A 144179-nucleotide genomic window follows, 5' to 3' on the forward strand; every position below is an offset into this window, starting at 1 on the left:
GCACATAACAAAAGTTTGAAAGTTGCAAAAAGTCCAAAATAATCTAAATAACCTAGAATAATGGGATAATTTTAAAATTATTATATATTATAAAATTATTATAGGCACTCAAAAGGGTTTTATGAGATAGTTATTTATACTGCTTGTAAAACTATCCATATGTTACTATATAAATGTCACCATCAAATCACAGATATATATAAATATATATGTATATATACATATTTATATTACATATATACGTGTGTATATATGTATATATGCACAAACATAGACATAAAAACACACATGTATTTCAGTATGTGTGTGTTCAAATATAAGCATTCACACATATTATATTCTGCTCTTTGCCTTAATATGGCTGTGTGCATGTGTCTTTAACTGCTAGGGAAGAAGAGGAGAGATACCCTTGGACAGATCAACAAATTCATGCTATTTCCTCTGGACGGAATGATCTTCCCTTGTTTTCTCCCCACATGTGTGTACGTATACATACATACACCTATACAAACATACATATGCAAATATACAAAGCACATGCATAATTATATTTTTAAAACCATAGGGAAAATATAGAAATTGTACACGCCAAACTGTCAAGAAATCGTTCCCCTGGAGAGCTAGGTAGGAATAAGAAATGAGTGAATTTCATATTTTATTGTTTTTAAAATATTTTACCTCATGGAATAATTTTCCATTTTTAATTTTTAATAAAACAAAATGTGATATTTATACAGAGCCTTCCATTTTGTGCATACTGCAGATGAGATATAGCTTGAGATCTCAAAATTGTATTACAACAAGAAGTTTATTGGAGACAAAACAGTGAGCTTTACTTCATGCAGAGAAATTTGAACTGAATCTTAACGGATGGGGAAAATTAGAAGAGACAGGGCTCAGGAACGTCATTTCTGCTGTTAAGGGAGAGTGGATAATGGCTAACAAACAGGACAGAAGGCATCTGGCTTGTTTAAATAAGGCTGGAGAGGCTGGCTCTGTGATCCGGCAGCCTGCCCTTTCTTCAGACTGGAATGAAACAGAGCTCATAGAAGGGTGGTACAGAGGTTATCCCACTGGCAGGTGGGGTAGTGTCAATGTCCTTTGGGTCAACCAGAGGTTTCAAGGTAAAATGCTGTAAAATATTGGTCAGGAGTAGAAACAGCTCCATGCGGGCCAGGCCTTCTCCAACGCAAACTCTTTTTCCTAAAAAGTGACATATAAAGTAAATGTTCATTTAATTCTATTTCCGAGTTAGCACACAGGGAGGCTTAAATAAATGGAATTAATCAATTAATTAATTAAGGACTAATTAACTGATGGCTTCTTCCATCTACACTCAAACCTGGCTTCCTTCATTTCCTCAGCATGTATTTCTGTGCACATGCTCTATAAAAAAGTCTTTTCCATACCCCCACATTGAAGTTGTTTTGCTGAGGCTTGCCAGTGACATCTTTCTATACACACACACAAACACAAATAGACACTTACCTATCTCAATCGGCATGAGACACACACTATACATCTACCTCCCAAGACCCAACAATAGATTTATTTCTCTTTATCTGGATTCTAAAGGATAATCTGAATCTTGTCATGTCCCTACTTTAAAAAATTTCCAGAGCTTATCATTGCCAAGTATAAAAATAATACAGTAAACTAGCCAAAAGCATTACTAAGTCTTCACAAATCTCCAAACAGACTGGTAATTTCAAATATTATCTGAGATTCCAGTCATTCCTCAACTGAAATAGTCTTCCTCTCCACTCTGCCTGATGATCTTCTCCACACGCTTCTAGAATGAGCTCAGATGTCATTTATTCTATGCAAACTTCCTTCACCTGCTCAGGGTATACAATTCACTCCCTTATCTGTTCTCCACAACACTCATTAGTGCTTTTAATACAATACATTTCACATGAAATTATGATTATTCATCTGTATCACAGACTGGAGTATAAACTCTTAAGGTAAGGCCTTAGATCTTGTCATGATTGCCACAATGTCAGGACAAAAGCAGGCCTGCGAGCCCTGTGAAATGAATAGAAATCTTGAGCAGGCTCGTTCTGCAATGTGGGCCCAAAATACAAGAACAAAGTCCGGGAGTAGTACAGCAGTATCTTGCTTTGAGATCATCTCTAGACACTGCAAATGATCCTGGGACCACAATACCAAGAGTTCCAGATACCCATTTCCTTACATATGGGTATTTTCAACAAAGAGCAAATCTCCTATTTTTGTCCCAGTCTCAGTTACTTGAGTAAGAGAGGCCCGTCAATCTATACTCTTCCCCACGCTTCTCCTTTGGACTGCGCTGAATATTCTTCATTTTCCTTCCTTCCAGATCCATTCTGTGTTCGTTTGTCTTCCATGCCTAATGCCTACTCTGTGTTCAGGAAGACGATTCTATGAACTGCACAAACCCAGAAGTTAGTTCCCTTTCAGGATCTGAAAACATTCAGAGGATTAGATATTGAAAGGGTCAGAGTATGTATTCTCTCAATCCCTCCCTGCCAGGACACAGTTTAGGCACTGGCTCTAATCCTCTACTTATAGATGCACCTGCTGTTGAGAGATCCACTCTCTCCTTGCTAAAGGTCTCTTTGTGTTCCAGTCATTCCAGTAAAAAGCTCCTTCCCTGGATCCTTCTGACCTAGCATGGCAACATCTTCCTGCTGATGGTGATTCCTGAGTACTTCACCATACTTTGTTACTTCCCTTAATCCTGCCCACATCTCTGAAAACAGTCTGTTCGTTAAAATCTCTTTAATTAAACTTTTTCAAGGGTGTACCCGTTTCCTTCCAGGCCACTGACAAATTGAAGGAAGATATTCAAATGCTACTTCCTGCAAGAAAATTTGCCTTACCCTCCAACTACTCTACCTTCTGCCCCTGCCCTGCAAAAGGCAGGAGTCAGGAGCTCCTCTCTCTGGGCTCCCACAGCTGCCCCTCAAAGAGCATTTGTCACTCAGGAGTCTCATTGCCTGTCAATTTGCTCTCCCCTCTCCTAGAGAGAGGATCTGTTGCTGATTCACATTTGTGTCCCAGGATCTGAACATGCAGCTGTTACATATAAGGGTCTCAGTGAAGTTTACTGAGTGAACTGACTTCTTAGGGCCGGTGAAAAAAGTCTTAGCAGAATTGGACTTCTAGGAGAAACTCTTAAAACTCTCAGTGGTGGGTTATGAGGCAAATATAGTGAATGAAGCCTCCAATCCAATGAGAAATAACCTGGGCTTTGCGAGCAGTGTCTCTGGCCTCATACACATGACAATTCATCCAGCCCAGAGTAGCCTTCATGCAATGCTCTTCCTCATCTCACTTGACCCCTGTTGACAGATAAAACTGAAGTTTGCTTGCCTGCTGAAAAAGCCATGAAGTAGTCACTCTTCTTAAAGTTACCACTTGCATCAAGGAAGTGACCAGGGTCAAACTGCTCTGGGTTGGGAAACTCTTTGTCATCGTGCAGGACAGAAGTCAGAGACAGTAATATCGCTGTGCCCTGATACAAAGAGAAACAGATAAACTGGATTATAAAGAAGGTCATGCAGCTTGAAAACAAAAAAGCCCCTCATCTAATCCTGTTGCTTTATGGAAGAGGAGATTGAGGCACAGAAAGGAGAATTTATTTGTTTCATGTCACACAACAAATTAATGATCAAGCCTAATAGGTCTTATATCATATAATTTCAGTCCAGGTACTGTTCCGGGACTCCATCCTCTTCGGTTTGTAGCTGGACACCAGCACTTCCATTTCAGAAACCACAGAGCTCTCTGGAGTGCATTGTTCTTGACCAATAAATTGCAGTATTGTCTAAAAGGGCTGATGTCACTGAAAATCTAGTTCATTTATTTAGAATCAAGTATTCAGTCTTCTTCAAAATTCTGCTTCAGCGGACATATTCTTGAAAACCCTTCACTTTCCTATCAAGATGAGACCCTTGGTAAGTAAGGATCCCCCTCCTTCTGCGATGTTCTTTCAACTGAATTGTTGCATATTCTTGTGGAAATGAGAGAGCATTTCTGGTTTCTAGTAGAGTTTTCCAAAACCCAAACATACAGTATAACATAATGATTTTGAGTTAATTTTCAGAATCAATCGAATCTTTCTCTCGATGACCATAAGTAAGTTGTTTAAAATTCCCATGCCTCATTTTCATCACTAGTAAAATGTAAACAACATTTTACTGGATCAATTTATTGAAAACATAAAATGAGGTAATATATTAAATACACCTTACACAAATATTACTACACTCTAAAATGCTCAATAAAGAGAAATTTTGTTAGTTATGGTGATAATGATTTCACTTACGATATCTTGGGATCTTTTAATAAAGTCATACATTTCTTACATAGCAGAGACAAAATTAAAATCCACGTCTGTCTGAATGCATTCTAGTATACTGTATGGCCTTTCCAAATATATGATGCAGTTCTCATTCCAGAAAGGTCATGGATAGAATGCACAGACTGTCATTTCCATGTGGACAAATGAAACAGAAACTGAAGTTTCAGTCTGTCCTAAACCTCTTCCCTATAACACAGCTACTCTTGTGATTCGTTTTCTGTCCTCGGTGGACTAAGAGAAATGCCCTGAATATGAAATATAGGTATGATAGTACGGTCAGTCCTAGAACAGGCTTCCTCATAAACTTAATTTGGGACAAAACACTTCTCCTAGTTGACGGGACCATCGACTTCAGGCTATAATACGGTAACTGCTTTGGAGTTGCTCTCACAACTAAAATGGATGTAAATTCAGAAAAAAAAACATATGAAATAAGAGTTTTCCAGCATTGAACAAGAGGCAATCCAGTACTGTGATGCTTTACTGAAGAAAATTAGGCAGGTAATACAATCGTTCTCAGTTTCTATGTGAGAACACTTTCCTCATAGAGTGCAGGGAGGTAAGGGCCAAGTAAAGTGGTGGTTTTTTAAGCTAAAGAGACAGAAATCAAAATGTGGGACCTAGAATTCATGACAGGAGAAATCTAAAAACAGGGAGGATGTCAAAATTGAAACTATTCTCTGCAAGTCTGTGGCTTTGTGTTGGGCGGCACATATGCAGGAGGAAATCCATGAAGCCTGTCAGAGTATGACTGCTGGAGAGTTGAGAACTGAATATGGATACTAGATGTTGTGCAGTGATAGAGATGATGGAGTTCCAACCCAGCTAGTGTGGAGAGAATGTTCTTGACACCTCAGAATTTCTGTGGTGACTCCAAAAATTCTAAGATGTTGGATTGAAGAACCCACTCTGGAATAAGGGCAATGCCCAAAGACTAAATTCAAATTTGAAATTACTCCATCATAACAAAGAATTACAGGAAGTCTAACAGACTGGAAAACATCTGTGGGTCATTTACCTGCCTGTGAAAATAAAAGTCAACATTCTTTAAATCCAGAATCCTCACAAGGCATCACTTCAAAAGTTCAGCAGCCAATAGGTGCACTGTTTGATTGTTTATTTGAAGTTTTTCTTGTTTCTTAAGGCAGGCTTGTATTGCTATAAACTTCTTAGTATTTCTTTTGCCCTATCCCATAAATTTTGGCATAACATATTCTCATTTTCATTTGTTTTGAGGTATTTTTGTATTTCTCCTTTGATTTCTTCATTGACCTAATAGTTCTTCATTAGCATTTTGTTTCACTTCCACATATTTATGGCTTTTCAAGCTTTCTTCTTGTAGCTGACTTCTAGTTTCCTACTGTTCAGCTCAGAAATGAAACTTGGTATTATTTCAATCTTCTTAAATTTATTGAGACTTGTTTTGTGGCCTCATGTGTGATCTATCCTGAAAAGCATTCCACGTGCATGCAAAAAGAATGTGTATTCTGCAGTTTGGGGATGGAATGTACTGCATATATCTACTAAGACAGTCTGATCTAATGTTTCATTTAAGGCCAATGTTTCCTTATTGAGCTTCCGTTTGGGCCATCTATCCATTTATGTAAGTGGAGGCTTAATGTCCCCTACTATTATTGTGTTACTATCAATTTCTTCTTTTATATCTGTGAATAATTGCTTTATATGTTTAGGTGCTCCTATGTTGGGTCCATAAATATTTACAAGTGTTATGTCCTCTTGTTGGATGTTCCCTTTATCATTATCTAGTACCCTTCTTTGTCTTTTGTTACAGTTTTTGTTTTAAAGTCTATTTTTTCTTTAAAAAATATTGCTACTAGCTTTTTTTCATTGCTATTTGCATGAAGTATCTTTTGTATCCCTTCACTTTCAGTTTGTGAGTGTCTTTACATCTAAAGTGTGTCTCTTGTAAACAGCAAATACATGGGTCTTGTTTTTTTATCCATTCAGCCACACTATCTCTTTTGATTGGAGCATTTAGTCCATTGACATTTAAAGTACCTATTGATAATAATGTACTTATTAACATAGACTTACTTTTATTCTGGGTGTTTTAGTAATTCTTTTTTCCTTTCTTCTTCTCTTGCTGCCTCCTCTTGTGATTTAATGGCTTTCTTTTATATTGAACTTGGGTTCCTTTCTCTTTGTTTTTTGTGTATTTATTATAGGTTTCTGGTTTGTGATTACCATTTGGTTCACATGTCAGAACCTACGTAAATAAAAGTCTATATTAAGTTGATTGTCTCTTAAGTTTGACCTCTCACTAAAAGACCTACAATTTTACTCTCCTCCCCACATTTTATGTTTTTCATGGCATATTTAACCTCTTCTGTGTGTGTGTGTATATGTGCGTGTGTATTCCTTAACCTCTTATCATAGAGATAGATATTTTTAGTACTTTTGTCTTTTGACCTTCATACTGGCTTCATATGTGGTTGATCCACTACCTTTAATGTGTATTTGCCTTTACCAATGATAATTTTTTCTTTGACAATTTCCTTAATACTATTTGTTGTCTTTCCTTTCCCACTTAAATAAGTCACTTTAACATTTCTTATAAGGACAGTTTACTGGTGATAAATTCCTTTAGTTTTTGCGTATCTGGAAAACTCTTTATTTCTCCTTCCATTCTGAATGATAATCTTGCCGGGTAGAGCATTCTTGGCTTGTTTTGTTGCCTTTCAGCTCTTTGAATATATCACGCCACTCCCCTATACCCTGTGAGGTTTCTTCTGAGAAGTCAGCTGATAGCCTTATGGATTTTCCTTTGTATGTAACTTGTTGCCTTTCTCTTGCAGATTTTAAGATTCTCTCTTTACCTTTAATTCTTGACATTTTCATTATAATGTGTCTTGTAGGTGCCTCTTTGAGTTCATCTTGTGTGGTGCTCTCTGTGCTTCCTGTAACTGGACGCCTGTTTCTTTCCTTAGGTTAAGGATATTTTCAGTTATTATTTCTTCAAGTAGGTTTTCTTCCCCTTGTCTCTCTCTTCTCCTTCTGAGACATCTATAATACAGATGTTACTATGCCACTGTTGTCCCAGAGGTCCCTTACTTTGTCTTCTTTCCTTTTAATTATTTTCTGATTTCTGTTCAACTTGGGTGATGTCTTCTAATCTTTCATCTAGATAACTCATCCATTCATTTGTGATGTTTAGTCTTCTGTTGCTTACCTCAAGCGAATTTTTCTTTTCCATTATTGTATTCTTCAGTTCTGATTCGTTCTTTCTTATATTCTCCAATTCTTTCTTGAAGTTCTGACTGTGTTCATCTATTCTTCTCCCACAAGCACTGAGCACCCTTATGAGATACTTCATACTCTTTAACAAATACATTGTTTATCTCTGTTTTGTTTAGTTCTTTTTCTGAGGATTTGTCTTGTTCCCTTATTTGGAATATATTCCTTTGTGTCCACACTTGGCCTAATTCTCTCTACTAATATTTATGTATTATGTATATTGGCTATGTCTCCTGATCTTGGAAATTTTGCCTTATGTAAGACTAGCCTTATGGGGCCCATCAATATGCTTCCCTCATGTCACCTGTTCAAATATTCCAGGAGTTTCCCCAGTGTTTGTTACATGAGCCCTTCTGTTGTGGTGGGTTTTTTTTTTCTTCTTTTTTGCTTCAGGTGCATGCATAGGCTAGGCTGGCCCCAGGCCAACTCGTTTTAAGGCTCAGATATGTGTAGCTGCTATGGTCACCTTATTGGATGAGGCCTGCCCCAGCATGGCTGCCTGCAATGTCAAATATCACACAACTACTGCTGTTTTGCTTTTAAGTGAGTCAAGCACCCAGCATGGCTGGTTGCTAGGCTCAAGGACTCACAATTGCTGCAGGCCCCCAGAGTAGCTCTCTTTAGCATGAAGTTGTTTTCAGCTCTCTTAGGAGCAACTATGGGAAGGGCCAGCCACAAGCACAGCAGCACAGAATCTTCTCAGCTTTGGATGTGGGGCAGGTCCCCTGTGTGTCTGTTTGACCAAAACTCAATGTTCGTGAAAGGAATATAACTGAATCAAGAGTTGCTACAACAAATCATTCAAAATATCTAGGATAAAATCCAAAATTATTAAACACACAGACACACCAGGAAATTGTGACCCATACTCAAGAGAAAATGGAGAATAACACTAACAGTAAAATAACATTGAGAATAGAATGGACAGTAAAAAAATTTTGAATGCTCTATTATAACTATAATCAAGGAAATAAAGAAAAATTGTCTCATAATCCATTAAAATACTAATTGCTATCATCAAAATATGTTACAAAAAGAACAAAATGTAAATTCTCAAACTGAAATTTACAATTCATTATATTAATTAGTAGATATGCTTTACAGCAGTTTCAATATGACAAAAGAAAGAATTCGTGAATTTGAAGACAGATCAATAGAAATTTCCTGCTCTAAAGAATAGAAAAAATTGAAAAGAATACACAAAGTCTCAGAGACCTGTGCAAAAATATCATAAGGTGAATGGAGTGCCAAAAACAAAGGAGTGGGCAGAAAATATTTGAGGTAATAATGGAAAAAAGTTCTTCAAGTTTAGATGAAGACAAGCAGAATAAATAAAAACAAAACCACATAAACATATTGTAGTTAAAAGTCAGTCAAAGATACAGAGACAATTTTAAAGCAGTCAGATAAAAATGGCACATTACCTACAGAGGAATAATTACTCAAATGGCTGCTGACACCTCTTCAGAAACAGTGGAAACCAGAAAACACTAAAATTAAATATTTAAAGAGATGAAAAGAATTTTAACTCTGTCAATCCATTATTCTATATCCAGACTTCCACCTGTTTATGTAAATAAAGATTTATCGGAAAACATCCATGCCAGTTTGTTTATATATTTTCAGTGGTTTCTTTCATACTACAGTGGCTGAGGTGAGTAGTCACAACAGAGAGCATATGGCCCACAAACTCTAAATATTTATTATCTGAACTCTTTATGGAAAAGTTTACCAACACTCGTTTAAAGCAAAAACTATACTATTGATGGTAGGTTTATAATATACATAGATGTTACCTATGTGATAATTATAGCATAAAAGAAAGTGAGAGGGTTAAATAGTTATCTGTGATTGCAATGTTCTTGTATTTTTAATTGAGATATATTTGACATAAAATCATGTTAATTTCATGTGTACAACATAACGATTCAATATTTGTATGCACTGTGAAGTTTCTTGTATTTTCAAAATATTTTATAGTATTGATTTCATGAAGGCTATGTAAAATGAAGGCTGCATATTGTAATCTCTGGAGAAATCAGTAAAAAGAATAGTTAGGTGTCAATGGAAATTTACAATTCTAAATACAGGAATTCAGAAGAAAGCAGGAAAGGACAAACAGGAATATAAAACAGAGGAATTAAAAGAGAGCAGTCCTTTAAAAATGCAACTATTCCAGAAGAAAAGGAAAGGAGTAGTAATGGAATATAAACTGAGCAGATGAACAGGAAAAAAATGATAGAATTGTTGACATAAAACCACCGTATCAATAATTACATTCCATTTTAATGAACTAAACATTCCAATTTAAAAAGTGGAAAGCACTTAACAGAGATACAGAGCATTCAATTCAAAAGCAATAGAGTACACATTCTTCTCAAGCATGCGGGGAACAATCACCTGGATAGGTCATATGTTAGGGAAAAAGACAAGTATTAATAAATTTAAGAAGACTGAAGTCATTTCAAGCATCTTTTCTGACCACAATGGTATGAATCTATAAATCAATTACAAGAAAAAAAACAAAAATTTTTTTATTCTCCAACTAACATGCCACTGAAAAACCAATGAGTCAAAGAAGAAATCAAAAGACAAAGTGAAAAATACTTCAAGAAAGTTGAAAATGGAAACACCTCATACCAAAGTTTATGGGATGCAGGGAAAGCAGTCTAAGAAGGAAGCTCATAGTTATGAATGCCTACATCAAGAAACAAGAAAATTCTCAAATTAACAACATAATGTTACACCTCAAGAACCTAGAAAAAGAACAAGTGAAGCCCAAACTTAGTTTGTTGTTAGTACATCAAGTCAATTCCATCTCCTAGCAACCCTGCGTACACCAGAGAAGAACCCTGCCAAGTCTTTTTGTGCCATCCTCTCACCTTCTGGCACTGTATCTGACACTACTCAAGTGGTATTCAAAGAGTGTCCATGGCCGATATTTTTGGAAGTTGGTGTCCAGGTCCTTCTTCCTGGTATGTGTTAGTCTGGAAGCTCCATGAAAGCTGTCCATTACTGATGACCATGCTGTTATTTGAAATACTTGTGGCATAGCTTTCAGGATCACAGCCACAACATGACAACTGACACACAGGTGGTATAGTTCCCTGACCAGGAAACAAACCCAGGCCATGATGGTGAGAGTGCTGAATCTTAACTGCTAAATCACTAGGACTGGCTCCAAAGTTAGTAGAATGAGTGAAATAACAAAGATCAGAGTAGAAATAAATGAAATTGAGACTAAAGGACATTTTAAAATATTTATGAAACCAAGAATGGATTTTTAAGAAAGGTAAACAAAATTGGCAAACCTTTAAATACAGTCACTAGCAAAAAAAGAGAAGACCCTAATAGAAAAATCAAAAATAAAAGAGGAGACATTACAACTGAGACAACAGAAATACTAAGGATCCTGAGAGACTACTATGAACAACTAAACAACAAAAGTTTGAACGCCTTAAAGAAGTGAATAAATGCCTAGAAACATACAACTTACCAAGACTGAATCATGAAGAAATGGAAAGTCTGAACAAACTGATTACTAAGAAGGAAATTGAATCAGCAACCAAAAGTCTCCCAAAAAACAAAGTCTAGGACAAGATGGCTTCTCTGGTGAATTCTAACAAACATTCAAAAGAGATTTAATACCTATCCTTCTCAAGCTATTCTGAAATATTGAAGAAGATGCAGGCTTCCTAACTCATTCTACGAGGCCAACATTACCCTGATACCAAAACCAGACAAGGACAGCACAAGAAAGGAAAGTTACAGTCCAATACCACTGGTGAGCATACATGCAAAAATCCTCAAGAAAACGTGAGCAAATTGAATGCAACAATACATTAGAAGAATCATACATCATGATCAAGTGGGATTTATCCCAGGGATTCAGGGATGGTTCAATAGCTGCAAATCAATCAATGTGATACACCACATTAACAAAATGAAGGATAAAATCATGTGCTCACTTCAATAGATGATAAAATATAAAAAAAGTTTGACAAAAATCATCATTTATTCGTGATAAAAATTCTGAAAAACGTTGGTAGAGAGGAAACGTACCTCAGCATAATAAAGGCCATATATGAAAAGTCCATAGCTTATGGCATACTCAACAATGAAATGCTGAAAGCTTTTCCTTTAAGATCAGAAACAAGAAAACTATGCTCATTCTTGCCGCTATTATTCACCATAGAACTAGAAGTCTTAGCCAGAGAAATTTGGCAAGAAAAAGAAGTAAAGGGCATTCACATCAGTAAAGAAGAAACGAAACAGTCACTACTTGCAGATAGCATATTAGAGATGGAAAACTCTAAAGACTCCACCAATACTGTCAGAACTAATAAATGAATTCAGCCAAGTACCATGATACAAAAATAAGTGTGCAAAAATCTGTCATTTTTCTACACACTAACAAGGAACTATCAGAAATAGAAATTAAGAAAATAGCATCAAAAAGAATGCTTTACCTAGGAATAAATTTAACTAAAGAGGTGAAAGACCTGCACATTGAAAACTATGAGACACTGATGAAGAAATTGAGGAAGGCACAACAAAGAGAAAGATAGTCTGAGCTAAGGACAGGAAGAAATAATATTATTAAAATAGCCATAACAGTCAAAGTCAACTACAGATTCAATGCAATCCCTATCAGGATTCCAATGACATTTTTCAGAGAAATAGAACAAACAATCCTAAAATTTGTGTGGGACCAAAAAATAATCTGAAAATTCAAAGTGATCTTAAGAAAGAAGAGCAAAGCTGGAAACATCATGCTTCCTGATTTCAAACTATATTACAAAGTTACAGTCATTAAAATAGTGTGGTACTGCCATAAAAACAGACACATAGACCAATGGAATAGAACAGACAGCCCAGAAATAAACTCAAGCATGAATGGTAAATTAGTTTAAAACAAGGGAGCCAAGGATTTGAAACAGGGAAAGGACAATCTCTTCAATAAATGGTGATGGGAAAACTGGACAGCCACACAGAAAAGAACAAAACTGGACCACTACCTTATCCCAAGCTCAAAAATCAATTCAAAATGGAGTAAAGACTTGAAGGTAAGAGCTATAAGATAGGGGATAAGCTCAGTTTTGGCCATGATATTTTTTGGATTTGACACCAAAATAGGAGGCAACAAAAGAAAAAAGAAAAGTAAGTGCAAATACGTCAAACAGAAGAACTCCTGGACACCAAAGGAAACTATCAACTGAACGAAAAGGCAACCTACTGAATGGGAGAAAATATTTGCAAATCATTTATCTGATAAGCAGGTAATATCCAAAATCTATAAAGAACTCATACAACTCAATAGAAGTAAAAACATCCAATTAAAAAATGAGTAGAGGAGGATGGCAAGGGAGCTGGCCCAGTATTGTAGTGGTGAAGTTCAGTACACTCTGCTTCAGTGGCCCAGGTTTGTAGGTTCAGATCCCTGGCACAGACTTACACCGTTCATCAAGCCATGCTGTAGCAGAGTGCCATATATGAAATAGAGGAAGGTTGGCACTAATATTAGCTCAGCGCCACTCTTCCTCAAGCAAGAAGAGGAAGATTGGCAACAGGTGTTAGCTTAGGGCTATCCTTCCTTAAAAAAAAAAAAAAGAGAAAACAACACTGGAAAGCAGGGAAGTGAAGAGCAGATTGGTTTAATGGACAGGCAGAGTGTGGAGCTATCAATGTCCAATATTGCGGTGGTCTAAGCACTATCATATTTACAAACTTTTATCAACAAACTGGAAGGGAAGGAGCATGTGGTCAAAGGGTGAAATGCCTGAGTTATGATTGTGCAAGATCTGTAGAAGGTTAGGCAATCTGTAATTGTACAAACGTGATTGTTGTTATTCTAAGACCCCTAAGGTAGAGTTTAAATGAAATATCTCTTACCTTGGGAATTAGGTATTCTCTGAACTTAACGTCCCGAGTTGTTGCATGGGGCAGATTGTTGGGGACGAGGTTGATGTATCTCTGGATCTCATGCACCACAGCATCCGTGTAGGGCATGTGGCTCCTGTCCTGCATGCATGGGCTCCGGTGTCGGCCAATCACACGGTCAATCTCTTCCTGGACTTTACCTGGCAAGGTAGGAATCAGAATTCATGTGAAATAGAAAAGATTTTTATCTGATCTTCTTAAGCAGGGTTACATTTAGGTGGGAGGTAGGGAGAAGGGATAGTTATGTATGGCTACCACCACAAGAAAAAAATAGAAACAAAATTTAAGTTTCCTGAGCAAACTGGAATCTCATTAGAGACTTAAACAAACGTACGTGTAAAACACAATTGTACCATGAAATTCATTTCTCAACTCTGAATTCTATTTTGTATACTTTAGTCTGATAGACTCAGGGATCTATGATCTTCAAGGTTCACTATAGACCCTGTAGTTCAATCAGTTCATGTATGCCGGTTTTTGATTTAAAAATGTAAGTTCCAAGAAAGAAGGAATTACACAGTGCAGTAAATGCTTCAGAAATACATCAATTGAATAAGATGCTTAGTAGACTCAGTACATAGGAACAAGACAAAAGTTGACATTTATTTAGAATGAAGACTATGACAGGCATGCTGCACTATTTGTTATTATACTTTATAATTCCTCAAAATAGTTCTGCAAGTTGGGTATTACGTTGTGCATCTTAAAAATGACCAAAAAGATAACCCACCAACTGGGAGAAAACATTTGAAAATCGTACATCCGACAAGGTGTTCATCTCCACAACATATAAAGAACTCACAAAACTGAATAACAATAAAACAAACAGCCCGATCAAAATCTGGGCAGAGGCTATGAGCAGACATTTTCCCAAAGAAGATATACAGACGGCCAATAAGCACATGAAAAGATGTTCAACATCACTAATCATCAGGGAAATGCAAATCAAAACTAGACTAAGATACCACCTTATACAGGTTAAAATGGCTATAATCACTAAGACTAAAAATAACAAAGGTTGGAGAGTGTATGGAGAAAAGGGCACCCTCACACACTGCTGGTGGAAATGCAAAGTGGTACAGCTGCTATGGAAAACAGTATGGAGATCCCTCAAAAATCTAAAAATAGAAATGCTGTATGACCCAGCTATCCCAATACTGGATAGCTATCCAAACAACTTGAAATCAACAATCCGAAGTAAAATATGTGCCCCTACGTCCATTGCAGCTCTGTTCACAACAGCCAAGACATGGAAGCAATCCAAATGCCCATCGACCAATGATTGGATAAAGGAGATGTGGTATATATAAACAATGGAATATTACTCAGCCACAAAAAAAGATGAAATCATCCCATTTGCAACAACACAGATGGATCTGGAGGGTATTATGTTAAGCAAAATAAGCCAGGCTGAGGGAGACAAATACCATATGATTTCACTCATATGTGGAAGATAAACAAACACACATACAAAGACAACAGTCCACTGGTTACCAGAGGTAGCAGCTGAGGGGTGGGCACAAGGGGTGAAGGGGAGCACTTATATGGTGACGGACAAGAAATAATGTACAACTGAAATTCACAATGATGTAAACTATTATGAATTTGATTTAAAAATCGATAATAAAAAAATGAGGAAATATGCCTGGAAAACTATATGTATTTCTTAAGGAAATAGAGTTACTAGAGTTTTTAGAGTCTATAACACATTTTCTTTAATATCAAGTTGCTAATTTGGTCAAATAGTATTTATCTACTACTTGAGAAATGTGTCTTTGTAATGGAGCATGTGAAAATTCTATGGTTTAGTAGCTACAAAGAAGAAAATTTTAGGGACTTCAGAGAAGTTTTAAACTTCACCTTCTCAGGTGAGAGGCTGGAGTTCTATCTAGAAGTCAGTGGTTATATAAAATGGTTAGGAACTGCTTATAAAATCAGAAATCTCAGTAGAATAGTACAGTAAAAGATGAAGATGAGAAGAAAGAAAAGGAAAATATGAATGGATATAGGGAAAGAATAAATCCAAATGGAAAATGAAAAGGGAAGCATGGGCAAATATTACACAAGAAGGGCTCTTGCAATGTATACAAGATTTAAAGGTTTGGAGAAAAATTTCATATACTATTTATAATCATAATCAACATAGGTCTCATAAGGGTGAAATTGTTTGGCTGAAACAGTCTGTTACATCAAAGAAACACAGCATTGTCATATCCCACAAAGTGTGTGAGCAAAAGAATTTGGACGCTATGCTTCTAAATTGTACCATTTGGAAAGCATCTCCTATCTATAATGGAATGGCAGAAGGAACTTCAGCAAAGTAGAAAAACCTGGTGCTGATGTCAGGGAGATAAGCTTATGAGGTTTAATTTTCCTAAAAGTGGCTTTACGTGCCAGAGCACAAAACCTGATATAGGAGTGAAGGAAGCGTCCTCTTATATGAGGACTCAAAGAAAATAAAAAGAGGAGGAAAAATGTATATAATGTGTATAATTTTAATTAGAGAGTGAGTCTCTTTGATAGAGAAATATTGTAATTTTCTTGAGTTCATCTTTGCATTAGAAATGCGTTTGAGTGGAAATATCTTTTAACAGAAATATATTTATCTGCACATGGAAAGTACATCAAGCGATATCTTTTTAGAGAAAGGTTAGTTCTTTCCAGATCCTAAGACAAATGAGATTACTACATCTGTCCCAACCCATAGCAAGGAGACCTCACCATGGCAGTGTGAACAGTGACGTCTGCCCTTCAAATCTCCACTGCTGTTTAAATACCTCATTCTCTTTTTGTACTATAATCTAATTTGAATTTAATTCATCCAATAAGAAGATGTACTACTTGCGGGAAATTTTCTTGTACATTGTCTAGACAGGTAAAGAGTGGAATAATTATCAGTCTTGCCTGCCAGTTTCCACCTGGAATTTCAACCTACCCATCATCTGTGATTGTACCTGTGACCTCTGGATGCTTCAGCAGGAGCAGGAGTCCATATCTCAGGGTGGTGCTCGTTGTCTCTGTTCCCGCGCTAAACAAATCCCATATGGTAGTGATCAAGTTGTCCATGGTAAATTCAGACTGTTTGTTGTGTTTTTCCTAGCAATGATGTGTTAGAATTAATTGAGAAATAAAAAACTTTAGAGGTAGCATAAAATACCTCAATATAACATCATTATTTGCTCAATTTGCTTATATGGCAAATTAAAGCCAGACATTAGAGACTGCTGTAGCTGAAAGCAAAGGTACATGAGTTGTTAGGCTTCCTTCTATCAGTTAGAGTATAATCAGTTACAAACTTTCAACAAGTCCTTTCTGATTCCTCACTTTTTCACCCACTAGCCAATCAGTTTCTCTACAATTTCTTTCAACATAATTTTTATCAAGTCATCACTGCTACTCACTGTCAAATCTAGCATCTATTGTCTACTTTATCATGTTTAAATTTCACGTTCAAGCCTCCAGACCCAGTCACCCTCAAACTGCAACACTAGTCCCAACCTCATCAGTCACTACACCGATGACAGTTCCTCCATTACAATCAAGATAATCTCTTTGAAAATTCTACACACTTGATCACTGCACTTATCATTCCCTGGACATATTTTGTCATCTCTGTTCATCTAAGCCAGAGTTTCCTCAAAACCTACCTCATCTGGGACGATTTCCTAGTATGTGTCCAAGGGCAAGCCTTTCTAGTTTCCTGTCCATTCTTGTGTTCCCCCTTGTGTTACATCTTCCATTCATGGAACTTATTTTATAAATGATAATATGTTCTCTATCATTAACCTTGGATGTTTGTGTGTATGTGTATTTTAATCTACCTCTAAATAAAGAACAAGCTTTAACATGGTAAATATAAAGGCTTCTAAGTTATTTTCAGACAGAATTTAGAAATATCTCAAGACATCCAATACGGTTTTCACAAGCAATAGATTGCACAAGGAATTAATACCTCTTTAGGAAGGAGTATTTGTTTTAAAGTCCCAATTTCACTGGGAAGAGCAAAGCTAATCTAGGAGTCACATCTCATACAAAGATGAAGTTGCAAATCAGAGTCACATGATACCTTTTCCATTTTAATCAGGAAGTAGTCAATAAAGTCTCGAGGGTTATTGAGGTCCAGGGATTCTTGGTGTTCTTTTATTTTCTCCAAGATAAACTTTTGTTGGTCAGCAATGTTTTTAAATAATGCATTATGACTTCCTGGGAGATAATGTATTAAAAAGGGGAGAGCGTTGTAGAGCTGAAAGAGGAAAGAGTTATTTTTTAATTCACTCGGCAAACTCTTACAGGCCCATATTACATCTCAGACCGTTTGCAATACGCTGAGTAGATAAGAATAATAAAATATGCTTCCTGCACTAGAACATACTTGGAGTTTGAAGGAAAAGGAACTAATAAAACGGCCATACTTGCAGTATGCACAAGTTACAAAGCAATTTCAAAAACATTTAAATGCATTTCATAACCGTAATTCTCTGAAGGAATTCAGCAGCATGCCACGTCTTTCCAAATGAGGAGACTGACGCTCAGAAAGCTTAGTCAACCTGTCTAAAACCCTAAACTATGATAGAGCTAGAACCCAGTGTTCATCCCATTTACCTTACACATATTTCTACAAAGAGTCACCTGAAAAGCTTGGAGGGCTCATATCCTTTCATTATAATGAAGAAACTACATCAGAAAGATTAAGGAAATACCGAAATACTTAGCCTACTTTTATTTAGGCATTTTACATCCTCAGGAATGTGCACATTGCCCATATTCACCTGGCCATTCCCAATCCTAGAGTTTACTGACTCTGCTTTAGACAGCACCTTCATGACTTAAAACCCTTGGTAGACACTGAAGCAATTTAGTCAGTCTGGTAGCTTCTATCAATCTAGAGAACTGAGAAATCTAACTTCTAGGTCTAGCTCATTTCATGTCTTTGCTACACTACTTTGCAAAATATGCTTAACATCTCTGGGTGAGAGTTTCGTGTTTGAAAGGAATGAGAAATAGGCTATTTGTTCTCTAGGATCCTTCCCAGGTGGAACACATCATAACCTTGTGATCCATACAGGATTTTAGTTGTTAGTGATTGCACAATTAGGTTACTACCTTTCTCTGACAGTGTACTGTAGTAAGAAATACATTTTACATCACCACCCTCTTCATCTCTAGATATAAAAATCAAAAAGTTTATCAGAAAAATACCTTGCTATAATGGATGATTGATGATATTATAGTTTTCTTTCTATCACTATATGGCATGCTTTAAATTTCATTTTAAGACATTAAATTGATTTGATAACTCACTAATTGATTACAAGTGCTAGTTTGATAAACATTACTTTAGCCATTTGGAAACAGGGCAAATGGACGAGGTAGGCATGAACAATAGATTACCTAGAAAATTAATTTTGACTTAAAGAAAAAATTGACGTTACCATTATCCAGGCAGTGCTTGCAATTTTCATGTTTTCATCAAGATAACTTAACAAGGTTAGCAATTTCTCATCACTGTACTCAAAGCGACAGTGGAAAACAACGGAGCAGATCACATTGCAGGGAGCACAGCCCAGTAGTAAAGTAGGATCACAGGGAGATGCTGAAAACAACGTAAGTTAGAAGTTAGAACACAATTTTCACGTAAATCATAAGCTAACTGTTTTAAATAATTGAAAAGGGTTGACTTCTAAGATTTTTTTAAGCATAGGAACTACCTGGACCTGCCATCATCAATATAAACTCAAAATGCTTAAAATAAAATTCATTGTGTTTCCCCAAACACAGCTGTTTAATCCAGTGCAATTTCCTTATTAATTTCCCCAAAGTATTCTTGTATTTACGTCATTCTCCAAATAAGAGCCACAAGGTAATTCACAATAAGGAGGTTATTTAAAAATGACTTTAAATTGTAAAATTTAGCTCTCATCGTGGATACTTCATTATGCCCAAGAGGAAGTGAGCAACATAATAAGAAAATCAGGAGACTGAGGGAACTTGAAATCATATTTTCCAAAACATAGTGGAAAAAAGTTGGGTGTATTTTACTTGCAGAAGAGAAGAATAATGAGAGAAATCAGAGTTACATTCAGAGATATTCAAATATCCAGAGATATTTGAAAGAAATATGTTATAATATTGGAAACAGGCTTTCTCTATGTAACAAAGAATGTGTTCCAAATTTAGGTGTTTGGCTGCTGACTGCTTTTAAGCCTCACATTTTCTTCTTTTCTACTCACATCTAGATAAGCTGATAAGAAAGCTCAAGTGCTCCCTCCTTTAGCACAAGCAGGAAGTTTGAACCACAAAACCCTGGCTTCACACAGGAACACCTATCCCCTCCCCACCACCTAACCACCATGAAAACCTCAAGCCAGTATCCTTTTATTGATCTTTCTAGCTGTTTTTGGATCTGCTTAGGAGCCACTCTATCCTCCACAGAAAGATTCATCTTGTAAGTAATAAACTTTTTCATATCAAATTGGGGTGTGTGTGTTACCATCCTCCTCTGTGAGGGGACAACCACAACACAACAATTTAAAAAATAATAAACATAGAAGGGATCAAAAAAGTAAAAATTACAAAGAAAAAATGTTCTGCTCAACATGTGAAAGAAACTTCCAACAGTTAGAGTTATCCAGTGATGGAATGGGCCAAGAGTTTGGGGTCCCCATAGCCAGGTGTATTCTTGCAGAGTCTTGGTGATCATACGTCTGGAAGCTGACAAAAGGTCATATTCACTATGGGAAAAGCTGAACCAGTTAACAGAAAATTGTGCTTGAAATATAACTCAAGTACACAAAATTTTTATGTTACTAGCAACATAGAACAGAAAACAGTCTATCTGGCAAAAAATAAAAGACTGGTGAAATAAACGATGGTACATTCAAAATAACGTAATACTGTACTACTTCAGTACTAATGCACTTAATAAACATTTAAAAGCTACACATGTGGAAATATTTATTTAATATATTAAGTTTAAGCATAAGGTTATGACACAAACTACGCAGAATAAGCCTCATGTGCCTATCCCTTCTTCGGCCAGGTCTCCCACCCATTCCTAAGTAATATGCATCAAAAGTCCAAATGATGTTCATTGACACTCTGCTGCCATTCCCAGAAATTTAGTCTAAGGAAAAATCAGAATCATGCAAATATTTGTAATAATTGCATCTTTTAATATTAATATCAGAAAAAAGCGAATCAACTATGTGGACAATAACATAGCAGTTAAAGAACACAATGGCAATTCACCACACACAATACAGTAGTACCAAGTCAATAATGTTCTTCAAAAAATTTTCAAGTATTGAGGTTTAAAAAACCACATATATCTTATGATTCTGATATTACTCCTTCCTGCCAAGTCTTCTGCCCTCCCCTTTCTCCTCTACCCCCTGCCAGTCCTGCATGTGCATATACACACACACACACGCTGAGCAGATTTGCACTACTGCAGCTCCCTCTCTCCCTCTCTCACATCCACTTTCCTCCAGGCAAGCTGTAATGCATCCCCACGATGACAAGGATTTGGTGTGAATTCCTCCACTGAATCACCAATGCTTTCTTTTTCAATTTTATTGAGATATAATTGATATACAAGACTGTATAGTTTCAGGGGCACAGCATAATGATCTGGCATACGTATATTAAGAAATACTTGCAATTTTTCTCAAGAAGTTACTAGAAAAATTGCTTACTTTTTCAAAATACCGTGGCCAAAACTACTAGCTGATTACTAAAGTCCATGTTCTCCTCTTCTTCCTGTGCACACAGATAGCCACATTTCCCAGCCCCTCTCACAGTCAGTTGTGGCCCTGTGATTGAATTGCAGCTCAGGGAAAGTGAAAGAAGTTTTGTGTGCCACTGCATTGCCTGGCCTATTAAAAGCATTATTTGCTCTTTTCCTCATTCTTTTCTCCTCCACTAGATGCAGAGAGATGCATCATGGGTGACACTGGAAGCCACATGTTGAAGATCTCAAAGCCCTTATCAACCTGGTGCCTGAAAAGACTGTTAGGCCAACCACTTCACCTCTCACTACTGTTATCTAAGCAAAAGTAAATTTCTGTTGTACTTGAGCCATCATATCTCTCGGTAGTATAACTGTAATAGCATTTAACCTATCCAAATTACTACTGTTAATGACATGAAGAAATACACACCATTGGTTTTTCTTAATGCTTCCACCAGACACAAGGCTTCCTCTTGAATTCTGTCTTCGAGAGTGTTCTTCCCCATCCCCATATTCCGCAAAACTGTGAGGGAGAAACGCCGGGTTTGCTTCCACCTTTCTCCATTACTGAAAACAATTCCTGTGATGACAGAAAAATAGAGAAAGATAACTTCCATTGTCATGAATTCTAGCTGAGAGTCTTTATCTTAGGAAATAATGACACTTAAGCAGGGAGTCTTAAGCAACATCAAGAATTTCCATCCATCCCTACTTCACCTCCCTCCTCTCTTGATCAAGCCTACTATCTTACTGTCAGGACTCTTGGTTTTACATATTACTAAACTCTTCATCCATTAGCTCCTGTAAAGCTCAGAATAACTCTGTGAACCAAGCATTCTGTCCCCATTTTACTGATGAGGATGCCAAAGATCATGGAGGCAATATGCTTGCTCTGTAATCAAACAGCTATTAAACCATGATGAGTACAAATCATAGGTTAAATTTTCAGGAATGACTTTAATGCATTGTAAGGGAAGTGTAGGAGAAGGAACAAAAGGAGTCAATTCTCAAGGAAAAGAGAAAGCGCTTGTGCATTGGAAGGAAGTGCAAGAAAATCCATTCCTCAGAGAAAGGAAACAGCCACAGCCCCTCTCATTTAACATTCTCCCCCATTTGTTAAATCTCGTCCATGAAATGTGGTCATAACAGCAAAGAAGTTCAATATCAGACATCCAGAGCTAAGACAAGATTGGGGAAAAAACAATGCTCATAAGAAAATTGTCCAGAAAGATCTTAAAGAACAACGTAGAGGAGGAAAGGACCCCATTCAGGCTTTATCTCTTTTTGAAGGAACCCAGTGACACACCGAGGGTGAGACAGCTTAAGTTCAGCTCCAACAACAAATGGAAGATAGTTCAAGTACTTAATTGAAAAAGCCTTACCTAACATCAATTCCAAACCATACTCACCGTGTGTTTCTCCATGATCCTCCTTTCAGGGCATATTTGTGCTTTATGCTCTATTTTGTACAGGACTCAAATATTTCCTATGCTCTTTTAGAAGAATAGAAGATTGAAGGCAAGAGCGGAAATATTCAAAACCCAGGTTGGTTCCAAGCATACTATGTATGCAAACTTCCTAAATTAGTATCTTGGCAACCATGACTCAGGCCAGAAAGCAAAATGTTTGGAGACTAAGCTAATTTAATCATTTCCTCCCTTCTCTTTTCTCTCTGTCTCTTTTTCATTATCTTAACTGGCCATAATTTAAAATGAACATGGTTTAGTCACAAATTCTTAGAAGATTAATTTGCTTTCATAGAAGATAGTTTGCTTTCATTGCTTTTAATGTTTCATAGGGACATTACGCCACCTTTATATTTTTAAATATGGATTAATGATCCTCTAAGATAAATTTGAAATTAGGTTGCTTTCATTAATTCCTCTAAAATACTTACAATTTCTCAATTCTTTAGCCTAGTTGGAGTCTTTGCAACTTACAAATCCACACACATTCCCCAAATGGAAGCATACCTAATCCCTGGCAGACTTTGTCGAACACTGGCATACTGCCTCTGCCAGAAAACTCCTCACTCTGATCAACCAGGGCTTCCTTCACTGCTTCATATCCATGCAAGACCACCGTGGGCTTCATGCCAAAATACACAGTGAACACAGGGCCATAATCTTCTGCTAGCTGGAAAGGAACAGGAGATGCAAGAATAGTGAGAATTTCAAAACTAAACATGTAGATAAGTAAGGGAAATATCTTTAGTATTACCGAACAGATTTTTTAATACTCATTCACCTATTGTAAAAGATTTCCACTCCTAGAAGCAGTAACTTAACAAGAAATCACATTTATTAAATGGTAATTATCATTATATTTTAATAATATTGCTATTATTTTTATCATCGTCACTAGCTATCCTTTCTTCAGCTCCTACTATGTGACAGGCGATATCATGGGTTTTAAGCATTGTTTAATTGAGTTTTTTTTGCCAAGCTTACACTCACAACAAATTTTCCTTCTTTCCTATAGTTACTATTAATGAAGTGTTTCTCCTCCTGTTTAAAGGAAGTTCATCCATTCTCCATTGTCCTCCGTGTGTAGACTAATAGTCATCCCTCATTGACCACTATACACATCTTTTTAGCATCAGAGACCTCTAAGTTTTATATGGCAACATAGTCACAGATATTTCCCAGCTTCCCTGTGCTGTGATGTGACTACGTTTCCATGAACTGATGTTAGGAGAAGTGATGTGTGCTAATCCTAGACTTGCATAAAAGGTAATTGCACAGCTTCCATTTCTCCCTGTACCGGTGGGTTGAAATGACAGCCTGGAGAGGGCCCCACTGTGACTATACAAATGAGCACAAGAGCCTAGGGGCTTTTAGGGGCAAATGATGATAAACTACAAGAATGAGAAAAACTGGGTCTCAGAATGACCTCACGGAAGAGAGGCAGCCCACCAGCACCCACCTCTATATCATTATGTGAGATAAAAATAAGCTCTTGTCTTGTTAAGCCATTGTACTAACGGGATCTTTCAGTTATGGCAGCTTTTTCAGCATACGAAATGGTGCAGGACTTATACTCTTTTGACTTGTCCAATGTTTGAGTCCTTCTGTCACCTTACAATTCATTCTTGTAAAGCAATCAGACTGATCTTTTCACAAAGCAAAAGTTAACTCGACAGTTTTTTTGGCACATTAATAGCATCACATTGATCTTATACTAAAGACTAATTTTCTTAAAATCCTTTTAAGACCTGCATGCTCTGGCTCTTGCTTCCCTCTCCAATCTCATGTTTTTACTTATTCTTAGGGCTACAACCAAGTCGGTCTTCTTTCAGAGATTCTAAGAAGCAATGCTCCTCCAGATTGAAAAACCTGAAATCTACTTTTACCTGTATTTTGTCTGGTTAAAGCATATCGTTCTTTAGATCTCAGCTCCGACCTTATTTCCTCAGAGAAACCTTTGCTGACTGTTGTTCTCTCCCCTAGTCCTCCAAGCTACATAACCTCTTTCTACCATGTCTCTGTTACAAGGTTTGCAATCATATGCTTATTCACACGATTGTTTCATAAATATGTGCCTTCTCTTTAGACTGGAAATTCCATAATACTAAGGTCTTTTTTCTCAATCACCATTGAAACTCTGCAGCATCTAGTATAGTGCCTAATGCGAAAGAGGCAGAATAGGGAGGGACTCTACCCCTCACCCTTCCCCACCAGATCTGGCACCTCCCAGCCTAGCTGTTTTTGGAGTCAAGGTAAGCTACCTTCCAACAGCAAAACTTCTTCCAAGCAGTCGACCCCAACTCCTGCATGTGTGCATAGCCTGGAGATGACCACTATACGACCTTCCTGGGGTGGCAGTAGTGAGCAACTGAGCCTGAGCCACCTGAATAGACATCTGAGTGATTGATTGAAAAGGAGGGCTCCCTCGGCCTGATCAACCCAGTGCACCATAGGCCAGTTGCATCTCCCCATTGGCCCTTTGTAGACTTGGTGGCCTTTCAGGTGGTGGACAGCTTGCACCTCTCCATTGACCTTGGTACTCAGGTGGTGGATGGGTTACACTGACCTCAGTATTCTGGGATAGGAACTCTTCCTTGGTACTCTGGCCAATGAATGTCTTGTCACTTTATTTGATACTCCCCTGTATTTTTCTATCTTATGCTCACACACTGAGGGAGAAAAATTTTCTCATTGCTTCTGTCACCTTTCTGTCAACTCCTGTAGACCACAAGGATCCCATTGCTGCCCATGTGAACGATGGTTGAATAATAACCAAATTCCCGCCCTCTACAGCCTGAAATGCCAGTCTTCTCACTCCTTGACTTGTAAAACACCTTGTCTCTTGTTTCTCAGTTGAGAAGGAATTCAGTCTTGATGTAAGTAAGACCTGGACTTGGTGTGAGGTAGAGGAAATCAGAAGGACTATGGAGGTTCAGTCCCAGTGGTCCTTGAGTCTGCTTCCCATCTCTGCCCTTGTCTGCCTTTCTTTCCTCTGTTGTCTCTATGTGCAGGCCATTTGGGATTGAGAATGGACTTATATTCATATAGATGCTTGCTCCCAAGATTTACATCCAGCCCCAGCATCCCTGCCGATAGGACATAGATTTATCAATGACCTAAACATGGGAAATGAAATTTCTGGGGTCCCAAAGGACTCTCCCTTGGGATGTATCATTTCTAATTTATACCAAGTCAAATTAGATAGGATTAAAAAGAAAAAACTGATATTCTTTTGCTGAGGCAGCAAGAACTTTGGCCTGAAAATGGTTCCCTCAGCTACAATACCATCCCTCAGTTCAACCTGTTTTGAAAGGGTAAGGGATATGGGAGGAGATCCCCTATGTGAAGACCATTATGAAACTATACCAAGATCCAAGGCTAAGAGATTCTTGCTGGATGTGTGTGGCCTCCATTTCTAGACCTCAGCCCCAAGGAATCTGAACCAGACTTGCTAACAGACTCCCTTTTTCAGGCCCCAGCTAAATTACACCAGTGCAGCCCAACCCCCATATCTCCCTCTGCCCCGGGGCCCCCACCTTATCCCAGCCAAGCCCCAGAGGGAATGGTGCCCCCAGCATCGTCTCCAATGGGGTTACCATCAGGTGCCAAGCTGGCAACCTCCTTTGCCTCACACACAGTTCACAGTTGTTTTCCTCTCTGGGAAGTGGCAGATGGGAATGAGGGAATTACCAAGGTGCATGTTCTTTTCTCCATAGAGAATATGGGGCTGTGCAAATAAAATTTTGTAGATTTTCAGAAGATCCAGAAAAATTCTGGGACTAATTTGTTAGACTGACTTTGGCATTCTCACTAACCTTGTGGGACATTACTGTCATTCTGGCCCACTGTTGTACCTCAGAAGAGAAGGACCACAGACTAAGGAAGGATAGAGAATATGCTGACAGTTTAATGGCCACAAGCCCCTGCCACAATGTTTGTTGGGCAGTGAGGATGTGGTCCCTGGGCAAGAAACCTGTTGGGATTATGAAGATGCTGTTGTCAGGGCTAGGATGGGACACTATGTTACCTGCCCACCAGGAGGGATGAAAAGTGTATAATAAAGCCTGTAAATTATGACAACGTGAGGGAAGTTACTCTAGAAAGACAGGAGACCCAGCAGTTTTCCTGAGTTGGATGACGGAGGCTTTTAGAAAATATACTAACACTGACCCAGAGTTGGCAGAGGGAAGAGCTTTGCTTTCCATGCACTTCATTACTCATTCCATCCCAAACTTTAGAGGGAAGTTACAAAACCTGGAGGCAGGACCCCAGACCCCACTGTTCACCTTGATGGAAGAGGCCTTCAAGCTCTATAACAATAGGGACAGGGGAGAGGAGGATAATAAAGAAGGAGATGGCTAAAAACACACTACTTTTGGCTGCTTTGATTCATCCACCACCTCAGGGTGACCCCAGGAGGCCCAGAAGACTGGACAATTGAAAGGAGAGATCAAGCCTAGGGTGGAACCAATGTGCACACTGCAGGAGGTAGAGACACTGGGAAAAGGAATATCCTGATCATCTTCAAGCACGGCGACCACGGGACAACCTTGGGCAACCTCCCCTCCTTACCAGCCTCTCAAACAAGAGGCAAGCCCTCAAGGATTGACGAGTGGGAAAAGCCCTCCCGGCTCCGACATTGACTTGCTCCATCACCACGACTCTAGTAGAAACTCGGGTCACTCTTGATGTAGCAGATGGGATGATTGAGTTCTTTGTGGACAGCAGAGCCACCTACTCTGTCCTGACCCAGCCTGTAGGCCCCATCTCCAATCGTGACTGCATGGTAACCAGGACAGACAGACGGCCAAAGGTAAGACTATTTCCTTTCCCTGTTACTTGCACTGCCAGGTCAACTACCATCACCTACTCAATCCTCTATGTCCCAGAATGCCCTATTCCTTTGGTAGGTAGAGACTTATTAAGCAAATTAGGAGCCACTGTTTCTCTAGAGACAGACAGAATTCAGGTTCCACCCATTTCCCTCATCTCAAAGAGATTGCAAGCCCTCTGGGGACTATCTAGCCCATCACTAATTCCTAGGACTGAAGGGAAAAAAAGGAAAAAGAAAGGAAAATTGGCCATAAGAGCACCCTCACCAAAAATCTAGCAACTTGAGTGTCTTCTCCACAAATACTAGTAAAAAGGCTTAAAACAAAATTCAAATTCATAACTAGGGAGCCCTGTATTACTCTACCTGATTCATGACAGTAATTTGAAAACAAGAGCTGTGGAGTCTCTGGGTGTGTCTGTCAATATGTATGCCATATGTGTCTATATGTTAAAATATTATACATGTGATATTTTACCTCCAGAAGGTATAATTTCTGAAGAGCTCTATTCAACTGGCTTAATCACTTATATACATTATTTCCAAATGTATTAGAAATTAACACAAATGTCTTTCATGTTAACATGATATAAATTAATCTCTGTAACTGAAAGCTTATTTAAGATTGTTAGTTTGATTAAAATGAACATGTCTTCTGAGTCATCAGCATTGAATATGTTGCAGACATGAAGCCTTTATCGTACATTTATTGGTCAAATAAGCTGATGTTATCTCTATTATGAAACAGGTTAGCAAAAATAACTTAAAATGATAGCTAATTTTGACTAACATCTCATGATGTTTTATAGGCAAACTAAATAAGTATTGGGAAAGAGTAAACTAAATAGATGTGAAAAAGATAAAAGTATTGGGTGAACTTTTTATGTGTTAAGGCATGTATATTTAATATAACTTCCAAAATTTCTTGAACTTGAAAATTTGAAGTTTTGCTAGGTGAAACTAAATGATAAAAATTCAGTGAGTATCTGGGTCGTTTTTCACATAATATAAGTACTGAAACATTATCACTAAACATATCCAAGTTTATCTACTTTTATTTCTTCTTACAAAGACATTAAAAGATCTTTGGGGGGCTGGCCCTGTGGCCGAGCGGTTAAGTTCGCGCGCTCCACTGCAGGTGGCCCAGTGTTTCGTTGGTTTGAATCCTGGGCACGGACATGGCACTGCTCATCAGACCACGCTGAGGCAGCGTCCCACATGCCACAACTAGAAGGACCCACAACGAAGAATATACAACTATGTACTGGGGGACTTTGGGGAGAAAAAGGAAAAAATAAAATCTTAAAAAAAAAGATCTTTGGGTCTGTTAGTAAAAGTCTTGTATTTTATGAAAAGGTTGGACTGGGAAGTAATATGTTTCTAGAAATTATGAGAAGTGTTTGGAATGCTAATGTAAAAGATAGTTCATAGTTGCCTACTTCTTAGTTTTCACTGAAAACCAAGATCTATCAGGGTTAAGATTTCTAATTGATATATGTGCTTAAAGCTATTAAAAACTAATAAGAAAAACATCTTTGTATTCAAGGAAAGTAAGAGGTATGTTTTCAATGAAGAAGGTAAAAAGAGTGGAAATATTCTTGTCTGTTTTGTTAAGAAAGATAAATTTGGCCTAAGGTAATAGAAGGGATAAAAGAAGGCCTGGGACAAATTCTAAATGTGAAAAGAAAGTCATACAAGGTTTTTGGATGAGGAACCCTAAAAAGGGCTTTATGCATGGTCAAGTTGGTTAAGATTGAAGTAAATCTAGTTAAGTGAATGAGTTTTAATGTCAAAAGTAACCTGGCACAAAATTATAATTTGATTTTCTCTCTCTTAAAAGGATAATTTTCTTGAACTTTTAGTCTTCTCTTGATAAACAGATTTTGAAAGATTTTTGTCTTTGAGTAACCCACCAGAAGGGTAGGGATTTTAGGTTTTATCAAAATTAATTTCCTGTATTGCTTTTATCATGTCGTTAATCACAGGTGCTAAGGTTTTTGTTACTGCTATTTAAATTTCGGCAATGGTCTGAAAATCTTTAATTGTCACCATGGTTAAAAGGATAACTGAGCATTGTTTCATAAGGACCTACAATATTATGTAAGTAAATGTTATTGATATGTTGGGGTTTTAAAAAGAGTTATAAACATTCCTAAAATTCTGATCTGTCCTGCTTGTCACCCATATTTCCATTATCTTCTTGAAGTGTTGCGTTTCACAGAAATAGCCAAGTTTCTTTGTCAATTGCCCTTTTGGGTCTTTTGTTGCTGTTTTACTCTGAAGCTTTCCCAATATTTTTCATCTTCAGAGAGATGTGTGGAAAGGTATGTGACACTTACTATAGAATATAGGCTTCTCATAAACTTTCAGATCATAAAACTGAACTGGGTAAGAAACGACAGAACTCTAACAAAGAAACTGATGACTTCATAAAACTGCCAACAGAAGATTAAGATGAAGAATCAATTACACAGGATTGAAGTAATTGGTGAAGATGGTTATAATTTCTATGAATTTCTGTTTGAAATAGTGATGATTTTCTGACTTTTTGTTTTCTAAGGATTTAAGGAAATCTTCTCTTTTCCTAAAGCTAATTATGACTTATAGCAATTTGGTAAAATTATAGCTTTGTAAGCAGATTTGAAATATTTATCTTTTTTCTCCCTACCAGATCCCTCCAGAATTTGGAATCTTTTAATGAATGAGTATTGTTTTCATGCCAATACACTTATTTGCGTAAGTTCAAAAAGAATCTCTTCTCCTTAAAACAGGGCCCAATTGGAAACATTGCCTATATTACCAAAGCTTTGAATGTAACATCATATATGAGAGAAACATGCAGACTCAGAAATGACAAAATAGTTTTTGAGGAATAAAGGTTGACCTTATGGAAAAGAAACACCTGGAAACATTGGCCTGGTATCTTGCTCACAGGATTCCCAGAAACATTACCGCATGAGTAAACAAGGTTATTTACTGCCAGGTACAAGAATTCTAAGGATATTGGGGAGTACCTCAAGAAAAGAGAGTAATCCACCCAAATGTATAGGTATAGGAGGCAGACTCTGATGACAAGACATTGGCTTGGTTTTCCTGGCCTCCAGAGGCTTTTAAAGTTCAATCTGAGATTCCTTATAAAAAGTTGAAGCAAAGCAGATTTCAAAGAGCCTATATAATCAATTGTTATTTTTGCTGAACTTATGTAAATAATAGGGCCAGTTTGATTGAAACTAAACCAGTTTGGCCAACCAATGAGTCTTAATTGGCTATCTTTGGTAAAAATGAGGGTGATTTTAGAGAGAAAAATTATGTTGCAGTAGAAACTATAATACATCCTTGGAAATTAGTCTCTATTTCTGATAATTGTCCTTGAGATTGTTGTTTTGTATCTATTAACTGGACAGGATCCTGAGTTCTAGTCTCCTGAAATATCTGGCAACAAATCTCCAAAATAATGTTTTCAATTTTCTCCATCATCTTCAATTGGAATAACTGAAAACTGATCCTCCCCTTTTTCCTGAGGACTTGCAAATGGAACCTAGACAATTTGTTATAAACTTAAGAGAGATTCATGTCTGTTCCTGTGTAAGCCACTCAGAAAGATACCTGAATACCTGATGACATCATCAGAGACATTTCAAACAGAAAAAGATTCTTCAAGCCTGACGTCTAGAAACCCTTTGACTGGCTGCTCTCTGGGCTCAGAAACGGGTCTATAATTTTCTACAACTATTAACCTGTTTTCTTATTAAATATCTGGTTCTTGCTTACACAATATAGGCCTAACTTTGGAATCCCACCTGCATCTACAACTGACTAAGAGACTGCTCCAAGGAGATGGAACAACTGATGCCCCTACTCAGCAAGAAGTAGCTCCAGAAGACAAGACCACCAGTCTCGTTACCCTAGAGATAAAGAGAGAGTGGGGCCGGCCTGGTGGTACAGTGGTTAAGTTTGAAAATACTGCTTCCATGGCCCGGGGTTCACTGGTTCAGATCCTGGGAACATGGCTACGCACCACTTATCAAGCCATGCTGTGGCAGGAATCTCACATATAAAGTAGAGGATAATGGGCACCGATGTTAGCTCAGGGACAATCTTCCTCAAGAAAAAAGAAGAGAATTGGCAGTGGATGTTAGCTCAGGAATAAGCTTCCTCAAAAATAAAAAAAGAAGAAGGAGAGTAAAACTTCTCAGGAGGGGGATGAGACAGAATAATGATGGCACTCTGCCTCTCACTCTTTGCCACCAGATCTGGCACCTCCCAGCCCAGCTATTTCTGGAGTCGAGATAAGCTACTTTCCAACGGCAAAACTTTGCCCAAGCAGTCAACCCTGACTCCTGCATGTACATATGTACAGCACATCGAGAAGAGAGCTATATGACCTTCGTGCGGTAGCAATAGTGAGCAGCTCCACCTTGTTAGACCTACTGGGCAGGTGCAGGGACTGAAACCCCAAGGGGGCATGTGCAGCAGAAGCCACGAGAAAGAGGGAAGAAGAATGTCTCTGGAGGCAGAGAATCATGACACCAGTCTTCTCCCCTCACCCCTGAAAGACTCAGGATAGCTCCTGTCAGAGAGCCAGCCAGAAAGCCTCTTCCCTGTGCTGTCTCTCTTGTGCTTAAGCATAAGCCCCAACAAAACCTCCTCTGAGACTTTGGTTGTGCCTCTTGCCAATCTCTATTACACAGAGAGCCTTAGACCCTAGGGTCATTATCTCAAAGTAGGGATTCGATAACTTGTTGAGTATATTGTATACTCAAGAAACCTATGCAAAATTATTATTATTCACATTTTTAAGAAATATGAATTAAAGCTCAAAGAGATTTTAAAACTACCCAAGGCTCTGTGTTAACAAGAGGATGAGCTGGGATGCTGATATAATCTCTTCAACTGCCAAGCCCAAACCACAGGAAGGATCTTCCAGGGACAGTGCTCTGGTAACTAGCTGTCTCAGGGAAGATAGAGTTTAGATAATTCCTTCAAGAGTTAGAGAGCCATTGCTATAAAAACGGCTAGGAGTAGAGCAGTTCTTCACTCATTCATGGAGCAATTATAATGGAAACTGTGAAATTTCTTGAACCTTTACTTGTTTCCTCAATTTCAAATCAACATGTGTTTTTAGAACAATTTTAGTGTTGTGACTCTGAGAATTAGTAGATTTCTTTAATTGAAAGCTGTTTCATTAGCATTAAGTTCACCAAGGAATAATTACTGGGAAAGGAACCCAAGTCACAATACGGACAGGGAATTCTTACTTTTGGCAATGGCAACAACCATTTCATAGATCTCATTCCATCTGGCAGCCTTCTGGCTGGATACTTTTAAAAATCATGTCTGGGTTTCCAGTGGACATTTCCCTTTAAAACCACTTCTTTAAAACATGGTACCTGGGACCATATAATACTTAGATATAAAGCTGTCTTCTTTACTTTTTTGGAGCAGTTGGAAGAAAATTAATCATACTTACCTTGCTTAGAGATTTGCTGATGTTCTTGGTATTTATCTGTAAAATGTTTCCAACAATTGGCAGAGGAGTGGGGCCAGGTGGCAGCTTCCCTTTCACATAGCTTTGATTCCACAGAAAAAGAAGAATCAAACAAGAAAGACAAATCACCAGGACTATGAAGGGATCCATCGATGTGCTTTGCATAAATGCAATGGAAAGCTTGGAATCCACAGATTTTATAAATGCCACATGCAAGCTGATTACAAAACTTCACTAAGTCTTTGAACTTTGAATAAATATTGTCTTATCTTTAGAGGACTTTGGCCTACAGGTGCATTAAACAGATAGTCACCATAGTATTGATAAACTTCTAAATTTTCAGTTAAATAACCAACTGAAAAATAACTCTCACTTCTTCAGAGTTGGCCTTGCTTTAATAGTGTTCATGAAAGATGTCAGATTTTCAAAAAGATGGAATTCATGATCCTGACAAATGATGAAAGAGAATGTCTCTTGTATCAGAATTCATCATCATATGTGCAGATGCAAGAAGCTCTCTCTTAGTGACTTTTCCCAGAAAATCCAGGGAAAGATCAGAATCAGAGGCAGTAAGGAGGAGGCAGGGTAAACAGATGAGTATATGGCACCGGTTTGCTGTTACAGGGGAGTGGATATATCCCAACTCTCTTGGCAGAACCCTTTTCTATATGTCAGGAGTTCTGACACCACTTACTCCCAAAGGGTGTGCAGGGTCAACAGGCAGTAGACAGTAGACAAGAACCTACCAAGTCAAGGAAAGAAGTCACTCAAACACAACAGTGGAAAGTCACTTGGTCCAATCACTCATCCTTCTCCTTGCACATCCATTTCCACTGAGGGTCCTATAACCAGACCCTACACTGCCTGTTCTTACTTGAGTGAGGAAAGATGCTTGAGCATTCAATGCTATAAATATGTAAAAGTGTCTACAAACTCACAGACATCAACAAAACTCAAAAAATATTTGAGGAAATTCAACAACATAACAAATATAAAAATTAGAAATCAGAAAACTGGACACAGCACCATGGCCAAGTGGTCAAGTTCACATGCTCTGCTTCGGTGGCCTAGGGTTTCACCAGTTTAGATCCTGAGTGTGGACGTGACCCCACTCATCAGGCCATGCTGAGGTGGCATACCACATAGCACAACCAGAGGCACTCACAACTAGAATATACAACTATGTACTGGGGAGCTTTGGGGAGAAGAAGAAGGGGGGAAAAAAGAAGAGGTTTGGCAACAGTTGTTAGCTCAGTTTCCAATTAAAAAAGAAAAACCAGAAAACTAATCCATGGAGAAGATAACTTAGAGAAAACAGAAAAATGTTCAGGTAAGTATAGTATCATCAGATACATTTAGCCACATAAGAATAAATTATTAGAAAAAAGAACCCTTGCCAATTAAGAATATGATCGCAAAAATATTTTCTAAAATAAACAGATATGCTTAGTAACAACATGTATTTAGCAGCAGTTTGACTTAGTTAGCAAGAAGGTATTGGGAAAACAAGAGTTTCCTCAAGAATAGAGTACAAAATAATAACGATGAAAACCATAAACAAAGCTAAGCGGGATGCAAAATAGTTCCATAGTTCTAGTGATTTATTATAGGACTTTCTAGAAGAGAGTAAAAAATAATCAAATGTAAAAAGAAGCAAAGGAAATTGAAGAAAATTTTCCTAAACAGATGAAAAATCTGAAGGATCCACCACGTTCTAAGTAAAATTAAAATTAAATAACAAAAAAACAACCCCATAATCTTGTGAAACCAGAGAACACCAAGAAAAACAAAAACAAAACACTAAGAAGTTTTAGAGAAGAAAAGGAATTTATGAAGAATGAGACTCGGTTTAGAATCAAGCTTCCCATAAACAATGCTTATAAATGATAAACCTTAGTGGAGTAAAATCTTCAAATGTTCAACAGGAAATGATTTTCAAAATTATTATTCTATGCAAGATACACTAGAGTTCAAGAATAAGGTCAAAGTACAGACATTTTTGCGCCTGTAAACAGTCACACATTTTATAATCTTGAAGCCATTTTGGAAATAATTACTTGAGAAAATTTCAACAAAATAAATCTATATCCAGGAGAAGGGAGAATGTGGGATACCAAAAGAATAATGGGCAAAAGACAAGTGAAACATTTGGAGTCTAAATAATGATGGAAAATGTGGGAGTAAAGCTTAAAGAAATTGTTGTTACTTTTAAAAGGAAAAGGGACTAAAATTCCAGAAGTTTTCAAAAAATATGTAAAACATAGAATAAAGGGGTTTGTTGGCAGTCTGAGAACTGTGTGTGTTATATTATAGTAAGGCTGTTGATATTAATTATCATCTTTGTATAGATAGATACAAAACAATTAAAATACAAAATTTGTTAACTAAAAGTTTAAAGTACGCCACCTGGAACAAAATACACCTTTCATTTTAGTAGGGCAAAATCAAAATGAAACAAAGAAATCTTGATCAATGCAGCTAAAGGCATATAAAAGTATGAGGTCTATTAAGCATGTCATAAAAATCATCAGGTGAGGGACTATGATTTCTCATTTCCTGCAAAGATTGGATGGGTATTTGAAAGAAGCACCTCCTGAATATATTGCCCAATAACCACTATGAACCATAAATATGAAGGCTAAAAACAAATTCTGGGTTTCAAAAGTGCAAAATAACAATGATGAAAACGACAAAGTTAAGTGGTATGGACAACAGTTCTAGAAGGTTCTTCATTGCTACCAAGTATATCAATAACACTTATTTTGGATGAGTGTTATCCAAACTTATCCAAAATAAGTGTGTTTTGAATATTTCAGTATCCTAATTTCATAATATTGCTACATCAATATTCAACAAACATATAACCAACACCACAAGAATGAATGAAGAAATACTTTAGAGGCTCTTCTATACCAGATATTTTCCACCCTGTTGGCTCACTGAATCTTCAAAAGATGCTTTGTAATAGAAATTTTTAGGCTGAGTTACCTTGATAGATTCAGATATCCCCCTGGCCAGTTAATAAAGAGTAGGGCTGGAATCTAGGATATCTGACACATCACATATGCCAATTATCATTTCAGAAAAGAAGGAATGAGTTCCCATACAACAGCAGCATGGAGGGAAAGAAGTCCCCATCTTAGCAGCCATGCCATATATACAGCCCAGCACAGGACTCCCAAATGTTGCTTAATCTGCTACACCGCCAGGGATGAACAGTGCTCAGTCGCACAGCAGGAAGAGTTAATCTAGAGGAAGTCAACCAAGAGGTCCTGAGAGACAAGGGCTTCCCTCCATAGCTTCTGTAGCAGCAGAGAAGCAAGGCTAATGAGAAGTCAACAGGTGTGAGAGCTGAGGGTGGAGAATAGGTAACTAACCACATCAAAAATACTTCAGTCTGCAAAGATCACCATGTGTAGATTCCACAGACAAGAATGTAATAGATTTAGACCAGCACTAAAGGTAATAAAATCAAAATGCCACTTTATACCACATAAAAGAATCTAATTGAAGAAGTCTTCTGTAAAACCACTATTAGAATCTTAGATGAAGTGTCTAGAATTGTACAGTGCTTTGTAAAAGGAAAGAAATTGCTTTCCTTAATTCAAAAGGAATAATTTCTTTTATGTGTGAAGTTTGTGGAGCACTTTGTGAATATCTTATTGTTTGAATCTCATAATGAGCCCATGAGATGGACATTTTTTGTCCATTTTACAGATGAGGAAAACGAGAATCAGAACTGAAAGGATTCACCCGAATCTCCACAAGTCTCCATTTCTAAGATGGGATGAAGACTTCAACTCTGATTTTATAACTTGTGAACTCTACACTGGAAAGTAATTCAATTCAATGACATGTCACAAACATGTGTTGGGTAATTATTATCTATCTTGCAGTCTCACTATGGCAATAAACAATTTCTTCAAAATTAAACAGTTACAGAGTCAACAATTTCACCATGGGTAAATAAAAATGAGAGTTCAGAAAAGTTTGTCCCTTTGTGATCTGTAAAACTTCAGGAAGCCAGGATTCAAAGACTCAAAGAACTTGATTTCAGAGAAATGCAGCTATTAGCTGTCCAATCCCATATCTGATGTACACTGCCTCCTGACATTTCTGGTCTTGGAAGAAGAGCAGATATTGAAACAATATATATTTTCTCTCCCTCTCTCTATCTCTCTCTCTCTCACTGTCTTCAGAGCAGTCCCTTTGCCTGAGGAACTTGCGTCTTAGCTCTGTTTATGCAACATTTCTGGGGGTTCATATGTTGAGCCATGTTACTCTTCATAGAAGAAAGAAAACACAGAAATAATTGAGCTAGAATGGATCTTAGAAATCATCTAACAAAATTCCTTACTTCTTTCTTTTAAGAGCAATGTATTAATGGTTAAGAGAGGCAAAACTCTGCCTATAGTCACACAGTGGGTTAATATCAGAACTGCTAGTTGAAGGGTCTTTGTGTCCTCAAATATAAGATTTTTTAAATCATCCACGTCTAAAGAAATTTTAAACCTAATGTTGAATGTAGGAAACATTTCCTTTTAAATTTAACACTTTCTTATACACACACATGAGATAGCTGAAAGGTCGTGAAAGTTTGTAATGACCTGTCTTACCCTAGATGGTACAGACATCAAAGTTTAGGGAGCAGCATTCTTTTACCTGAAACTCTCAATCAGAACTCAAAAAGAAACTGAGGTATTCATCCAAGATATATTCTCTTGCCTCCTGCTCTTGGTGACCATCAAAATGTTTAACAAAAATACCTAGGAATATTTGAGTACAGAATCTACCTTCTAAATACCCTGCCAAGGATTCTAATTTGTGGGTGGGTAGGGGATAGGCATAAGTTCATCTTAAAAATGATCCCACCCCTCAAGCCAGGATCGTTCAGTACAAAGAGGGAACTTCCCTGCTAGAAAGAGTTCTCCTACCAGGAAAGGAAGAGCAAGTGAGCAACGAGCTTCTCCAGTTTTTCAGGTCACTGCGCAAATGTCCAGCTTCAGTCTCGCCCCACCCAGACTGGCAAAGCTGAGGTGTATAGGGATGGCTAAGAACAAGGAATAAAAGTAGGGACCACTAATAGCAGCCACACAGCAGGAGTGATTATAATCCACAGTAACCTGCTCAGGAGACAAACCCAGCAGATTTCACCATTGATAAAACCAACAGCCAGCACAGCCACCTTGGACCCCCTGCAGCTTACACCAGCTTTTGCCCCAAGGTATTCACATTCACTGATGCCAGCTACTGGAGTCCCTCCACACTCTCTGACCCATGCCATCTAGAGTTTGAGAACCACTCCAGAAGCCAGTTCAGGCTTCCGATGCCATGGGAGTGCAAGACACTGATATAGACCCCCCGGGTGACACCCATGCTAGGTGCACACTTGGACCTAACCCTCCAGTTGAGCACCTGCAAGTCCCCAGCCCAAATCCCATTGCCAGAATTCACTGCTGTGCACACACTTGGTGGGAGAGTGTGGAGCCACAAGAGAGCATGCTGGCAGTCAGATGCAACCATTTGTGGGTCCAAATCAGGCCCTGTCTTCTGCCACTGGCCTACATCACCATACACACCTATAGCTAGCCCCTCTAGCTGTGCACCTGCACACCCTTAGCCTAATCCCCATCCCCAACCTTCACCACACTGCACACACCTGGGAGTGGGGAGAGTGAGCAGCCATGGGAGGGCATGCCAACATTCAGGGCCCTGCAACTTCCAGTGAGCCCTTAGTTGGCCTGACCCTTGCTGCCTACCCTCGTCCCTACAGACTATATGAGTGTCTGCACTTGGCCATGACACACATAGGAACTGCAACTCAGTTTGTGCATGCTGCTGGCTCTGGCCACCACTGAGGCTTGCACAGGTCCCTGGCCTCTAGTGCAGCCACTGCAGACTTCCATCTTTGACCACCAAGGTCCATACAGCTGTCAATGCTGTGGACTAATACAGCCTGAGCCAGAAAGACATCACGCCCCTGTGCCCTCACTGCTGCCACATGCTCCCACACTTTGCATACAGCACCGCTTGACCTGGGGTCACAGCATTTTCCAGCATGCCCCACCCACAGGTGAAACTCCTCTCTTACCAAAGTCAGTCCATAAACAACAGAAAAGGTGACTGCTTTTTCAAATGTTCACACTCCTATGCAAGCATCCAGGGATCATGAAGAATCAGGGAAAAATGACTCCACTAAAGGACTACAGTAAGTCTTCAGTAACTGGCTTCAAAGAAATAGAGTTCCAGGAACTGCCAAACAAAGATTATAAATAGTTGTTCTATTGATGCTCAGAGAGCTACAAGAGAACATAGATAAACAATTTAATGATATGTGGAAACAATAAAAGAACAAAATGAGATGTTCAAGACAGAGATAGAAAACATAAAAAAGAATCAAAGAAATTTCAGAGCTGAAGAATACAACGACTGAATTGAAGAATTCAAAAGAGAGTTTCAAGAGTAATGTTAAAATTTATATAATGTATAAACCAATGTTAACTCAATGAAAACATTAAGTATTTTAAAAAATGATTTTCTTAAGATACACAAATGAGCAGTATATTTGTGGATCATTTACAGAAACTTGAGATTTGTTGGAACATTTGATTATTACTTATAGTTGAATTCTTTTCAAAACATGCTTACATTAACCTCATTTTTGTTTACGCTACATTAAACATGAGCAAATTAGTTACAAGAAGGTACTTTAAATCTGTCTTCAGAAAAGGACACACATATCAGGTTTGTATTCAGTGCTGATGTCTCATTAATGGATCTATATTGTTTTAAGAAATATAGAGATTCAAAACACTTTTTAAAATAGAAAACCTTGAAAATAAACAAACCAATTTTGAAGCTGAAAGATACAATGACTGAACTTAAGAATTCAAGAGAGAGTTTCAACAGCAGACTGAAACAAGTAGAGGAAAGAATCAGAGAGAATCAGAGTAAAAAGAAAAGACAATAAAAAGAAATGAAGAAAGCTTATGGGACATGTGGGACACCACAAAACAGAAAAAATGTATGTATTATTGGGTCCAAGAAGGAAAAGAGAAGGGAAAAGGGGTAGAAGGCTTATTTAAAGAAATAATGACTGACAAGTTCTCAAATCTGGGAAGAGATGTGGGCATGAAATTTCATAAAGCTAATAGGTCACCCCAAAATTTCAATCCAAAATTATTTCCTCCAAAACACATATAATAAAACTGTTTAAAATCAAAGACAAAGAGAGAATTGTAAAAGCAGAAAGAGAAAATATATTTCTCTCATGGAAATAACCCCTTCTCGCAGAAGGTTATCAGACATCTTTGAGACCGGGGAAAATGGGAAAGAAAGAATCAGCCAAGAAAGAATACTTTACCCAGCAAAGTTATCCTTCAGAAATGAAGGCAAGATAAAGACTTTCCCAAATAAACAAAGGCTCAGGCAATTCATCCTCAATAAATCTGCAGTAAAAGAAATGCTGTCCCTGTGTGCAGGCCTCTTAGGCTCAGTTTCTCTGGAGAGTACACCTCACTTTCCTGTGAGAGGAAAACAACTATCTGCTCCAAAAAACTTCCAGAGAGAACCTGTACAATTGTACAAACTTGTACACACTGTAGAGGGAAACTGTCTTCTGACTCATTCTCCCCTAACTTACTAGACACCTGATACTTCCAAGTAGTGAGACTTGTGAAGATTTGGGGACACAAGTTAGCCTTTCCACAGTGATAAATCTGGTTGTGACATTCAGGTTAAAACTTCATCCTTTCTCTGGAGTAATTACCACCCTCCTCTCTGCTCTCTGTGTTTCAGAAATTTTTTGAAGTCTTGTTAGCTGCTCCCTGTACTCTTCCACTTCGTCTTCCAAGACTAATTAATTTTCATTTGTCATTAGTTTATAATCATTTCAATGAGATCCTGACACAAGAAAAGATAATGAAGGTTTCTAATCTGCTATGTACACTGGAACTTTTCTGAGGTAAATTTCTAAAATAAAGTTGTTCATAAAAGAAAAAATTAAAATAAAAATTATTTACCTCCCTCAAAGTTCTTATTTTTGAAACCTGGTTTCCCGGAAACAGACTTCTGGACTAACAAAATCCTTTAGGTACATCTTCTGCCTAAATGGCAACAGCATTCTTATGAGTCTAACCTTTTAGAATACTTCTCAGACTGTAGAAATTTTTCCAGGCTGTCTCAATAAATTCCTGGAATTTCCACTTATGCTTCTATAAAAAGAGTTCCCATCTTCCCTACCCCAGCATTACAACACTGTATTTTCAGAATGAGGAACGATTTCTGCGAGAACATACCTATCATTGAAAGTGGCCTCTTTTTAGGAAAACCAATATACAATCTTAGGCCAATTCATGATGGCTGTTGCTTGACACAAAGCACCTCCCAGTGGAATCCAGACACTGCACCAAAACTTTATTGCTTTCCTACTTCCCACACCGCCCTTCACTTCTCAGTCACCAACCCCTATTCTACAAAATTGTCTCATTTTTATCCCTTAATTAAATTTGGACAAATGATAGCTAGTGGTACAGAATTTTCAATAATGAAGCTTTTCAAAGAGAAATAAGATGCAGGAAACTAACAGTGTCTTGCCAGATTTCTATTCTGAAATTCACCCCATTTGCCATCTCTAGTCACAGCTGTGACCTTGGGTGCTTTATCAGAAGCAGGAGTGCACATCTCAAGGTGGTGCTTGTTGTCTCTGTCCCAGAAGAAAATAAATCAAATGCAGTGCTTATCAAATTTTCAATGGTAAATTCAGACTGTTGATGGTGCTTTACCTAGGAATGATTTAGTGAAATTATTTGGCAAATTAGTTTGCCAGAATATTTAATCACAATAAATACAAAATAACTTACATTGTTATAAAGTTAAACCATCATAGAAACTGAATAGCACAGTATTAGGAAAAGCTGCTGTATGGTATGGTAGGCTGCAGATTAGTTGGCCCAATCTTCATTTCCAACCACCTTACCCTTTCCTTGCCTAAAAATTCCATTCACCTTCCTTTTTGCAGTTAAGATGGGCATGCAGTATATGTTTTCTGAATGAGATATGAGCAAAAGCCTGTTGGTGTCACTTCTCTTTCCTTCTTCTTACTCAAAACATGGATGCGAAGGTGGAGGTGACGCAGACATCATCTTGGGACTGCAGTATTTAAGCATGAAGATGAAGGACAGCATACTAAGTATGGAGAAAGAAAACGGAAGAAGCCTGAGTCTGTGATGTGTCAGGCCTCTGTACTAACCCTAGACTGACTCACCACAAGACTCCTTGTATGTAAGATAAATAAACAACTATTTTTTAAGACACTGTTAATTGGGCTGTCTCTTATTTGTAAACAAACATCATCTTAATTGGTAAAAAATGGGTAAATTAGGGCCATATCATGGACAACATCAAAAGACTAAATCAAGAGCATGAAATTTTCTTCTCTGTTAAAGAACTTAGTTGGACTCAGTATTACCTACAGACTTGTTATGAAGTTGAAATTGTTCAAAAGCTAATATGACAGCACTTCCTAGAACAGATTATAGAGAAAGAGAATGGAATCCCAAAGACGAGATGGGGCTGACCACTGTTTTATTCCAGATGTGAGGCAATAGGCAACTCGGTCTAGGAAACAAATGCAGGAATGAATAGGAATTACAAATAAAAGGGACAGTATAAACAGGAAGACAGAGGGGTTGGGGAATTAATTATCCAGAAGAGATGAAACTAAGGGTAGGGGTAGTGTGGATGCTGAGGATAAGGGACTGAGTAAACAGTGCTCTCACAAGTTGATGATTATGTGAGGGAATGAACTTGATAAGGACAACTAAGATTGATTTAGGACTGAGGAGATTATGTGAAACAGAATTGACAACAAGGGGCTAATTTTAAATATTGACTAGAGGGTCAAAAGAATTGTGTGTGTGTATATATATATGTATATATATATATATATATACATATTATTATATATTCTAGCCAGTCCATAGGCCAGCATTAATTTATAATGCTCTTATAATCTCAAGGTGACTTGTGGTATGTCTAATATTATGTAACCAACAACACTAAGGCAGGCATTACCCTCTGAACAGGTGTACATCTTAGACAGTTATCTCCCTTATTAACATTGGCTTTCCACAGTTTTCTAGCTTGTCAAATCAAAATTACTTTGAAGTCAGTGAGAAGAGCAGTGTACTCATAAACCAATATTAATATTTCCAGCTGTTGACATGAATTTGGATATTTAGTGGCTACATACACATATCCCATAAAAATTAAGCTATACTATATAGAAAGCAGTGTTAGAAGAAATCAAGGAAAGCCTAAGTAAATAGAAACATATTCCATGCCATGAATTGACTTAATGTTGTCAAGACAGCATTACTAGAGTAATGCTACAAAGACAGCAGAGTAGGAAGATCCTGGAATCACTCGCTCCACAGAAACTATTGACCTGGTGTTAACTGTGTGAAGTAAGGATTTGGGGATTCTGGAGTCAAATGAACACTTACAGCATCCAGAGGAGTGGTTGATAAGAAAGAAGTTGATAAATTTCAGTGTCTAGCGACAACCATTCCCCATACGCCAGGTCCCCTGCAGGCAGCTATGAGGACAGTGCCTCATATACCAGTGGCAGATTGCTAGTCTTCGGGTGACCAACAGGGACCTTGTCCGACAAAAATCAAGGTTTTGTGTTGATCACCTGCTTTTGATTACTGAGGGGCTGGCACAGAGCCTGGCCATTATACAAGGGCCCACAGGCTGAACAAACTTCCTGAAGAGTGTAGGATAGGGGGATTTAAATGGACAGATTGTTTTTTTAAGAAATTCTTATTAGATTCAGGCATTTGAGGAAATCTGGTCAGGTAAATGACTGGCTGTGCAGATCACAGAACAGAGACTTCAGTGCCTACATAAGACAAGAACAATTGTTTGGAAAAATCACTAAAGAAATAGATTACTGAAGACTGTATCAAGTAACAACAGCAATCCCTGGGAGCAGAAAGAATGCCATTTCCAAAGTTACCACATTACATTATTCAAAATGCTCAGCTCTCAACCAAAATTACAACACTTTCACAGAAATGTGAAAGGATGGCCCTTAAACAGGAACATAATAAGAATAAATTAACAGAAGAAAAGAAGAAATTAACAGAAATCATCCCTGAGGGTGCCTGTATATAGGACTTACTGGACAAAAATTTTAAATTCAATGTCTTAAATATGCTGAAAGAGCAGAAGGAAATCATGGAGAAAGAAATAAAGGAAATTAGGAGAATAATAATGAACAAGTAGACTACGTCATTAAAGAAATAGAAAACATAAAAAATAACCAAATATAAATTCTGGAGCTAAAAAGTATAATAGGTGAAAATTTTTTTTAAATTCACTACATTGGTTCAACAGCAGATTTGAGCAGGTAAAAGAAAGAAACAACAAGCTTGAGGACAGTGAAGCTGGAATTACCCAGTTGGAAGAGCAGAAAGAAAAAAGAAGGAATAAAAATAAACAGAGACTATGGTACACTGAGAGACATACTGAAAAACACATTATGGGAGTGATATGAAGACTCTTCTACAGGAGAAGAGAGAGAAAGGCTCAGAAATATATTTGAAGAAAGAATGGCTGAAACATCCCAAACTTGATGATTGACATGATTCTACATAACCAAGAAGATCAATGAAATCCAAGCAGAATAAACTCAGACTCATACCAAGACAGTTTTAATTTAAAAAAAACAACAAGAGAAAGAGAGTATCTTGAAAGCAGGAGGAGAAATTTCCTCATCTTGTACACAGGATCATAAAAAAGTAAGAGCTGATTTCTCATCAGAAACATTGGAGCTCGGAAAACAATGGGAGAATATTTAAAGTGACAACAGAAAAATGATTTATCATGTCAAAGGACCATCAAATAATTAATAAGATTACAGTTTCTGTCAAGGCATGTGAGGAGCTGACAGATTGCGACTCCACCCTAACAACAAATAAAAAGCTGAGCAAACTGAAACATCAATAATTCTTCTTGGATCCAAAGAGAAGTGAAGTCACAGGGAAAACCACTGCTTTCACAATTGGAGAGACAGAAAAGTAGATACAGGCAATCATGATTTAGCAGAGCAGAAACCTCTGTGGGAACCACTACCAGGGTGGGAAACCTAAACTGCAATAACTATTTGCTGGACGCTTAGTGTGGACAAGTCTGAGAGTTAAAAACTCTAGAGGGATCCAATCATATAGGAGAACCCACACTTCTGAGTATTTTACTTTCAGGAGCTCTAACAGGTCCTCCCAGTTAGTATCAAAGTACTCTTTTGCTTCTGGCAAGGAGAGGAGCCAAGGAACCATTTTGAAATATACCAGAGCATTTCGTTGTTCTTCACAAGGTCCACCCTCAGAAGAAACTATTTTACCAGAGCCTGACCTGCCTGGGTTTTACCGGAGCCTAAGACAGCTGAGTGAAGAGGATACCCAACTGCAGCGGGCTCTAGGCTTCCACGAGAGAGAAAGGAAATTCACAACCCCAGTCTCCCCTAGCCATTCTGTTCCACCTAAGAGGAGAGAGGAAAAACTGAGAAGTGCTGGTGAAGTTCACAGTCCAAGGGCACAGGATCAAAAAAAAAAAAAAAAAAAAGAATGAGACCTAATTATAGGATATTTAAGTCTTTAATTCATTTTGATTTTATTTTTGTTTATGGTGTAAGATAGTTTCTTTTGCATGTAGCTATCCAGCTTTCCCAATACCATTTATTGGAGAAACTGTCTTTTCCCTGTTGTATATTGTTGCCTTCTTTGTCAAAGACTAATTGATGATATATGGATAGTATTATTTCTGGGCTCTCTATTCTGTGCCCTTGGTCTATGTGTCTGTTTTTTAGCCAGTATCATACTGTTTTATTATTATAGCTTTGTAATATAGTTTGAAACCCGGGAGTGTCATACCTCCAGCTTTGATATTGTTTCTCAAGATTGCTTTTGCTATTCAGAGTCTCTTCTGTTTTCATATAAATTTCAGGATTATTTGTTCTAGTTCTGTGAGAAATGCCATTGGTATTTTGATAGGGATTGCATTGAATCTGTAGATCACTTTGGGTAGTAAGGAAATTTTAACAGTGTTAGTTCTTCCAATCCATGAGCACATTGTATCTTTCCATTTATTTGTGTCCTCTTCAATTTCTTTCATTAATGTCTCTAGTTTTCAGAGTACGGTTCTTTCACTTTCTTGTTTAAATCTCTTCCTAGGTATTTTATTCTTTTTGTTACAATTGCAAATGGGACTTTTTTTCTTAATTTTTCTTTCTGATAGTTTGTTATTAATGTATAGAAATGCAACAGACTTCTGTATATTAATTTTGTATCTTGCAATTTTACTGAAATCATTTATTAGTTCTAATAGCTTTTGGTGGGGCCTTTAGGGTTTCTACATATAGTATCACATCATCAGCAAATGGTGAGTTTTACTGCTTCTTTCCCAAATTGGGTGCCTTTTATTTCTTTTTACTACCAAATGTCTCTGACTAGATCTTCCAATACTATGTTAATAAAAGCAACAACTGTGAGCATCCTTTTCTTGTTCCCGATCTTAGAGGAAAGGCTTTCAAACTTTTCACCACTGAATATAATATTAGCTGTGGGTTTGTCATATATAACCTTTATTATATTTAAGTATGTTTCCTCTATACCCACATTGTTGCAAGTTTTTCTCATAAGTTTAAGTTGAATTTTGTCAAGTGCTTTTTCTTCATCCATTGAGATGATCATATGACTTTTATCCTTCTCTTTGTGGTGTATAACATTGATTGATTTGCAGGTATTGAGCCATCCTTGCACTCTTGGAATAAACCCCACTTGATCATGGTATATTATCCTTTTAATGTATTGTTGAATTTTGTTTGTTAATATTTTTCTCAGGGTTTTTGCATCCATATTTCACCTGTAATTTTATTTTTGTAGTGTCTTTGTCTGGTTTTGGTATCAGGGTAGTGTGGGTCTTGCAAAATGCACCTGGAAGCATTCTTTCCTCTTCAATATTTTAGAATTATTTGAGAAGGATAGGTATTAACTCTTCTTGAAATCTTTGGTAGTATTCACATGTGAAGCCATCTGGACCTGGACTTTTGTGTGTTGAGAACTTTTTGATAACTGATTCAATTTAATTGCTAGTAATCAGTCTATTCAGATTTTCTCTTTCTTCCTGATTCAGTCTTGGAAGATTGTATGTTACTATGAATTTATCTATTTCTTCTAGGTCGTCCAATTTGTTTGCATATAATTGTTCATAGTAGTCTCTTATGATCCTTTGTATTTGTGTGCTATCAGTTGTAACTTCTCCCCTTTCATTTCTTTTTTCTTTTTTTTTTTTTTTGAGGAAGATTAGCCCTGAGGTAAGATCTGCTGCCAATGCTCCTCTTTTTTTGCTGAGGAAGATTGGCCCTGAACTGACATCAATGTCCATCTTCCTCTATTTTACATGTGGCACACCTGCCACAGCATCCTTGACAAGTGGTGCATAGGTCCACACCCAGGATCCAAACTGGTGAACCCTGGGCCGCCAAAGCAGAACGTGTGAACTTAACCTCTGTACCACTGAGTGGGCCCCTCATTTCTTTTTTTAAATTATTTATACTTTATCTCTTTTTTCTTGATTCATCTAGCTAAAGTTTATCAATTTTAGTTATTTTTTCAAAGAATCACCTCTTAATTTCATTGATGTTTTCTATTGTTTTTTTTAGTCTCTATTTCATTATTTCCACTCTGATATTTATTATTTCTTTCCTTCTGCTAACTTTGGGGGTTTTTTGTTCTTCTTGTTCTAGTTCCTTTAGGTGTAAGGAAAGATTATTTAATTACAATTTTCCTTGTTTTTTGAGGTAGACCTGTATAGCCGTGAACTTCCCTCTTAGAACAGCTTTTGCCACTTCCCCTAGATGTTGGAAAGTTGTGTTTCCATTTTGATTTGTATCAAGGTATTATTTGATTTCCTCTGATTTCTTTGTTGACCAATTGGTTTTTCAGTAACCTCTTGTTTGGTCCCAACGTGTTTGTGTTTTTTCCAGGTTTCTTCTTGTAACCGATTTCTATTTTCATACCATTGTAATCAGAAAAGATGTTTGAGATAATTTCAATATTTTTAAGTGTATTGAGACTTGTCTTGTGACCTAAAATGTCATCTATCTTGGAGAATGTTCCATGTGCACTTGAAAAGAATGTGCATTCTGCTGTATTTTGATAGAATGTTCTGTACATATCTGTTAAGTGCATCTGATCTAATGTATCAATTAAGGTCACTGTTTTCTTTCTGATTTTCTATCTGAAGGATCTATCCATTGATGTTAGTGGGGTATTAAAGTCCCCTAGTATTATTGTGTTGCTATCAGTTTCCCTCTTTCTGTCTAATATTTGGTTTATATATTTAGGAACTCCTATTTGGGGCACATAAATATTTATAAACATTATAATCTCCTGTTGGATTGACTTCTTTATTATTATGTCATGCTTTTCTTTGTCTTTCGTTACAGTCTTTGTTTTAAAGTGTATTTTGTCTGCTATGAGTATTGGTGCCCTTTCTTTCTTTTCATTTCCGTTTGCAATAAATATCTTTTTCCATTCCTTCACTTTTGGTTTGTATGTGTTTTTAGATCTGAAGTGTGTCTCTCATAAGCAACATATAGATAAGGGGGTTTTCTTTATCCATGTAGCCACCCTGTCTCTTTTGACCAGAGCATTTAGTCCATTTACATTTAAAGTGATCATTTATACGTATGTACTTAGTGCCATTTTGTTAATTATTTTCTGGCAGTTTTTGTAGTTCTCTGTTCTTTTCTTCTCTTGCTTTCCTCTCTTGTGGGTTGATGACTTTCTTTGGTTTCTTTATTTATGTTTGGATTTCTTTCTCTTTATTTTTTGTGTATCTATTATAGGTTTTTGTTTTGTGGTTACCGTGAGTTTCACGTATAACAACCTATATACATAGCAGTGTATTTTAAGGTGATGTTTGCTTACATTTAAATGAATTCTAAAAGTTCTATATTTTTAATACCCCCACCCCGACTTTTATGTTTTAGACATCACATTTTACATCTTTTTAATTTTTGTATCCATTAAATAATTATTGTAGTTATAGATGATTTTACTACTTTTGTCTTTTAATTTTCATACTAGTTTTATAATTGGTTGAACCCCTACCTTTCCTATATATTTGGCTTTACCAGTGAGATTTTTCTCTTTAATATATTTTCTTATTTCAAGTTATGGGCTTTTCTTTTTCACTTAAAAAGTCCCTTTAACATTTCTTGTAATGGTGGTGTAGTGTGATGGATTACTTTAGCTTTTGCTTATCTGGGAAACTCTTTATCTCTCTTTCAATTCCAAATGCTCAACTTGCTGGGTAAAGTATTCTTGGTGTAAGTTTTTTCCTTTCAGCACTTTGGGTAAATCATACCACTCTCTTTTAGCCTGTAAAGTTTCTGCTGAAAAATCTGCTGATGTCTTATGGGGGTTTCTTTGTATGTAACTAGCTATTTTTCTCTTGCTGCTTTTAAAATTCTCTTTTTACATTTAAGTTTTGGCAATTTAATTATGATTCCTCTTGGTATGGATCTCTTTGGATTTATCTTGTTTGGGACTTTCTGTGCTTCCTGGACCTCGGTTTAGGTTTCCTTCCCCAGGTTAGGAAAATTTATAACCATTATGTCTTCATATAAGATTTCTACCCCTTTCTCTCTTTTCTCCTTCAGGGACCCTTTTAATGTGAATTTTAGTACACTTGATGTCGTCCCATTGGTACCTTAAACTAGTCTCACTTTTTTTAACTCTTTTTTCTGTTTGCTGTTCTGATTGGTTGATTTTCACGACCTTGTCTTGGAGGTCACTGATCTGCTGTATATCATCTAGTCTGCTGTTGATTCCATCTGATGTACTTTTCATTTAAGCTATTGTATTTTTCAGGTCTGATTGGTTCTTTCTTATATTTTCTATCTTTCTTTGTTGAAGTGCTCATTGTGCTCATCCATTCTTTCCCTGACTTCAGTGAGCATTCTTATGACCATTACTTTGAACTCTTTATCAGGCAGGTCACTTATCTCCATTTTGTTTAATTCTTTTTCTGATATTTTGTGTTGCTTTTTTGTTAGGAACATATTCCTCCATTTTCTCTTTTTTGCCTAGTGCTCTGTGTTTATTTCTAAATATTAGTTAAGTCAGCTACCTTTCCAAGCTTGAATGAGTAGCCCTATGTAGGAAATTTTTTATAGGCGCCAAAAACATAGACTTCCCTGGCCACCTAGGCCATGCACTCAAAGGATGTCTCCTATGTGGGATACATGAGCCCTCCTGTTGTGTCCAGGCTGTGACTATGGTTTGTTGCTGTGTGGGACTGGATCTCAGCTCACTGCACAGATGTGGTTGTAACCACTGCAGTGCATTGGTAAGTAGGGCAGGCCCCTGTCCTGGCTTCAGGGAGAATCCACAGCTACTGTAGCACATGATGTGTGGTGCTGTCCCATAGCCTGCTGCTAGGCACATTTCTGACTTCAGCAACACATCGGTGGGCAGAACTCGCCACCTGCCTGTCTGAGAGGCACATCTGCAACTGCTGCAGCAATTTGATGTGTGGGGTGTTCAATGTGGTGCACCCAATGTCAATAGCAGGTTGGAGGGAGAATTTCAAAATGGCACCGGCCAGCTCCGTATTAGCAAGGTAGCCTGAGATTGCAAAAGTGGCTCCTGTCGCTATCTCAGTCCCTGGGGTGGAGTCTTGACTGAGTCATGCCTCTCTGGCAGATGCTTTCAAGTTAGCAAATCGGTCTTCTTCACCTGTAGTCTAGGCACTTTTCAAACTGGTGTTTTTGTGCTGTTTTCTGGTTTGTATGAATCTGTATGAAAACTCCTTAAGAGTGGGTTTTTCATTCCCTATAGTTTTATAATTTTCCTGGATATAATCCCCATTGATTTCAAAGTCTGGTATTTGGGGTCTCTCCTCTGTAGGATCTCAGGGTTGTGGTGCCTGATACAGAGCATGAATTCCTTGCTTTTCAGCAAAACATTAAACTACTTTGAGACATCTCCCAATTGTACATTGCTGCAGGTGGGGGGTGGTTTTCCTTTGGTGAGCCCCTGAGTCTGCCTCTTTTATTTGTCTCAATTATGACACTTTATCATTTGCTGTGGAGGGTCTGCTCATCTAATCGTCAGATCACTTACAGAGGGTATTAGACCAAAGGTAGTTGTATATCTGTTGTCAGTTGGAGGAGGTGTCTGTGTGAGTTCAGGATCTTCCTATGCTGCCATCTTGAACCTCCTCCCATATAAAGAATCAATTTAAAATGGATTGTTTGGTCCGCCCCAGTGGTGTGGCAGTTAAGTTTGTATGCTCCACTTTGATAGCTGGGGTTCACAAGTTTGGATTCCAGGCACAGACCCTACACACCATTCATCAACCCATTCTGTGGGGGCATCCCACACACAAAATATTGGAAAATTGGCACAGACGTTAACTCTGCAAGAATTTTCCTCAAGCAAAAAGAGGAAATTGGCAACAGATATTAGCTCAGGGTCAATCTTCCTCGCCAAAATAAATAAGTAAATAAATAAAATGGATTATAAAACTAAATGACACAGCTAAAATTATAACACTATGAGAGGCAAACATAGGCATGAATCTTTGTGACCTTGTACTAGGTATTTTTTTCTTAGATATGACACCAAAAGCATGAGGAAATCCCCCAAAAAACAGATACAGTGGAATTCCTCAAAATTAAAAAATTTTCTGTTTCAAATGAAAACATCAAGAAGTAAAAAGAGAACCTACAAAGTGGGATAAAATATTGGCAAAATATCTGATAAGAGATTTCTATCTAAAATACATAAGAACCTTTACAACTCAATAACAAAAACAAATAACCAGAGAATAAATGGGCTAATAATCTGAATAGACATGACTCCAAAGGTTATATACAAATGGCCAATAAAAACATGAAAATATGATCAACATAATTAATCATCAGGGGTTGCAAACCAAAACTACAATAAAAGACCATTTCACACGCATTGAGATTGCTATAATCAAAACTAAAGATAATAACAATTGTTGATGTGGATGTGGAGAAATTGGAACGCTCACACAATGCTAGTGGGAATATGAAATGGTGCAGTTGCTTTTCTGCCTGTTTTCTTCTAAAAGTTTTATTGCTTTAGCTTTTCTATTTGGATTTTTGATCCAGTCACAGTTCCTCAAAAGGTTAAACATAGAGTTACAACATCACATAGCATTCCATGCCTAGGTGTACATCCAAGAGAAATAAAAACATGTCCGCACAAAAACTTGTACACAAATGTTCACAGAAGCATTACTCATAATAGTCAAAAAATGGAAAAGTGAAATGCCCATCAATCTGTGAATGAATAGTGTGGTATACCCATCCAATGGAATATTATTCATCCATAAAAAGGAACAAAGTCCTGATACATGCTACAATGATGACAAACCTTGAAAACATGCTAAGTGAAAGTAGGTTTTCAGTTATGTTAAGTGAAAGAAGCTAGTCACAAAAGACCACATATTGTAAATTCAACATCTCTAAAATATCCCAAATAAGCTGATCTACAGGGACAGGAAGTAGATGAGTGGTTGCCTAGGGCTGGGATATTTGGGAAAAACTAGGAAGTGACTGCTAAATGATATAGGGCTTTTTTTAGGGCGTTAAAATGTTCTGAAGTTGATTGTGATGATGATTTTGGAACTCTGAAAATACTAAAAAGCCATTGAATTGTGTGCTTCAAGTAGGCAAGTGGTATGATATGTGAATGATGTCTCAATAAAGCTGTTACCAAAAAATAAGTTAATCTGAACCTTAAATACATTGTGAGGCCAGAGAAACAATACTGTTCTTAAGTATAGTGTTCAAGTAATATACACTTGAAATAGAAATACCAGAGATCTAAGAACTAGTCTTGACTTGAGATTAATGAAGAGGCTTCATAGCATTAAGGAATCCCCAATAATTGTGTGCAAAATATGGAGAACTGGTGTAGGTGCATTCTTCTGGAAAAGTGTCCACACATTTAATTAAATTCACAAATTAACAGGACCCAGAAAAGAATAAGAATCATTGCTCTAGCAGAAGATGAGGCAGAGAGCAAAAATAATTTGCTTCTTTCCTCTTCAAGTTTCTTCGAATCATTTCATCTTCTCACTTTATTATATCTAGAGCACATGATTTAAAGGTCTATCTCAAATTCTATGGGTAATACTTTGAATTTCATATCCTTCAGCATCTTTGACTCACTTAATATCTTGCCCTAATAACTCATTTTTCACGTCTTTGCAGTGCTACAAAGTAGTTGAATAAAATAAGGATGACTCACCTCAACTTCTATCTATGAGAATTTTGTACAAACACAAGTGTCCTCATAGTATCTACATTAACTTTGTCACAGTTTTTCAACTTGATCCTACCACTATTTAAATTCACCATCCAAACCTTTCCCTCTTTGGCTAAACTTCACATATGAGACTTTTGGTATCATCCTTGAAATTTCCTAACCAATCCCCGGAAATTTGTTTCCCAACTTTCCCTCTTTACTAAAACCAGTCTCTATAGGAATCCTCTGACACAAAGTCTAGTCAAATCCAACGACCTTTCCAGGGACAGCATTTTTTACTTCCCAATTTTTCTGTTCCGTTTCTTCTGAAATGTTACTACTGCTTTGACTTGCATCAAAGCAGACTTCGGCACAGCCTAATTGATTCTTGTCCTATGACTCTGAGAATATGACAAGATGAAAAACCTTGATTTTGTTTCAGATTCCTCTGAACTTCTGTGGCCCAGATTGTCATCAAGTACAAGTTTAAAGAAATGAAAAATCACCAAACTAGTCTTTGAACCTTATTCTCATCATATAGATCCTTCTATGCACAGGATAATTTTTCCTAATAATTATCTGAATTCCATTCTTGCCTTTGCTCATATTTCTTCCTTATCAAATCAAAATTTTCTGTGACAGCATTCATGCTTACAGATTACTTGGCAAACACTAATTTCCAGCTCTTTATCTTTCCAAGTTCATTTTGGGTTACACTCAATTAAGGCTTCCCTTTTCCGTCTACCTAAATTTATGCACTTCTTTCTCTCTCATTATTGTTTTTATCTTCAGGTCCGCTTTATCTGATATAAGTATGGATACACCCACTTTCTTTTGCTTGCCATTTGCTTGGAGATTCATCTTCCATCCCCTCTCTCTGATGCTATGTTTGTCTTTAGAGATGAGATGTGTTTTCTGGAGGATGCATATTGTTGGGTATTGTTTTTTAATCAATCCAGCCATTCTGTCTTTTGATTGGTGAGTTCAGTGCATTTAAATTCGCAGTGGTTATTGATATTTGAGGGCTTAGTACTACAATTTTATCTCTTGTTTTCTAGTTCTTTATTTTTATTGTTTCTTTCTCCTTGTATTTCTATCTGCCATTTCAATTTGGTGATTCTCTGTGATGGTTTTCTCTTTATTTATGATTTGTGACTCCACTCTGATTTTTTGTTTTGTGGTTAGCATGAGGTTTTCATAAATGAGATATTCCTTTTTCTGAAGCCTTATATCTCCATTAGCCTATGCAGGTTCCATCCCTTTCCTCTTCCTCTTCTATGTTTTGTTGTCACAAATTATTCTTATTTGTGTTTTGAACAAATTGAAGTAGTTATACTTATTTTTCATGTTTTTTTTTCTTTTTATCTTTTTGGTTTAATAAAATGTTTGCTAACTTATTCTGACATATAACTGAAATTTTCAAAATTTTCTGTCTATGTACTGGCTCAGGATTTGTAAACATTTTCCTTTTTCTTTCAGGTAGGAGGGTTCCCTTCAACATTTCTTGTAGGGCACGCCTAGTGGAACACAGCTTATCAATTCATATGGGATGTAGCAAAAGCAGTACTAAGAGGGAAATGTATAGCAATACAGTCCTACCTCAACAAACAAGAAAAATCTGCAACAAGTAATCTTAAACCACACCTAAGAGAACTAGAAAAAGAAGGAAGGAGACCTACACAGTCTGTAGAAGGAGAGAAATACTAAACATCAGAGCAGAAATAAATGAAATAGAGACCAAAAAAAAAAAAAAAGCAATAGAAAGGATCAATGAAGCTAAGAGGTGGTTCTTGGAGAGGGTAAACAAAATTGACAAACCCTTTGCCAGACTCACTAAGAAAAAAAGATTCAAATAAATAAAATCAGAAGTGAAAGAGGAGAATTACAATGGATACCACATCTCCTTCCATTTCTTCCCATTGCTGAATGCTATTCCTATCTGAGGGAAAAGAGGGACTAGAAGGGAGATTCTCCACAAGGAAGAGGAAGCAGATACTTGGCAGCCTTGGAGCTGGGCAAAGCTCTGCTGAGGAGATCCTTAAATTCATATTTTCCATCCTCCCCACCCCATTGCCAATGCTGACCATGAACACACACACTTACCACATCCTCTCTTAGCTCTTTCACTCACTGAGAAATGACCTCTTACAGAAAACTCCTCTCTCAGATAAATCTGGGCTTCCTTTACTGCTTCATGTCCATGCAGCACCACCGTGGGGCCCAAGCCCAAATTCTGAGTGAACACAGGGCCATACAATATTGAGAGCTTGGAAGTGGAAAGAAAATGCAAATATTAGCAAAAGAAGTCAATCTGCATGATTCAGACTTACATTATCATCATATATTTTATGTTTCTATTCAGCCATCACAGCTTTAAATACTTCCGAATTTCATTCATGAATGTGATTATTATTATAGCTGCTACATATGAATGGCCTATGATGTGCCATGCAATGACCTAGGCCGTCAGCACACAGATTATATAATCTTCACGTTGACACATTCACAAGTTTATTTGCTCTGTTTTACAAATAAAGAAACTGAAATCATAGAATTACAAATTCTTTTGCATGTACGATGGCTAAAAAAATAGAAGATACAAATTTGGACTTCTCTTTCATCAATATCTGGTGCTTGAACAATTTATCAGTCTGAATGCCTCCCATGTTTGGAACAATATGAGGCTGATTGCTTCAGGATCACCTGTAGAACTCTAACCATGGGAATTCAGATTTAGTAGTGTTGTAATGAATACTAGAACTCTATATTTTTAAAAATGAGCCCAAATGATTCTAACACCCACTCCAATTTGAAACCAGTGGCATTACAAACACAGAAGGAGAACAAGCATCACAAAGAGAGTGCCAGAAACATGCACCATCTCACGGACAAACAATTTCTTTTATCCTGCAGCATTCATAGGGTACAGACAGCAGCTTTGTGAAAATCCAAAAGGACTCTGTGACCACTCAAGAGATCCTCAATGATTATTTCTTTCATTCATTTATGCTGATCCTGAGCCCATAGCTATTTCTTAAAATTAGACATAATTTTCTTCTTCAGGGAAGTTTAATTTCCGTGATTCGTCAGAACAAAATCTATACCTCATAAAGCAGATAGCTTTTTTTCTTCATTTTTTATGGTGAGGTAGATTGACCCTGAGCTAACATCTGTTGCCAATTGAACTCTTTTTTTTTCTTCCCAAAACCCTGGTACATAGTTGTAGGTCATTCTAGTTGTTCTATGTGGGATGCTGCCACAGCATGGCCTGATGAGTGCTGTGTAGGTCCACACCCAGGACCCAAAACAGCAAACCCCATATCTCCAAAGCAGAGCATGTGAAGTTAAACACTCAGCCCAGGGCCAGCCCCAGATAACCTCTTGAATGAAATCTCTAATCACAAAACACTTCCATTACCATTTGCCTTCAGAAAAAAATCAAAACAAATGACTATGAAACAATTAAGAGCAGCAGCACTCCAGATATTTGCCACGTTATTATTTTGATCCTGTCTTACAATAAATCAAATATTTCTCTTCTCCCAAAATGCATTACTTCATTCCACAATATGACAAAGGCAAATTAAAGAAACAGTGAAATTGTTGAAATACACAAGGAGTCTTTTCTGTACAATGATCTATTTTAATCATTTGCCACTAGGAATACATGTTATTTAAAAGGATGTGTCAATTTACCTATGGTTGCAAGCTACAGAGGGAGCATAAAGCATATTTACGTTGATTAAAGATTTCCTGATGTCCTTAACATCTAACTGTAGGATATTTCCAATAGTAGGGAGAGGAGGGGGGCCAGGCAGGAGCTTCCCTTTCCTGGAGCTCTGGTTCCAGAGTGAAAGAAGCAGGAGAGACAGAGACCAGATCTATTGTCACTTCTTAGTCAGACAACTGGGAGCCTGAAATCCAATGCTTTTATAACACGTCCTGCTAATTCAACATGTGCCACTCTGAGGTATAAAGTGACCTATCAATCAGCTAGGTCAACTCTAATGCCTTCTGAGTGGACTTTTGGTCCACTGATAAAGATAAAAACAAAGTGTTCTTTAGCCTTGCTTTTCTTTCCAATCTCTTATCTTTGAGATTCTGGGATAGGGCCCAAGAAGTGATAATTAAAACACAAACACAAAAACCCTCAGTTCGTTTCAAGTACAGCCCGAATTAAGAACCACTGAAGTAAGTGATTTGATCCAAAATATTGCTCAATATTCTGGATTCTCAGACTGATGACCAGTTGGAAAATTAGAACTTTAGAGGAAATAAGTGCATTCTATTTCTTACATATAAAAAATTTTACCTTGTAATGTTTTATCAAAGACTAAGATACTTTGTCCTTGAAAATGGAAGTCTTTTAAATATTTTAATATACTGTACTAACATTATAGCTGCCTAAACATAAAATAGCTAGCATAACTCACATCTGGAATAACCAACATATATCAGGTCATTATCTAAGTCAATATACACACCTTTTACTATTAAGCCCCCTAAAAATCACAGGAGAATGAAGTCTATTAATTTTTATTTCTAAAATGGATAAAGGGAGACTCTGGAATCACACAGCTCATAGGCGGCAGGCCTGAGATTAGAACTGAGACCTCTGATGCCCACTGTGGTGCACTATGGCTTACACCACAGCTGCCTCAACAACAATTTAAGAAAAGGGAAAAAAACCCTCGAAGTACCAATTAGTTTGAATTTACACCTCACTGACCTTGTTCACAAAAGAACAGGCTTCACATCAAATAGATGTCCCTTATATGATGCCAAGGATAAAAGGGCCATAGAGTCTCCACTCTCTCTATCACTGCAGAAGTGAAACATGTTCAGTGTAACTGAGGGAAGAGCCAATCCATGAAATTTAGAGGGAGCAGGTCTTGAGAAAGTATGGCTTCCCCCGCCTCACAGTCACCTCTAGAAACAGCTGCTTCTGTTGCTTTTTTGGACTGTCATTGTCAGAAATAATGAAATGAAGTAGAGTCAGCAGATGGCGATTGTAGACAGAACAAAAAGCGTGGCTTCAGTGAAGGATGAGAGGCAGGGACTTCATTAAATAGACCCACAGCACGAACCACCACAAAATGCCGTCCTGCCAAGAGAAAATATTTAGTGGTCATGAGGATCTAAATATCACTAGAATGATATAAATTGTAGATAACTAAGGGCAATGTTTATTCAAAGGCATGTTCTGTCAAGATATCATTGTATTTGTTCTAAATTGATTAGTGTAGTTATTTCTAAGCTCTTTTAGGAAGGGAAAAATTAAGATTTGTCAAAACCCTAGTTATAAAATAGTTTAGTTCTCACATTTACAGGGAGACTGACAAAAAAATTTCACACCATAATAAGCGTTTGGTTCTCTAAATTATCTTTGATGAAGGTAAAATTACTCCCATTTTAATGATGAGGAAGCTGGCTTTGGACTTTGAGCATCTTGGTCAAGGACACACAGTCTGCAGGTGGTAGAGTTCAAGCCCCACATCCCCTGAGTCCTGCATGCTATCTCCAAGCAAAACATTGAGTTCAGGCAAGTTCCCCAACAATTACTGAGTGTGGACTATGATTCAGTATTATCTGATTCACTCTAAAAAGTGATATTAAAAATCAACATTAATTTAGTTAATAATTACAGCAACTACTGATTAAACTAGGTTAGAACTTGAGTGAGTCCAGGTCTCATTAAACCCTTTGTCTACAACAAAGAGAAACAGTAATTTTCTGCTTGACTCACATAGATGTAAACTCTAAGAGATATTCACTAGCTCAGTCGCTCTCTTTAGAATAATCATTTTATTCCCAAAGCAGCAAGTATCTCTTCCCTGCTCCTCATTCTCTCTACTGAGGCTCCTCCCTGGCCCTTTCTTTGAAAGGCCATAGAATGAAGACTCCGTAGATAATTTGAAGAAAGAAGATATCTCTGAGGAAATCTAGTCTAATCATTATTTTTAGGAACGATCAATTTTTAAATCAGTGAAGTGAAATGTCACCAACCTTCAAGACCTTGCCTTAGAATCCAGGTTTCCCCATTCCAGGTCAGTGATTTCTCATGTTGAAGAGATTTCCCATTGCTGATCAAATGGATGGACAGGGGAGCATCAGTATAAAGCCCTCTACAGTCACAGAGTGATGCAAACTTTGAGTTGGCTAGAGTTGTGGATTAGAGCTATTATATATATATTTTTTTAATTAATAGACTATTTTTTAGAGCAGTTTTAGGTTCACAGCAAAATTAAGCAGAAAGTCCCCACATACTCCATCCCACACTCACACAAAGGATCTCCCACCACCATCGTCCCACAACAGAATGGAACATTTGTTACAATTGATAACCCATCATCAAGACATCACTATTAACAAAAGACCACACTATACATTAGGGTTCACTTTTTGTGTTCTACATTCTATGGGTTTGGAAAAATATACACTGACATTTATCCACCCTTATAGTATTATACACAATAATTTCACTGCCTTAAAAATCACATCCCAGTGTGATGTCAGCATCAGGATGGAGTGAGCTTTCCAAGTAGTCTCTCCCCTCCACCGTACAATGAAAAAGACATTCATACTCCATCAGAGGATATTCAAACACAACACAAAAGACGTCTGAGAGACACACATAGGCATACAACAGAGGGCAGAGAGGCTGGACCCACCCCCCCACAGAAGAGGTGGAATGAGGTAAGAGACAACTTCATTCCCTCCCTGAAAGACTGGGATGCAGGACCAGGGGCAGCCTCCGAGAGGGAAGGAATGGGGGAGGGGATGTTCCTTCATGGGAACTTCAAAGATCCCTGAGGGCTCTTGCAACCTAGGTGAAAGCCCCTGCCGAGGTGAAAGCTAACATGTGGGCAACCTCATCAAGCCAACAACCCAGGAGAGAAGATAGCAAGGGCAGAACAAGAAAACCCCGAGAGCAAGTAGAAGAAATAGCCCCTCCCCCCACCCACCAAGCACCAGCTCCAGTGCGTGGGATGCCAACAGAATGCAAAGGGTTCAGAATATGCCTCTCTTGACCCCCACCCAGTGCCAAGAGGCAGTAACTGTGACCAAATAATACTATGATGCACAAAAACACAGCCAAGCCCTCTAGCAGTATCAAAAATTATATTAAATATCCAAACCAGTGAGAAAATGACAAGTACCCAGGAATCAGTCTTGAGGACACAGAAACATGTAATCTAGATGACAGAGAATCCAACATAGCTGTAGTGAAAAACCTCAATGAGTTAAAAGAATGTAGAGAAACAATTCAACAAGTACAGGAGCTACTTCACAAAAGAGATTGAAACTATAAAGAAGAATCAGTCAGAAATATTGGAGATGAAAGACACAATGGAAGAGAAAAAACAAAATATGGATTCCCTGAATGCTCAAGCAACATCATAGAGGGTTAATAAGCATAATTGAGGATAGACATGTTGAAATGCTCCAGATACAGGAGGAGAGAGAACTAAGACTAAAAAGAAATCAAGAAAATCTCTGAGAACTATCTGACTCAATTAGGAAATGCAACATAAGAATTATAGGTATTCAAGAGTGAGAAGAGAAGGAGAATGGAGCAGAAAGCTTGTTCGAAGAAATAATAGCAGGGAACTTCTGAAACCTGGGGAAGGAGATGGAAATCCATGTGGAAGAGGTTACAAGACCTCCTAAATATGTCAATGTAAAAAGACCTACTCCAAGGCATATAGTAGTGAAACTGGCTAAAGTAAATGACAAAGAAAAAATACTAAGGGCAGTAAGGCAGAAGAAAATAACCTACAAAGGAACCCCTATCAGGCTTTCAGCAGATTTCTCTGCATAAACTTTACAGGCTAGGAGAAACTGGAATGACATATTCAAATCATTGAAGGACAAAAACTTTCAGTCAAGAACACACTATCCAGTGAAAATATCATTCAGATATGATGGAGAAATAAAAGCTTTCCAAGATAAACAAAAGCTAAGGGAGTTCAAGTCACAAGACTCCCTCCCCTACAAGAAATCCTCAAGAAGGCCCTCATACCTTAAAAAAAAAGGAGAAAGGGGTTACAAAGCATGGAGTAAGGAGAAAAATTGGTAGAGAAAATCAGAAAATTGTAGCTATAGATCAGAACAAGTTAGCAAATACTCAAGAATAGCATTAAAGATAAAGGGAAGGAAAACAACAAAAACAAAGATAGTCTTGTCATTTTAACCACAAACTGACAACACAAGATGGAATAAGATGTGACAAAAACAACTTAGGAGGGGAAGAGGAAAGGGATGGAATTGGCTTAGTCTAAGGAAATAAAGAGCCATCAGAAAATGGACTATCTCATCTATGAGATTTTGAATACATGGTAACCACTAAACAAAAAAGAACAGAGACAAAAATAATAAATAAGGAGAAAACAAAGAAACACAACATTTAAAACTGCATAAGTCAATTGGTAGACCAAAATAGACAGGACAAGAAACAAAGGAAATGCAGGAGAACCAGTAAAAGAGTGAGAAAATGGCATCAGTAAGGCCTCATATATTGATAATCACCCTAAACATAAATGGAATTAATTCTCCAATAAAAAGGCATAGAGTGGCAAAATGGATTAAAGAACAAGATCCAACAATATGCTGCCTCCAGGAAACACATCTCAGCTCCAACGACAAATGCAGGCTCAGAGTGAAGGGATGGAAGATGATTCTCCAAGCTAATGGCAAACGAGAAAGCAAGTGTCTGAACATTTCTATAAGACAAAGTAGACTCCAAGATAAGACAGGTAAAGAGAGACAAAGAAGGGCAGTATATAATGATTATAAAGACACTCCACCAAGAAGACATAACACTTATAAATATATTTGCACCCAACACAGGAGCACCAAAGTACATAAAGCAAGTATTAACAAACCTAAAACAAGATATTGATAATAACACAATAATAGTAGGGGAGCTCTACACTCCACACACAGCAGTGGATAGATCATCCAGGCAAAAAATCAGCAAGGAGACAGTGGGCTTAAACGAAAAGCTAGACCAGTTGGACTTGATAGACATATATAGAACACTCCATCCAAAAACAGCAGAGTACACACTCTCCTCAAGTGTGCACAAAATTTTCTCAAGGATAGACAATATGTTGGGAAACAAGACAAGCCTCAGTAAATTTAAGAAGATTGAAATAATAACAAGCATCTTTTCTGATCACAACACATGAAGCTAGAAATTAATTACAAGAAAAAAGCTGAGAAAAGGACAAAGATGTGGAGACTAAACAACAGATTATTGAACAAGCAATGGATCATTAAGGAAATTAAAGGAGAAATCAAAAAACATCTGGAGACAAATGAAAATGAAAGCATACTGCACCAACTCATATGGGATGCAGCAAAAGCCATATTAAGAGGGAAATTCAGCACAATCCAGGCTCAACTTAACAAAGAAGAAAAATATCAAATAAGCAATTTCAAACTACACCTAACTGAGTCAGAAAAAGAAAAACAAATAAAGCCCAAAGTCAGCAGAAGGAGAGAGAGAATAAAAATCAGAGCAGAAATAAATACTATTGCAAGAAAAAATGCAGTACAAGGGATCAATGCACCAAAGAGATGGTTCTTTGAGAAGATTAAAAAAATGGAAAAACCCCTAGCCAGAAGTACAAAGAAAAAAAGAGAGAAACCACAGATAAATAAAATTAGAAATGAAAGAGGAGAAATAACAACAGATACCACAGAAATACAACGAATTATAAGAGAATACTACAAAAAGCTGTATGAAAACAAAATGGACAATGTAGAGGAAATGGATAAAGTCTTAGACTCTTACAACCCCCCAAAGCTGAACCAAAAAGAAAAAGGTAATCTGAATAGACCAATCACAAGTAAAGAGATTGAAATAGTAATCAAAAGCATCCCAAAAAATAAAAGCCCAGGACCAGACAGTTTCCCTGGAGAATTATACCAAACTTTCAGAGAGGATTTAATGCCTATCCTTCTCAAGCTATTCCAAAAAATTAGGGAAGATGGAACACTTCCTAACACATTCTATGAGGCCAACATCACTCTGATATGAAGGCCTGACAAGGACAGCACAAAAAAGGAGAACTACAGGCCAATATCGCTCATGAACATAGATGCAAAAGTCCTCAACAAAATTTTGGCAACCCAGATACAGCAATACATCAAAAAGATCATACAGCATGATCAAGTGGGGTTTATACCAGGGACACAGGGATGGTTCGACATCTGCTAATCAATCAACGTGATACACCACATTAACAAAATGAGGAATAAAAACCACATGATGATCTCAATAGATGCAGAGAAAGCATTTGACAAGATTCAAAAGCAATTTATGATAAAAACTCTTAACAAAATGGGGGTAGAAAGAAAGTACCTCAACATAATAAAGACCATACATGACAAACCCACAGCCAACATCATACTCAATGGGAAAACACTGAACGCCATCCCTCTGAGAACAGGAACAAGATGAGGATGCCCACTATCACCACTCTTATTCAACATAGTACTGGTGGTTTTGGCCAGAACAAATAGGCAAGAGAAAGGAATAAAAGGAACCCAAATATGGAGTGGAGAAGTGAAACTTTCGATGTTTGGAGATGACATGATCTTATATATAGAAAACCCTAAAGAATCCATCAGAAAACTATTAGGAGTAATTAACAACTACAGTAAAGTTGCAGGGTACAAAACCAACTTACAAAATCAGTTGTATTTCTATAGTCTAAAAATGAACATACAGAAAGAGAATTCAAGAATCCAATTCCATTTACAATTGCAACAAACAGAATAAAGTGTCTAGAAATAAATTTAACCAAGGAGGTGAAGGACTTATACAATGAAAACTATAAGACATTATTGAAAGAAATAGATGATGACATAAAGAGATGGAAAGAGAGTCCATGCACACAGATTAGAAGAATAAGCATAGTTAAAATGGCCATACTACCCAAAACAGTCTACAGATTCAATGCAATCCCAATCAGAATCCAAACGACATTCTTCACAGAAATAGAACAAAGAATCCTAAAATTCATATGGGGCAACCAAAGACCCCAAATTGCTAAAGCAATCCTGAGAAAAAAGAACAAAGCTGGAGGCATCACAATCCCTGACTTCAAAATGTACTACAAAGCCATAGTTATCAAAACAGAATGGAACTGGTACAAAAACAGGCACACAGATCAGTGGAACAGAACTGAAAGCCCAGAAATAAAACCTCATATCTACGGAGAGTTAATCTACGACAAAGGTACCAAGAACACACAATGAAGAAAAGATAGTCTCTTCAATAAACGGTGTTGGGAAAACTGCACCACTACACGCAAAAGAATGAAAGCAGACCATTATCTCATGCCATACAAAAAAATAAACTCAGAATGCATCAAAGACTTGAAGATAAGTCCTGAAAACATAAAACTCCTGGAAGATAATAGAGGTAGTACACTCTCACATTGAACTTAAAAGGATCTTTTCAAATACCGTGTCTTCTCAGACGAGGGAAACAAAAGAAAAAGTAAGCAAGTGGGACTTCATCAGACTAAAGAGCTTCTTGAAGCCAAAAGAAACTAGGATCAAAACAAAAATACAACCCACCAATTAAGAGAAAATAGTTGCAAATCATAGATCCCACAAGGGATTAATCTCCTTAATATAGAAGGAACTCACACAAATGAACAACAAAAAAAAACCAGCCTGATCAAAAAATGGACGGAGGATATGAACATTTTTCCAAAGAAGACATACAGATGGCCAATAAACACATGAAAAGATGTCACTAATCATCAGGGAAATCCAAATCAAAACTACACTAAGATACCACCTTACACCTGTTAAAATGGGTGTAATCACTAAGTCTAAAAACAAATTTTGGAGAGGGTGTGGAGAAAGGGAACTCTCATACACTGCTGGTGGGAATGCAAACTGATGCAGCCACTATGGAAAACAGTACGGAGATTTCTCAAAAAACTAAAAGTATAAATACCATATGACCCATCTATCCCACTACTATCTACCCAAACAACTTGAAATCAACAATCCAAAGTAAGACATGTACCCCTATGTTCGTTGCAGTACAACAAATGATTGGATAAAGAAGATGTGGTGTATATTTATACAATGGAATACTACTCAGCCGTAAAAAAGACAAAGCCATCTCACTTGCAACAACATGGATGGATCTGGAGGGAATTACGCCAAGTGAAATAAGCCAGAATGAGAAAGACAAACACCCTATGATTTCACTCATACGTGGAATATAAATAAACACATGGGCAAAGAAAACAGTTCAGTGACTACCAATGGAAGATGGGTGGGGGGTGGGCGCAGGGGTGAAGGGGAGCATTTATGTGGTGACAGACAAGAAATAATGTACAACTGAAATTTCACAATGATATAAACTATTATGAACTCAATTAAAAAATTTTAATTTTTTAAGAAATCTCCTCCCCTGTGCTTCACCTATTCATTGCTCCCTCCCTCAAATGCTTGGCAACTGCTGATCCTTTTATTATCTCCATAGTTTTGCCTTTTCCTAAATGTCATATAGTTGAAGTCGTACAATATATAGTCTTCTCAGATTAACTTCTTTCACTTAGTAACATGCATTAAAAGATCCTCCACGCCTTTTCATAACTTGATAGCTCATTTATTTTTAGTACTGTATAATACTCCATTGTATAGTTGTGCCATGGTTTACTTATTAATTCACCTACTGAAAGAGATCTTGGTTGCTTCCAAGCTTTGTCCATTTGGATGAAGCTTCAATAAAAATTCATGTGCAGGACTTTGTGTTCTCAAATCATTTGGGTAATACCAAGGAGTGTGATTGCTGGATCATGTGGTAAAATTATGTTTAGTTTTTAAAGAAATTCTCAAACTGTTTTTCAAGCTGGCTGTACCATTTTGCATTCCCACCAGCAATTCATAAGAGTTCTTGTTTCACATCTTGTCAACATTTCGTGTGGCCAGTGCTTCAAATTTTAGCCACTCTATAATTATGTTTCAATATTTCACTGTTGATTAATTTTGAATTCCCTAATGATGGATGATGAACATCTTTTCACATGCATATTTCTGATCTGCATATCTTCTTCAATAAAATGTTTGTTAGATTTTTTGGCCATTTTTCACTTGGGTTATTCATTTTCTTACTGTTGAAATTGTGGACTTTTAAAGTTTCTTTGCGTATTTTTTATAACAGTCCTTTACCTAATATGATTTTGCAACCATTTTCTCCCAGTTTGGGACTTGTCTTACCATTCTATTGATGATGTCTTTCACAGAGTAGAAATTATTTAATTTTAATGAAGTCTAATTTATCAATTCTCTTTTTTTTTCATAGATATTAGGTTTTGTATATCACCAGACATCAGCAAGATGGGAGAATAGAAGATCTCCCATTCATATCCCAGCAAAGAAACAATAATTTATCAGCAATCCATGCACAAAACTGCCTTTGTAGGAGCTTTAGGATCCAGGAAGGAGAGTGCAGGACCCCAGTGTAGCTAAAGGCCAAAGAAGGCTATTTTGAGAAGGCAGGCCTGCAACCAGGATGCAGGCTTGCCAACCGTGGTCTTGACAACAGATCCTAAAACAGCACCATTCCCCTGTGGACTCAGCTGGAGCCCCATTAGCATTGACCCTACCACCAGCACTGTCCACCAAGGACAAGCTGACAACCACAGACCTTAGTGCAGACCCAGCAGTAATCATGACAAGAGGCTCCAGCCTCACTCACCTGAGACCAGAGACGCAATCCCATCAGCCTGGGACCAAACAGTAGATATTTACCCATTGAAACCAGTCTGTAAAGACTACAATAGATATCTGTTACTTCAAATGAATAGATACAAATACAAGGCTACGCAGTTCCTAAAAAAATCAGTCAAATTTAACACCACCAAAGGAAACTAATAAGCTCCAATAACCAATCAAAATAAATAGAGATCTATGAATTGTCTGGAAAGGATTCAAAATAATCATCTTAATTAATCTAAATAAAATGCAAGAGAACACATACGGCTAAACAAAACAGGAAAAGAATACATGAACAAAATGAGAAGTTTAATAATGAAATAGAATTCATAAAAAATAACCAAACAGAAGTCCTTGAACTGAAGAGTATAATGACTGAACTGAAAATTTCAACAGAGAGTTTCAAGGCAGACACTATTATGCATAAAAAAGAATCGGCAAACTTGAAATGAAACACTTGAAATTAGATGGTTAGAGGAACAAAAAGAAAAAAGAATGATGCGCCCAACATAGGAGAACCTAAATATATAAAGCAAATATTAACAAATCTAAAGGGAGAAATAGCAATATAATAACAGTAGAGGGTTTCAATAACCCATTTTCATCAAAGGATATATTATCCAAACAAAAAATCAGTAAAGAAACTCTGGACTTAACTGACACATTAGACAAGACAGACTTAAAACATATTTACAAAACATTCCACTCAAGGCAACAGAATACATATCCTTTTCAAGCACACATAGAACATTCTCCAGACTAGACCATATATTAGGCCACAAAATGTCTTAATATATTTAAGAAGATTAAAATCAAATCAGGACAAATAGCACGAAACTGGAAATGAATTATAAGACGAAAACTGGAAAATTCAACAGTATGTGGAGATTACAAAAAATGCTACTGAACAACCAATGAGGCAGAGATGAAATTAATAGAGAAATTTTTAAAATCTTCACACAAAGGAAAACGGAAATATAACATACCTTTCTTGAGTTTTTTTTGTTTTTGTTTTTGTTTTTTAAAGATTTTATTTTTTTCCTTTTTCTCCCCAAGATGCCCCGGTACGGAGTTGTATATTCTTCATTGTGGGTCCTTCTAGTTGTGGCATGTGGGATGCTGCCTCAGTGTGGTTTGATGAGCAGTGCCATGTGTGCGCCCAGGATTAGAACCAACGAAACACTGGGCTGCCTGTAGCGGAACGCGCGAACTTAACCACTCGGCCATGGGGCCAGCCCCAACATACTTTTCTTGTTTTACTTTGCTTTACTAATTGTTTTATAACCACAGCAAATTAGTAAAGAGAATTCCTTGTAAAAATTACAGAATAAAAGTTTAAAGGTTGAAGTGTTTCCTTAGACAAGGCTGAAAATTTCATTCTCTGCTATAAGGAATTTAGGCTGCAGTCACAGTTTTTGGATATATCTATGGGTGTATGGCACAAAACTTACGGGATGCAGAAAAAGTAGTTCTAAGAGGATAGTCCATAGTGATAACCGCCTAATTTAAGAAATAAGAATATTTCAAATAAACAAAATAAATTTAGACACCAAGAAACTAGGAAAAGAAAAAGAAACTAAGCCCAAAGTTAGTAGACAGAAGGAAATAACAAAGGTGAGAGTGAAAATGAATAAAATACAGAGTAAAAGACAATAGAGATAATAACGAAACTGACAGTGGATGTTTTGAAAAGGTAAACAAAATACACAAACCTTTAGCTAGACTCTCAAGAAAAAGAAGAGAGGACTCAAATAAACAAAATCAGAAATGGAAGAGGAGATATTACTACTGACACAGAAATACAAAAGATTATAAGAGACTACTATGAACAATCACATACCAGCAAAGTGGCCAACCTAGAAGAAATGGATAAATTCCTAGAAACATATAACCTACTAAGACTGACTCATGAAGAAATACAAAATCTGAACAGACCAATTACTGGTAGGGAGATTGAATCAATAATCAAAAACCTCCAAAAATACAGCACGGTGACTATAGTTAATAACACTATATTGCATACTCCAAAGTTGCTGCAAGAGTAGATCTTAAAAGTTCTCACCATAAGAAAGAAAAATTTTGTAGCTATGTGCAGTGACAGTTGTTAACTAGACTTATTCTGATGATCATTTGGCAATATATACAAGTATCAACTTATTATTTTTATTCACTCGAAACTAATATAATGTTATATGCCAATTATATCTCAATTAAAAAAATTTAAAAACAAAGTAAATGAGCTCACCTAAGTAGTTGGTACTGGATTTTTATAAGAATTTTATAAAAGTAGGTACAACATAACATAACTATTGAGAAGACTTATTTTTCCTTTCTTTCTTTCTGCTCTGGGATCAATGCTTTCTGTGTATTGTTTGAGCAAAGCAGAACTTAAATTCATTTTTCACAACATATTTTCTTAGATTTCACCCAAAGATTAAAGCTAACCTCAACAGATGTATACATCTGTAAAACAAAAATAAATGTACAGAATCAATATCAGAATATTTTTACGTGGAATTTTCCTAGGACTAAAACCAAATATGTAAATAGTTTCTTGATTTTTTTTAATATGAACAGACTTTTTCATGATTCTTTGTTAACAAAGAATTCTCAGTTCCACATTCTCGTCCATTCCACTATTTCTATTTTTTTAATTGAGCTACAAAAAAATGAAGGACACAAAGTATATAAATCAATGTGATGTAAAATCACTTCTGACATTATTCCCAACATACTAGAAGGATCCATTGTGCCTCTTCCCTGTCACAGGTTGCAAAGAAAACCACAAATTCTGACTTCTGTCACTATAATTTAATCTCTTCTTTAATTTTTTATAAATGAGATTGTAAGGATGGATTCTCTGTGTTGGCTTCTTTTGTTAATCATTGTGACTGTGGGTTTCATTCATACTTGCATGTAGCAGCAATTGCAGTTTTTTGTTGGTACATAATCAATTATATGAACCTACCACAATATATGTATCCATTCTACTGTTGATGGGCAATTGAGTTGTTTTCAATCTGGACAATGAGAAAAAAAAGCCACTATGAGCATTCTTGGACATATCTCTTAATAGAAATACACATTCAATCCTCTTGAGTGTTTAACTAGGAGTGGAATTACTGAGTCACAGGATAGAAATATATTCTGAGTAGACATTGTCAAAAAGTTATGCAAACGGGTTGAAATTTCTGGCTATTTTTAAAATTAGGTAGGTTCCCAGGATGATTGTCTGTAAGACAAGGAAAAAAATAAACCAACCTCCCAACATACAAAACTCCTGGACCAAATGGCTTCACTGGTAAGTACTGCGAAACACTTAGTGAAGAATTAATACCAATCCTTCTCAAACACTTCCAAAAAATAGAAGAGGAGGGAACACTTCCAAACTCATTTTGCAAGCCCAGCACTAGCTTGATAGCAAAACCAGACAAGGACATCACAAGAAAAGAAAGTTGTAGGGCAATATCCTTGATAAACAAAGATGCAAAAACCCTCAACAAAATATTATCCAACTGAATTCAACAATACCTGAAAAGGATCATACACCATGATCAAGTCAGATTTACTCCAGGGATGCAAGGGTGGTTCAACATCTGCAAATCAATCAACATATGATCCTTTCAACAGCTACAGGAAAACCATTTGATAAAATTCAAATTTGTATTCTTGATAAGAACTCTCAACAAAGTGGCTACAGAGAGAATGTACCTGAACATTACAAAGGCTATATATGACAAGCCCACCTCTAACATCATGTTCAGCAGTGAAACACTAAAACTTTTCCCCTAAGATTAAGGATAAGACAAGGTTGCCACTCTCATCACTTTTATTCAACATGGTGCTGCAAGTTCTAGTGAGAACAATTTGGCAAGAAAAACAAATGAAAGGCATCCAAATAGGAAAGGAAAAAGCCAAACTCTCTCTCTTTGCAGATGACATGACATTATATAGAGAACATCCTAAAGACTCCACCAAAAAACTGTCAGAACAAATGAATGATTCAGTAAAGTTGCAGGATACAAAATGAGTATGCAAAAATCAGTTGTGTTTTTACACACTATCAGTAAGTTATCAGCAAGAGAAATTAAGAAAAGAATCCAATTTGCAATTTCACCAAACAGAATAAAATACCTAGGAATAAATTTAACCAAGCTGGTGAAAAATGTGTACCCTGAAGCTATGAGCTATTGTTGAAATAAATGGAAGACACAAATTAATGAAAAGATATTTCTTGTTCATGGACTAAAAGAATTAATATTGCTATAATGTTCATATTACCCAAAACAATCCATAGATTCAAGGTAATTCCTATCAAAATTCCAATGGCTTTTTTCACAGAAATAGAACAAGCAATTCTAAAATTTGTAGAGAAGCATTATGACCCCAAATAGCCAAAGCAATTGAGAAAGAAGACCAAAGATGGAGGCATCACAATTCCTGATTTCAAGCTATACTACAAAGCTATTTAATCAAAGCGGTCTGTTATTGACATAAAGACAGACATAAATTGGGGCCGGCTCAGTGGTACAGCGCTTAAGTTCACACATTCCACTTCAGCGGCCTGGGATTTGCCAGTTTGGATACCAGCTGTGGACCTACGCACTGTTTGTCAAGCCATGCTGTGGCAGGCGTCCCACATATAAAGTAGAAGATGACGGGCATAGATTTTAGCTCAGGGCCAGTCCTCCTCAGCAAAAAAGAGGAAGATTGGCAGCAGATATTAGCTCAGGGCTAATCTTCCTCAAAAAAAAGAAGACACAACTCAATGGAACAGAATAGAGAGCCCAGCAATAAACCTACACATATACAGTCAATGATTCATGATGAGGGAGCCAAGAAAATATTGTGTTGAAAAAACAGTCTGTTCAATAAATGGTGTTGGGAAAACTGGACAGCCACAAGCCAAAGAATGAAACTGGACAACTATCTTACACAACACACAAAAATCAACTCAAAATTGGTTAAATACTTGAAGGTAAGAGCTAGAAGATAGGGGATATGCTCCTTGACATTGGTCTTGGCAATGATTTTTTGGATTTGACACCAAAATAAAAGGCAACTAAAGGCAATATAAATAAGTGGGACTCCATCAAAATAAAAAGCTTCTGTACACCGAAAGAAACCATTATCAAAATGAAAAGGCAATCTACAGAATAGGAGAAAATATTTGCAAAATAAAGGATTCATATCCCAAATATATAAAGAACTCATACAATTAATAGGGGAAAAAATCCAATTAAAAAATGGGAAGATAATCTGAATAGACATTTTTCCAAAAAGGACATCCAAATAGCCAGCAGGTACATGAAAAGTTGCTCAACATCACTAATCATCAGGTAAATGCAAATCAAAACCACAATCAGTTATCATCTCACACTGTTATGATGGCTGTTATCAAAAAGTCAAAAGATAAGTGCTGGCAAGAAAGTGGAAAAAAGGAAACATATACTGTTGGTCGGAATGCAAGTTGTTACAATTAGGATGGAATACAGTATGGAGGCTCCACAAAAAATTAAAAATAGAACTCCCATATAATCCATCAATCCTACCTCTGAGCATATATCCAAAGAAAATGAAATCAGTGTCTCAAAGAGATGTCTACATTCCCGTGTTCATTGCAGCATTATTCACAATAGCCAAGGTATGGAAACAACCTAAGTCTGCTGATGAATGAAAGGATAAAGAAAATACAATATAATGTATAGTAGAATATTATTTAACCATAAGAAAGGAAATCCTGCCATTTGTGATGATGTGGATGAAACTGCAGGGATTATACTGAATTAAATATCTCACAAAGGGAAATAGAAATACTATATGGTATCACTTCTCTGTGAAATATTAAAAAAAAAAGTTGAAATCACAGAAACACAATATAGAACGGTGGTTGCCAGGGCTGAGGGTGGGGGAAATGGGGAGATATTAGTCAAAGGGTACAAACTTTGCATTATAACCTAAATGAGTTCTAGAGATCTAGATCGACAACATGGTGACTATAGTTAATAATACTTTATCATATACCTGAAATTTCCTGAGAGTAGATCTTAAGTGTTCTCACCACACCAAAAAAACAAAAAAATGAACTATGAGGTGATGGATATGTTAATTAACTTGATTGTGGTAATCATTCACAATGTATATCAAAACATCATATTGTATCAAATATATACAATTTTTATGTCAATTATACCACATAAAGCTGGAAAAATAAAATAAAACTTTTATTTAATATTTTTTAATATTTTCTGTTTTTTATGCTGGCATTATTTATCTTTCCATTTATATTTCTATAAATATTTTCATCACACTTGCTATATTTCCACTCTCAGGTAATTCTAACATTTGGATTTAACAGATTTTTATTTCTATGGTCTACTCTTTATTCTCATATCTTTGTAAGTATCTTGTTTTCTGTAGGTCTGTTTATTTGATTTATCTTTTGCTCTGTTGAAATATAAAACCCATCCAGTAAACTGCATTAATTTTCAGTATATGTTTTGGTGACTTTTTACATATGTATACACCTTCATAATATATACATATGCATACACCTTCATAAGCACCGTCCACATCGAGATCTAGAACATTTTCCAACATCCCAGGAGACTCTCTCATGGCCTTTTCCAGTCCATTCATCCTAGAGAATAAACCACTATTCTGAATTCTATCAACGAAGGCTAGTTTTGCCTATTCTAGAAATGTACAAAAATATAATCTTACAGAATGTATTTTTTGATGTCTGCTCTTTCATTCAACCTTATACCTATGAGATTAATGGATGTTTCCACAAGTAGTAGTGGTTTGTTCTTTTTTATTGATAGTAGTATTCCACTGTATGAAAATGACATGATATGTTTGTCCACTGTAAATTTAATAGACGTTGGGTTGGTTCCAGTGTGGGGCTACTAAAGAAAGCCATTGTGAATACTCTTGTTCAGGTCTTTTCTTTGATGTGTGCATATGTTCTCTGGGATATACAACTGAGAGTAAAGTCCCTGGTCTCTAGGGGTAGGCACGTGTCTACATTTAGGACATATAGTCAAACACTTCAGAGTTTTGAAACAAGTTATACCCCACCAGCAATATACGAGAGTTCCAATTGTAGCACATTCTCACAAACATGGGATTTTCAGGATTTTTTTTTCCATTTTGATAGGTATGTAATAGTAATTCATTTGTTGTTTTAATTTTTATTTCCAATATAACTAATAAAGTTGAGTACCTTTCTCATGACCACATGGATATTCTCTTCTATGAAGTGATTGTTCAAACATTTTGACAGTTTAAAAAATATTTGGGTGCCTTTTTTTTCTCAAGTTCTTTATATAACCTGGATATAGGTGCTTCCATGGATATATCTACTGCAAATACTTCTCCCAGTCTGTAGTTTACCTTTTGACTACATTAAATGATATATTTTGATGGATATGACTTTAAATATTAATTTAAATAAAGACCTATTTATCAATCTCCTGTAATAAGTGATTTCTGTAACCTATTTTTAAAAATTATCTGTTTGTAGAGTTCAAGGCCATAAAGACTTGCTCTTATGTTTTACACTAGAGGCTTTATAGTTTTATTACTCACATTTCTATCTATGACCCATCTCAAATTACTGTTTGTAAACAACTTGTAGGAAACTAGTTGCATTTTCTTCCAACTGACTATTCACTTTATTTAGCATCAATTATTGAGATTATCCTTTTCCTACTAAATTAAGTAGCACTCTCATTTGATTGTATAGGTGTGAGTCTGTTTCTAAACTCGATTCTATTCCATTCCAATTTGCTATCCATGTGCCTATCCCACATTGTCCTAAATGCTATAGCTTTAAAGTAAGTCTTTATACTTGATATGTAAGTCCTCCGTCTTTCTACTCCTTCTTCTTCTTCTTCTTCTTCAATGCTATATTGAGTATAATAGCTTCATTGCATTTCCACACAGGTTTTCCAATCAATTGGTCGATTCCCACAGAAATTCTGATAAGACTTTGATTGAGAATTCATTAACTTTATAGTGAGCTTTGGGAACTGACACCTTAAGAATATTAATTTTTTTCGACTTATGAACATGGTATAACTCTCAATGTATTTGAGTATTCTTTCGCTTCTCCCAGCAATGTTCTGTAGTTTGTAGTGTTGAGGTGTTGCACATTATACAACAGACATATTTGTAGTAATTTGAGAGGGTTTTAGGTTATTTTAAATGGTTATTTTAATAATATCATCATTTAATTATTTCTTGATAGTGTAGAGAAATTCATTTTTGTATTAACCTTGTAGCCAATTCCTATAGCCACACTTCTTTACCATCAGAAGTTAATTCTATTCAGCTACACATTTACACCCTCCAGACCTAAATAGAATATTCTTAGCAGTTTATTTTCTTTATTTTTCTTTCATGACTACTCTGAAATAATTCTGTGAAGTTTCTGTTCTTTGTCCTGTGCACCCACTAAAGCCTTTGCTCAGTTAGCCTAGTGCTCATCCACTAGCTGGACAGATATTTCCTTAGTAGTCTAGAACCAATAAATCTCTTTGTCTTTATAAGATGCTCAGTGTGTATGTCAGAACATGCCTTCAACACTCATCCAGGCAGTTTAGAATTCTGCCTTAGCCTTCACTTCCTGCTTACACAGGGCCTTAAGGTTAACCAGATGTGAGAGCTTAGGGTCTTCTCAGGTCTTTCTGAGCATGTATGGACTTGTAATGTCTCGATAATATGTCAGAGTTTTTCAAAGCCTCTTATGAATATCTCATTCTGAAGCTTTTCCTTTTAAGCTTTTTAGTTGGTCTACTGATTTCCCCCAACTGTTTCCCATAGCTTCAGGCATCCACTTTCTCGAAAAATTGCCTCTAATTGTTTTCAACAAATTCTTCTGGGGAAAATGCTGTTTTTACTGGGTAAGCTCATAATCAGATCAAATAAAGACAACCCTGCATGTGAGGTGTTCCAGGGAACCACAAGGCAGGTCAAATAATAATTCTTTGGGAATAGGGCTTTGAAGGAGCTCCAACTCCATTCTGCCATCTCCAGTGGCTGTTAGACTGCTGCTTTTCACCATCATTATGGGCTATATCTTTTCAAGTTACCTCATGGCAGGAGAGACAAAAGAAGGGAATAAGGCAAGTTAAAACACCAGAGTTCACTGTTCTTACTGAGATTTATCCATTTTACTTGAATAAACATTCTGCAGATTGATGTAAGCCTTTGGCTAATTTCAAGAGTTCTGAAAAGTTGATCTGATAATTTTTGCCTGTGCTCTCATTGTTTTATGTTGGAATTTTCACATGTCACTACTTCACACAATTTTGTTGACATCTTTCAGTCTCATATTGAATAAAAGTAATGAGAGTGTATATCCTTACTATTTTCAAACTTATGGGGATAGGGTTTAATATTTCATCATTATATAAACATTGTCTAGGATTTTGGAGATATCCTTTTTCAGATTTAGGAAATCCTATACTATTCTCAATTTGTTAGAGTGTTGAGCTTTATCAATTTTTTGTACATTTATTGAGAAGATCACATGTTTCTCAGTTGCATTTTTATCTTTATTGTGTCCTACACATTGTACAATAAATAATGCACTGATAATTTGAGGCTATAAATGGCATTACCTTTCTCCAGCCAAAAGGATGCTTCCAGCAAGCAGAAAACATTTAGGCGTGAATCAATGTAATGCAAACAGTGATTGAAATTCTTTACAGCAGGACTGTAGTCATAAGGATTCTTCAACTTCAGGCTGATTCCTAACCTTTGGTTGCAGACTTTCACTGTTACCTTCAGGCTTCAACTGAAGTCAATATGTTTACTTGGTCTTTCCTACTTGGCTGACTCTAAACTCCATTTTTTTTCCTACTAGCCCTGGGGATGTGCCAAAAACTTTTTTCAGGTTCTAAAGCTCCTATGTGAGATTTTATAATCAGCCTTTCAGCCTCTCAGCTCTTGATTTCAAATGAGCAATCAACTCAAGGGTAAAATCACATCAAAAAGCATTCTTCCCAATATGGATTTCCCAAATGCTGTTATCTTGTCCCCACAAATCTTCACAATTTTTATCACTTTCCCATGCTTAAAAACAAATATTAGTGTAAATATATGTGTGTATATGTGTATGTGATGTCAGAGAGAGAGAGATACAAAGGTGTAGATGCTATTTATAGAAATTTCTGGTCATTGCAATGAAATATTATTTGCAGATGGTAGGACTTCCTACTTGAAAAAATCCATGATAGGTAATTAAAATTATTAAATCTACAAAAAAAATTGCCCTCAGTATAAGAGTTTGGTCAATAGTGTTTCTATTACACTCATGACAGAAAAGTAAACATATATAATTTTTAGTGCAATATTCTTCATATATATCTATGAAAAATAAATGTGCACATATATGTGCAGCCATATCACATCTAGGAAACTATCGTAAAGAAGTAGCACAGGAATAATAAAAGATATATGCACATAATAGCATGTAACAAAAGTTCAAAAGTTGCAAAATTTCAAAAATAATCTAAACAACCTTGGATAGTGAGATCATTTTAAAATTATTATGTAAAATTATTATAGGCAATCAGCAGGGTATATGAGACACATTTATTTATACTGTTTGTGAAACTATCTATATGTTACTATATAAATGTCACCGTCAAATCATAGCTATTATGATACATATATAATGTGATAAACATATGTTTATATTACATGTAAATATATACATGTGTGTATATATGTATATTCACACAAACATACACATAAAACCACACATAAATTTCTGTATGCATGTGTTCAAATATAACCATTCATATATATTATATTCCCCTCTTCTGTGCCTTAATATATCTGTGTGCATGTGTCTTTAACCACTAGGGCAAAAGAGGAAGGACATCCTTGGACAGATCAACAAATTCATGCGATTGCCTCTGGATGAAATGATCTTCCTCTATTTTCTCCCCACATGTATATACATATACATACATACACCTATACAAACATACATATGCAAACATACACAGCACATACATAGTTATATTTTAATAATCATAGCAAAAGTATAGAAATTCTACATGCCAAACTGTCAAGAGATCATTCCCCTGGAGAGCTAGATACGAATAAGAGATGAGTCAGTTTCATATTTTGTTTTTAAAATGTTTTAACCCATGGGATAACTTCAAATTTTTAATTTTTAATAAAACAAAATATGACAACTATAAGGTGCCTTCCACTTTGTGTACACTGCAGATGAGATGTAGCTTGAGATCTCAAAATTGTGTTACAATAAGAAGTTTATTGGAGACAAACCAGTGAGCTTTACTTCATGCAGGGAAATTTGAACTGAATCTTAAAGGATGGGGAAAATTAGAAGAGACAGGGCTCAGGAACGTCATTTCTGCTGTTAAGGGGGAATGGATAATGGCTAACAAACAGGACAGAAAGCATCCGGCTTGTTCAGATGAGGCTAGCGAGTCTCGCTCTGTGCTCAGGCGGCCTGCCCTTTCTTCAGACTGGAATGAAACAGAGCTCATAGAAGGGTGGTATAGAGCCTATCCCACTGAGAATTGGGGTAGTGTCAATGTCCTTTGGGTCAACCAGAGGTTTCAGGGTAAAATGCTGTAAAATGTTGGTCAGGAGTAAAAACAGCTCCATGCGGGCCAGGCCTTCTCCAACACAAACTCTTTTTCCTAAAAAATGACATATAAAGTAAATATTCATTTAATTCTACTTCTGAGTTAGCACACAGGGAGGCTTAAATAAATGGAATTAATTATTAAAGGACTAATTAACTGATGGCTTCTTTTATCTACACTCAAACCTGGTTTCCTTCATTTCCTCAGCATGGATTTCTGTGTACATGCTTTCTGAATAAATCTTTTCTCTACCTCCACATTGAAATTGTTTTGCTGAGGTTTGCCAATGACATCTTTCTATACACACACACAAAAACACACATGTACACTTACTATCCCAACTGGCATGAGACACACCCTATACATCTACCTCCCAAGACTCAACAATAGATTTATTTCTCTTTATCTGGATTCTAAAGGATAATCTTAACCTCGTCATGTCCTACTTTAAAAAATTTCTAGCCTTACCATTGCCAAGTATAAAAATATAAAAAAGTAAACTAGCCAAAAGCGTTACTAACTCTTCACAAATCTCCAAACAGACTGGTAATTTCAAATATTATCTGAGATTCCAGTCATTCCTCAACTGAAATAGTCCTCCTCTCCACTCTGCCTGATGATATTCTCCACACGCTTCTAGAATGAGCTCAGATGTCATTTATTCTATGCAAACTTCCTTCACCTGCTCAGGGTATACAATTCACTCCCTTATCTGTTCTCCACAACACTCATCAGTGCTTCTAATACAGCACATTTCACATGAAATTGTAATTATTCATCTGTCCCACAGGCTAGAGTATAAACTCTTAAGGTACGGCCTTAGATCTTGTCACGATTGCCACAATATCAGGACAAAAGCAGGCCTGCAAGCCCTGTGCAATGAACAGAAATCTCGAGCAAGCTCTTACTGCAATAGCGGGCCCAAAATACAGGAAGACAGGCCAGGACTAGTGCAGCAGTATCTTGCTTTGAGATCATCTCTAGACACTGCACCTAACCCTTGCTTCTCCTTTGGAATGTGCTGAATTTTCTTCATTTCTCCTTCCTTCCAGATCCATTCTATGTTTGTTTGTCTTCCATCCATGCCTACTTTGTGTTCAGGAAGATGATTCTATAGAATTCATAAACCCAGAAGTTGGTTCCCTTTTGGGTTCTGAATACATTCCGAGGATTAGATATTGAAAGGGTCAGAGTACTTATTCCTTCAATCCCTTCCTGCCAGGAGACAGTTTAGGCACTGGCTGTACTCCTCCACCTATAGATGCATCTGCTGTTGAGGTATCCACCCTCTCCTTGCTAAAGGTCAGTTTGGGTTCCAGTCATTCCAGTAACACCCTCCTTCCCTGGATCCTTCTGACCTAGGATGGCAACATCTTCCTGCTGATGTTTGTCCCTGAGTACTTCACCATACTTTGTTACTTCCCTTAATCCTGCCCACATCTCCGAAAACAGTCTATTCGTTAAAATCACTTTAACCTTTTTTCAAGGGTGCACCTGTTTCCTTCCAGGCCTCTAACAAATTGAAGGAAGATACTCAAATGCTACTTCCTGCAAGAAAATTTTCCTTACCCTCCAACTACTGTGCCCTCTGCCCCTGACTCCCAAAAGGCAGGAGTCAGGAGCTCCTCTCTCTGGACTCCCACAGCTGCCCCTCAAAGAGCATTTGTCACTCAGGAGTCTCATTGCCTGTCAATTTGCTCTCCCCTCTCCTAGAGAGAGGATCTGTTTCTGATTCACATTTGTGTCCCAGGATCTGAGCATGCAGCTGCTACATATAAGGGTCTCAGTGAAGCTTATTGAGCGAACTGGCTTCTTAGGGCCGGTGAAAAATACTTAGTGGAATTGGACTTCTAGTGGAAGCTCTTAGGAATCTCAGTGGTGGGTTATGAGACAAACTTAGTGAATGCAGCCTCCAATCCAATGAGAAATAACCTGGACTTCGGGAGTGGTGCATCTGGCCTCATACAAATGACAATTCATCCAGCCCAGAGTAGCCTTCATGCAATGCTCTTCCTCATCTCACTTGACCCCTGTTGACAGATAAAAATGCAGTTTGCTTGCCTGCTGAAAAAGCCATGAAGTAGTCACTCTTCTTAAAGTTACCACTTTCATCCAGGAAGTGGCCAGGATCAAACTGCTCTGGGTTGGGAAACTCTTTGTCATCGTGCAGGACAGAAGTCAGAGATGTTAATATCTCTGTGCTCTGATACAAATAGAAACAGATAAACTGGATTATAAAGAAGGTCATGCAGCTTGAAAACAAAAAAAGCCCCTCATCTAATCCTTTTGCTTTATAGATGAGGAGATTGAGACACAAAAAGGAGAACTTATTTGTTTCATGTCATACAACAAGTTAATGACCCAGCCTAACAGGTCTTATATCATATAATGTCAGTCCAGGGCTCTGTTCATGGACTCCATCCTCCTCAGTTTGTAGCCAGACACCAGCATTTCCATTTCAGAAAATTCACGGAGCTCTCTGGAGTGCATTGTTCTTGACAAATAATTGCAGTGTTGTCTAAAACAGTTGACGTCACTGAAAATCCAGCTCATTTATTTAGAAGCAAGTATTCAGTCTTCTTCAAAATTCTACTTTAATGGCCATATTCTTAAAAACCCTTCACTTTCCGACCCAGATGAGACACTTGGTAAGCAAGTATCCCCCTCCTTCTGCGATGTTCTTTCAAATGAATTGTTGCATATTCTTATGGAAATGAGAGAGCATTTCCTGTTTCTAGTAGGGTTTAGCCAAACTCAGAGACACAGTGTAAGATAATGATTTGGAGTTTAGTTTTCAGAATCAATCGAATCTTTCCCTCTATGACCATAGGTAAGTTGTTTATTTCCATGCCTCATTTTCATCACTAGTAAAGTGTAAACAACATCTGGATTGGTTTATTGTAGACATAAAATGAGGTAATATATAAAATACTTCTTAAACAAATATTAAATACTTCTTAAACAAATATTACCACATGGTAAAAGGCTCAATAGAGAGACATTCTTTTACTGTTGTGATGATAATGATTTCATTTATGATATCTTGTGATCTTTTAATAAAATCATACATTTCTTACATAGCAGAGAAAAAATTCAAATCCACCTCTGTCCGAGGCATTCTAGTATACTGTACAGCCTTTCCAAATATATGATGTAGTTCTCATTCTAGAAAGGTCATGGATCGAATGCATAGACTGTCATTTCCATGTGGACAAAGGAAAAAGAAACTGAAGTTTCAATATTTCTTGAGCCTCTGCCCCATAACACAACTACATTTGTGATTCATTTTCTGCTCTGGGTGAACTAACAGAAACGCCCTGAGCATGAAGGATAGGAGATAGTATAGTCAGTCCTAGAACAGGCTTCCATATAAATTTAATATGTGGCAAAACACTTCTCCCAGCTGATGGGACCATCTACTTCAGGCTATAACACAGCAACTGCTTTGGAGTTGCCCTCACAACTAAAACAAATATAAATCCAGGAAAAAAATATGTGAAGTAACAGTTTTCCAGCATTGAACAAGAGGCAATCCAGGATTGTGATGCTGTACTGAAGAATGTTACGTAGGCCCTACAATCACTGTGAGTTTCTACCTGAGAATACTTTCCTACCAGAGTGCAGGGAGGTGAGGGCCAAGCAAAGTGGTGCTTTTTTGACCTAAAGAGACACAGATCAAAATGTGGCACCTAGAATTTGTGACAGGAAAAATCTACAAAAATGAGGATCTCAAGATTGTACAGGACTATTCTCTGAAAGTCCATGGTTGGGTTGCACACATGCAAGAGGAAATTCCATGAAGCCTGTCCGAGTATGACTGCTGGAGATTTGAGAACTGAAGGTGGATACCAGACATTGTACAGTGATAGAGATGTTGAAGTTCCAACCCAGTTAGAGTGGAGAGAATGTTCTTGACACCTCAGAATTTCTGTGGTGACTCCAAAAGTTCTAAGTTGTTGGATTAAGGAACCCACCCTGGACTAAGGACCATGCCCAAAGACTAAATTCAAATTTGAAATTAAGCCACCATAACAAAAAATTATAGTAAGTCGAACAGACTGGAAAACACTTGTTGGTAATTTAGCTGCCTGGGAGAATAAAAGTCAATGTCCTTTAAATCTAGACTCCCCACAAGGTACCATTCAAAACGATGTGCATATAATAAAAAATTATTAAACATGTGAAAAACAAGGAAACATGACCCATAATTAAAGAAAAAAATAGTCAATAGAGGCAGACCCCATAATATCCTAGATGTTAGGATCATGCAAGAACTTTATATTAGGAGTCTATCGAAGCACTTAAACGAACAATTAGTAATAATAAAGAATAGATGGCAAATATCAGCAGGGAAATTAAAACTGTAAAAATAGAAATTCTAGAAAGGAAATTTTTACTACATGGCATTAAAAGCATTAGAGACTGCAAAAGGAAATGTTAGTGAAGTTAGAGGCATATCAATAGAGTAACGGCTGAGAAGCTCCTATTGGAAGAGTTCCCCAAGAGATAATAACTATAAACTCTGAAATACACATAAACACACACGCACACATTTCTGGAGGGTGACCAAAATCATGAAGGTACTGAAATGCAGAAAACACTTGAAAAAAAGCAAAGGGAACAGGTCGGTTTTCTATTTTCATGTTGTTGTGTTGAGCACAGGCCCCAGGCAGCAAACTATTAGGTGACTAAAACTTGGCTGTAAGCCAACTGTCTCGCTGGTTCTTCAAGCCAGTGACAACGTTCAGGTCCATCACCTGTACAGAAGCTGAAAAGATTGGGGATAAATCCTAGAAAAGAAACAGCTGTCCAGTTTTCCCAACACCATTTGATGAAGAGAATTTCCGTCCTCCACTTTGACGTTTTGGCTCCCTTGTTGAAATTTAGCTGTCCATAGGTGTGTGGGTTTATTTCTGGGCTCTCAATTCTATTCTGTTGATCTCTGTGTCTGTTTTTGTGCTAGTACCATGCCATTTTGATTACTATAGCTTTGTAGTATTTTTAAATCAGGGACTGTGATACCTCCAGCTTTGTTCTTTTTTTCTCAGGATTGCTTTGGCTATTTGGGGGTTTTATTATTCCATATAAATTCTAGGTACCTTTGTTTTATTTCCAAGAAAAATGTCATTGGGATTTTGAGAGGGATTGCATTGAATCTGTAGATTGCTTTAGGAAGTATAGACATTTTAACAATGTTTATTATTCCAATCCATGAGCACAGAATATCTTTTCATTTCTTTGTGTCTTGTTCGATTTCTTTCAACAATGTCTTAGAGTTTTCAGTGTACAAGTTTTTCACCTCTTCAGTTACATTTTTTCCTATGTACATTATTCTTTTTTTTTTTTTTGCAATTATAAGTGGGGTTGTATTCTTACTTTCTCTTTCTGCTATTTTGTTGTTAGTGTATAGAAATGCAACTGATTCTTGTATGTTGATTTTGTACCTGCAAATTTACTGTGTTCATTTATTATTTCTAATAATTTTTAGTGGATTCTTTAAGATTTTCTGTGCATAAAATCATGTCATCTGCAAATACTGACAGTTTTACTGCATGTTTTCCAATTTGGATCCCTTTTATTTCTTTTCGTTGACTAATTGCTCTGGCTAGGACTTCCACTACCATGTTAAAGAAGAGTGGTGAAAATAGGCATTCTTGTCTTCTTCCTATTCTTAAAGGGATAGCTTTCAGTTGTTCACTGTTGAGTAAGATGTTGGCTGTGGATTTGTCATATATGGCCTTTATTACATTGAAGTACTTTCCTTCTATACCCATTTTATTCAGAATTTTTATCATAAATGAATGCTGTATCTTGTTGAATATTTTCTCTGCATTTATTGAGATGATCACATGATTTTTATTCTTCATTTTGTTAATGTGGTGTATCACATTGATTGATTTGTGGATGTTGAAAAAATCCCTGCACCCATGGAATAAATCCCACTTGATCATGGTGTATGAACTTTTCAACGTATTGTTGTGTTCAATTTGCTAGTGTTTTGTTGAGAATTCTTGCATCTATGTTCATCAGTGATATTGGCCTATAATTTTCTTTCTTGTGTTATCCTTGTCAGGTTTTGGTATAAGAGTAATGGTGGTCTCATACAATGACTTAGGAAGCTTCCCTTCCTCTTCAACTTTTTGGAAGAGTTTAAGAAGGATTGGTATTAAGTCTTCTACGAACATTTGGTAGAATTCACCAGGGAAGCTGTGTGGTCCTGGACTTTTGTTTTTTGTGAGGTTTTTGATTAATGTTTCGATCTCCTTACTAGTGATCGGTCTATTCAGAGTCTCATTTCTTCATGACTCAGTTTTGGAAGGTCGTGAGATTCTAAGATTTACCCATTTATTCAGGATTATCCAATTTGCTGCCATATAGCTTTCCATATTAGTCTCTTATAATCCTTTTGTGCTTCAGTAGTCTCCATTGTAATATCTCCTCATTCATTTCTGATTTTATTTATCTGAGCCTTCTCTCATTTTTTCCTGGTGAATCTAGCTAAAGGTTTGTCAATTTTGTTTATCTTTTCAAAGAATCAGCTCTTAGTTTCATTGGTAATTTTCCTACTGATTTTTAGTCTCTATTTCATTTATTTTTAAATGCTCTGATTTTTATTTCCTAATTTTTACTGATTTTGGCCTTTGTTTGTTCTTATTTTTCTAGTTCTTCTAGGTGCACTGTTAGATGGTTTCTTTGAAATTTTTCTTGTTTCTTAAGGTAGGCCTGTACTGCCATAAACTTTCCTCTTAGTACTACTTTTGCTCTATCCCATAAATTTTGGCATATTGTATTTTCATCTTCATTTGTCTCCAGGTATTTTTTTATTTCTCCTTTGATTTCTTCACTGGCCTAATAGTTGTTCATTAGCATTTTGTTTAATCTCCACGTATTTATGGTTTTTTCAGCTTTCTTCTTGTAGCTGATTTCCAGTTTCCTACTGTTCTGATCAGAAAAAGATACTTGGTATTATTTCAATCTGCTTATATTTATTGAGACTTCTTTTGTGGCCTCATATGTGATCTATTCTGAAGAATGTTCCATGTGCATGAAGAAAGAATGTGTATTCTGCAGTTTGGGGATGGAATGTACTGTATGTGTCTACAAAGAAAATCTGGTCTAATGTGTCATTTAAGACCAATGTTTCCTTATTGATCTTCTGTTTGGACAATCTATCCATTTACGTAAGTGGAGGTTAAAGTTCCCTACTATTATTGTGTTACTATCAGTTTATCCTTTTATGTCTGTTAATAATTGCTTTATATATTTAGGTGCTCCTATGTTGGGTGCACAGATATTTACAGGTGTTATATCCTCTTGTTAGATTGTTCCCTTTATCATTATGTAGTGCTCTTCTTTGTCTCTTGTTACAGCTGCTGTTTTAAAGTATATCTGAAATAAGTATTGCTACCCCAGCTTTCTTTTCACTTCCCTTTGCATGGAGTGCCTTTTCAATCCCTTCACTTTTAGTTTGTGAGTGTCTTTAGTTCTGAAGTGTATCTCTTGTAAGCAGCATATAAATGGGTCTTGTTTTTTTAATCCATTCAGCCACCCTATGTCTTTTGATTTGAGCATTTAGTCTATTGACATTTAAAGTAGCTATTGATAATAATGTACTTATTACCACGTTTTACTTTTTTCTTGGTGTTTTAGTAGTTCTCCTCTTTTCCTTTCTCAGTTTCCTGCTGTCTCCCCTTGTGATTTAATGACTTTCTTTAATATTATATTTGGGTTCCTTCCTATTTATTTTTTGTGTATTTATTATAGGTTTCTGGTTTGTGGTTACCACTTGGTTCCTATAAAATAACCTAGGAAAATAGAAGTCTATATTAAGTTGATTGTCTCTTAAGATTAACCTTTCACTAAAACCCCTACAATTTTACACTCCTCCCCACATTTTATGTTTTTCATAGCATACTTATGCTCTTTGTGTGTGTGTGTGTGTGCGTGTATCCCTTAACCTCATATCATAAAGATAGATATTTTTATTACTTTTGTCTTTTGACCTTCATACCAGCTTTATATGTGGTTGATCCACTACCTTTACCGTAGATTTGCCTTTACCAATGATATTTTTTCTTTGACAATGTTCTTATTCCTACTTGTGGTCTTTCCTTCTCCAGTTAAATAAGCCCCTTTAACATTTCTTGTAAGTTCAGTTTAGTGGTAATAAACTCCTTTACTTTTTGCCTTTCTGGAAAACTCTTTATCTCTCTTTCCAATCTGAATGATAACCTTGCTGGGTAGAGCATTCCTGGCTTGATCTATTGCCTTTCAGCTCTTTGAATATATCATGCCACTCCCTTCTAACCTGTAAGGTTTCTGCTGAGAAGTCAGCTGATAACCTTATGAAGTTTCATTTGTATGTAACTTGTTGCTTTTCTCTTGCAGCTTTTAAGATTCTCTCTTTATCTTTAATTCTTGACATTCTAATTATAATTTGTCTTGGTGGGTGCCTCTTTGGCTTCATCTTGTGTGGTGCCCACTGTGTCTCCTGTAATTGGATGTCTGTTTCCTTCCTTAGGTTAAGGAATTTCTCAGTTGCTATTTCTTCAAATAGGTTTTCTTCTCCCTGTTTCTCTCTTTTCCTTCTGAGACACCTATAATACAGATCTTAGTATGCTGGTGTTGTCATAGAGGTCCCTTAGACTGTCTTCCTTCTTTTTAACTATTTTTTTATTTCTGTTCAGCTTGGGTGATGTCCTCTACTCTTTCAGCCAGATCACTCATCCCTTCCTTTGTGACATTTAGTCTGCTGTTGATTCCCTCTAGAGAATTTTTCGTTTCCATTATTGTATTCTTCAGTTCATATTGGTTCTTTTTAATATTCTCCATTTCTTTGTTGAAGTTCTCACTGTGTTCATTTATTCTTCTCCAAAGATCAGTGAGCACCCTTATGACTATTAATTTACACTCTTTACAAAGTAGATTGTTTATCTCTGTTTTGTTTAGTTCTTTTTCTGAGGATTTATCCTGTTCCCTTATTTGGAATATATTCATTTGTGTCCTCACTTTGCCTAATTCTCTCTGCTAATATCTCTGTATTAGGTATATTGGCTACATCTCCTGATCTTGGAAATTTTGCCTTATATAAGAGATGTCTTATGGGACCCAGAAATATGCTTTCCTCTTGTCACCTGTTTCAAATGTTCCAGGAGTTTCCCCTGTGTTGACTACATATGCCCTTCTGTTGTGGTGGGTTTGTTTTTGCTTCAGGTGCATGGGTAGACTAGGGTGGCCCCAAGCCAACTGGTTGTAAGGCTCAGACATGTGCAGCTGCTATGGTCACTTTACTGGGTGAGATGTGCCCCAGAATGGGTGGCTGCAAGGTCAAATAGCACACAACTACTGCTGTTTTGCTTTTAAGTGAGTCAAGCACCCAGCATGGCTTATTGCTAGGCTCAGCAGCTCACAGTCAGTGCAGGCCCCCAGGGTGGCTCTCTTTAGCAAGCAGTTGTTGTCAGCTCTCTCAGGAGCACAGACAGGTGGGGCCAGCCCCAAGCACAGCAGCACCTAATCTTTTCAGCCTTGGAAGGTGGGACAGAGACCCTGTGTGGCTGTTTGAGTAAAACTGAGTGTTCTTGAAAGGAATATAACTAAATCAAGAGTTGCTACAACAAATCATTCAAAATATCTAGGATAAAATCCAAAATTATTAAATGCATACAGACACAAGAAAAGTGTGACCCATACTCAAGAGAAAATGGAGAACAATACTAACACTAAAATAACACTTAGAATGCAATAAAAAGTAAGAGAAATTTGAAGGATCTCTTATTACCATAATCAAGGAAATAAAGAAAAATTGTCTCAACATTGATTAAAATGCTAATTGCTATCATCAAAATATGTTACAAAAAGAATCAAATGGAAATTCTCAAACTGAAATGTATAATTGGTTAAATGAATTATTAGATAGGTTTTACAGCAGTTTTAATATGACAAAAGAAAGAATTGGTGAATTTGAAAATAAATCAATAGAAATTTTCTGGTCTACAGAATAGAAAGAAATTGAAAAAAATTACAGAATTTCAGGAACCTGTGCATTAATACCAGTGGAATACCAAAAAGGGAGGAGAGATTGGGCAAAAAATATTTGAGGAAATAATGGACAAAAATTCTTCAAATTTAAATGAAGACAAGCAGAATAAATAAAACAAAACCACACAAACATATTGTAGTTAAAAGTCAGTCAAAGATAAAGAGAAAATTTGAAAGCAGTCAGATAAAAATGGCACATTACCTACAGGGGAATAATTACTCAAATGACTCCTAACTCCTCATCAGAAACAATGGAAACCAGAAAATACTAAAGTGAAATATATAAAGGCTAAAAAGAAAAAGAAAATCTAAACTTTGTCAACTCAGTATTCTACATCCAAACTTCCACCTGTTTATGTAAATAAAGTTTTAATGGAACACATCCATGTGAATTTGTTTATGTATGATCTATTGTTACTTCAATACTACAAGGGCAGAGGTGAGTAGTCACAAGAGAGCAGATGGCCCACAAAGTCTAAGTATGTATTATCTGAACTCCTTACAGAAGAGTTTGCCAAGCCTGGTTTAAAGCAAAAATTATACTATTGATGGTAGATTTATAATTTACATAGATATTATGTAAGCGATAACTATAGCCTAAAAGAAGAGGAGAGGGTAAAACAGCAATCTGTGATTGCAATTTCCCTGTATTTTTTTATTGAGATATAATTGACATATAACATTATGTTAGTTTCACGTGTACAACATAATGATTCAATATGTGTACACACTGTGAATATTCTTGTATTTTAAAAAATTTTATAGTATCAATTTTATGAGTGCTATAAAAATTGAAGGATGCATATTTTAATCTCTGGAGAAACTGTAAAAAAAATAGTTAGGTGCCAATGGACATTTACAATTCTAAAAAATTCTAGTGATTCAAAAGAAGTCAGGAAAGGAGAAACAGGAATATAAACCAGGGGAGGAACAGAACACAGTTCTTTGAAAATGCAATTATTCCAGAAGAAAATAGGAAAGGAGAAAGAGTGGAATATAAACTAAGCAGACGAACAGGAAACAAATGATAGAACTGTTGACATGAACCCACCATATCAATAATTACATTCCATTTTAATAAACTAAACATTCCAATTTAAAAAGAAGGTACTTAACAGGCATATACAGAACATTCCATCCAAAAACAACAGAGTACACATTCTTCTCAAGTACACAGGGGATATTCACCAGGGTAGAGCATATGTTAGGGCACAAAACAAGTACTAGTAACTTTCAGAGGATTGAAATCATTTCAAGCATCTTTTCTGACAACAATAGAATGAATCTACAAATCAATTACAAGAAAGAAAACTGGAAAATTTTTTCATTTGCCACTGAACATGCTACTGAACAACCAATAGGTCAAAGAAAAAATCAAAAGACAAAGTGAAAAATACCTCAAGAAAACTGAAAATGGAAATACAATATACCAAAACTTAGGCAATGCAGGGAGAGCAGTCTAAGAAAGAAGCTCATAGTGATAAATGCCTACATCAAGAAACAAGAAAGTTCTCAAATAAACAACCTAGCTTTACACCTCAAGGACCTAGAAAAAGAAGAACAAATGAAGCTCAAACTTAGTTTGTCATTAGAGCACCAAATCAATTCTAACTCCTAGCAACCCTGTGTACAGCAGAGCAGAACCCTACCCAGTCTTTTTGTGCCATCCTTTCACCTTCTGGCACTATATCAGATACTGCTCAACTGGTATTCAAAGAGTGTTCATGGCCAATTTTTTTGGAAGTTGGTGCCCAGGTCTTCTTCCTGGTCTGTCTTAGTCTGGAAGCTCCACTGAAACCTGTCCATCATGAGTGACCCTGCTGTTATTTGAAATACTTGTGGCATAGCTTTCAGTCTCACAGCAACATGCAGTTGCCACAATATGACAATTGACTGACAGGTGATGTAGTACCCTGACCAGGAAACAAACACAGGCCATAGTGGTGAGAGTGCTGAATCTTAATCACTAGATCACCAGGATGGGCTCCAAAGTTAGTTGAAAGGAGGAAATAACAAAAATCAGAGCATAAAAAATGAAATTGAGACTAAAAGACAATAGAAAAGGTCAATGAAGCCAAGAACAGACTTCTTAAGAAAGATAAACAAAATTGACAAAACTTTAAAAGCAATCACCAAGAAAAAAAGAGAGGACTCAAATAAATAAAATAAAAAATAAAAATACATTACAACTGAGACCACAGAAATACTAAGGATCCTAAGAGACTACTATGAAAAACTATACACCAAAAAATTGGACATCTTAAAAAATTGGATAAATTCCTAGAAATGTACAATCTACCTAGACTGAGTAATGAAGAAATAGAAAGTCTGAACAAACTGATTACTAACAAGCAAATTGAATCAGCAATGAAAAGTCTCTCAAAAAACAAAAGTCTGGGAGCAGATGGCTTCTCTGGTGAATTCTACCAAACATTCAAAAAAGATTTAATATCTATCCTTCTCAAGCTATTCTGAAATATTGAAGAGGATGGGATGCTTCCTAGCTCATTCTATGAGGCCAACATTAATCTGATACCAAAACCAGACAAGGACAGCACAAAAAAAGGAAAATTACAGTCCAATATCACTGATGAGCATACATGCAAAAGTCTTCAATAAAATATGAGCAAATTGAATGCAACAATACATTAAAAGAATCATACACCATGATCAAGGGATGCAGGGATGGTTCAACATCCACATATCAATCAATGTGATACACCACATTAACAAAATGAAGGATAAAAATCATATGATCATCTCAATAGATGATAAAATAGAAAAAAAGTTTGACAAAAATCAGCAATTTCTGATAAAAATTCTCAAAAAAGTGGGTGTAGAGGAAATGTACCTCAGCATAATAAAGGCCATATATGAAAATTCCATAGCTAATGTCATACTCAACAATGAAATGCTGAAAGATTTTCCTTTAAGATCAGAAACAAAAGAATGCTCACTCTTGCCACTATTATTCAACATAGAACTAGAAGTCTTAGCCAGAATAATTTGGCAAGAAAAAGAAATAAAAAGCATCCAAATCAGTAAAGAAGAAATAAAAGTCACTACTTGTAAATGACGTATTATAGATGGAAAACTCTAAAGACCCCACCAAAACTGTCAGAACTAATAAATGAATTCAGCAAATGCCATGACACAACAATCAACGTGCAAAAATCTGTCACGTTTCTACACATTAATAAGGAACTATCAGAAATAGAAATTAGGAGAAAATCCAACTTAGAATAGCATCAAAAAGAATGAATTACCTAGGAATAAATGAAAGACCTGCATGCTGAAAACTGTAAGACATTGATGAAGAAATTGATGAAGTTACAATAAATGGAAAGACAGTCTGTGCTCATGACCAGGAAGAAATAATATTGTTAAAATATCCATAACACTCAAAGTCAACTACAATTCAATGCAATCCCTATCAAGATTCCAATGACATTTTTCGCAAAAATAGAACAAACAATCCTAAAAGTTGTGTGGGACCACAAAATATTCTGAAAAGCCAAAGTGATCTTAAGAAAGAAGAACAAAGCTGGAAACATGCTTCCTGATTTCAAACTATATTACAAACCTATTATCATTAAAATAGTATGGTATTCACATACAGACACATAGATCAATGGAAAGACTAGAGAGCCCAGAAATAAACCCAAGTATGAATGGTAAATTAGTTTACAACAAAGGCGCCAAGGGAAAGGATAGTCTCTTCAATAAACGATGTTGGGAAAACTAGACAGCCACACAGAAAAGAATGAAACTGGACCACTGTCTTATGCTACACACAATCAATTCAAAATGGATTAAAGACTTGAAGATAAGAGCTAGGATATAGAGGACAAGTTCCCTTGACATCAGTTTTCGCGATGATTTTTTGGGGTATTTGACACTAAAACAAGAGGCAACAGAAGCAGAAAAAAACAAAAAGTAAGTGTGACTACATCAAACTGAAAAACTCCTGGACACCAAAGGAAACTATCAACAGAATGAAAACCTACTGAATAGGAGAAAATATTTGCAAATCATATATCTGAAAAGCAGTTAATATCCAAAATATATAAAGAACTCATACAACTCAATAGGAAAAAAATAAATCCAATTAAAAAATGGGTAGAGAGGGCTGGCCCAGTATTGTGGTGTTTAAATTCAACACACTCCACTTCAATGACCCAGGTTTGCGGGTTCAGATCCCTGGCACAGGTTTACATCACTCATCAAGCCATGCTGTAACAGCATGCCACATTTAAAATAGAGGAAGATGGGCACAGATGTTAGCTCAGAGCCACTCTTCCTCAAACAAGAAGAGGAAGATTGGCAACAGGTGTTAGCTCAGGGTCGATCTTTCTCACCAAAAAATTTTAAAAAATGGGGAAAGGATCTGAGTAGACATTTTTTTCCAAAGAAGACAAATATATGGGCAACATGTACGTGAAAAGGCACTCAACATCAATAATCATCAGGGAAATGCAAATCAAAATCACGATGAGGTATCACCTCACACCTGTTAGAATGGCTCTTACCAAAAGACAAAAGAGATAAAGAGGATTGGCAAGAATGCAGATAAAATAAAATCCTTGTCCACCATTGGTGGAAATGTAAATTGGTGCAGCCACTCTCGAAAATAGCATCGAAATTCCTTGAAAAAATAAAAATAGAACTACTATATAATCCAGCAATTCCACTTCTGGGCATATATCTGAAGGAAACAAAGTCAAAGGGATATCTTCACTCCCATATTTGTTGCAGGATTATTTACAATAGCTGAGACATGAAAGTAATCTAAGTGTCCACTGACAGATAAATGGGTAAAGAAAATATGGTATATACACATACAATGAAATATTATTCAGCCATAAATAGAAGGGAATTCTGCCATTTGCAACATCATGGATGAAACTTGAGGGCATTATGACAGGTGAAGTAGGTCAGACAAAGAAAGACAAATATTGCATAATATCACTTATGGGTGGAATTTTAAAACAGCTGAACTCGTAGAAGCGAAAGTAGAATGGTCACTGCCAGGTCCGGGGGTGGGGGAAAAAAGGAGACGTTGGCCAAAGGGTACAAACTTCCTGTTGTAAGATGAATAAGTTCTAGGGATCTAGGATATAGCCTGGTGACTACAATTAACAATACTGTATGGTATACTTCAAAGTTGCTAAGAGAGTAAATATTAAATGTTCTACCCCAAAAAAGGCAATTATGTGAGATAATGGATGTATGAACTAATCTTATTGTGCTAATCATTTCATAATATATATGTGTATGAAATCATCACAGTGTATGCCTTAAGCTTACAAAGTGTACCATGCAATTTTATCTCAACAAAGCTGGAAAAATAAAAGAAAAAACTAGAGGGAGGAAGAAAACATTTCTTAAGGTATTTTTAAAGTCAGCATAATTCTAACACCAAAACCTGAAAACATTACAAAAAAAGAAAATTACAAACCAGTGAGGTAATATTAAGGCATTGTTAGACAGACATAAGTTAAAACACCTTTCTCAACACACCTAGAATTCAACAAACACAAATCATTCTAGAAACAAAGGGAAATGACATCAGATCGGCAACAAATCCAAGAAGGAATAAAGAACATCAAAATGCAGTGGTAGGTCAAAATAGTTTTCTTAAAGTTTTAAAAATTATTTCTAATTCTATGTGCATATATATATATGTTCAAGTCTCCTTAAAACGATTGGCTTTTCAGAGTAAAAATAATAACATATACAACTAAAACATATGCCAACAAGAGCATAAAGGGTGGGATGGTGTAAAAGGAAATATTTTGCTGTAAATTTCAAATTTTTCATGAAGTAATAACATATTTTTAGCATATACTGTGACAGGTTAAAAATTCATATTGCAATCTCAAAATCAACTACCAAAAAGAAAAAACAAAAAGAACAACAGAAAAAGAAGCGTAAGTAAAATGTCAAGAGGCATAAATATAGAGTCATCAGAGGAAATAAAATGAAATGGCACCAAATCATTGATTGACTCAGTCAGGGAAGGGTAAATACAAAAAGAAATCACAAATAAGAATTAAAGCCAGGATAATAGACTCAATGCAAATATACAGAAATTTAAAGTAAATGTAGATGACATAAACTTCACAATTTAAAAAAAGTCTCATAATTAAAGATTATCAGACTTGATAAAAAGGCAAGAAGCAACTATGTGCTGTTTGAAGTTGCAGGCTGAAATGAAGAGAATGGGAAATGATTTATTATGCATGCTTTACCCATAAGAAAGCTGGTAAGGTTCCATTAATGACAGACAAAGTGGACTTCAGGACAAAAAGTATTACCAAAGATTAGAAACGACACTTCACAGTGATAAAGAGATTAATCAATCATAGAGACATTACAATACAAAATATATGCGTCCAGGAACAAATTTGCCAAACATGAGGCAAAATTTTACAATGAGACCTATAGACAAATCTATTAGCCACTTTAAATGCCCAGTACACGATTTTTAAGTTTTTGCATTGAAGTGTGCTAATTAAACTTCTAACATCCAAACTCTTCAGTGAAGCCACATTGCTCATAGTCACTCTTGTATGATGTGATCCATTTGAGGGAAAATTTGCCCTGAAACCTGAATTGAGCTGGTATCATTCAGGCAGAAGCACAGGCAGGGGTACTGCAAGCTGAGGACTGTAACCTGGGTTATACATATTTGAAAGTGCTTTGAAAACTGTAAAAGACCAAAGAAAAGAGCCACGGCCTGTAATTCTCCAATCCAGCCAGAGATAAACCTAGACTGGGAGGTTCTTATTCAAGAACACTGACGTTCAACATCCAGATAGTCTAGACAACAGAGTGATAACTTAGTACCTCAGCCCAAACTTCAAATTTGGGAGTGGAGGAATCATTCTGAAGGAAAGCATAAAAACTGAAAAAACTAGAGGCCAACAGTAAAACCCTGAGAAACATCAACATTTAAGCTACATGGAGGGAGGCAGAGAGAGCAGAGAATATGGAGAACAAATACCCAGAGAGATAGGAGGAAAACTAGGAGAGCATCACATCACTGAAGTGAGAAGTGAGTATACCCACATGGAAGACATTCCTAAGGGTGTTAAATGCTGCCATGAGGCCAAGTGAAATTAATTCTGGAAAACATTCATTGGATTTAATAATATGGAGGTCATCAATGGCTTTGATGAAAATGTTATCACTGGAATGGAAAGTATACTTCAATGGGCTGATGAATAAGAGATTGATTAGGAAATGTTTACAAGACTATAACCAATTTCTTCCAAGATTTTGAATCTGAGGGAATAGACAAGACAGAATTGAACAGAGGGGTCAAGATTTGGGGAGGATTTTTTTTTTTTAGATGTAATAGAATTGAGCATGTTTGAATGCTAATGGAAAGGGGGCAGTAGGGAGGGAGAAAATAAAGACAAGGAAAAAATAAGAAATGATTATTTGAGGAGGATCCCAGAAAGAGTGAAAGGAAAGAGATCCATGCCACAGGCAGAAAGATTTATTTTATATAAAAAGAGAATCCTTTTACAAAACAACAGACATGAAAGAGAAATCAAAGGGTGTGGATGTAGCAAAATTGTAAATCTAGTGGAAGGGAACTGAGAGAGTTCCCTTCCAATGGCTCTGAGTTTCTCTGTCAGGTAGAAGTCCAGGTCACCTGAGAAAAAGGGCATGGAGAATTGGAAGGGAAGAGTTCAGGACTGAAAGAGTCATTGTCAAGCACGGTGGTGCAAGCTTTGTTAAGTTATAAAGCATGATTGCTGGATAGGATTGAGGACACATCTGGGATTGGTGATAATACCAATCTGCTGGGCTGTATGGTCCTTTCCAGATGGGATCATTAGCACATGGGCAGATAGGAAGGAAGGAAACTGTTGGATTGGACTTTTGACAAGTAAATGAAATGGACAGGTGGGGAGGCTGGGGTTGGGGGGCAGGGGAGGCAGTTATGGGATACTAGTTAAGTGGTAAGAGTAATAAAACATACACTAGAGAGGCCAGCCAGTGACATAGCAGTTAAGCTCACACACTCCACTTTGGCAGCTGAGGGTTCACTGGTTTGGATCCTAGGCCCGGACAGACACACCATTTATCAAGCCATGCTGCAGCAGACGTCCCATATATAAAATAGAGGAAGATGGGCACAGATGTTAGCTTAGGGCCAATCTGCCTCAACAAAAAGAGGAAGATTAGCAGCAGATGTTGGCTCAGGGCTAATCTTCTTCAAAAAAACACACACTGGAAAGCAGGGAAGTGAAGAGCAGATTGGGTTAATGGACAGGCAGAGCATGGAGTTGTCAATGTCCTGAAACTCCTGTGGGAGTGTAAGCACTATTATATTTCTAAAATTGTATCAACAAACTAGAAGGAAAGAAGCACGTGGTCAGAGGGTGAGATGTCTGAGTTTTGACTGTGCAAGACCTGTAGAAGGTTAGGCAATCTGTAATTCTATGACCATGATAGTTGATATTCTGAGATTCCTAAGGAGGAGTATAGATGAAATATCTCTCACCTTGGGAATAAGATATTCTCTGAACTTAATGTCCTGTGTTGTTGCATGGGGCAAGCTGTTGGGAACGAGGTCAATGTATCTCTGGATCTCGTGCACCACAGCATCTGTGTAGGGCATGCGGTTCCTGTCCTGCATGCTTGGGCTCCGGTGTCTGCCAACCACACAGTCAATCTCTTCCCGGACTTTACCTGGCAAGGTAGGAATCAGAATTCATGTGAAATAGAAAGGATTTTTATTTGATCTTCTTAAGCATAGTTACATTTAGGTGGGAGATGGGGAGAAGGGAAAATTATGTAAGGCCACCACCATAAGAAAAAAAATAGAAACAGAATTTCAGTTTCCTGGGCAAAATGAAATCTCATTAGAGACTTAAATAGACGTACATTTAAAACACAATTATACCATGAGATTCACTTCTCACCTCTGGATTCTATTTTGTATACTTTGCCTGATAGACTCAAGGATCTGTGATCTTCAAGGCTCACTACAGACCACGTAGTGTAACCAGTTTGTGTATGCCACTTTTTGTTTTACAAATGTAAGCTCCAAGAAAGAAGGAACTACACAGTGCAGTAAATGCTTCATAAATACAACAATTGAATAAGATGTTTAGTACTCAGTACATAAGAACAAGATATAAGTTAACATTTTATTTTGAATGCAAAATATGAAAGGCATGATGCACTATTTGTTATAATACTTTATAATTCCTCAAAATAGCTCTGCATGTTGAGTGTTATTTTGTACATCTTAAAAACGAGGAAATAGAGGAGTGACGTCAGCATCATGACTAAGTGAGTTTGCCCAGGACTTTCTCCACTCCAACATACAACAAAAATGAGCAACAATATTCCAACAAAAAATATCCTACTAGCACAGGAATCCTCGGAGACCCACAGCAGCCAAACGCCAGAGGGCAAAGAGGCTGAAGCCCCCCTGGGAGGAGCTGGAATGGGGTAAGAGAGAACTTCCCTCCCTCCCCTAAAGACTGGGATAGCTGCAGGAGGCTCTATGAGGGAAGGAGTAGGGGAGGGGCCATGCCTCAGTGGGATCACCCAGCACTCCCTAGGGCCCTTGAAGCCCAGATGGAAGCCCTCTAATGGAGTGAAAGCTTTTGTGTGGGGTCACCTCATCAAGCCAAGACCCCAGGAGACCAGATAGCAAGAGCTGGTCGGGAAACCCAGGTCTGCATGCAAGAGAAAATGCCTCCCCCAAAAACCCGTGCTGTGCCATGTGATCTCGGCTGAAGTCGGAGGGCTCAGAATACACGGCTCTCAACGCCCATCTAGTGGTGACAGGCTGTAACTACAACCGAACAATATCACAATGGGCAAGACCCATTCCAGCATCTGGCAGTTCATAAAAGCTCCAGACCAGAGGGAAAACAAGCACCCAGAATTATGTCCTGAGACCTCAGAAATAAGTAAACTAAATGACAATGAATTCAGAATAGCTATCGTCAAACTCAATGAGGTAAAGGAAAATAGAGAGAAACAAGTCAACGAGTTCTGGAGTTACTTCACAAAAGAGATGGAAACTATAAAGGAGAATCAATCAGAAATACTAGAAATGAAAAATACAATGGAAGAAATAAAACATAATATGGATTCTCTGAATGCCCATGTGGACCCCATAGAGGAGCAAATCAGCATAATCGAAGATAGACAGGTTGAATAGCTCCAGACAGAGGAAGAGAGAGAACTAAGACTAAAAAGAAATGGAGAAAGTCTCTGAGAAATATCCAACTCAATGAGGAAATGCAACATAAGAATTACAGGTATCCCTGAGGGCAAAGAAAAGGAGAATGGAGCAGAAAGCATGCTCAAAGAAATAACTGAAGAAAATTTCCAAAATCTAAGGATTGAGGGAGAAATGTGTGTGGAGGAAGCTTTCAGATCTCCTAGATCTGTCAATGTAAAAAGACCTACCACAAGGCATACAGTAGTAAAACTGTCAAAAGCGAATGACAAAAAACAATACTCAGGGCAGCAAGGCAGAAGATAATAACCTACAAAGAAACCCCTATCAGACTTTCAGCGGATTACTCTACAGAAACCTTACAAGCTAGGAGAGATTGGAATGACATAGTCAAAACTTTAAAAGATAAAAATCTTCAGTCAAGAATACTCTATCTAGCAAAAATATCCTTCAGATATGAGGGAGAAATTAAATCTTTCCCAGACAAACAAAAGCAAAGGGACTTCGCAGCCCTGAGATCCCCCCTATAAGAAATCCTCAAGAAGGCCCTCATACCTGAAAAAAGAAAAAAAAAGGAGAAAGGGGTCACAAAACACACAGTAAGGAGACAAATAGATAGAATCAGAATAGGATAGCAAATATTCAACTATAACATTAAGATACAGGGAAGGAAAACACCAAAAACAAAGACAATCTTGAGACTTTAACCACAAACTCATAACACAAGTTGGAATAAGAGATGACAAGAATAACTTAGGAGGGGAGGAGGAAAGGGACTGAATCAGTTTAGACTAAGGACACCAGAAAATGGACTATGTTGTGCACGAGATTCTGAATACAAACTTCAGGGTAGCCACTAAACTGAAAAACAGAACAGAGACACAAAAAATAAATAAGGAAAAAGATAAGAAACTGCAAAAGTCATTGGATAGGCCAAAACACACAGGACAAGAAATAAAGGAAATATAGGAAAGCTAGAAAACGAGTGACAGAATGACAGCATTAAGCCCTCATGCATCAATAATCACCCTCAATGTAAACGGATTGAACTCTCCAATAAAAAGACACAGAGTGGCAAGATGGATTAAAGAACAAGATCCAACAGTCTGTTGCCTCCAGGAAACACACACCTCAGCTCCAATGACAAATACAGGCTCAGAGTGAAGGGGTGGAAGACAATAATCCAAGCTAATGGCAAACAAAAGAAAGGAGGTGTCACAATACTTATATCAGACAAAGTAGATTTCAAGCTAAGGCAGGTAAAGAGAGACATAGAGCATCAGTACATAATGATCAAAGGGACACTACATCAAGAAGAAATAATGCTTATAAATATCTATGCACCCAACACAGGAGCACCACAGTTCATAAAGCAACTATGAACAATCCTAACAGAAGATATCAAAAATAACACCATAATAGTAGGGGACCTCAATACCCCACTCAAATCATTGGACAGATCATCCAGACAGAAAATCAACAAGGAAACAGTGGAACTAAATGAAAAGCTAAAACAGTTGGACTTAATAGACATATATAGAACACTCCATCCAAAAACAGCAGAATACACATTCTTCTCAAGTGCACATGGAACATTCTCAAGGATACACCATATGTCTGGAAACAAGGCAAGCCTCTATAAATTTTTTAAAAATTGAAATACTAACAAGCATCTTTTCTGATCATAATGCTATAAAGCTAGAAATTAATTACAAGAAAAAAGCTGAGAAAGGGACAAAGATGTGGAGACTAAACAATGGATCAATGAAGAAATTAAAGGAGAACTCAAAAAATATCTGGAGACAAATGAAAATGATAACATGCCATACCAACTCATATGGGATACAGCAAAAGCTGTATTGAGGGAAATTCATCGCAATACAGGCACACCTTAACAAACAAGAAAAATCCCAAATAAGCAATCTCAAATTACACCTACCTGAATTAGAGAAAGAAGAATAAACAAAGCCCAAAGTCAGCAGAAAGAGAGAAATAATAAAAATCAGAGCAGAAATAAATGCTATTGAAACAAAAAAGGCAGTAGAAAGGATCAATGAAACAAAGAGCTGGTTCTTTGAGAAGATGAATAAAATTGACTTACAAAGAAAAAAAGAGAGAAAGCTCAGATAAACAAAATCAGAAATGAAAGAGGAGAAATAACAACAGACTCCACAGAAATACAATGGATTATGAGAATACTATGAAAAACTATATGCCAACAAAATGGATAACCTAGAGGAAATGGATGAGTTCTTAGACTGTTACAATCTCCCAAAGCTAAGTCAAGAAGAAGCAGACAATCTGAACAGACCAATCACAAGGAAGGAGATTGAAACAGCCATCAAAAGCATCCCAAAGAATAAAACCCCAGGACCAGATGGCTTTCTTAGGGAATTCTACCAAACTTTCAAAGAGGATTTAATGTCTATCCTTCTCAAGCTATTCCAAAAAATTAGGGAGGATGGAACACTTCCTAACACATTCTACGAGGCCAACATCACACTGATACCAAAGCCTGACAAAGACAGCAGAAAAAAGGAGAACTACAGGCCAGTATTGCTGATGAACATAGATGCAAAAATTCTCAACAAAATTTTGGCAACTCAAGTTCAGCAATACATCAAAAGGATCATACATCATGATCAAGTGGAATTCATACCAGGGACACAGGGATGGTTCAACATCCACAAATCAATCAACGTGATACACCACATCAACAAACTGAGGAATAAAAGCCACATGATCATCTCAATAGACGCAGAGAAAGCATTTGACAAGATCCAATGGCAATTTATGATAAAAACTCTTAACAAAATGGGGATAGAAGGAAATTCCCTTAACATAATAAAGGCCATATATGACAAATCCACAGCCAACATCATACTCAATGGGCAAAAACTGAACCCCATCCCCCTGAAAACAGGAAAGAGACAAGGATGCCCTCTATCATCACTTTTATTCAACATAGTACTGGAGGTTTTCGCCAGAGCAATTAGGCAAGAAAAAGGAATAAAAGGAATCCAAACAGGGAAGGAAGAAGTGAAACTCTCGCTGTTTGCAGATGACATGATCTTATATATAGAAAACCCCAAAGAATCCATCGGAAAACTTTTAGAAATAATCAACAACTACAGCAAAGTTGCAGGGTATAAAATCAACTTACATAAATCAGTAGCATTTCTATACTCTAATAACGAACCAACAGAAAAAGAACTCAAGAATACAATCCCATTCACAATCACGACAAAAAGAATAAAATACCTTGTGGTGAATTTAACTAAGGAAGTGAAAGACCTATACAACAAAAACTAGAAGGCTTTCCTGAAAGAAATGGATGACAACATAAAGAAATGGAAAGACATTCCATGTACATGGATTGGAAAAATAAACATAGTTAAAGTGTCCATACTACCTAAAACAATTTACAGATTCAATTGCAATCCCAATCAGAATCCCAATGACATTCTTTGCAGAAATAAAACAAAGAATCCTAAAATTCATATGGGGCAACCAAAGACCCCAAATTGCTAATGCAATCCTGAGAAAAAAGAACAGAGCTGGAGGCATCACAATCCCTGACTTCAAAACATACTACAAAGCTACAGTAATCAAAACAGCATGGTACTGGTACAAAAACAGGTGCACAGATCAATAGAACAGAATTGAAAGCCCAGAAATAAAACCACACATCTATGGACAGCTAATCTTCAACAAAGGAGCTGAGGGCCTACAATGGAGAAAAGAAAGTCTTTTCAACAAACGCTGCTGGAAAAACTGGAAAGCCACATGTAAAAGAATGAAAATTAACCATTATTTTTCACCATTCACAAAAATAAACTCAAAATAGATCAAAGACCTAAAGGCAAGACCTGAAACCATAAGGCTTCTAGAATAAAATATAGGCAGTACACTCTGACATCAGTATTAAAAGGATTTTTTTCAGACACCATGTCTTCTCAGACAAGGGAAATAATAGAGAAAATAAACAAATAGGACTTCATCAGACTAAAGAGCTTCTTCAAGGCAAGTGAAAACAGGATTGAAACAAAAAAAATCTGACTAATTGAGAAAAAATATTTTCAAGTCCTATATCTGACAAAGGGTTAATCTCCATAATATATAAAGAACTCACACAACTCAACAACAAAAAATAAAACAACCCGATCAAAAAATGGGCAGGAGACATGAACAGACATTTCTCCAAAGAAGATATACGAATGGCCAATAGGCACATGAAAAGATGTTCATCATCACTGATCATCAGGGAAATGCAAATCAAAGCTACACTAAGATATCACCTTACACCCATTAGGATGGCAAAAATAGCCAAAACAAAAAGTAACAAATGTTGGAGAGGTTGTGGAGAAAAAGGAACCCTCATATGCTGCTGGTGGGAATGCAAACTGGTTCAGCCACTATGGAAAACAGTATGGAGATTTCTCAAAAAATTAAAAATAGAAATACCATATGACCCAGTCATCCCACTACTGAGTATCTATCCAAAGAGCTTGAAGTCAGCAATTCCAAAAGTCCCATGCACCCCAATGTTCATTGCAGCATTATTTACAATAGCCAAGACGTGGAAGCAACCTAAGTGCTCATCAACTGGTGATTGCATAAAGAAGATATGGCATATATATACAATGGAATACTACTCAGCCATAAAAAAGAATAAAATCGTCCCATTCACAACAACATGGATGGACCTTGAGGGAATTATGTTAAGTGAAATAAGCCAGATAGAGAAGGACAATTTCTGCATGACTCCATTCATATGAGGAATTTAAACATGTAGACAAAGAGAACAGATTAGTGGCTACCAGGGGAAAGGGGGGTTGGGGAGTGGGCACAAAGGGTGAAGGGGTGCACCTACAACACGACTGACAAACAATAATGTACAAATGAAATTTCACAAGATTGTAAACTATCATAAACTCAATAAAAAATTTTATTAAATAATGAAATAGATTTGGAAAAGTAAATATGTTTCCTAAGGATATCCAGGTATTATGTAGTCTTTCTCATTTCCAAACCCACAATCTTAGAAATTGAATGAGATTACTGAAAGTCTTTTGTGTTAGCAAATTATATTTTCCTTGTATCTGCAAAGTATATCATATTAATAATGAATAGTTTAAGAAGGACAATTCATTAGTTAAAACAACACTTATTAACCTTTTCTTATGGGAGAAAACTCTATGAATCTTAGGATTATTATCTCACTTAAACAGATGAGGGATCAAGATATGATAGAGGTAGTCACGAGTTGAGATCACACAGCTACTCACTAGTAGAGTCAGAATCTGCAGCTGCTCTTGTGAAAGTCTATGACACGTTTTTCTCCAATACCATTTTGCTACTTTGGTCAAATAGTATTTACCTACTACCTGAAGAATGTGTCTTTGTAATGGAGCTTGTGAAAATTCTGTGGTTTGATAGCTATAAAGAAGAAAACTTTAGGGATTTCAGAGAAGTTTTAAACCTCACCTTCTCAGGCGAAGAGGCTGGAGTTTTACCTAGAAGACAGTGGTTGTGTAAAGCGGTTTGGAACTACTGATAAAATCAAGATACTCAGTAGAACAGCACAGTAAAAGATGACGAGGAGAAGAAAGAAAAGGAAAATATAAGGGGATATGGTACAAGAAAAATTCAAGTGGAAAATGAAAATGGAAGCATGGGGAAATATGACACAAGAAGGGCTTTGCAATGTATACAAGCTTTAAAGGTCTGGAGAAAAATGTCATATACTATTTATAATCATAGTCAATATAGCTCTCACAAGTGTGACATTATCTGGCTGAAAGAGTCTGTTACATGAAAGAAACACAGCACTATCATATCCCACAATGTGTGTGAGCAAAAGAATTTGGAGGCTATGCTTCTAAATTGTACCATTTGGAAAGCATCTCCTATCTATAATGGGAGGAAAGAAGGATCTTCAACAAAGTAGAAAAACCCGGTGCTGATGTCAGATCGATAAGTTTTATGAGGCTTAATTGTACTAAAAGTGTCTTAATGCACCAGAAGACAAAACCTGATACAGCAGTGAAGGAAATATCCACTGTGATGAGGACTCACAGAAAAAAAAAAAAAGAAGAGGAAAAATGGAAAAGCTGCATTTGCAAGAGAAGTTATATTTGTGGGTAAAAACTTTTTTGCCCAAATTGGTATGTTTAAAAAGAATTTTTTGTTTGTGTATATGTTTTTTTATTTAGAAAGTGGGCCCCTTTGATAGAGAAATATTGTAATTTTCTTCAGTCACTCCTATTGCAAATGCATTTGCACAGAAACAGCTTTTAACAGAAATACATTTATATGCACATGAAAAGCATATCAAATGGTAACTTTTGAGAAAAAGAAGGTTAGTTCTCTCCAGATCCTAAGACAACTGAGATTACTACATCTGTCCCGACCCAAATCAAGGAGACTTCACCATAGCACAGTGAACAGTGACCTCTGCCCTTCAAATCTCTGCTGTTGTTTGAATATCTCATCCTCTTTGTACTATAATCTAATTTGAATTTAATTCATCCAGTGATAGGAAGATGTACTATTGATGGGGAACTTTCTTGTACATTGTCTAGACAGGTAAAGGGTGGGAGAATTATCAGTGTTGCCTGCCAATTTCCACCTGGAATTTCATCCTGCCCATCATCGGTGACCTTACCTGCGACCTCTGGATGCTTCAGCAGGAGCAGGAGTCCATATCTCAGGGTGGTGCTCGTTGTCTCTGTTCCCGCGCTAAACAAATCCCATATGGTAGTGATCAAGTTGTCCATGGTAAATTCAGACTGTTTATTGTGTTTTTCCTAGCAATGATGTGTTGGAATTAATTGATAAATAAAAAACTTTAGAGTTAACATAAAATAACACAGTATAACATCATGATTTGCTCAATTTGCTTATATGGCAAATTAAAGCCAGACATTAGAGAGTGCTGTAGCTGAAGGCAAAGTTAGATCAGTTGTTAGGAATCCTTCAATCAATTAGAATATAATCAGTTACAAACTTCTAAGTCCTTTCTGATTCCTCACTTTCTCACCCACTAGAGCCAATCAGTTTCTCTACAATTTCTTTCTAACATAATTTTCATCAATTCATCACTGGTACTCGCTCTGAATTCTAGCATCTATTGTCTATTTTATCATGTTTAAATTTCACATTCAAGCCTCCAGACCCAGTCACCCTCAAACTGCAACACTAGTCCCAAACTGATCAGTCACTACACCCATGACAGTTCCTCCATTACAATCAAGATAATCTCTTTGAAAATTCTACACATTTGATCACTGCACTTATCATTCTCTGGACATATTCTGTCATCTCTGTCCATCTAAGCCAGAGTTTCCTCAAAACCTACCTCATCTGGGACGATTTCCTAATATCTTTGCAAAGGGAAGCCTTTCTGGATTCCTATTCATTCCTGTGTTCCCTCTTTTGTTACATCTTCCATTCATCGAACTTATTTTATAAATGATAATATGTTGTCTACCACTAATCTTGAATGTTTGTGGGTACGTATTTCAATCTGCCTCCGAAAAAAGAACCAGCTTTAACATGGTAAACATAAAACCTAAGTTATTTTCAGTGAGAATTTAGAAATATCTCAAGACATCCAATAAGCTTTTAACAAGCAACAGGTTGCGCAAGGAATTAAGACATCTTTAGGAAGGAGCATTTGTTTTAAAATATCGATTTCACCATGAAGAACAAAGCTAATCCAGGAGTCACATCTCCCACAAGGATGAAGTAGCAAATCAGTGTCACATGATACCTTTTCCATTTTAATCAGGAAGTAGTCAATAAAGTCTCGAGGGTTATTGAGGTCCAGGGATTCTTGGTGTTCTTTTATTTTCTCCAAGATAAACTTTTGTTGGTCAGCAATGTTTTTAAATAACTCATTATGACTTCCAGGGAGATAATGTATTAAAGAGGGGAAAGCATTGTAGAGCTGAAAGAGGAAAGAATTATTTATTAATTCACTCGGCAAATTCTTACAGGCCCATATTACATATCAGACCTTTTGCTACACACTGAGTAGATAAGACGAATAAGATATGCTTCCTGCACTAGAACATACTTGGAGTTTGAAGAAGGAACTGATAACATGGCCAGAGTTGCAGTATGCACAAGTTACAAAGCAATTTCAAAAACAGTTAAATTCATTTCACAACCATAATTCTCTGAAGGAATTCAGCAGCATACCACCTGTTTCCAAATGAGGAGACTGATGCTCAGAAAGCTTAGTCAACCTGTCTAAAACACTAAACTATGATAGAGCTAGAACCCAGTATTCATCCCAGTTTACCCTACACATATTTCTACAAAGAGTCACTTGAAAAGCTTGCAGGGCTCATATCCTTTTATTGTAATGAAGAAACTGCATCAGAAAGATTAAAGAAATGCCCAAATTACTTAGCCTACTTTTATTTAGGCATTTTACATCCTCAGGAATGTGCACATTGCCCATATTCACCTGGCCATTCCCAATCCTAGAGTTTACTGACTCTACTTTAGACAGCACCTTCATGACTTAATACCCTTGGTAGACACTGAAGCAGTTTAGTCAGGCTGGTAGCTTCTATCAAACCAGAAAGAGAATTGAGAAATCTTGATTCTAAGTCTAGCTCATTTCTTGTCTTGGCTAGGCTACTTTGCAAAAGATGCTTAATATCTCTGGGTGAGAGTTTCCTGTTTGAAAGCCATGAGAGATAGGCTATTTGTTCTCTAGGATCCTTCCCAGGTGGAACACATCATAACCTTGTGATCCATACAGGATTTTAGTTGTTAGTGATTGCACAATGTAAGTTAGTAACCTCTCCTGACAGTGTACTGTAGTAAGAAATACATTTTACACCACCATCCTCTTCATCTCTAGATACAAAAATTAGGAAAAAAAATTTCTCAGAAAAATACCTTGCCGTAATTGATATATTATGATATTATAGTTTTCTTTCTACTACTATACGTCATGTTTTAAATTTCATTTTAAGACATTACATTGATTTGATAACTCACTAATTGATTACAAGTGCTAGTTTGATAAACATTACTTTAGCCATTTTGAAATACGGCAAATGGATGGGGTAGGCATGAACAATAGATTAGCTAGAAAATTACTTCTGAGTTGAGAAACTTGACATTACCGTTATCCAGGGAGTGCTTGAAATTCTGAGGTTTTCATGAATATAATGTAACAAGGTTATCAATTTCTTATCACTGTACTCAAAACGATTCTGGAAAATAATGGAGCAGATCACATTGCAGGGAGCACAGCCCAGAAGAAAAGTAGGATCACAGGGAGATGCTAAAAACAAGATAAGTTAAAAGTTAGAACACAATTTTCGTATAAATCGTAAGCTGACTGTTTAAAATAATTGAAAAGGGTTGACTTCTATGATTTTTTAAGCATAGGAACCACCTAGACATGCCATCATCAGTATAAACTCAAAATGCCTAAAATAAAATTCATTGTGTTTCCCCAAACATATTCAATCCAGTCCAATTTATTTATTAATTTCCCCCAAGTATTCTCCTATTTACATCATTCTCCAAATAAGAGCCACAAGGTAATTCACAATAAGGAGGTCATTCAAAAATTATTTTAAATTGTAAAATTTAGCTCCTACTGTGGATACTTCTTCATTATGCCCAAGAGAAAATGAGCAACATACTAAGAAAATCAGGAGACTGAGGAAAGTTGAAATCATACTTTACAAAACATAGTTGAAGTGGTGCACCTACAACATGAGTAACAATAATGTACAGTTGAAATTTCACAAGGTTGTACACTATCATAATCTTAATAAAAAGCTTAAAAAAATAGTTGAAAAAAGTTGAGTGTGCTTTTCTTGCAGAAGAGAAGAATAAGGAGAGAAATCAGAGTTACATTCAGATATTTGAAAGAAATATCTGTAATATTGGAAACAGGCTTTCTCTATGTAATAAAGAATGTGATTCCAAATTTTGGTTTTGGCTGCTGACAGCTTTTAAGCCTCACATTTTCTTCTGTTGCTTCTCACATCTAGATAAGCTGATGAAAAAGCTCAAGTGCTCCCTCCTTTGACACAAGCAGGAAGTTTGAACCACAAAACCCTGGCTTCACACAGGAACATTCATCTCCACCCCAGCCCCTAACCACCATAATAACCTCAAGCCACTCTCCTTTTCTTAATCTTTCAAGCTGTTTTTGGATCTGTTTAGGAGCCACCCTATCCTCCACAGAAAGCTTCATCGTGTGGGTAGTAAACCTTTTCATATCAAATTAAGGTGTGTGTGGTACCATCCTGCCTCCATGAGGGGCGTACCACATCACAATAATTACAAAAACAATAAACTTAGAAGGGGTCAAAAAGTAAAAATTACAAAGAAAAAAGGCTCTGCTCAACACTTGAAAGAAACTTCCAACAGTTAGAGTTATCCAATGATGGAATGGGCCAAGAGTGTGAGCCCTCCAAGCAGAGTCTCGGTGATCATAGGTCAGGAAGCTGAGAAAAGGTCATATTCACTATGGGAAAAACTTAACCAGTGAACAATGAGTTCTGCTTCAATTATAAATTGTGTACAAAATCATTTTCCAAATAGTATGTATCAAAATCCAGTATTTTTTTACTTCCTAATTCATTTCCAAAATATTATTCTAAGAAAGTAATGAGAAAGAAAAAGTAGTGAGAAATGCAATGATTAATTTGGATTGTCTTTTTTTATGTTAATAGCAACAAACAACTGAAAACAGTCTATCCGGCAAAAAATAAAAGACTAGTTAAATAAACTATGGTACATTCAAACTAATGGAATACTGTACTATTTCAGTACTAATGTACTTGATAAACATTTAAAAGCTACACATGTGGAAATATTTATGTAATATATTAAATTTAAACACAAGGTTATGAAACAAAATACACAGAATAAGCCTCATGTGCTATCCCTTCTTTAGCCAGGTCTCCCACCCATTCCTAAGTAATATGCATCAAAAGTCCAGACGATGTTCATTGACACTCTACTGCCATTCCCAGAAATTTATTCTAAGGAAGAAACCAGAATCATGCAAATATCTGCAATAATTGCATTGTTAATATTAATATCAGAAAAAAAGGCAGTCAACCATCTAGACAATAATATAACATTAGTTAAAACACATAATGGCGATTCACCATACAGATTATAATAGTATTATCAATTCAATAACGTTCTTCAAAAAATTTTTAAGTATTGAGGTTTTAAAACCAAATATATCTTGTGATCCTGATCTTACTCCTTCCTGCCAAGTCTTCTGCCCACCCCTTTGCTTCTCTACCCGCTGCCAGTTCTGCATGTGCACACACACACATACACACTGAGCAGATTTGCACTACTGCAGCTCCCTCTCTCACATCCACTCTCCTCCAGGTAAACTAGAATGCAGCCCTAGCACTGACAAGGATTTGGTGTGAATTCTTCCACTGAATCACCAATGCTTTTTTTTTTAAATTTCATTGAGATACGATTGATAGACAAGACTGTATAAGTTTCAGGGGCTCAGCATAATGACTTGGCATACATATATAGTGAAATGCTTGCAATGTTTCTCAAGAAATTACTTAGTTTTTCAAAATATTGTGGCCAAAACTACTAGCTGATTACTAAAGTCCATGTCCTCCTCTTCTTCCTGTGCACACAGATAGCCACATTTTCCAGCCCCTGTCACAGTTAGTTGTGGCCCTGTGATTGAGTTGCAGCTCATGGAATGTGAAAGAAGTTTTGTGTGCCACTGCATTGCCTGGCCTATTAAAAGCATTATTTGCTCTTTTCCTCATTCTTTTCTCCTCCACTAGATGCAGAGAGATGAATCCTGGGTGACACTGGAAGCCACATGTTGAAAATCTCAAAGCCCTTATCAACCTGGTGCCTGAAAAGACTATTATGCCAACCACTTCGCCTCTCCCTACTGTTATCTAAGCAAAAGCAAATTTCTGTTGTACTTGAGCCATCATATCTCTCTGTAGTATAACTCAAATAGCATTTACTCTGCCCAAATTACTACTGTTAATGACACGAAGAAATACACACCATTGGTTTTTCTTAATGCTTCCACCAGACACAAGGCTTCCTCTTGAATTCTGTCTTCGATAGTGTTCTTCCCCATCCCCATATTCCGCAAAACTGTGAGGGAGAAACGCCGGGTTTGCTTCCACATTTCTCCATTACTGAAAATAATTCCTGTGAGGACAAAAAACAGAGAAGAATAACTTCTATTGTCATGAATTCTAGCTGAGAGTCTTTATCTCAGGAAATAATGACACTTAAGCAGGTGGTGCCAACATCAAGAATTTCCATCCATCCCTACTTCACCTTCCTCCTCTCTTGATCAAGCCTACTATCTTACTGTCAGGACTCTTGCTTTTACATATTACTAAACCTTCTTCATCCGTTAGCTCCTCTAAAGCTCAGGATAACTCGGTGAACTAAGCGTTTTGTCCTCATTTTACTGGTGAGGATGCCAAAGATCATGGAGGCGAAATGCTTGTTCTATGATCAGACAGCTATTAAATCATGAGTCCAAGTCATAGGTTAAATTCTCACGGCTGACTTTAGTACATTGTAAGTGAAGTGTAGGAGAAGGAACAAAAGGAGTCAATTCTCGAGAAAAAGAAAGACAGCACTTGTGAATTGGAAGGAAGTGCATGAAAATCCATTCCTCAGAGAAAGGACACAGCCACAGCCCTTCTCATTTTAACATTCTCCTCTATTTGTTAAATCTGTTCCATGAAATGCGGTCTTATCACCAAAGAAGTTCAGTATCAGACTTCCAGAGCCAAGGCAGTATTGGGGAAAAAACAATGCTCATAAAAAATTGTCCGGAAATGTCCTAAAGAACAATGTAGAGGAGGAAATGACCCCATTCAGGCTTTATCTCTTTTTGAAGGAACCCAGTGACCCACCAGACGATGAGACAGTTTAAGGTCAGCTCCAAAAACAAATGGAAGATAGTTCAAGTACTTACTTTAATAGGTTTTACCTAAAATCAATTCCAATCCATACCATGTGTTTCTCCATATCCTCTTTTCAGGGCATATTTGTGCTTTATGCTCTAGAGTTTACTGGATTGAAATATTTCCTACGCATTTTTAGAAGAATAGAAGATTGACTGCAAGGCAGAAATATTCAAAACTTAGGTGGGTTCCATGCATACTATGTATGCAAACTTCCTAAAATAGTATCTTGGCAACCATCACTCAGGCCAGAAAGCAAAATATTTGGTGACTAAGTTAATTTAGTCATTTTCCTACCTTCTCTTTTCTCTCTCTTTTTCATTATCTTAACTGGCCATAATTTAGAATGAACATGGTTTAGTCACAAATTCATAGAAGATTAGTGATTAGATGGTTTGCTTGCATTGCATTTAATGTTTCGTAGGGACATTGTGCCACCTTTATATTTTTAAATATGGGTTAATGATCCTCTAAGAAAAATTGGAAATTAGGTTGTTTTCATTAATTTCTCTAAAATACTTATAATTTCTCAGTTCTTTACCCTATTTGGAGTCTTTGCAACTTACAAATCCACACACATTCCCCAAATGGAAGCATACCTAATCCCTGGGCGACTTTGTCGAACACTGGCATACTGCCTCTGCCAGAAAACTCCTCATTCTGACCGGTTAGGGCTTCCTTCACCGCTTCATATCCATGCAACACAATAGTGGGCTTCGTGCCAAAATACACGGTGAACACAGGGCCATAATCTTTTGCTAGCTGGAAAAGGAACAGGAGATGGAAGAATACTGAGAATTTCAAAACTAAAAATGTAAATAAGTGAGGAAAATATCCTTAGTCTCACTGAAGAGACATTTAATATTCATTCACTCATTGTAAAGATTTCCACTCCTGGAACCAGTAATTTAATAAGAAATCACATTTCTTAAATGGTAATTATTATTATATTATTAGTAATATTGCTATTATTATTATCATCATCACTAGTTATCCTTTCTTCAGCTCCTACTATGTGACAGGTGATATCATGGATTTTATTCATATTGTTTTATTAACTTTTTTCTGCCAAACCTACAATCACAACAAATTTTCCTTCCTTTCTATAGTTACCATAAATGAAGCGTTTCTCCTCCTGTTTAAAGGAAGTTCCTCCTTCTCACCCGGTGTGTAGGCTAAAAATAATCCCTCATTACCCAATTGACACATGTTTTTAGCACCAGAGACCTCTACATTTTAACAATACATGAGGACATGGTAATGTAGTCACACACATTTCCCAGCTTCCCTGTGTTGTCATGTGTCTTAGTTCCCATGAACTGATGTTAGGAGAAGTGATGCGTGCTAATCCTAGACTTGTATAAACAGAAGGGACCAGATTATCTGCCCACCAGAAGGGATGAAAAGTGTATAATAAAGTCTGTAAATTATGATAAGGTGAGGGAAGTTACTCAGGAAAGAGAGAAGACCCAGCCGTTTTCCTGAGTTTGATGATGGAGGCTGTTAGAAAATCTACTAACTCTGACCCAGAGTTGGCAGAGGGAAGAGCTTCGCTTGCCATGCACTTCATTACTCAGTTCATCCCAGACTTTAGAAGGAAGTTACAAAACCTGGAGGCAGGAGCCCAGAGCCCACTATTGACCTTGGTGGAGGAGGCCTTCAAGGTCTAAAAGAAGAGGGACAGGGCAGAGGAGGCTAATAAAGTTAGAAGATTGGCTAAGAAAACACTGCTTTTGGCTGCTGTGATTCATCCACCACCTCAAGGTGACCCCAGTAGACCCAGAAGACCAGTCAATCGAACAGAGAGATCTAGCCTAGAGTGGAACCAATGTGCACACTGCAGGAGGGTGAGACACTGCAAAAAGGAATGTCTCAATCGTTCTCAAGCAGGACGAGCAAGGGGCAACCTTGGTCAACCTCCCCTCCTTGCCAGCCTCTCAAGCAAGAGGCAAGCACTTGAGGATTGACGAGAGGGGAGAGCCCGCCTGGCTCCAATGTCAACTTGCTCCATCATCATGACTCCAGTGGAGCCTCAGGTAATCCTTGACATGGCAGGTAGGAAGACTGAGTTCTTTGTGGACACCAGAGCCACCTACTCTGTCCTGACCCATCTCTACTTGCGACTGCATGGTAACTGGGATAGACAGACGGCCAAAGGTAAGACAATTTACTTCCCCCCTTACTTGCAAGGCCAGGTCAACTACCATCACCTACGCAATCCTCTACGTCCCTGAATGCCCCATCCTTTTGCTAAGTAGAGATATATTAAGTAAAATAAGAGCAACTTTTTCTCTAGCGGGGGACAGAATTCAGATTCCACCCCTTTCCTTATCTCAAAGAGCTTGCAAAGCCTCTGGGTACTTAGACATAGCCCATCATTAATTCCTAGGACTGAAGTTAAAAAAAAAAGGAAAAAGAAAAGAAAAATGGCCATAAGAGCACCCTCACCAGAACTCCACCATCTTGAGTGTATTCTCCACAAATATTAGTAAAAAGGCTTAAAACAATATTCGGGTTTATAACTAGGGAGGCTTTTATTACTCTACCTGATTCATAGCAGTAATTTTTAAAAAATAGCTGTGGAGTCTCTGTGTATGTTGTCGATATGTATGTTACATGTGCCTATATGTTAAAATATCATATGTGTGATATATTACCTCCAGAAGCTATAATTTCTAAAGAGCCCTATTCAACTGGCTTATAGTAATCACTTAATTATAATAGTAAAAATTATTTCCAAATGTACTAGAAACTAACTCAAATGTCTTTCAAGTTAACATGATATACATTAATCTTTGTAACTGAAAGCTTATTCAAGATTGTTAGTTTGATTAAAATGAACATGTCCTCAGAGTCTTCAGCATTGGATATCATGCAGACATGCAGCCTTTATTCTACATTTATTGGTCAAATAAGCTGACATTATCCCTATTACAAAACTGGTTAGTAAAAATAATAACTTAAGATGATAGTTAATTTGGTCTAATATCTCAAGAAGTTTTGTAGGCAATCTAAATAATTCTTGGGAATGAGTAAACTAAATAGACGTGAAAAAGATAAAAGTGTTGGGTGACCTTTTTATGTGTTAAGGCATGTATATTTAATATAACTTCCAAAATCTCTTGGGTAACTTGAAACTTTGACGTTTTGCTAAGTGAAATTAAATGATAAAAAAATTCATTGAATATCTGGGTCATTTTTCAAATAAGATAAAATACTGAAACATTATCACTAAACATGTCCAAGTTTATCTACATTTGGTTTCTTCTTACAAAGAAACTAAACGATGTTTTGGTCTATTAATAAACATTTTTTGTATTTTATTAAAAGATTCTACTATGAAGTAAAATGTTTCTAGAAATTATGAGAAGTGTTTAGGATGCTAACGTAAAAGTTCATAATTGCTTACTTCTTAGTTTTTGCTAAAAATAAATGTCTATAAGGGTTAAAGATTCTAATTAATATATGTGATTAAAGCTATTGAAATTAACAAGGAAAACATCTTTGTATTCAAAGAAAGTAAGATGTATGTTTGCAATGAAGAAAGTAGAGAATGGAAATATTTTTGTTCATTTTGTTATGAAAGATAAATTTGTCCTAAAGTAATACAAGGGGAGAAAGAAGGCGTGGGACAAATTCTAAATGCAAAAAGTAAGTTATAGAAAGTTTTTGGATGAGGACCCCTAAAAAGAGTTTTATGCATGGCCCAGTTGGTTAAGAGTGAAGTAAATCTAATTAAGTAAAAGTGTTTAAATGTCAAAAGTAAGCTGGTAAAAAACTAGAATTTGGTTTTCTCTCTCTTAAAAGAATAATTTTCTTGAACTTTTAGTCTGCTCTTTATAAAGAGATTATGAAAGGTTTGTGTACTTGAGTAACCTACCAGGAAGGCAGAAATTTTATATTTTATCAAAACAAATTTCACGTATTATTTTTATAAGGTCTTTAATCATAGGTGCTAAGGTTTTTCTTACAGCTATTTAAATTTCTGCTTTGGCCTGAAAATCTTTAATTGTCACCATGGTTAAAAGGATAACTAAGCATTGTTTCACAAGGATCTACGATATTATGTAGGTAAATGTTATTGATATGTCAGGGGTTTTTTTAAAGAATTTTATAACATTCCTAAAGTTCTGATTTGTCCTGTTGTCAGTCCTATTTCTAGTTATCATCTTGAAGCATTGCATGTCACAGAAATAGCCAAGTTTCTTGGTCAATGCCCTTTTGTTGCTGTTTTGCTCTGAAGCTTTTGCAAATATTTTTCATCTTCAGAGAGATTCATGGAAAGTACTCTGAGATTTACTTTAGAATACAGGCTTCTGATAAACTTTCTGATCATAAAATGAAACTAGGTAAGAAATTAGAAAATTCTAACAAAGAAACTGGTGACTTTATGAAACTGCTAACAGAAGGTTGAGATGAAGAAGTGATTACATAGGACTGAATAAACTGATGAGGATGGTTATAATTTCTATGAATTTTTGTTGGAGGTAGTGGTTATTTTTAGATGTTTTGTTTTCTAAAGATTTAAGGAAACATTTTCTCTTTTCCTTAAGCAAAGTATGACTTATAGTAATTTGGTAAAATTATACCTTTGCAAGCAGATTTGAAATATTTATCTTTTTTCTCCCTACCAGATCCTTCCAGAATTTGGAAACTCTTAATGAGTGAGTATTGTTTTCTTGGCAATATGCTTATTTGCATAAGTTCAACAAGAATTTTTTCTCCTTAAAACAGGACACAATTGGAAAACTTGGCTATATTACCAAAGCTTTGAATGGAACATCACATTTGAGATAAACATGCAAAATCAGATATGACAAGACAATTTTTGAGGAATAAAGGTTGACCTTATGGAAAAGAACCACCAGGAAACATTGGCCTGGTACCTTGCTCACAGGATTCCCAGCAGCCCTACCAGGTGAGTAAAGAAGGTCTATTCCTGGCAGGTACAGGGAACCTCAGAATATTGGGGGGGTACCTCAAGAAAAGAGAGGAATCCACTCAAACATATAGGGATTGCCGGCAGAGTCTGATGACAAGACCTTGACTTGGTTTTCCTGGCCTCCAGAGGCTTTTAAAGTTCAATCTGTGATTCCTTATAAAAAATTGAGGCAAAGCAGATTTCAAAAAGCCTATATAATCAATTGCTATTTTTGCTGCATTTATGTAAATAATGGGGCCAAGTTTATTGAAACTAAACTAATTTTGCCTACCAATGAGTCTTAACTGGCTATCTTGGGTAAAAATGAGGGTGATTATAGAGAGAAAAATTATGTTTCAGTAGAAACTATAGTGCACACTCTTGGATATTAGGCTCCAGTTCTGATAAGTGACCTTGAGATTTTGTTTTCCATCTCTTAACTGGACTGGATGCTGAATTCTTCTAGTCTCCTGAAATATCTGGCTACAAATCTCCAAAGTAATGTTTTCAATTTTTTCCATCATTTTCATTTGGAATCATCAAGAATTGAACCTACCCTTTTTCCTGAAGCCTTGCAAATGGAACCTAGATAATTTGATATAAACTTAGACATTCATGTCTGTTGCTGTGTAAGCCACTCAGAAAGATACCTGAACACCCAATGACATCATCAGAGACATTTCAAACAGCAAAAGATGCTTCAAGTCTGAGATCTAGAAATCCTTTGGCTAGCTACTCCCTGGCTCAGAAAGGGGCGTATAATTTCCTACAACCATTAAGCTGTTTTTCTTATTAAATATATGGTTACTCGCTTACACAATATAGGCCTAAATTTGGAAGCACACTTGCATCTCTGTCTTACTAAGAGACTGGTTCAATGAGATGGAACAACTGACACCCCTACTCAGTAGGAAGTAACTCCAGAAGATGATACCACCAGTCCCTATCCCCTAAAGATAATGAGAGTGGGGCTGGCCCAGTGGCACAGTGGTTAAGTTCACATGCTCCACTTCAGTGGTCCAGGGCACACCGGTTCAGATCCTGGATGCAGACCTACACAATGCTTATCAAACCATGCTGTGGCAGGCATCCCTCATATAAAGTAGAGGAAGATGGGCAGAGATGTTAGTTCAGGGCCACTCTTCCTCAAAAAAAAAGAAGAGGGAGAGTAAAATTTCTCAGGAGGGAATGAGACACAATAAAGATGGGACTCTGCCCCTCACCCTTTTCCACTAGATCTGGCACCTCCCAGAACAGCTATTTTTGGAGATGAGATAAGCTACTTTCCAATCGCAAAACTTCCCCCAAGCAGTCGACCCTGACTCCCGCATGTGCACAAAGCCTTGGGACGACCACTATCCGACCTTCCTGGAGTGACAATAGAGAGCAATTCCACCTTGTTAGACCTACTGGGCAGGCAAGGGACTGCAACCCCTGAGGGTATGCACAGCAGAAACCACCAGAAAGAGGAAAGCAGAATGTCTCTGGAGGCAGAGAATCATGATACCAATCTTCCCCTCTCACCCAGTGAAAGACTCAGGACAGCTTCTGTCAGAGAGCCAGCCAGAGAGTCACTTCTCCTCTCTGTCTCCCTTGTGCTCAAGCATAAGCCCCAATAAAACCCTGTCTGAGAATTTGGTTGGGCCTCTTCTTAATCTCTATTACACAGAGAGCCTAAGAACCTAGCTAGGGTCAGCATCTCAAAGTAGGCATTCAATAACTTGTTGAATATATGATATACTCAAGTAACCTATGCAAAATTATTATTATTCACATTTTTAAGAAGTGGGAATAAAAGCTCAGAGAGATTTTAAAACTTTCCCAAGGCTCTGTGTTAACAAGTGGATGAGCTGAAGTGCCGATACAAACTCTTCAAACCCGGAGCCCAAAACACAGGAGAAAGGAGCTTCCAGGGGCCGTGCTCTGGTAACTAGCTGTCTCAGGGAAGACAGAGTTTAGATAATTCCTTCAAGAGTTAGAGAGCTATTGCTATAAGAGCAGCTAGGAGTAGAGCAGTTCTTCACTCATCCATGGAGCAATTATAATAGAAACTGTGAAATTTCTTCAAACTTTACTTATTTCCTTGATTTCAAATCAATGTGTGTTTTTAGAAAACTTTTAGTGTTGTGACTCTGTGAATTAGTAGATTGTCTTTTAATTGAAAGCTGTTTCATTTGCATTAGAGTTCACCAAAGAATAATTACTGGAAAAGGAACCAGGGTCACAATATGGACAGGAAATTCCTACTTTTGGCAATGTCAATAACCATTTCATGGATCTCATTCACTTCTAGCAGCCTTCTATCTGGATACTATTTAAAATCATGTCTTGGTGTCCAGTGGACATTTCCCATTAAAACCACTTCTTTAAAACATGGTGTCTGGGACCCTATCATATTTAGATATGGAGCTGTCTTCTTTACATTTTGCAAACAATTGGAAGAAAATTAATCATACTTACCTTGCTTAGAGATTTGCTGATGTCCTTGGTGTCTATCTGTAAAACATTTCCAAAGATTGGGAGAGGAGTGGGGCCAGGTGGCAGCTTCCCTTTCACATAGCTTTGATTCCATAGAAAAAGAAGAATCAAACAAGAAAGACAAATCACCAGGACTATGAAAGGATCCATTGATGTGCTTTGCATAAATGCAATGGAAAGCTTAGAATCCAAAGACTTTATAAATAGCATGTGCAAGCTGATTACCAAACTTGCACTAACACTTTGAACTTTTGAATAAATATTGTTTTATCTTTAGTGGACTTTGGCTGCACTAAACAGAGAAATCCTAGTATGGATAAAGGTCTAAGTTTTCAGTGAAAATTCCAACTAAAAAATAACTCTCACTTCTTCAGAGGTGGACTTGCATTCATAGTGAGATTGAAAGTTATCAGATTTTCAAAAGGCTGGAATTTATGATCTTCACAAATGATGAAAGAGAATGTCTCTTGTATCAGAATTCATCATCATATGAGCAGAAGAAAGAAGCCGTCTTTTGCTGCCTTTGCCCAGAAGATCCAGGGAAAGGCCAGAATCAGAGACAGAAAGGAGGTAGCAGGGTAAACAGAAGGGTATTGGGAGCTGGTCTTGTCTTACAGAAGAGTAGACATATCCCAACTCTCTTGGCAGAGCCCTTTTCTATATGTCAGGAATGCTGACACTACTCACTCCCAAAGAGGGTGCAGGGTCAACAGGCAGTAGACAGAAGACAGTAACCAACCAAGTCAAGGAAAGAAATCACTCAAAAACAATAGTGGAAAGTCCCTTGGTCCGATCACTCATGCTTCTCCTTGCATATCCATTTCCATTGAAGGTCCTATAACCAGAACCTACATTGCCCGTTCTTACTTGGGTGAGGAAAGATGCTCAAGCATTCAATACTATAAATATTTGAAAGTGTCTACAAACTCAGATATGAACAAAACTCAAAAAATATTTGAGGAAATTCAACAACATAACAAACAACAAAATTAAAACTCAAATAACTGGGGCCAGATCCATGGCCGAGTGGTTAAGTTCACATGCTCCACTTTGGTGGCCCAGGGTTTTGCCAGTTTGGATCCTGGGTGCGGACAGACAACGCTTACCAGGCCATGCTGAGATGGCATCCCACAGAGCACAAACAGAGGCACTCACAACTAGCATATACAACTATGTACTGGGGGGCTTTGGGAAGAAGAAGAAGGAAAACAAAGAAGAAGATTGGCAACAGTTGTTAGCTCAGGTGCCAATCTTTAAGAAAACCCCAAAAACTCAGAAAACTAACCCCTGGAGAATTTAATTTAGAGAAAACAGAAAAATGTTAAGTATAATATCATCAGAAAATTTAGCCACATAAAAATAAGTTATTAGAAAAAAGAAAAGCTCCTCATAATTAAGAATATGATTGCAAAAATATTTTCTAAAATAAACATATATGCTTAGTAATAACATAGATTTAGCTGCAGTTTGATTTAGTTAGCAGGAAGCTATTGTAAAAACAAGAGTTTCCCCCAGAAGAGAGTAAGAAATAATAATGATGAAAACCACAAAAGAAAGTTAAGTAGTATGCACAATAGTTCTACATGTTCTAGTGATTTACAATAGGAATTTCTAGGAAAGAGAAAAAAATAATCAAATGTACAAGGAAGCAACGGAAATTGAAGAACATTTTCCTAAACTGATGAAAAATCTAAAGGATCCACCAAGGTCTAAATAGGATTAAGTAAAAAAAAGAAAAAGAAAAAACCACACTCCCACAATCTTGTAAAACCTGAGAACACCAAGAAAAACAAAAACAAAACCCTAAGAAGTCTGAGAAATGAAAAGGAATTTATGAAGACTGGAGATTCGGTTTAGAATAAAACTTCCCATAAATAATACTTACAAATGATAGACTATAGTGGAGTAAAGTTTTCAAAAGTTCAACAGGAAATGATTTTCAAAATTATTATTCTATGCAAAATAAACTAGAATTCAAGTATAAGGTCAAAATACAGACATTTTTGCAGCTGTAAACATTCACACATTTTATAATCTTGAAGCCATTTTGGAAATAATTACTTGAGAAAAGTTCAGCAAAATAAAAATATATCCAGGAGAAGGGAGAATGTGGGATACAAAAAGAATAACGTGCAAAAGACAAGTGAAAATTTTGACTCTAAATAATGATTCATAATTTGGGAGTAAAGCTTAAAGAAATTATTATCATTTTTAAAAGGAAAAGGGGCTAAAATTCTAGATGTTTTCAAAAAATATATAAAATATAGACGAAAGGGATTTGTCAGCTTTCTGAGAGCTATGTGCGTTATGCTATAGTAAGGGTATTGATATTAATTCTCATCTTTGATTGGATAGATAGAAACAAACAATTAAAATACAAAATTTGTTAACTAAAAGTTTAAAGTACACTACCTAGAACAAAATATTGTTTTCCTTTTAGTACAGGAAAATCAAAATAAAATGAAGAAATCTTGATCAATCCAGCTAAAGGCAATATAAAAGTATGAGGTCTATTAAGTATGAGATAAAAATCATCAAGTGAGGGACTATAATTTTTCATTTCCTCCAAAGACTGGATGGTATTTAAAAGAAGCACCTCCTGAATATATTGCCCAATGATCAGTATGAACAAAATAAATATGAAGGTTAAAAACAAATTCTGGGTTTCAAAAGTTAAGTGCAAAATAACAATGATGAGAACTACAAAATTAAGTGGTATGGACAATAGTTCTAGAAGATTCTTCATTGCTACCAAGTACATCAATAACATTTATTTTGGATAAATTTGGATATTGATTTTGGATAACATTTATCCAAAATAAATGTTTTTGAATATTTAAGTTTCCTAATTTCATAATAGAGTTACATCAGTATTCAACAAACGTATAACCAACACCACAAGAATGAATGAAGAAGTACTTTAGAGGCTCGTCTACACCAGATATTGTCCACCCTGTTAGTTCACTGAATCTTCAAAAAGTGCTTTGTAATAGAAATGTTTAGGCTTAGTTACCTTGAAAGATTTAGATATCTCCCTGCCCAGTTAATAAAGAGTAGGGCTGGAATTTGAACCAAGGACATCTGACACATCACTTATGACAATTAGAACTTCAGAAAGGAAAGAATGAGTGCCCATACGACAGCAGTGTGGAGGGAAATAAGTCCCCATCTTAGCAGCCATGTACATATAGAGCCCAGTACAGGACTCCCAGTGTTGCTTAGTCTTCCACATTACTGGTGATGAACTGTGCTCAGTCCTGCAGCAGGAAGAGCCAATCTAGAGCAAGTCAGCTGGGAGGTCCTGAGAGACAAAAGCTTCCCTCCAGAGCTTCTGTAGCAGCAGAGAAGCAAGGCTAATAAGCAGTGTCCAACTATGAGAGCTTAGGATGGAGCCTTGGGAACTCAGACAACAGAAATACTTCAGTCTGGAAAGACCACCATGTCCAGATTCCACAGACAAGAGCATAATAGATTTAGATCAGCATTAGATGTAATAAAATCAAAATGTCACTTTATACCACATAAAAGAACCTAATTCAAAAAGTCTTCTGTAAAACCACTGATTTTTAAATGAAGTGTCTACAATTTTAAAGCGCTTCTTAAAAGGAAATAAATTACTTTCTTTAATTCAAAAATAATAATTCCTTTTATTTGTGAAGTTTATGAAGCACTTTATGAATATCTTACTATTTGAATCTCATAATCAGCCCATGAGATAGATATTTTTGGTCCATTTTACAGATGAGGAAAACGAGAATCAGAACTGAAGGCATTCACCCAAATTTCCACTTCTAAGACAGAGTGAAAACTTCAACTCTGATTTTATAACTTGTGAACTCTGCACTGGAGAGTATTTCAATTCAATGACATTTCTCAAACATGTGTTGGGTAATTATTATGTATCTTGCAGTCTCACTATGTCAATAAACAATTTGTTCAAAATTAAAGTTACTGAGTCAACAATTTCACCATGGGTAAATAAAAATGCGATTTCAGAAAAGTTTGTCCCTTTGTGATCTGTAGAACTTCAGGAAGCCAGGATTCAAAGATTCAAAGAACTTGATTTCAAAGAAAGGCAGTTATTAGCTGTCCAATCCCATATGTGATGTACACTGCCTCCTGACATTTCTGGTCCTGAAAGAAGAGCAGATTGTAAAACAATATATATTTTCTCTCCCTCTCTCTCTCTCTCACTGTCTTCAGAGCAGACCCTTAGCCTGAGGAACTTGCATCTTAGCTCTGTTTATGCAACATTTCTGGGGGTTCCCACGCTGGGCCATTTTGCTCTTCATAGAGGAAAGAAAACACAGAAGTAATTGAGCTGGAATAGATCTTAGAAATCATCTAATGAAATCCCTTACTTCTTTCTTTTAAGAGCAATGTATTAATGGCTAAGAGAGGCAAAAACCTTTGCATATAGTCACAAAGTGGGTTAATATCAGAGCTGATATCTTAAGAGTCTTTGTTTCCCCAAATATAAGATTTTTTAAATCAGCCAAATCTAAAGAAATTTTAAACATAATGTTGAACATGGGAAACATTTCCTTTTAAATTTAACTCTTTCTTATAAACACACGTGAGGTACCTGAAAGGTCATGAAAGTTTCTAATAACCTGTCTTACTCCAGATAGCAAGGACATCAAAGTTTAGGGAGCAGCATTCTTTTAGCTGAAACCCTCAACCAGAGCTCAAAAAGAAACTGGGCTATTAATCCAAGACATATTCTCTTGCCTTCTGCTCTTGGCGACCATCAAAATTCTTAACAAAAATACATAGGAATAGGGGCTGGCCCCGTGGCCGAGTGGTTAAGTTCGCGCGCTCCGCAGCAGGCGGCCCAGTGTTTCATTGGTTCGAATCCTGGGCGCGGACATGGCACTGCTCATCAAACCACGCTGAGGCAGCGTCCCACATGCCACAACTAGAAGAACCCACAACGAAGAATATACAACTATGTACCGGGGGGCTTTGGGGAGAAAAAGGAAAAAAAAAAAATACATAGGAATATTTGAGTACTGAGTCTACTTTCTAGGTACCCTGGCGAGAATTCTAATTTGTGGGTAGGTAGGGGACAGGCATAAATTCATATTAAAAATCATCCCACCCCTCAAGCCAGGATTGTTCAGTGCAAAGATGGAACTTCCCTGCTAGAAAGAGTTCTCCTCGCCAGGAAAGGAAGAGCGAGTGAGCAATGAGCTTCTCCAGTCTTTCAGGTCACTGCACAAATGTCCAGCTTCAGTTTTGCCCCACTCAGACTGGCAAAGCTGAGGAATATAGAGATGGCTAAAAACAAAGAAGAAAAGCAGGGACTACCAATAGCAGCCACACAGCAGGAGTGATTATGATTCACAGTAACCTGCTCAGGAGACAAACCCAGCAGATTTCACCACTGACAAAACCAACAGCCAGCACAGTTATTTTGGGCCCCCTGCAGATTACACCAGCTTTTGCCCCACAGGTATTCACAGTCACTGATGTCAGCTACTGGAGTCCTTCCCCACTCTCTGACCCATGCTGCCCAGAGCCTGAGAACCACTCCAGAAGCAAGCTCAGGCTTCTGCTGCTGTGTAAGTGTAAGACACCAACCTAGACCCCAAGTTGACACCCATGTTAGGTGCACACTGGGACCTAGCCCCTCTAGCTGAGTAACTGAATGTCCCCAGCACAGCACCAATTACCAGCCTTCACTGCAGTGCACATACTTTGGGGGAGAGTGTGGAGCCACAAGAGAGCATGCTGGCAGCCAGAGCCTTTGCAACCGTTTATGGGTCCGGATCAGGCCCTGTCTTCTGCCACTGGACTACAACAAAATACACACCTGTAGCTAGCCCCTATAGCTGTGCACCTGCACACCCACAGCCTAACCTCCATCACCAACCTTCACTGCACTGCACACACCTGGGGCAGGGGAGTGTGCAGGCATGAGAGGGCATGCCAACAGTCAAGGGCCCTGCAGCTGCCAGCGAGCTCTTAGTTGGCCTGACCCTTGCTGCCTACCCTGGACCCTATATATTACATGTCCATCTGCACTTGGCCATGCCCACACATAGAACCTGCACCTGATTTTGTGCACACTGCTGGCTCTGGCCACCACTGATGCCTGCCTAAGTCCCTAGCCTCTGGTGCAGCCACTGCAGACTTCCATCTTTGACCATCAAGGTCCATACAGTTGTCAATGCTGTGGACTCATGCAGCCTGAGCCAGAGACACCATACCCCTGCGACCCCCTCAACTGCTGTCACATGCTCCCACATTTTGCACCCAACCACTTGACTTGGGATCACAGCATATTCCAGCATGCCCCACCCACAGGTGAAACTCCTCTCTTACCAACGTCAGTCCATAAACAACAGAAAAGGTGACTGTTTTTTCAAATGTGCAGACTCCTATGCAAGCCTCCAGGGAAAATGAAGAATCAGGGAGAAATGATTCCACTAAAGGACTACAGTAAGTCTTCAGCAACTGGCTTCAAAGAAATAGAGTTCCGGGAACTTTCTAACAAAGAATTATAAATAATTGTTCTAAAGATGCTCAGAGAGCTACAGGAGAACATAGGTAAACAATTTAATGATATGAGGAAACAATAAAAGAACAAAATGAGAAGTTCAACACAGAGATAGAAAACATAAAAAAGAATCAAATAGAAATTTTGGAGCTGAAGAATACAATGACTGAACTGAAGAATTCAAAAGAGTCTCAGCAGTACCACCTAAAATTTATATAATGTATAAACCAATATTACCTCAATAAAAATAAAATATTAAAAAAGTGATTCTCTTAAAATATACATATGAGCAGTATAATATTCTTGGATCATTTACATAAACTTAAGAATTTTGGGAACATTTGATTTTTACTTAATGAGTTCTTTTCAAAACACACTTACATGAACCTCATATATATTTACACTTAATTAAAAGTGAGCAAATTAATGACAAGAATGTATTTTTAATCTGTCTTCAGAAAGGAATACACATGTCAGGTAGTTTGTATTCAGTGCTGATGTTTCATTAATGGATCCATATTGATCTTAAAAATATAGAGTTTCAAAAAACTTTTTAAAAAATAGGAAACATTACAAATAACCAAACAAAAATTTGGAAGCTTCAGGATACAATGATCGAACTGAAGAATTCAATAGAGAGTTTCAACATCAGACTTGAACAAGCAGAGGAAAGAATCAGAGAGCTAGAAGACAGATCAATTGGAATTATCATTTCAGAGGAGTATAAAGAAAAGACAATAAAAATAAATGAAGAAGGCTTATGGGACTTGTTGGATACCATAAAGAGGAAAAATGTACATATTGTTGGGGGCCAAGAAGGAAAAAAAGAGGGGAAAAGTGGTAGAAGGCTTATTTAAAGAAACAATGGCTGACAACTTTTCAAACCTGGGAAGAGATTTGGGCATCAAAGTTCATGAAGCTAATAGGTCATCCCAAAATTTCAATCCAAAATTATCTTCTCCAAAACATATATAATAAAACTGTTTAAAATCAAAGACAAAGAGAGAATTTTAAAAGCAGCTAGAGAAAATATATTTCTCTCATAGAAGGAATCCCCCCCATAGGGCTATCAGCATATTTCTCAGCAGAGATATTTCAGACAAGGAGAAAACGGGAAAGAAAGAATCTGCCAACAAAGAATACTTTACCCAGCAAAGTTATCCTTCAGAAATGAAGGCAAGATAAAGACCTTCCCAAATAAACAAAGACTCAGGCAATTAATCACCATTAAATCTGCCTTACAAGAAATGCTGAAAAGAGTTCTTCAAGTGGAAACAAAAGGACACTAATAAATAATATGAGAAAACATGAATTTATACAATGCACTAGTAAAGATAAGTATATATCAAAATCAGAGTACCCTAATACTGTAATGTGGTCATTTGTTAACTACTTAACTCCAATAAGGTTAGACTTAAATCGTAATTTAGACCAAATGGACCTAACAGACATATACAGAACATTCCTTTCAACAGCAGCAGAACACACATTCTTCTCAAGCACACACATAACAGTATGCAGGAGAGATCATATGATAGGTCACAAATCAAATCTTAGCAAATTTAAGACAATTGAAATCATACCAAATATCTTTTCCAACCATAATGGTCTGGACTAGAAATCAATAACAGGAGGAGCTGGATATTTCACAAATATGTGAAAATTGAACAACAAACTTCTGTACAAACAACGGTGACAGAAAAAAATCAATAGAGAACTCAAAACAGGGCTGACCTCGTAGTGTAGTGGTTAAGTTTTCATGTTCTGCTTCAGCGGCCTAGGGTACACAGGTTCAGACCCCAGGTGATGACCTACATACTGTTCATCAAGTCATGCTGTGGTGGCATCTCACATACAAAATAGAGGAAAATTGGCACAGGTGTTAGCTCAGGGACAATATTCCTCAAGCAAAGAGAGGAAGGTTGGCAACAGGTTAGTTCAGGGCCAATCTTTCTGACCCAAAACAAAAATCATAAAACAAAAATGTAAGCACAACATATCTAAAGTTACGGGTGCTGCAAAAGCACTTCTAAAAGGAAAGTTTATAGTGATAAAAATACCTACATTTAGAAAATAAAAAGATGTCAAATAAACCACTAACTTTACACCTCAAGAAACTAGAAAAAGAACAACAAATAAATCTCAAAGTGTAAAGATTTGAGCAGAAACAAAGCAAATAGAGAATAGAAAAAGAATAGAAAAAATCAATAAAACCAAGGGTTGGTTTTTTAGATGATCAACAAAATTAAGAAACTCCTAGCTTGACTAACTGAGAAAAAAAGAGAGAAGACTCAAATAAATAAGAAAAGGAAGAGGAGACATTATGACTGAGGTCACAGAAATACACAGGATCATAAGAGACTACTTTGAATAATTATATGCCAACAAATTTGATAACCTAGAAGAAATAGGCAAATTACTAGAAACATACAAGCTACCAATACTGAATAATGCAGAAATTAAAAATCTGAACAGATTAATAACAAATAAGAAGATTGAATCAATAATCAAAAATTTCCCAAGAAACAAAAGTCCAGAACCAGAGAGCTAACTGGTGACTTCTATCAAATACATATATTTTTAAATCTTGAAAAAGAATTAATACCAAATCTTTTCAAAATTCCAAAAAATATAAATGCAAGGGAAAACTCCCAAATTCATTTCATGAAGTCAGCATTACCCTGATACCAGAGCCAGAAAAGAACACTACAAGTAAAGAAAACTACAGGCTAATATTACGAATGAACATAGACGCAAAAACCCTCAAAAAATTACTAGCAAAGTGAATTCAACATCAAATTTTAAAAATCTATAGCATAACCAAGTGAGATTTATCCCAGGGATGCAAAGATGGTTCAATATCCACAAATCAAGTAATGTGACACACCACATTAACGGACTGAAGGATATAAATCATATGATCATCTCAATACACACAGAAAAAGCATTTGACAAAATGCAACGCCGCTTCATGATAAAAACTCTAAACAAACTAGGTATAGAAGGAATTTGCCTCACAATAAAGATCAAATGTGAAAAGTCCACAGCTAACATCAAACTCAATGGGGAAAAACTGAAAGTTTATCTTCTAAGATCAGAAACAAGGCAAGGATATCCACTCTCACCATTTCTCTTCAACATAACACTAGAAGTCCTAATCAGAGCAATTAGAAAAGAAAAAGAAATAAAAGACATCCAAATCATAAAGGAAGAAATAAAATTATCTCTGTTTGCAGATGACATGGATTTATATGTGGAAAACCCTAAAGCTCCAAAAAAAAAAAAAAAACACTATTAGAACTAAAATTCAGTAAAGTTACAGGATACGAATTCAACATGGAAAAACCAGTTCCATTTCTACATACTAAACATGAACTATCCAAAAAAAAGTTAAGAAAATAAGCCCCATTTAAAGTCCCTCTGCTCCGTCTACCCAGTCTCTTTGCCAACCCACTTGTCCAATCTGACACTTCTCCATCCTTCATGACCAATTTATGCCATCGGTTCTTTTAAGTGCACTATGATTGCACTAGTTCAATCGTTAACTACAGCTTCAGTTTAGAGCAGGTATTTTGTCTGTGCCGCTTTTTAAAAAATTATCATTTCATCCAAGAAGTAAGAATATGTATATTCTGCCTTTCCTCACTTAGACCTTTATCACTTACAAAACAGGGACCAAGTTTTATGATTCTTTAACATTACAAAACTGAAAATGCCCCACGGTGCTTAGTGTAGGATCCTACACACAGTAGCTGCTTAAAGTGCTTGTCAAGTAATATTTGCCCAATTAACTAAATGACTCCAGAAAGAACAAAATGATGACCCTCACAACCCAGTTCACTTTTTTCCTGTTCTTTAACCAGAAACAGTCAAAGAAATTCTAATGATTGTTAGTGTCCGTGAATTCTTAGTATTCCTTTACTCTCTCCAAAACAAAACGATTTAAATCACCAATATTGTTAAATAACTTGTTATGGCTTCCCTGTATATAATGAATGACAGGGGGGAAAGTCTGGTAAGCTTAATAAAAGCCTCTTTTATCTAATTAAAAACATAAACTTATTGGGGCTGGCCTGGTGGTGTAGTGGTTAAGTTCACAGGCTCTGCTTCAGTGGCCAGGGATTCATGGGTTCAGATCCTGGGTGTAGACCTACATGTCACTTATCAAGTCATGCTGTGGTGGCATCCCACATACAAAATAGAGGAAGATTGGCACAGATGTTAGCTCAGAGCCAATCTCCCTCACCAAAAAATAAAATAAAATAAAGTAAACTTACTGAGCACACTTATACCTGTGCCAAGCACTGCATAAGGCTTTGGGACCATAAAGATGAATGTGACATGGTCCCTACACTGGAGGTGAAACAGTGTGCATATAAAATTATTGTCTATACTGGAACTCAGAAACTAAGGGGAAAAAAACTATTATAATTAAAGACACTAATAATTCCTTACACTCATATATCATTTTGCTGTCTATAATCAACTTAACATCAATTCTTTCACTTTGTAAATTAAAATCAATTCTTTACACAATCCTGAGGCATTAAGTGTCAGGAATTACCATGATGTGTAATTTGCGGCTGAGGAGAGAGGTTGAGAAAATTTGGACAACCCTCTACAGAGCACACAGCTAGTCAGTGTTCTTTCTATCTATGAGCTGACTCTGGAAATAGATCAATACTTTAGAAATGAAAAAGTTCCCAAGATATCATGAAATTCAACTCAAGACAAAGTCACCTTGGCCTATAGTAGGTAAGTGATTTCTCTAAAATCACTCAGTTAGTTACCAATTATGCAGAATGCAAAGCATGTCAGGTCAGCACAGGGTTAAAACTATGACATGTGCCCCTGATCTGAACACATCCAGTCATTTTAGCATCCCCAACCTAACTACATGGAGGCTGCCAAAGCCCCTACTGGAGCATCCAAACCCAGCCCTAGTCAGTGTATTCCTCACAGTATCACTTCTGCAAAGTTTCTCCATACCCAAAACCCAAATGTCCTCTCTTCCTGGTGGTGATTCCTGCTCCCCAGGGTAAGGTCAGCTGAGTAGTTTGAGGATCCGGTCTCTGAAATGTTGATTAGAAGGCAACCTCATGGAATTTCAGCAAGGTTCTTGGGCCACTACTGACTGGTGTGGGCAGTCCTTTGAAAGTCCCAAAACACCTTATGGAGTCCCAGCCTAGGAGTAGAGTGGAAAAACTCTTGGACAGGAGGTCTTTGGGCTTGAGTATAGCCCTATTTTCTACTCTTGTTTTCTAAAAACCCTTAAAATTTTTTGCTTCATCTTTCTGAGAGTTCATGTCCTCATCCATGAAATAAAATGATAGGACTAAGTAATTCCCAGGATCTTTCCCAGATGGATGACTCTGAGCTAAGGGCAGGATTTTAGCATTAAAACACTAGATGCCACAGGTTGGTCTAGATAAATTTTAGACTTGGAAGAGGCAAGAACATGAATGAATATTCAGGAAGAAAGTATCTTGACCTCACTTAGACCCATGGCGAGCTCAGAATCCTGATGTTGTCAATTAATTTCTTCATTGAGTTACTACAACTCTGATCTTTATCATCAAAATGGTTCTGGAAAATAAAGGAGCAGATCACATTGCAGGTAGCATAGCTCAGGAAAACTAGTAGGATCAAAGGGTGAAACAAATAGTGTAAAATATTTTTTTAAAGCATAAAACATACACTGTCACTGTCTTTCCAATCAATGTCAAGTTAACTTTTGAAAGCTCTAAAGAAATATCCACTGAAAAAGCTCTATATCACCAAAAGTCAACATGTATAAAATTAAACATAACGTCTTCTCTCAAACCTCAATTAACTGGTCCATTCTAGTTCATTTAATAAGTCTTCCAAATACCCATTCACACGCCTTGCCTTTATTTACACTATTCTACGATGAGAATCACCTGCAAAGCAAAAGAAAAATATTAAAAGAGGCCAGTCTGGGGCTGGACCCGTGGCTAAGTGGTTAAGTTTGTGTGCTCAGCTTCAGTGGCCCAGGTTTTCACTGGTTCAGATCCTGGGTGTGGGCACGGCACCGCTCGTCAGGCCATGCTGAGGCGGCGTCCCACATAGCACAACCAGAAGGACCTACAATTAGAATATACAACTATTACTGGGGAGCTTTGGGGAGGAGACGAAGAGGAAAGAAAAAAAAAGAAGAAGATTAGAAACAGATGTTAGCTCAGGTGCTAATCTTTAAAAAAATAAAATAAAATAAAGCACATAGATGAGATGTTTTTTAAAAAAGTGTTCAAAAGAAGCCAGTCTTTTAAATCCTCACACATAGTAATTACAGCTATCACCACAGACTCAAAGCTGTTTGCAAAGCCTAGAGGTAATTAAGCATTGATATAAGAAAGAACAGAAGAGTTAAGAATCATGAAACCCTTTCATATATTTAGAAGTTGAAATAACTGAGGGTAGGACCAGAGAGAAGAGTAGAGAGAGAAGAGAGATGAAGTCAGATAGCTCAAAGATTACAGGTAAGAAAGAAAAAGTTGTTCATAGTGCTCTAAAAGAAAACGGAAGAAAAGTGAGTAGAAATTACTAAAAGCAAACTTTATTTTATTTTCATTTTTTGTATAAAAAGAAAGTAAAACAAGAAGTTTTGTTTTGTTTTCAAACTACAAGCATAGGTAAGGAAAGGAGGGGAGCGGAAGGTCTGGTTTCCTTGTTTCAATGAAGCAAAAGAAGTAAGTCAGCTTTGTGGGAAGGCAAGTCCGTTCAGGCCCAAAGCTCTGCTTCAGCAGTGGAAGGCACGCCATCTTGTGGAATTTTAGACTATTGCCACGTAAGGCCTTCACCAGAGCACAAGGTTTGCATGTTTTAAAACTTGACCATAATTTAGCTCAAGTCCTTTATTTTATAGATGAATTGATAAGAAATATGAAAGTTCCTTTTGGAGAGGGGCACCTGTAAAGTAAGACTATTATCATAGTCAGGCTAAAAACGGATATTCACTCTCTCTCTTCATTCATTTAGATTGAAGAATGGGACAAAACAAAAACAACAAATAACAAATGTTAAGGAGAGGATGTGGAGAAAAGGGGACCCTCATACACTGCTGGTGGGAATGCAAACTGGTACAGCCACTATGGAAAACAGTATGGAGATTTCTCAAAAAATTAAAAATAGAAATACCATACAATCCAGCTATCCCACTATTGGGTATTTATTCAAAGAACACAAAATAAACAATTCAAAGAGATTTCATTGCAGCACTATTCACAATAGCCAAGACTTGGAAGAAACACAAGTGCCCATCAATGGATGAATAGATAAAGAAGATGTGGTATATATATACAATGGAATACTACTCAGCCATAAAAATTACAAAATCATCCCATTTCCAACAACATGGACGGACCCTGAGGGTATGATGTTAAGCAAAATAAGCTAGACAGAGAAATACAAATACTGCATGATTTCACACACATGTGGAAGATAAACACATGGATAAGGGGCCAGCCCAGTGGCTCAGTGGTTAAGTGCCCACATTCCGCTTTGGCGGCCTGGGTTTCCCCGGTTCGGATCCCGGGTCCGCACCTGGGATGGCACTACTTGGCAAGCCATGCTGTGGTAGGTGTCCCACATATAAAGTAGAGGAAGATGGGCACAGATGTTAGCTCAGGGCTAATCTTCCTCAAAAAAAAAAACAAAACACATGTATAAAGAGAACAGATGAGTGGTTACCAAAGAGGGAGGGGAGGGGAAGGTGGGGGTGAAGGGGGTAAAGGGGCAAGTATGTATGGTGATGGATAGACATTAAACTACTGGGGGTGAGCATGATGCAGTCTATACAGAAACTGATAAACAATAATGTACACTCGAAATTAGACAATGTTAGATGATTTCAATAAAATAAATGAAAAATAAGAAAGAAAAAGTGAAGGGACAATTTGGAATGCAAGGCAACAATCAGAGCCATTGTGTGAGTCTAATCTAGGTCCTTGCCCCAGCAAGCACCATATAAATCATTAGAGCTGGTAGTGGGGGTTAAATCATTGCCGCTAAAGTTTGAACCCATTATCCAATATGAATTTATTTTAAGATAAGCAATCCTGAGACTAGAAACAAATTATTAACAATGAAGAAAGGGGAAGCAGTGGTTATTAATTTATGCCCTGGTATCTGAGTATATTCCAGAATTGTTCTATAGCATATCTTTCCTTAAAATATACAGAACAAAACAAAAATTAATGAGTAATTAAAGAAATTTATGTGGCTAATTTTTATCTAAACAGAAACCACACTTGATAAGGTTTGCCATAACAGACAACTAAATCCATTAAAAGGCATATAATTGGTCTAATGGCACCAAATCACCATAGGCATGGACCCAGAGAGAAACAAGCAAATGTATGCTCATACAAATACAGTCTGATTAGGGGGCAAATGCATCTTCTGTATATGCTTGTTTTATGCTCCATGGGGATGAGATGATGTCATCCCAATAATTTTCACATAAAATATTCACAGAGCTATCACACAATTATTCTGTAAGAAATCATTGTCTTATAACTGGTTGTGTTACGGGGTAAGGGTCCACTGCCCGACACACAGAAGCCAGTACCACAGCATGGGCTTTTGAGAAAAGAAAAGGCTTTATTGTAGGATTGACCACCAAGGAAACAGAAGACAAGGCTCTCAAATCTGTCTCCTGGATCCAGAGTTTGGGGAAAAATTTAAGAGGTTAAAGAGAACAGGCTGGTATGCAGAAGCGCAAGTGGGGCAGATTTTGATTGGAGGGCTTTAAACATTTATGGTAAGGTGTGGAAAGGGGCTCAAACACCGGGTCTTCCTACACAACAGACTCCTTGTTTCTGCTGGGAGTCTAGCTTTCAAGTTCTGGTCATGTCCAGGCTCCCTGGGGGAAGAATCTTTGGTTCCAGGTGTATTTCAGGTCAAAATTTTCTCCTCTGTACACGCTCCAGCCACATGACTTGCAGTTTTGGTTCACTGCACCTGCAAGGCAACTTCAACATTCTGCTGATAAGATGGGGTCAGTTTAAACTGGTCCCGTGCTTACAATTGTGAAAACGCATTCAAGACGTTATGCCTTCATGACATTCTGTTTAAACTTTTAGAAAGCTGATTTATGGGAGAAAATACTTGGGGCATAATGGGACTAAAAAGTGAAGTTCCACTTCTTTTTAGATTGCAAATGATCACAAAAGACCATTGCTCCCATAGTTAAATCAAGAAAACAGTAGATAAGCAACAAGATCACATTTATCTAACAGAGAGTTGAAGCTGTAACTCAACTCCAGAGGAGGATGGGCTCTTCCTAGATGAGCCATTATTTTCCCTAAGGAGTAAGAAGAAATCAGCTGAATTTTGAATGACTGCATGGGCTAGAGTGACAGACAGTAATCTGAAGAGCCCTACACATAAAGCTATATATTCCTCACTGCCAGCCAATTTTCCCCACAAGACTTTTATCAAGCACACAGCAGAGTATGGGACACTGGGAGCTGGGCTGGAAGAAGAGATCTCCCATAGTGTGAAAAGCTGGGGCCTGAGTTGGCAAGAAAAGAAAATGCTTGTAGTTTCAGGCACTTAGATCCCAACACCTGCTGAAGAAAGAGGTCTAATCTTGCTCTCAAGACAATGAAATGAATGGTTAACTGAAAGAAAGTAAAACTGAGTCCTAACCCCAAAAGAGCCCTTGTGATTAGTGCAAAGAGCTCAGCTCTTCGCTCTGCCTGACAGAGGAAAGGGTATGCCTCTTCTGGGAAGCAAATATTCAGTCTCTACTGCTGTTTTATACAGTTTTTAGCATGCAATCAAAATTTATGAGACATCCAAGGAAGTAAGAAAATATGACAGATAATCAAGACAAAAATCAATCAGAAGAAACAGACCCACAGATGATGAAGATGTTGAAATTAGCAGGTAAGGACTTTAAAATAGCTACTATAAATACATTAAAGAATAGAGAGGGGGAAAGAGGGTTAATGGATGAAAGGATAAAGAAATTTAGCAGAGAAAAGAAACCCTAAAAGGAACCAAATGGACACTTTAGAATTTAAAATCACAATCTCTAAAGTAGAGAATGCATCGGGTGGGCATAACAGCAGATTGGACAAAGTAAAATAAAATATCAATAAAAATTACACAAATTGCAGTACAGAGAGAAAAAAGAACGAACCAAAAAGAAGAAAAGCACATCAGTGACCTGTGGTATTGAAACAGTCTAATACATGTTTAACTGGAGTCTTTGAGGGAGAGTAGAAAGAGAATGAGGGAAAGAAAATACTTAAAATAATGTAGAAAACTTTCACAATTGATCTTTTAAAACTAAATAAAATTACATGTTGAAAATATGCCTCAATAAAAATGGCTACATAAAAAGATCTTCAGATAATCTAAAACTAAGTAAATTCATCACCAGCTGTCCACACTAAAACTATGACTAAAAGAAATTATTAATGCTGAAGGAAAATGATCCCAGTTGAAAGCATGGATCTCCAAGAAGGAATGAAACCATTGGAAAGGGTAATGTGGGAATTACTTACATAAAATTGTTTAGAATATTATAGACTAATTTTTATTTTTTATCTTTTTTAAAGACTGTATTGTGCTTAAACATATGTCGAAATAAAATATATGACAACAATATCATAAAAGATAGGGGGCAAGAAACAGAAGTTTGCTATTGTAAGGTTTTCACACTATGCTTGATATAGTATAATATCATTTGAACACTGACTACAGTAAGTTGATGATGTAAACTCTAAACCACTAAAAACAAAACAGAAAAAAATAGACAGAGCTAATAAACAAATAATTTAATCAAATGGAACCATAAAAAAATACACAATTGATCCAAAAGCATGTGGGTAAAAGGAAAACAGAAACAAAAATCAAAAATGACTAAGAGAAACTACTGGCAAGATGGCAGACATACACCCATTGACATCAAAAATTGAATGAAATAAAAATAGTCAAAACCAAAAGGTAGAGATAGTCAAGCTGAATGAAAAAGCAAGACTCAGTCAAACTATATGCTTTCTACAGGAAACCAACCCTAAATATAAAGACACAGAAAAATTAAAAGGATGGAAAAAGATATTATATGAAAACATTGATCAAAGAAAGCTGGGATGGCTATATTAATATCAGGCAAAGTAGATTTCAGAAGAAATAATAGTACCAGAGATAACAATGTTCATTTCATAATCACAAAGGAGTCAACTCATTACAAAATATAAGAATCTTAAATGTATATGCACCTAAAATAGGGCTTTAAAATATATAAAACAAAAACTGACAGAACTGAAAGAACTAGACAAATTCATGACTATAGCTAGAGATTTCAAGTGTCCACTCTCAGTAAATGATTGAACAAGTAAATAGAAAATGTGTAAGAAGATACAAAACTTGAAGATCACTATCAACCAACTTGACCTAATTAACTTTTATAAAACACTCCATCCAAAACAGCAGAATACACATGCTTTTCAAGTGCATAAGTAATATTCAGCAGTATAGACCATGTTCTGGGCTACAAAAGAAATTGATAACTGACAAATTGAAAAGGATCCAATTCCAATTCTGAGTGAAATTAAATAAGCTATCAATAACAGAAAGATGGCTGGGAAACCACCAACTGTTTAGACGTTAAACACAACACTAGTAAATATTCCTAGGGTCAGAGAAGAAATCACAGGAGAAGTTGGAAACTATGTTGAAGTGAATAAAAATGAGAACATGATATAGCAATTTTATGGCATGCAGCCAAAGGAAGACTTAGAGGGAAATTTATACTATTTAATACTTACATTAGAAAAGGAAAAAAAGGTTTCAAATCAATGGCCTAAACATCCACCTTGAAGAAACTAGGAAAAGAAGAACAAACTAATGTAAAGCAAGAAGAAGAAGGAAATAATAAACATAACTACAGAAATGAATTAAATAGAAACCAAAAAAAATAAATAAATACAATAAGACTAATCAAGAAAAGAGATGACACAAATTATCAACATCAGGAATGAAAGAAGGGTCATGACTACAGGAGGGTAAGTGACCTGGCTAAGTTCTCAGAGCTAGGAAGTGGTGAAACTGGTTGCCCTGAAAAAACAAGGTCAGTCCCTTTGAAAGTGGAATGACTCCAGGAGAGTGGAAGCCTGGCTGAGGCAGGTCTCTCCTCATCAGAGTCAACAGGTATGCTGATATTTCTCAGGAGAGATGACTCTCCCTTAGCAGATGGGAAAAGTGGGAAGAAGAAGGGAGAGCAGTAAGTGCAGGACTCTGATGTGCTAAACGCATTGGAGCAGAAATATAAAAAGGCATTTCCTCAGCCCCAAGATGAAGTTCAGAGTCCAGATTCCTTCTGCTGGTTACTCCAGTTGGTTCAGTTTCTCCATTGCCCTTGACCTTTGCCCACGTGCACCCACCAATCACTGCAGGAATGGGATATGTGCGCTCCAACCAAATCAAGGGGGGCCTGAGGGACAAACCAACAAAATCCCACCACAAGAAAATTTACCAATCCTCAGGCATATGATGCACACATGACAGGAAATGGCCAGATCACCAGCTTCTGTAGTACCAAGGCAGAAAGGGATAGTTAGATTATTTTAGTTTAGGTATCAGCATTTAAAAACTCATACCCTGCTCTTTCCTCCCACTTGTAGGCCGTGCTCACCTCTGTTTCAGCAATGACTGGCCCTCACCACAGGCCTTGAACGAGAGCCTCAGACCACATGCAGGGCTGGTCACCTTTCTCCTCAGACTCCAGGATTTCCTGCAAAAGCAGGAATTAAGTGGACTACTTCAGTTTGTTAAGTCCTCTTTCTCCTGTAGCATCTTGTAAACCTCAGATTCTTTGCCTATGCCAAGGCTGCTGAGAGACTGAGAGTGCTTGAAACTATAAAGAATGTCTGGAAATTCATTAGGTGTCAGAAGTTAGAAAAAATTCACCATGCTGCCTCCCTTCAGCAATTATTATCCACAAATCACAGGACATATAAATGTAATCACAATGGAGTAAACCCTCTCTTGATTCAACAGTAGACATTCTGCCAAAGTTTTTAGGTATGTTTGTCATCAGAACTGGCTCCTGCTTCAGTGCAATGAGTGTCTTCTGCCAAATAGTTTCAGCAATTCAATTCCTTGTAGGCCTAATAACATTGGACGGAAATGCTTTCTTTCTTTTCAAATTGATTCAACAACCTCATGTCAAGAGAGCATTTCATGGAAGGGAGGAGAGAAGTCAATTACAACCCAACCACTGTAAAAAATCCCTGGCATGCTCTCAGTCCTTGGCCACAGGCATTCTTCCACAGAACAGAAATCATAGTGTTTTTATGACTTGCAACACACGTCTGTTCAAGTCCCTATACATTCTTTCTAATTCTCATTTGCCCTGAGTCGATGGTTCCCCAGGCATTGGACTGCCTCAGGAAGGGGCCATGAGGCAATATTCTTCAACTGAGGCAATCCTGAAGAGGACTGACAGATGGGGCCCTCTGCCGCCAACTCTCCCAGCAGCTCAAGGACTGAACCCTTTGGTTCTGAAGGGGTATCTTGGTGATACATCACTGTCAGCTTCAGTGCGATTCTTCATACGACCTCTGAAGGCAGCTCCTCCCAGATTCTGGTGGGCCATTTTTCCTGGGGAAAACTTAGAAGAGGGAGGTTACTGGGATAAATGACAGCCCCTGCCACTGAAGTTGGAGTCAGAGCTGTAACTCATATTCATTATCTCCCAGTTCTACGATGCATTCCAGCTAGATTCCCTTCACCTTTAACTAGCTTGTCTGTGAATCTGTGGCTTACCTGATGGTATGACCCAGATCCTCACCCCTGCAGGTCCTTAACCACGGGTCCCATGCCCATTTTAGGCTGTGGCTGCTGTACTTGCCTATTTACCATCAAAATTAGATAAGAGACTACCAAGAGGTGCCTGCATTATCACCTAGCTGCCAAAAATATTCCTGCCTACACTCACTGCATACCAGCAGCATCCCTAAGTCCTCCAATGATCAGGGTCAATGACCCCACAAGGATGATGATTCTTCTTCTTGCCTGATGCTTCTCTGGCATGAGGAGACTGAAGTGCCCAGAAGACAGCTGTACCTTATAGTTGAATGGAATTTGTGCTCTTTCCCCTGATGGAAGTATCCTCCCCTTGAGAACCAAGATCTCAAATCCCGCAGAGTTCAGATATACAGGTATGGGAAGCACAGATTCCCCAAGGGAGTCGCTAGGAGTGATAGTAAGCAGGAGCACTCCTGCTTCTGCCACTTGTTCCTGGACTAATATATTCTACCTCTTAGGGACACAGCACCACATAAAATTCATTGATTAAAAGTGTTCCTGCAGCCTAGAAGATGACAGCCCACACTCACAAGGTCTAGTGTCTGAATTGGCACTTCAACTATGCTTTCAACAGGCCATTCCATCACTCAGGCTGGCAGCTTCTAGGTGGTGTGGTATGTGATAGATCCATGGAACTACACAGTCGTGTGCCCACTGCTGTGCCTCCTTTGCTGTAAAATGGGTCCCTCAGTCAGACAATGCTAGATGGAGTCCTGTGCTAATAGATCAAAGAGTCTATAGGTCCTCAGAGAGTGATGTGTTTGAGGCCCTGTAGATAGCGAAGGCAAATCCATATTTGGAATACATGTCTATTCTTGCCAAAATAAGTCACTGTGCTTTCTATGATGGAAGTGATCCCATGTAGTCAGCCAGCCATCAAGTCGCTAGTTGGCTCCTTCAAAGGATGGTCCTCTTCATTTGGTCTTTCTTGCTGAAAGGTTAGACGTTTGACAGCAGCACCAGGTAGACTGGCATTGGTAAATAGAAGCCCATCTTGTTGAGTCCAGACACAGCCTTCATTCCTGCCATCCTGGTTACTCCATCTATGCATCCTTTCTGCCAACACAGGGGTGGCCAACACACTGGTTGATGTCAATCGGCTATTTTGCCAACCTGGTTGTTTAGTGCCTCTTCCATGGTTGATTCTCTCTAATGAGTGTTAACAAATGTCCATCTATATTCCTCTACTCTAGACCTCCTTGCCCTGATCTTCTAATCTTCCCCCTTTAGTCCTTGATCAGCCAACCAAGCCATTCACCATTGTCCATGAGTACATCCATCCACATTTAAACTTGGGCCTCTCCTTTCCATACAATGTGGATCATTAGGTATACCACATGAAGCTCTGCCCACTGTGATGATTTATCCTTACAAGACCACCCCACGTAGTGCTGCAGCACAGCCACTATGCATATCAGCTTTCACCCACATACCAAGCCAACTCATCTGTGAATCAAGTTTGGGCTTCTTCTTCCACCTTCAGCTGATCATAAGGGATCTACCATCAGCCACGGGGAAGAGATGAGGGAGAGGGATTGATACAACAGTGGTAGGTGACGTGATGGTCTGGGCTATGTGCTCATGCAGTTTGCAAGTGTCCTCCAACCTTGTTCAGGTTCAGTCCTTCCATCTCATGAAGGATTATTCTTGGATATGCCTGACCTTCTGACATAACAAGTCTGACAGAATTCAGATCATGAAGAGCAGTTCTGCCACTTGATATCCCATTGTCAGGTAGCATGCCAGGAGCTGCTTTTTGAAAAGTATCTAATTCTCTACTATAGATGGCAAAGTACTCTTCCAGAACTCAAGGGGCCTGCATTTTGATTCTCTCACTGGTGTCCCATTATGATATCTCTGATATCACAAGGTCTTCTAGGTAATATGACCCAAGCAGCAGGGCCACTTGCACCACAGCCTCAACCTGTTGCAGAGCTTTTTTCTGCCCTGGGCCACATCACAGCTGTATCTTTGTGTTGCTCAGTATATGGAGTATCACTGTGTTCTAAGGTGTAGATAAGCTGTGTCCAGAATCCTAAAAGACATTCTTCATGGTGAAAGTACAAGATGCAATAATTTGTCCTTTACTGATCCCTTTCATCTGCCAAATCAGTGGCCAGATACCATGTAACTGAAACCACATTAATCTGCTCTAAGCAAAGATACCACATCTCCTGCAGCAGCTGCCATTGATGCTACTTCTTGATGGAGTTTTTTGAGAACTCACTGTCATTCTCCAAGACATGTCTGGTGTTCACAGGGGCCAGACAAGTATATTTAACCTGGAGATACCACTGAAGACCACCACCTATGTCCCCTTTAGTTTTTTAAGAAGGACAATAATTTTGCCATTCCAATTCCTCTTCCTTCACCTCAGATGTGATAGTGTGAGATTTTTTGTTTATTTAATATATGGAAGGCAATAGCAAGTTTCAGAAGTTTCCCATCTGAAAATCATAGCTCTTCTCTCATTGGCCAAGGAACAAATGTAGGTGCTGTGTCGACTGCCAAGTATATTTATTCAAACTACATCTGGGAGCCAGAGAAATAACCACTGGCTCTCATATGCCCTCACTCTAACACAGGGGCCAAGATGATGCTTTGGGTCTCCAGCTATCCATATCAACTCCCACCCAGAGTCCAACAGTCTCCAAAATTCTGTGTAGTCCCCTTTTCCAACTATACTGTTACCAGAGAAAACAGTCAATGGTCTCTTTGGGGAAAGACTAGAAATCATTACTGGAAATATTTCTCATGATGTTGCAGGGTCTTCCATGGCCTGTCTTTCATTCATTGGGTTTCAGGTATGAAAACTCAGATAGGAAATCGGGAAATGGAGTGTGATTTTTATGGGGGAGACTGCCCTCAGCTCCCTGCTTATGCCTTCTTGCTTTCTTTGGTTATTTATCTTGGGCAGTACCTTTGTTGGCTGTGATCTATGTTGCTAGTAGGGATGCCTTGTTTTATTAATATCTCCATAATCTCTGCAGGACAAGTCCCTCTGGCTGCCAATCCAATCTTACCATTCTTTGTGACAATTGCATTCACCTTTCTCTGATATCCAAAACATCTCCACCTGATCTTTATTTTGTCAGGTATCAACCCCAATACTAGTAGAGAGCCCAATTCTGTGTCAGCAGTTGGAACTAACAACCATACAGAGGAGGGTCACCACTGAATGTTTTAGTGATGCTGGTGTCCCTCTCACCAGAAAGAAGTGGGCACATTCCTTCCTGCTTTGGTAAATGGCATATCCTTTGGGCCATACCCTGAAATAGTCATCTGGTGAGTTTTCCAGTCTTACTTAGCCTTTCCATTTGAGCATGTCCAATTCACTTAGGCTTCCTTCTTCCTTCTTCCATCATCTGCCATGTCAATTTCTGGCATTTATACCTCCCTTGGTGAGGGCCATTGCTTTTTCCATGCTTCTAAGAGCCTTCCTAATTCCATCTTTGTACCATCTCCTGGAGTCATTTCCAGGATGTTAAATCCTTCATCTTGGAAGAATCCTCCCAAATCAATAAATTCTCCCTAATCCCACTTTTTGTTTTGCCTTCCTTGATCCAGCAACCTCAGAATCCAATCCCATGCATATCCTCGTCTACAATTCTTATGATTAACTCCTTGACTTAAAACTTGGCTCTTTCTGCCTTCTCTACACTCTACCAAGATGGGCCTCTAGCTTTCATGCTTAGCTTTTAGTTGATGATTGACCATATCACCCTAAAGCCTCAATCAAGCTTAGCAATAAGCATCCAATTTCACTGTCCTTACATTTACTATGTTGCCCATATTTCTCCAATGCCTCGTGCATTTCCTTCCACAGGAAAGCCAACCCCATTCTCCAACAGTGAACATTTTAACAATTGCCCTTCTCCCTTGTGCCAGGGCTACTTGCTCTGCATTTACCAGCACTGATAGGGCCCTCACTGCCAGCCGGGGAGCAGGTGAGCCAGCTCCAAATCCCATCTTAGCATCTGCTTTCATGGACCACTCTCAATACCAACTGTCACAGGTGAGCGTACAGAAGGTTTACTAGGGAGGATTTTTAGGATCATCACCTGGGGGAGGGGAAGAAAGCAGGAGGGGCAGAGAGCGGGAAGTTGATCTGCAGCGCAGTCTCAACAAAGGTATGGGAAACACTGAAGCTACCGTAGTCCTTCAGAGTCATGTAAGGTGGGGGTCAGGGTACTTTATGTTGATTAGTCATTGCATGTGGGCTACTCAGAAAAGTGAATAACCTTGGGCAATGAAGAAGAGGCCAGATAGCTGGCTCATCCATCAGTCGGCAGCACTCCCAGCAGCTGGGGAAATAAGTCCTTCAGACCTACCTGAAGGTGGATTGGGGCAGCGTAGCCCAGTTCCCATTGCAACAGCCTACAATGCCCTACAAGACCAAGGCCCCTGGTTCC

At 37.2% G+C, this 144179-nt stretch overlaps 2 protein-coding genes across 3 annotated transcripts; both read right to left on the reverse strand.

Annotated features, from left to right (window-relative positions):
- Positions 1-679: 679 nt before the first annotated feature.
- Positions 680-67167, reverse strand: LOC124236360 (cytochrome P450 2C21-like). Of its 2 annotated transcripts, XM_046655318.1 has the most exons (13): positions 67147-67167; positions 59418-59494; positions 58141-58515; positions 55515-55677; positions 33040-33139; positions 23246-23408; positions 21703-21852; positions 18976-19136; positions 17610-17786; positions 16498-16639; positions 13496-13683; positions 3358-3499; positions 680-1203 (listed from the first exon to the last, which is right to left on the reverse strand). In XM_046655318.1, the coding sequence occupies exons 4-13, from the start codon at positions 55517-55519 to the stop codon at positions 1022-1024; spliced, it is 1410 nt and encodes a 469-aa protein (XP_046511274.1). In that variant the 5' UTR covers positions 55520-55677; positions 58141-58515; positions 59418-59494; positions 67147-67167; the 3' UTR covers positions 680-1021. The 2 variants fall into 2 exon arrangements, with proteins under 2 accessions (XP_046511274.1, XP_046511273.1); XM_046655317.1 differs by lacking the exons at positions 55515-55677; positions 58141-58515; positions 59418-59494; positions 67147-67167 and having other exon boundaries at positions 33040-33222.
- An 11269-nt stretch (positions 67168-78436) lies between these two features.
- On the reverse strand, positions 78437-119608 carry LOC124236359 (cytochrome P450 2C21-like). Its single transcript, XM_046655316.1, has 9 exons — positions 119406-119608; positions 112624-112786; positions 111102-111251; positions 108197-108357; positions 106825-107001; positions 105718-105859; positions 97353-97540; positions 80858-80999; positions 78437-78850 (listed from the first exon to the last, which is right to left on the reverse strand). Exons 1-9 carry the CDS (start codon positions 119586-119588, stop codon positions 78669-78671), a joined length of 1488 nt encoding a protein of 495 aa, XP_046511272.1. The 5' UTR covers positions 119589-119608; the 3' UTR covers positions 78437-78668.
- Between the last annotated feature and the right edge of the window lie 24571 nt (positions 119609-144179).

This window comes from Equus quagga, chromosome 2 (genome assembly GCF_021613505.1).
Source record: "Equus quagga isolate Etosha38 chromosome 2, UCLA_HA_Equagga_1.0, whole genome shotgun sequence".
In the NCBI taxonomy this organism is placed as follows: domain Eukaryota; kingdom Metazoa; phylum Chordata; class Mammalia; order Perissodactyla; family Equidae; genus Equus; species Equus quagga.

What these genes read in the sequence shown, in the direction of transcription:
- LOC124236360 (XM_046655317.1), bottom strand. Translation starts at nt 33,222, where the DNA reads ATGCAAAGCACATCGATGGATCCCTTCATAGTCCTGGTGATTTGTCTT. An exon ending in AGCATTAAGAAAAACCAATG is followed by an intron (nt 19,137 to 21,702) that starts GTGTGTATTTCT and finishes CGTTGTTTTCAG; the next exon opens with CATCTCCCTGTGATCCTACT. An exon ending in CAAGCACTGCCTGGATAATG is followed by an intron (nt 17,787 to 18,975) that starts GTAACGTCAATT and finishes TTCCTCTTTCAG; the next exon opens with CTCTACAACGCTCTCCCCTT.
- LOC124236359 (XM_046655316.1), bottom strand. Translation starts at nt 119,588, where the DNA reads ATGCAAAGCACATCAATGGATCCTTTCATAGTCCTGGTGATTTGTCTT. An exon ending in TCCTGATTAAAATGGAAAAG is followed by an intron (nt 105,860 to 106,824) that starts GTATCATGTGAC and finishes CATCATTGCTAG; the next exon opens with GAAAAACACAATAAACAGTC. An exon ending in GAAGCATCCAGAGGTCGCAG is followed by an intron (nt 97,541 to 105,717) that starts GTAAGGTCACCG and finishes CTACCTTGCCAG; the next exon opens with GTAAAGTCCGGGAAGAGATT.